We start from the raw sequence: 144,179 nt of genomic DNA on the forward strand, positions 1-144,179 counted from the left end.
TTGAAAGTAGGTGGCGTTGGACAAATTACTGTATTCCGGTATTTGGAAAGAGAAAGGAACATACGGAAGTATAAAGGACAGAATATCTATTCAGATGCTCAACAAAGGAGAGCAGTATAGGGCAAGGTTCTAGAACACAAGTCCCCTTTCCCATTTAGCAGTAATAAAGACAGAAAATAACGTGCTCTGCGGGGCTCGAACCCTCCTTGACTCGCTAACGCTCACTCTTCTACTACTACTATGCGAATTAAATATTAAACTTTGGTACAGAAAGGAACGAAACTAGCTACTAACGTATATGAGGAGTCCTGTATTCTAAAACTTTCCCCAATAGAGTACACAAATTCTTGGAAGCGGCGGCGAATCTATACAAACGGTGAAGGTAACTGCAAATATAAGTTACATTGAAATAACAGAACTAACCTAACTTTACCTACCCAAATTTAGGCAATATTTTTTTTTAAAAAGGAAGAGGTTATGCATTTTATAAAATATAGTGTCTTTTTACTAGCCTCATTTATGCGTATACCCACCGTCGCTCACGCGCCTTGTGCTACGAACGCAGTCTTTTGTAATCGTTCGGTCTCTCGTGTTGAGCACTTGCATTGACTCGGTTAGATAGCATAAGTGTTTTTATTGGCCACCTAACAGAAGTTTGTTCGTGTTTTATGCACTGTAGTTTCTATATCATACGTTGAGACTTCTTTCGAATGACAAACCTACCTAACCACAATTCCACAATAGTTGAAAAGAATTATTATTATTTTTTTTTTTTGTAAGCTGACATATGCCGTTTTTTGTATTGTAGTTTTTATACCTCACGTCCGGAAGCCCTGTTTATTCAAAAATCGTAAAAGAATTGTAATTTTTTAAAACATACTTCTGGCGGTCCCCTTGAACTTTATCTACCTCAAGTGAGATATTTTGATGTCACCCAGCTGACAATAAGAAGGAAATCAGTAAAAGAATAACACTCTTTCAACATTTCTTCTGGTGGTGCGTTAAATAAAAGCAAAACGCATAATACACACAATATAAACAGTATATAAGTTACACATAGGCGCCTAAGTACATAATTTCTTGAAATATAACTTCTCTAAATTGATTTTATGTATATAAATCTTTTATTAGGTGGTGCCCGTATTTATGATCTGTACCAATACATTTTGAGCTGTTTCAAATTTCATACCTTGCCATTTAATTACTCTTCAGATTCTACAGAACAACACTGATGACACAGCAGTTTCATAATCTGAGAAACATCTTAGTGTTCGTTAAAATGAGAAAAAGGTATTTTTACATATCATAGCTTGATATGTTATATTTGTTTTCGTGAACTTGTCATGCATGATTGTACTGTAAATAGTAAATTTTATTTATAAGGATCAAATTCACCACATGTCATAGGCAGTAACTATTGTTCAAAATTATTTATTATTTAAAATTGTAAACTTTCTTTTTGTTGGAGGGAATTTTTGGAACTATTCGGGAAATTTCATGATTTTCAACGGTAAATTTGCTGTTATGAAGCTGGGAACACTGCCACATGTAAAATGGCGTCAACACTAAAACTGTGTCGCGTTTGTTTCTCTAATGAGAATTTAAAAAAATTCTCGGAAAGTAAAGTGAAAGATAAGTTCCAATGCACGATGGGATCACAGGTAAAATATTTTATACATATATATAATATTTTTGAATATGTTACTCTTGTAATTTTTTATCAGGCTTATGTTAGTTGCACGGGTATTGCACTTTTGTTTTTATTTTGCGTACTTAGTTTGACTATAGCACTATAATATATGATCCGAAATTATAATGTAAATAGTATCCAGAGTAAGAAGTCTTCAGGGAATATACTAGTTCCTTACAATTTTTTTCTGATTGGCGGAAGTCAGCTCATATTACATAACCAAAATCAGGCAATACTTTTAAAAATAAGTTAGTATTTTATGACACATAAAGTGTTTTTTCGCTAGTCTTGTTTATGCGAGTGACCCTCCTTCACTCGCTAATACTCGCTCGGCAATACTATCTGAATTTAATGTTGGTAACGTTCTTTAACGTATAGCACCATCGAACGACCGAATGTGAATAGAGTATCCGTAAAAAAAAGGTACAAATTATCCCTAAAAAAAATGGTTTAGCGTAAACTAAAATAGCTTGCCACACAAGGAGATATTTACATTCTTGAAATATGAACTTCTCTTAGCAGGTAATTCAGTCTTACTACTTTAAAATGTATTTCTTAAGAGAGAGTTGCTTTAATGGGCGCAAATTGACTTTAGGAAGTCGGAGTATAGTAATGGCGTGTGCACGTATAGCATAAGAACTGTAGTGCATAAAACACAATTTAACTTAAAAACATAAACCAACTAGTAATATGTTGCCACTGAAAAGCACAAATGCTATCTGAGTCAGGGCAGTAGCGCAGCAGGGTGGCTCGTACAGGGTGCAAGAGGTGTGTTTGTAGGGAGCAGGCGCGTTAGCGCCGGTGGGTAACTGTTTACGAGTTTTACTTTTATTACTAATTTCTGCCTAGTGGCGATGGGGTAACATGTGTTGCCAGTCTTTCATAATAATTTTATTTCCCGGGACTTAATTTTTTTGCTTCCGAATGGGGTTTCAACGAATTCTGTCTGACAGTCTGGATGGCTTGTGGTTTTCTACTGCGCCACGGTTGGTCTGATCTTTGGCAGTCACGTACAGAGAAAGTCTCACATTACCTTGCTATTGTCAGATATATGAATCTCTGTGATTTTCAGGGGTTGGAGGAGTTTGAAAATCTTCGATTTTTGTGACAACACTCCATCCTTACAATATCACGGACATGAATTACACAATGACATGAATAATACAACGAAACATGGATTACACAATGAACAATACACAGACTACTGACAGGAATTCTCTAAAGTGTATGCGGTATAAACGCTCGGTTCCTATCTGCAACTTTTGTGACTATTTATGGCCTGACTAGGTATTTGTTCATTAAAAAAAAATATCTCGAACGACTGTGGATAAATAAAATAAATAATAAAAGTAAAACTTGTGGTAAGATAATGCTTATTTTGTTTTCGTGTGTTATTTTACAGATTTTGGACCCCGAGAATTCACACATATGTGTGAGGTGCTTGAATGGAGTTGAAAGATGTTATCGATTCTACTATTCTGCAGCCGCCGCTGCGAAAGCCGTAGACACCAATGATACACGAACTTTTACTACTGTAGTAAGTAAAGGCATTATTAGAATTTTTTTGATAGTTTTTATATTAGTCTGATCTACTCAGTTTCTATACTGAGCTATATACATAGTTAAAAAGATAAAGCGAGAAGATAAAGTTAAAAAGATAAAGCAATGCTGTCAATTGTTCGTCTTGAAATTTTTTTGGCTGTCCAGCTCGCTCTTGGTCTGCCAAACCGAAATCACCACTTCTAAACCGTGCAAACCACTTCTGACACGTTCGCTCAGCTAGAGCATGGTCACCATACACTTGCACCAAAATACGATGACTTTCAGTCGCACTTTTCTGCATGTTAAAGTAATGCAGCAGGACACCCCGCAAAAACACTATCAGGCACAAATTGCGCCATGTTCACTTAACTACAAACTGGTGTTGTTGACGCTTTAATCCACTGCCCTATACTACGAACGATACGCAATGACAGGGGTTTGCAACACATGTGTGGATACACGGAACTGTGGGACGCTCCGTTCGTTGCGACATCTCTTGTCCGCCCGCACGAATTAATTCCTAGACCAAATAGCCCGGGGTAAAAGCACATGATCGAAATGTATCTTGAAAATACTATAGGGAACAAGAAATGTTTGCCAAGTTTTGTATTGATAGACGGAATAGATATGAGGGAATAACTTGTATACCAATACACGCTTTCCCCTCATACCTATTCTGTCTATCAATATAAAGCATGGTAATCACATTTCATATTTACTATAGTATTTTTCGAGATACATTTGGATAATGTGTTCTTACCCGGGGCTACTTTAGAGGGATCCAAAGTTGATGGGAGGGATTTCTGGAGGAAATTTTCCCGACATTCTCCCATTTTTCTCTCTTTAAGTGCGTTATGGGCTCCAATACATAGCACATCTGGAAAGCTTGTTTCATGCTGAAGAGAATGAATTATAAACCATGATTTTCCAGTGAACAACGTTGATGCAATATCTATTTCACTGCGAGTCTACGATTTTCTTTACACTAATAGGGTTAATGGGCCCCAGGGACTTTCTCCTTTGTGCATGGCACCTAATTTTTGTGAATGAACATACATTTGTTATGTTTATCGAATGGACTAGGTTTCATTCGGATGTCCGGATGACACGTTTATGGCCGTTCCCTGTTAGAACGCGTATTTCAATCCAAGTCGCTAATGATAAATATCGAAGTCAACAAAAAATGTGTTTAGAAATTCATTTTAAACAGTTCAATCTTATCCCCGCTCTACTCTGGGACACTTCTGAATTTACTATTTTCTAAAAGGATTTTATAGATACTGAGTGCCATCTGTCTAATTTAAAGCGTTAAAGAAGTACACATTTTTGTTATACATTTTGAATTCCTCCCCCTTGATATGCATTTTGGTTAAAGTCTCCAAATTTAAAAACCCAGCGTGAGTGAATTGCTCACTTGACTCAAGAATTCACTCATTTTTCCGTGATGATAAAACAGACAAAACTCATGTTTCTTCTCATATATCGGTAATAACATAGAAATGGCCTCCCCCTTAAATGAATTTTCTAAAACGCTGGAGCACGTTGCCATTTATTAATAAGGAGGTTATATATAAAGTTTCATGTTCCGAATATGAGAGGCAAGTGAGATATTCTATTTTTGGAATACAGTCCCTCTACCATCTCCTTTAGGATACACATTTTAATGAAAGTAACATGATAAAAATGGGCTCGATCCGAGTGGTATGTTCAAAAATTCATTTCAAACGGTTCAGCCATTTATCAGTGATTATGAAATAGACAACGTAAATTTGAGTGAAAAGGGAAAAAATATAGAAATTCACTCCTTTCCACCTTACAAGCGAAAGTTTTGGAAACGTATGGTCACGTGTCCAACTATTTTTAATGAGAAATTTTCGCATACCAAGTTTTATTTCCCGAACTAGCAAGACCACTATAACACTGATTTTACCATAAATTTTGATCCCATTCTCCCCACTTACCATACACATTTTAATCAAAGAAACATTATAAAAAGCTCAATTAGAGGTAGGTGATAATAATTATGTTCAAAACTTGATTTCAGATAGGTCAGCCATATAAGGAATTTGCCCCCTCCAATCCTGCCAAGTAAACAAAGAAAATCATTTTAAAATTATTTTTGTTTCCAACACATTAGGGAGATAAAATTTTGCGAGTTTTATCTCCTTCCGATAATTCTTGAGAAGTATACCCCCCTGTCAACCTTATATATGTAAATGGATTTTCTTCTAAGTCTAGGCCCAAGAACTATGGATCCTGCGAGTTTCATTCCAATCATCCCAGTTCTTGTAGGCTAGCCCTAAGACCCAACCTATAGGATTTTATCGAGGGACATGCCTTCTCCACTCCGGCCAAGTAAACGAAGAAAGATATTTTATTTTAAAATTATTTTCGTTCTCAACTAGTGTTGTAAAATTTCCGGAAATTTTGAACCTGCTGGTTAAAAAAAAAAAAAAAAAAAAAAAAAGTTTTTTCTGGTTTCTTTCCGGAAAATTGGGAAAATAACAAAAATCTTTGTATTAGGTTAGTTTTACTAGTAATGAAACCTTTTTTTTCTCTCGAACACGTGAAAAATGAAGTTGAGAAATTTCAATATAGTGATTTTTTTTTTTAAAAAAAAAGAAGTATTCGAAAATAAAATTGTTGTATTTATTCTTGAAAATTAATAGTGTGCACTCATTTAATTTATGTGCATTTTAGTCGTTTACACCTGGATGTGCATTAATTACAGAACTTTTACAATTGCATACACATCTACCATCATGAAGCGTTTGTTTTGCAACAAATAGGGCTCTTGAATGAAACTGAGTCCTTAATGTGCTCTTTGATCTGGTGAAATTTTGTTAATTTTAACCAAATTATTTCTTAAAGGAAAGAGCAGTAGGCAAATTTTTCTATTACTTAGATATATAATTACTATCATTTAATATTCAAATACAGAATTTACTATAAACTTTATGTACAAAATTTTGTAAGTAAACAAATACCTGTTTTCTACTGCGACAAATTATCTCTCTCTCTCTCTCTCTCTTTCTATATATATATATATATATATATATATATATGTGTGTGTGTGTGTGTGTGTGTAAATGAAAGTGAATATATTTGTAATTTAAAAACTCTTGAACCACCATACTGATCTCAATAAAAATTTTCAACATGGATAAATTTAGGGCCTGAAATGGATTTTAGCATTTCCCTTTGAAGGTGCAACTTGGAGAAAGGAAGTGCGAATATATATTGAAAATTACCGATCTTGGTGTCAAACCCATAGTTTTCGGGGTTGATAAGATGAACAGTGACATTTCCGATGAAGCTTAAATTCAAATTCAGCTCTGCAACTTGGGGGAAGGGGAGGTGTATATATAAAAAAGGAAAATAGCCGATATCAGTATCTAATACATAGTTTTCGGGGATGCTAAGGTGAACAGTGACACTTTCAATGCCGTTTAAATCCAAATTTATCCCCGCAAATTAGGGGGAGGGGGAGGTAGACTATAAAAATGATGCAAAATGATCGATATTAGTGTGAATCCATAGTTTTCAGGCCCCTGAGATGAACAGTGACATTTCCGATGCAGTTTAAATCCAAATTCAACGCCAAAGCTTTAGAGAGTGGGAAGGGGATGATATATATAAGTTAAAAACGATCGAAAACGACTGATACTAGTGTCGAATCCATAGTTTTCGGGGTCGCTGAGATGAGCAGTAACACTTCTAATGCCGTTTAAATCCAAATTCAGCGCAATGACCTGGGGGTTAGGGAGAGGGGAGTTATATGTACAAATGATCGAAAATGACCGATATTACTGTCGATTCCATAGTTTTTGGGGTTGCTTTGATGAACAGTAACACTTCCGATGCCATTTAAATTCAAATTCAGGCCCATAACTTGGGTAGGAAGAGATATATAAAAATAACTGAAAGTGGCCGATATTAGTGTCAAATCTATAGTTTTCGGAGTCGCTGAGATGAGCAGTGACATTTCCGATGCCGTTTAAATCCCATTTCATCCCCGTAACTAGGGGAGAGGAGATATATAAATATGATAGAAAATGACCGATATTAGTATCGAATCCATAGTTTTTAGGGTCGCTGGAATGAACAGTAACATTTCCGTTGCCGTTTAAATCCAAATTCATCCTCGTAACTTGAGGGCGCGGAGAGGTGCCCGATATTAGTTTCGAATCCATGGTTTTACGGGTTCTGAGATGAACATTAACACTTCCGAAGCTGTTTAAATCCAGATTCAGCCCCATTAGCACTAGTAAAGGGGGGGTGACATGTAAAAGTAATTGAAAATGAATGATACTAGTGTCGAATTCATACTTTTTGGTGTCCTTAAGTTCATTGGTACCCTTTATACCTAAAATGAAACGTATTCTCCCCGTGCGAAGAACGGGTATTCTGCTCGTCTTTAATAATAACGAATGGAAGTTACACATGTTAAATTTATTAATATATTTGTCACTGCTCAAATTTACGCACTTGTACGGCGTATATGCGTATATGTAAATAAGATCATCTCTCTTTTTGAGTTGTTCAAAAAATATACAAATAATAAACAGGCATTTTTATCAGAAAACTGAAAAGTAAAATTAAAAGCTGTTGTTTTAAAAAAAAAAATCCTGCTAGCGAAATACATTGTATACATTCTGCAGACACGTTACAGCAAATAAGATTAGCATCAGGCGAAGAAATAGTTTTTAAATTATATTTTCCAGGTTTTGCCAATATTTGCGAACAAAAAAATTTTTCTGATGGGTTCAAAATATCCGGAAATTTTACACAGCACACACAGCACAAGGAAGATACGTATCTCCATAAAATATATATTTGATTTTAACTCACTAGTTATAACTGAAATGATTCTGGCCCTGTTATTTTAACAATTCCCCGTCGTAAAACGGTAACTTTATAATATTATTAAGATAATTTAAATGCGTCTATATTAATTAATCTAACTAGGAGTATATTTTAGTATCATTTGTAGCCATAATTCCATTATATCACGGTGCTTACTTTAAAGGAGTGGTGCAAATATATTTATTGCCACAAAATTTCCCTATTCTAATACAAGAAATATAACTACTCACTGATCTTAACTGTAAACTTGCAAATATAAAATAGTTTTCATTTTAAAAGCATAACGTAGTAAAATATTCGAAAATTTCAATTTTTCCTAGTTTTTCCGTTTTTTTCCAAGCCCGGGAAAAAAGGTAAAAAAACTGTTTTTTTTACCCAAATTTCCATTTTTTTCAGGCCTTTACAACACTATTCTCAACACATTAAGAAGATTAAATTTTGCAAGCTTTATCTTATTTGGACAATTTTCGAGGAGTACCGTATGCCCCCTGTAACCTCCTATAAATGTAAATAGATTTTTTTTTTTTTTAATTCTAGGTCCAAGAACTATGTATCCTGTGAGTTACATTCCAAACGTCCCAGCTCTTGTGGGCTAGCCCTAAGACCCAGCCTATAGGATTTTATTAAGGGATATGCCCCCTCCACTTCCGCCAAGTAAACCAAGAAAAATATTTTAAAATTATTTTCGTTCTCAGGACATTAAGAAGATTAAATTTTGGTAAGCTTTAACTTATTCGGACAATTTTTGAGGAGTTTGCCCCCTGTCACCCCCTTATAAATGTAAATAGATTTTTTTTTTTTTAAATTCTAGGTCCAAGAACTATGGATCCTGCGAGTTTCATTCCAATCATCCCAGTTCTTGTAGGCTAGCCCTAAGATCCAACCTATAGGATTTTATCGAGGGATATGCCCCCTCCACTCCCGCCAAGTAAACCAAGAAAATTACTTTAAAATTATTTTCGTTTTCAAGACATTAAGCAGATTAAATTCTCAAGTTTTATCTCATGCGGACAATTTTTATGGAGTATGTACCCTTGTCCATGGGCGCCGGAAGGGGAGGGCAGGGTGGGGCCCTGGCCGCGCTCTGGCTCACGAAAATGTATATGTAATATAGTAAACCACGTATATTAAATACCAGAAATACCAGATGGTCGACTTAGGATTTTTTTCTAATTTCGGTGATTATATATGGACTGACCCGTTAATAGTTCCAAAACAATGCAGATGAGGCCATTTAGAACTATTATGGATCACACCAAAGATAAATTCATGAAATGTAAGTTTTTTATCGTCCGAGTGTGAATCATTTTTAAGGCTATATCAGACATTAGGTCCTCTTACTCCCTTTTTGTTCTCAGACTTGCATACTTTAATACGAAACTTGATGGAACTGTTTGGTAAAGCAAATAAGTTGTCTGCCACTGTCAGTAAACTTTTAGTCATTGATCTTGAAAATGAAGAAAATTTGTCAAGTGAAAAACGTTGATATTGGTCTTGAGGCACAAAGACTTTTGAAAAAAGTACAATCATCTGAAGTTGATACACTGCAGTTTAGGCATGCATGTCAGAAGATTTTGATTGCCATGACAGAAAATTCTTGAAAGAGGCTCCTTAAGGTACAAAGTTGTCCAAGGATTAACTTCGTTAAATCCAAGTATTATTGTCACTCAACCAGAACAAGGAAAAATCAGGTTCAAAACTCGATTAGAAGAACTGTATTAAAAAAAAAAAAAAAAAAATCAGAGAAACTTGCAGAAAAGGCAAAAGGCTTTGCTTTGTGAAGAATTTCGTGGATCCCTGCAGAGCAAATTTTAAGAGTTTTTGGAGGATAAAGCAAGTCAGATGAAACTAGGTGGGTTCTTTTCTTCTATTATGTGTGCTAGCAAAAAATACAGTGAACTTTGGGAAATTGTCAAATTGTGTCTTATAATTTTCACATTGCAATGCGTCTGTAGAGAGTGGTTTTTCTGTGAACAAAAGTCTTCTTGTAGAGAACCTTCATGAAGAAAATCTTGTTGCTCAAAGAAAAGTATAATGATGCCATAGGATATTTTGGGGGTGTACACAAGTTTCCTGTGACATAAAATGTTAACCAGTGTTAGATGTGCACGACGGCGCTATTAAAACTTCCTTGAAAATACTTTTTAAAAAAAACCGTCAGGATGAAGAAAAGAGAAAAGTCAGTTGGAAATAAAGAAATTAGAAGAACAAAGGAAAATTTTGAAGCTTGAAACCCAGCAGAATGAAAAAGCAATTTTGGAAAAAAATCAAAGGTTGGAAACCAGATGAGAGAATTGTTAACAGGGAGTCATTTAGGATTACTTTGTCATTTGCATGCTGGAAATAAGTCTAAATTTAAAGGTATTTTCAAATTGTATGAGAGTTTTTCATATGTAATTACTGTTTTGGAATTTCAATCATTATAACCAAATGTATTTATTATATTAAAAATTATTATTTTATATATGTCTATATTTAAAAACAAAGAAGAGTGCTGGTCATTTCGTTAGGGATAGTGCAGGCCGAACTTTAAAAAAATGCTAACAAAAGATTGTTGTTTTAGTGTAACTGCAGTCAGTGAAAATTACAGGTGTTCGTCAATGAAAGTCAGGGAAAATCACTTTGCAAATGTCGTGGCAACCCTGCTTACCAATCATGTGGTACCAAGACAAAATTTGTGACAAACCAATTGCACAAATCAAGGTTTTGTTACCAGTCAGTGGTAACCTAGATGCTATGTATTAATTACATTACATTTAATTTTGTATTAGTGGACATAATGAAAATATAGAAATTTGGCCTTATCCCATCCAGATCAAAGTTGAAATACAAAACCATGCAAAGTATGTGAGTAATAATAAACCTCTAAACACAAGTAATCCAATTGTTTTATTAGCTGACAAACTTCAGTAAAATAATGTTTAATCTTAACATTTTGCAACATTACTTATTTCAGCTAAGATCCAGCCGACTATTTTGGTTTGGGAAAAACGTAAAATTCAATTTACGCCCAGGTTTGGCATCAAGGTTTAAAGTTACTTTTTGATGAGATTTTGGTCACTTTTTCAGGTGCTTTTCGTCACTTTTCAACCATTTAGAAGAGGCCAGACCACTATGAGCCATGTATTAGGGATCGCAGGTTCCAATCCCGCCTCGAACATGGAGATTTTTCTTGTATTTGGCATCTTGCATTTCATTATCTTTTGTCCTTCATAGTTGTTCAGATTCCACTTTACTATGTAGGTCCCGTCCTATATAGCTTCGATGCTTACTGTTAAGTGCAAGCTTAACAGCGATATTTCTATTTATTTTTATTTTTTTATTCATAAAATTTGCAAATGCAATCTAAATTTTATGTTCAGATTTCAAATATACCTGTATATATTTATTGTAGTTATTTTTTATACATTACATTTATCATTCTAATATTACTTTATTTTTAATTTCATTAAGTTTAGCTGCAGAACAGAATACTGCTTCTTTTATATATTTGTTGGAAAGTTCCGTATAATTTTAGAAACTTCAAGGAGAGTTAGTGACCTCTACAGCACCAAAGATTGCCAACTTATAGTATCTAGGAAATACTATCAACAAGATTGTTTTAGTGTATTATAGCTATTATAGAAATATATATTATAAGAATAAGAAAATAAATACTAAGGTTGGACAAAACAAAATTGGCGACAGAAAGTCGCTGAGCAATCTTTTGTTTAACTCTACACACCTAGATACGAATTTTCAAATACAATACGTGGGAAATTGTTTCACTGACCGCGATATTCACACTTTTAATGGAACCGCTAACTCTCCGGTGGGGGTGCTTCAACGGTTCTGGCTGCCCAGTCAGCGAACCTTCATCAATTCAATTTTCATATTGTCCCAGGTTTACCAGAAGGTACTGGTATATAAAATATATTTTTGAATATAAATTCCAACCTATAAACAATTCTTGCACAGATCCGATATAGTTATATTATTATATAGAATCGCGATCCTTACCGGTATATTCTTTATAGAATAGCTGTTTTGGCAGTTTGCTATTCTTTATTTAATTTTAAACTTAGTATGTTGAGTCTGGCACTCCCGGCATTCCTTGGAGTGTGATGAAGAGTAGCAGAAGACAATTGTCTACCACCAACTTTTTTTTTTTTTTTTTTTCAATGAGAACTCCATCCAAGTGTATAAATGTAAAATAGGATCTTTAAATATTGGTTTTCAACCTTTGTTACATGTCAATTCTAATTCGTTAATGTAATATTATTAATTATAAATCTAAACAGAAAAGAATAGAGTCCAACACACTTGTTTCTGCCGCGATCGTTGCACAGCACAGTGTTGCAATCTAAATATTCAAAAGAATAACTACCAAGCATTGTACAAAAAAAATTACACTAACATAAATGAATAACATGTACAGCCTATTAATAAAGAGAGAGCTTACCTTATTCCAACGGCTACAAACATATTAAGGCTAAGACTGATGACGCACTTCACGCATTAATTAGTCCAATTCTTCTATTCCTGACAAGTCCTCCCCAATCTCCGAGGCCGTGTCAGTTGATTCAGGGTCTCCTGACAAGTCCTCCTCAATCTCCGAGGCTGTGTCAGTTGATTCAGGGTCCACGTAAATTACGAAAGGTGCCGATGCAGCATTATCTTCATATTCATCTATCAGTCCCTCGCGTTCCATAAACTCATTCTCGATCTCTTCCACAAGACGACACCTTGAGCCCCATTCTTCGCTTGTGACACTCTCAAATTTGCATTGTGCGAGCTGCATGACCGCATCCAAATTAAAGGTTGTGTTGTGATATGCCACCCAGTTCTTCACTAGTGTCCATATTTTTTCTATTGGATTTAATTCAGGGTGATATGGCGGAAGTCTTAATACACAATGTCCGTATTCATTTAGCAAGGAGTCAACTTTGTAGGTTACATGTTTAGGTTTGTGTAATTTGATTAATTCGTACAGCTCTGGTCGTGTCATGTCAGGCGTGAAAGGTAACCCCTTTTCTTGAAGCCATCTCTGCATATCTTTTTTTAAAGAATCTTGAGTGGGGGCAGGATTTAATTGTGCGTTGTGATACGAGGCATTGTCTAAAACAATAACAGATCTGGGTGAAAGATTAGGAATTAGTTTTTCTCGAAGCCATTTCATGAAATTATCGCTGTTCATGTCATCGTGGCAGTCCCCTGATTTCGAATTAGATTTAAACATTAGTAAAGCATTAGGAACAAACCTATCCTTACCTCCGGCGTGAACTATCACAAGACGTCGTCCCTTGGACATAGGCACCCGAAAACATTTGCCAGAATCGTCTGACCAACCATATTCTGGAGTATGGGAACTATGTAAGTATGTTTCATCTACATATATGATTGGTCGTCCTTCCCGCCTAAAATGCTTTGTCTCAAGAACCGCGTTCTTTGAGCACGAATCTCTTGCTTTTCGGTTAAAATGGTTCTATTATTTGGTGTTTTCCTCCACTTAAAACCCAGCTTATGCAGTAAGCGTCTCAAACTCTCTTTACTACCCGCAAAATTTAATTCTTCTTGTAATGTCGTGTGCAATTTGCTAAGTGTTGGCACTTGCTTTTCACGAATAGCATAGTCATACACACACCTACGGATGACACATTCATCGAAATTGTCCACTGAAGATTTAGGTGCTGGTTTTGGTCTTCTCTTTCCAGGAGTAGAGAATGATGTGGAGGGCCCTTCTGACGACTCAAGAACTTCTCTTTCCTTCACAATTGCTCGAATTGTTCGTTCCGGGACCCCGGTTGCAGCTGCGCTCTTTTACCAAAATGTTTAATTGGAACTAGCTTCCAATCCCTTCACTAGCTTCCATCTTCAGAAATGAATGAACATTACTCACAATTTCTCTCGCTTGGCTATGTAAAGTCTTTGTTTTCAATTTAGACAACACTGGAGGCATTGTGCAAATAAACGTTTTTACAAGCGTAAAATTTAAAAACTAGGAATAGGCTATTTACAAAACTTTCAACACTAAAAAAAAAAAAAAAAAAAACACCCCGAGCTTTTTTTTTAAAAAAAAGAAGCCTGTCTTCACCACAGTTCGAAAAACGTGCGCACTTAGAAAAAGGCACTTCAACACCACTAATCTCTATTGTCGTATGCTAATATTTTTTTAACAATGATTTTTCTAGAAAGAAATCTTGTAGAATACTCCTGCTTCTGAAAGGTATATTTTTGCTGCTTTTGTCTGCCGTTGGCAACACTACACTTTATTCAGCGAATTATAGTTCAGCATGGAAAGAACAATATGCGTCATAATGAAAGGTGTCATGCGCAGTTACCAAACTTACTTCAGCGAAAAGGAGATAGAACGACATGGAACATAAATTCGCATAGGACTTTTAAATTATCTTTCCTCCTCGGTGTCAAGAATTTAACTGACTATTGTGGCAACATAGCAGGTGCTAGAAAGAAGGGGGCGAAGAAATGCATGTAAGAACGGCGGGGTGTGAAGCATTTGTATCGCGGCAGAGACTTCTGTGTCGAGCTATATCGGTCACTGAGAGAGGTTGTTTACATTCGAAAAAGAAACAGTAACCGCTAGAGGGATACACCAGTCAGGCCTCTCGCAAGCAACCCCTATTGTGGAAAGAAAGTCCCGCTACTTTCTGACAATGAGAGAGAAAAAAAAAACCTTTTGAAGCCCCGCGAAGGAGGCAAGTTTTGGTAAAAGCTAGCGTTAGGGTGTGTAACAAAAGCAAATGATAGTCGAACGTTCAGTTAGTTGAAGATCCACTGTCACCAATATCAGACATCTTTTTGAAAAACTGAGAGTTGAAGCTTCACTGTTACCGGAACCACATACTACAGTGAGTTTACAAATGAATAAGTTACAGTATTATTAAGACTATTATTCTTGATCACTATTAATCTTCACGAACCTGTATTCTAAACTCTGATAATTATCGCAGAAGCTATAAAATATATTTGACTGAAAAGTTTAAAACTACATTTTTATAGTGCTTTACATGTTTACATTTATTGAAATTAAGTGACACCAGAAAACAACTAAAAAGATGAAATAATACGAATTTAGTTATCCAAAGTAAAGAAACGATATTATTTTAATTAGTGTTATTCCAATAAAGTGAATCATCATGTTATTACATGGAAGATGTAGCAGGACTATTATAAATATGCTAAACTATTTATACCAGAAAATTCATCGTGAACATTTAAGAGAATATTGTACACTCTTTCCATTCAGCTGAAAAAGAAACAGGGATCAAGTTTACAACGTTATAGCTTTAAAACAGTCTTTTCCATTCGTTTGTTCTGAAATATTTTTAAGAGCCTAAATTAAAGGAAAGTCACACAATCATCCCAAAGCTTCATAAATATCTTTAGTTTCATTCGTTTCTTTCTTTAAAGAGTGCAAGCTAGTAAGATGCTCCCTAAGAAATCTATGGAAATTGTCAAAAGCTCTAAAATATCTACGAACAGAGACGAGTTTTATTCAATGAGGCATTGAATTTCTTTTCAGTAAGTGCAAGCAAATGTTTCAGGGGCGTCATTTGGGCAGGACAGGAGGGTGTAATTCCCCCTCTCTTGAGCTTCATAAATACGTATTTTTTGATCAAATGTATAGTAATTCACTAATAAAAAGTGAAAATCTTATGTCGCCGGAGAATCTCTTTCTCTCTCCCCCCCCCCCCCCCGAATAAAGTCTAAAAGACACTGGTTTTAACAACAAACCTATAGAGCTACGATAGCACATTGCCAAAGAGCTTACATTTGGTTTCAAGAGTCGAAGGTTTGATCTCAAGCCATATGACTTCCTGGGTGACATTAAGAGAGAGAGAGAGAGAGAGAGAGAGAGAGAGAGAGAGAGAGAGAGAGAGAGAGAGAGGGGGGGAGGGATTCAAGTATGGAGACAGAGAGGGATGATTTGTATACACATATTTAGAATTGGGGAAAAAATGATCGGACAGCATTCGTATTATGACGAAACTTCTGATTTTCTGAAAGATAAGAAGGGAAGTTTTCGAACTGCGAGGATCACATTAGGCAGTTGTCGAATTAATGTGGAGAACTCTTTTTAGAGCATCAGATGATTACGAAAGGAGAGAAAGATCTTCAGAACTGAGGAATTAAGATTTTAAAAAATCTGATTTCGGCGACGGGTTTCGAACCACGAACCTTGTGGTTATCGAACCATGACTTTATCCATTCTGCTACGGAGAATTCTATTATTGGTTCACATACGTTTCCCTTAGCTACGTTGAAAGCTACCTTAAGGGGATATTCCAAAAGTTGACTCTGTGGATGCGCCGTTCAGATAGGACGTAAACCTCTTGTAACTTAGTTACAATGTGCAAAATGAACTTCCTCTTCTTCAGGACACTTTTTAAAGCTTTAAAATTTGTTACTATTCTTTTAATTAAGTTACATTTGATAGAACCATCTGATAAAGTAGTGGCAAGCCCTGTGCGTCATTGTCTGTTAGGTGAATGGTTAATGTAAGTTACTCCTACGTGGATGGTCCGAGCTTCCAATCAAGACCATTCTTATTGATTACTTTATTTGAGCTACGCTCATACTGTATATTCCACAAGTTCAATTTTGAAGTAATGTAGTCACAGCTAGTTTAATTCGAAATAATTTTCCAATATTATATTTGTTACTAAATTTACATGGCATTTCACTCCTCACTGTTTGTAGCCCTGCATAAATGCAAAATTGTTTTAAAAGTATATTTTACTTTTAAGTTTTAATGTTTTTTTTTAATTGTCCTTCAACTTTATTTTATAATTATTTTCTATTTCTTAATTATAACATATTTTCTATTTATATTGTATTCTATGTTACACGTTTATTATTTATATTTTATGTCACCTTTGAAGAGGAGCTTTTGACAATTCAGAGCAGCAGGGACATACACAGGATGCAGGCCTTTGAAATCAAGAGCTTTTTCCCCCACGAAATCAGTTTTTTTTTTTTTTTTTTTTTAATTATATCTAATTTTAGAGATGACGATAGCCGGGGCGGATTCAGGGGAGTGCGTTCGGGCGATCACATCCCCCAGAACAGGGAACTTTTTATACTTTGTATTTTAAAAATAAAACATATCCTAAGTATTTTTCATCTTTGTATTATAAACTTAAATTAAAACCGAAAGTAGATAGGCCTTACTTTCTTAAGAAAGTTAATTATGCAGAAGAGCTACTTTTTTTTTTTCTTTTCTTTGCAATCCGCTCTTACCTTGATTTGACTTCGAACGACCGCCCCTCCCAAACAATCATCCTGGATCCGCCCCTGGATGATAGACATTTTACTAAAGTATGCCCTCAATCGCTGTAATAAATGCCTGTGAAGCTTTCAATCGCTGAAATAAATTTCTGTCTACGGCCCTGCAAAACAGTGACGATTTTAGGGAGTGATCAGTTAGTAATGCCTCCCTGGAGCAACGATACATCCCCAGAAGTCATATCTCCGATAATTCAGAATGTGATTTGTGCATTATCACTTTTCACTCTGTGTCTTGAAACGCACCAAAAAGGAACTGTTTTGAAATATTTACTGGTTCTCCCTATAACCCCATTTCAATATGGCCAACCTTTTATGTCAGTGATCCCGAAAACTATCCATTCGACACAAATATAGGATATTTTCGATTCTTTATTCCTGTCACCCTTCCATTGTCAACTCGAAGCCAACCAAGGCTTTTTTTTTGGACTTACGCAGCATCCACAGTGTCACTTTTCATCTTTGCATATGAATTCGACACTAATTTCGTTCGTATTTGACTACTTTTACATGTCTCCTTCACCTCTTGGTAGGGATTTTTTCATTATCTCGCCCCCACAACTATGGAGAAATTTCAACCAACTAAGTATAATTATAAATTATCATCTGAAACACAACAGTACGGGTGATCTTTTTCGCAGAGGAATTCGTTAACTACTGTTTCAATATCAATGTATTGGCTTTTTTCGCTGTCCATGCTGAAGATTGCCAAAGGGCTAAACTTCATCTGCACTATTGTGCAATGAATATAGGTTTTAGTGGTTTAATTTACTGAATACTCGCTTAGATGTTGCTCTCGTCACAGAAAAAGTGATATACAGTTATAAAAGAAAAATGAAATGAAATATCTAATTTTTACGTCCCACGATTATGCCGACTATGCTAATGGAGAGAGTAATGGTGAGAAATAAATGAAATTGTTTAATGAAAAAAGTGGGAGGAAACGGGAGAAACCCGAGGACACTCATGCACACGGTGTTTGTCCATAATAAAGTTCTTTCGGCGTGAGCTGGGATCGAACAAAGGACCCCATGCACCATAGGTAAAATTATAAAAGAATAGGCGTCTAAACAAATACGGAACACTACTATCAATGAGAGTTATATAAGATTAGATTTTTAGTTATTTCATTCTAAGTTAAAATTTCAATCTATCTTGTTCTTCAGTACTGTTCGAAAACTTAAATTAGTTGCTGCAAGGACGTGATAAATCTTTTCAGTAGACTTCGTAGTCCCCTCCACAGCTTCTTTTTCATGTAAGGCTAAAGTAGTCTCATTTTAGACATCGAGGAAAAATAGTGGAATTACGAATTTTCAATGGGCCCCGTTTTACTCTGGGCTCCCTCAACGCACTGCCGTTAGTTACGTCACTGTTCAGGATGCATGATGCAGCTTCTGCTTTTAGGAATACTTTCTAAGGCAGTACGAGTTTTTTTTTTTTTTTTTAACTGCTGTGTGAATTAAGTTGTATTTGCTAGAAGTGTCGGTTAAAGGAAACTAAAGATCCTACACTCAAACACAAATAATCACTTTCGAAACTCGAATGGAAAACGAAACGAATCGTTCTAAACATGTTACGCTTTTGAAGAGAAAAAGAGCAAAGCAGTAGTTGCACATACGCTTAATGGTGTTTCTTGGATACAAATTTATAACTTGCAAAAGTCATGCTCACGTCATGGTTTGATAGCTGAAAGGTTAGTAAAATGAATTCTTACGCTGGTGGTCGTGGGTTCGAATCTCTGCTCTTCTTGTTACTTTTTTCTCTTAGCTACACTTAGTTTGTGCATTCCAAACCTCGAAGTTTGGTTTGGATTATTTAGGAAACAGGTAGAGAATTAATTGTAGTCGAAATTAGTTGCAAATATGAGATTATAATTACATATTTTGTCTTTAACTTATTACGTATCAATTTTTATATCAAATTTTCCAGTCTTTATTTAATTCATCTTCCGGTGTAATACAATGAACATTTGCAGAGCGACGTCAGTCGGACGAAAGTACTATACTCCATTATTACTCTAATATACTTAGGTATTTGTTCATATATTTATAAATTGTTTACTAATTAAGAACTTATGGCGGTCCACATTATGTGTCATATAATAGACCGTACGAAGGCGGACATAGCAGAAGGCGTATTGCAAATATCCCTGGTGATAAAAAGTAGGGGTCTTCTTCACTAGATTCGAACCAGTGTTACAGGCGGTTTTGGTTTACATAGCAAGCATAATACCACTCGGCCACCAAGTCTCGCACGTTAGCCTCTTTATTAATGCAGAACATACTGAGACACTTACATTCACTGGTGTCGCGTAATGTATTTCATAAAATTTTGTTAATAAGTGGGTCGAATTAGGTAGCCCTCGAGGGGGCTGATGGTGTTGTGGGCGAGCATTTATTAATAGTGTGTATAGTCCCCTTGGGACTCGATTACAGCTGCCATACGCCGTGGCATTGAATCCACCAGGCGAGAGATATAGCGTTGGGTGCAACAGGTCGACCACGCATCTTCAACACGCTCCCAAAGATCATTAGATGTTCGTGGAGGATTGTTCGACCAGGTTTCCCGCAATGTTCTTGCAACAGAGGCCCACATATTTTCAATAGGGTTCAGATCTGCTCCATGAGGAACCCAGTCAACTATTTCGACATCAGGTTGCCTCTGCAACCATGTCTGAACCACATTTGAATTATGTATCGAGCTATTGTTCTGTTGCAAATATAATATGCCGTCACCTACATGAGTTTTTATTTCCGGAAGCGTTTCATCCAGATGTTCCACATACTTGTGGGCGTTTAGGCGACCAGGAATCCTGTAGATTCCTCCGAAATTTGCAGCCTTGCATATCTATGCCCAACAGTGGACAGTTACATGTCGCATTCGACCAAAACAGGAAACGTATTCAGAGGCATACCTTTTTCCAGGGGGGCGGTAAACACGCTTTGGCCCGAAGTTTGCACTGGAAAATATTTTTTCGTCTGTGAAAACGACCTCGTCCCACTCACATGCAATGTTTATCTGTGCAAACGCCAGACGGTCAACCATGTGGTCTTCTGTTAGTCGCTCCTTAACAGTTGCCCTGTATGATCTCAAACCAAAGGATTTGAGTCTACGACGGACAGTCGTAACATTGCCTGGGAAATTGGTTTCCTCTCGTAACTGTCGGGCAGACATGAAAGGGTGCTCACAAAACATTAAAGCTTCAAACAATTAAAAAAACATTAAAACTTGAAAGTAAAATATACTTTTAAAACAATTTTGCATTAATGCAGGGCTACAAACAGTGAGGAGTGCCATGTAAATTTAGTAACAAATATAATATTGGAAAATTATTTCGAATTAAACTAGCTGTGACTACATTACTTCAAAATTGAACTTGTGGAATATACAGTATGAGCGTAGCTCAAATAAAATAATCAATAAGAATGGTCTTGATTGCAAGCTCGGACCATCCACGTAGGAGTAACTTACATTAACCATTCACCTAACAGACAATGACGCACAGGGCTTGCCACTACTTTATCAGATGGTTCTATCAAATGTAACTTAATTAAAAGAATAGTAACAAATTTTAAAGCTTTAAAAAGTGTCCTGAAGAAGAGGAAGTTCATTTTGCACATTGTAACTAAGTTACAAGAGGTTTACGTCCTATCTGAACGGCGCATCCACAGAGTCAACTTTTGGAATATCCCCTTAAGGTAGCTTTCAACGCAGCTAAGGGAAACGTATGTGAACGAGTAATAGAATTCTCCGTAGCAGAATGGATAAAGTCATGGTTCGATAACCACAAGGTTCGTGGTTCGAAACGCGTCGCCGAAATCAGATTTTTTAAAATCTTAATTCCTCAGTTCTGAAGATCTTTCTCTCCTTTCGTAATCATCTGATGCTCTAAAAAGAGTTCTCCACATTAATTCGACAACTGCCTAATGTGATCCTCGCAGTTCGAAAACTTCCCTTCTTATCTTTGAGAAAATCAGAAGTTTCGTCATAATACGAATGCTGTCCGATCATTTTTTCCCCAATTCTAAATATGTGTATACAAATCATCCCTCTCTGTCTCCATACTTGAATCCCTCCCCCCCCCCTCTCTCTCTCTCTCTCTCTCTCTCTCTCTCTCTCTTAATGTCACCCAGGAAGTCATATGGCTTGAGATCAAACCTTCGACTCTTGAAACCAAATGTAAGCTCTTTGGCAATGTGCTATCGTAGCTCTGTAGGTTTGTTGTTAAAACCAGTCTTTTAGACTTTATTCGGGGGGGGGGGGGGATGGAAGAGATTCTCCGGCGACATAAGATTTTCACTTTTTATTAGTGTATTACTATACATTTGATCAAAAAATACGTATTTATGAAGCTCTAGAGAGGGGGAATTACACCCTCCTGTCCTGCCCAAATGACGCCCCTGAAACATTTGCTTCCACTTACTGAAAAGAAATTCAATGCATCATTGAATAAAACTCGTTTCTGTCCGTAGATATTTTAGAGCTCTTGGCAATTTCCATAGATTTCTTAGGGAGCATCTTACTAGCTTGCACTCTTTAAAGAAAGAAACGAATGAAACTAAAGATATTTATGAAGCTCTGGGAGGATTGTATGACTTTCCTTTAATTTAGGCTTTTAAAAACATTTCAGAACAAACGAATGGAAAAGACTGTTTTAAAGCTATAACGTTGTAGACTTGATTCCTGTTTCTTTTTCAGCTGAATGGAAAGAGTGTACTACGTCACACACACTGCTTTAGACAAGGAGAGGTGGAGGACGGGGAGGAGTTGGAATAAATACTAGAAGCAACTAATCGATTGATACATGTATTGCGGGAATGCATAAGAAAACTGGGCAAGAGTTTGTTATTCATTTGGACTTAAAATTTTTGTAACAAATTTTATGCCGCGGACTGTACATTACACACTCACCCTTAATCAACTCCCTCTGGTCTGCATTCCAGTTTATTGTATAAATATTTTCATTCTGCTATTATATATACCCTGTATATATAATAACGCCATATACTGTAACGCTTTATCTTGTACGTTTCAGGATGGTACGCATCTCTTCTATTGTGATTTTTGTCATGAAGCATTTCAGAGAATGGGTGTGACAAATATTAGCACAGAGGCAAGAATATTGAGGATGATCACGATACTTGTACCCATTCAAGTAAGTAAAAACTTTTTCTACAAGTTAAAGGTGGATCACCATCTGGAAATCAGTGTAGAGTTTAGTTCATTTCGTTAACTGTTGCGTAATAAAACGTTACATATGAATATTGCTTTTGCTTATTTTCTTTCACGTTTTATGCCAGTAGTTTTAATGCCATAAAATGGTATACATTATGTTTGAAAGACTGTAAGTTTGTGTTAGGATGGCAGCACTGCTTGTGAAACTACTGCTGTGTTCTTGCTCACGTATCCCCCTCCCGTAGGTATCAGGTTATCTACACGTAACTTTTCATTTTCTGTCTTTTTCCGGCAGTTTAGTGTGGGCGTACTAGCACTCGAGCTAGAAGTAATTGGTATAAAGCTGACTTTAGTCTCATTTGATGCACAATCTTTCCAAGATTGACACATTAGAAGCCCACCGCTATCCAAGTTGGGATAATGTATACAGGGTGGTCCAAAATTCCAGAAATTACCATATAAAGTACATAAAATAATACTGCATATAATAACTTTGTTTTAAAAAAATGACTCATATGAGGAGTTTAATCCCTTCAAAGTGGAAGACTGCACAGTTTTACACAAGTTCATGTGATTTTCGTTCCGTTAAAGTTGTGTCTATCCGCATATATGGGATAACACGAAAAATGACATTGTTCTCTGAGTGAAAACAGACATTATAAATAGACACAGAGCGTTCGAGGTATTAATGACTAATTGAGGGAAGGTAATGGTATGTTTTCAAAGAGGATTTTGCAAAACACATATATATAATATAATATGCGGATCCAAGGGGAGTGCTATAGGTAACCCCTTGACGCTCAGGTATACACTGGATAAAATGGGCTTCAATATAATGCGCCACAGATGACAAGATAGACGGAAAATTTGCGAACTAAAAACAGTGTTGCAAATTTGTGAACTCTAGTAGTTACTGTTGTTATAAGAATTGAAGCGCTTGGAGGATAAAGGTGTTATGTAACCAATTGAATATGATGGGAAAATTGACTTTCACAATGTAGTCCGTTAACATACCACCTTTATCGTTTCTAAATATCTGCACTCAGACGAGAACTCACTACATAATGTGTTACGTAGCATGATTAACATATAAGACGTGCATCAATCGCCATAATGCAACGTTTCAGAAAATGTAACATAACACCTTTATCCTCCAAGCGCTTCAATTATATTGTGCTATTAATGCAGAAAGAAAAAATGTTTAATTCCTTCATTTTATTCCTTCCCTTTCATTGTCGAGTCGTACTCGAGAAATATATCCTTTTCTTTGTCGGCTGAACAATGAGGAGATCTATATATAATGAATATAAATAGAATTGGTTATGGTTGGTTTTTATTTGAGTTTAGCGTCCGTTTCAGCAGCAAGAGTATGTGGGATGTGGACCTACAGCTTAACTTGGGATCCGAACCACATGAGCTCCTGCCGAGATTCGAACCAGGGTCTCCCGTGCCACAGGCGCGTACACTATCCACATAGACATGAGGGTGTTCTACAGTGAGTTATGAATAAAACTGATTCCTAAACTTTAACCCTCTTAATCTATAGGTAAGTTTTTATTTTCACTTAGTATGCTTCAACAAGATCTCTTTTCTAGCTAGAGAAGGAACTGAGCGAGCGTTGTAACAAGGGAAGGCATGCGAGTATTATCAGGCAGCTTAACTTAGGATTGAAAACATAAGCTCCCACAACCCATTACCATTACCTATTAACCCTGCACCACTCGCGCGGTGTTAGTATCAACAACCTCTTCGTGGGGTCACAGTGACCTCACTTTATATTAAACGTATTTTTTGTGTACGAAAAATGTTGCAGTAAACAACTAACTAATTGTTGGCCTTGAAGTAGACAATATAACAGACAGCTAGAAGGGCGGCCGGGTCAGAATTGCCAACTGTCTAGGAGAGCCAAACAAAAAATATCCCTCTGGGGTCATATTTACCCCGCGCGAGGGTTGCAGGGTTAAAACAATGTGTAAAGACAATCATTTGAGCCACGATGGAGTATATTGCTTCTCAGGAATAGTTATTTTACTAAGTGCATGATATTACACAACAATTGAATGATTTTGCGAACAATATGATTTTGTTGTGTCAAAATAAAGACGCTGTGTTTATAGTAATTTAAGATTTAAGTTTATTTGAGTTTCGTGTTTCTGTGTAGCTATCTATCTTTCACTCTGTGTTATTGTAAGATAAAATGAAAGAATGTCCTACATGATATATAAGATGTGGGTAATCCTTTATCTTTATATATATATTGTCACCGTCCTAAAGCTTTTTTTTTTTTTTTTTTTTTTTTTTTTTATTTAAAAGAACATTGGGAAAAATAATTCAATTTGAACTTTAACCAAGCCTCGTATATTCCAAACACTCTAGAAACTCTTCTCTCATCACTTTGGTATGCCTCTTCGTTTGTGTTGGTAAGCCTGAGTTCGATTTTGTGGCCAAATATGGACATACGATGCAGAGACAATGACTCCCTTTGTGAACGATTCCTTGAGTCCGGAAAAATGGGAAAGTTGAAATAACACCTCTGTTTTGTCATTGACTACTTCTGGTTGGATAATTTGAACTATCCGCACTTCCTCAACCATAGAGTGTGAACTTGACATTATACGTCATCAGCGGGGAGCTCCAGCCTCGAGGGCATATACACAATAGCTAATTAAACAACGCAAGCAGTCCTTCTGCATCTTCGAGACGACAATCCTCGTGTCGTCGTTCGTTCGCGCATTGCGCGCCTTTCAGAAGAGCAGCGTTCACTGCTGCCTAAAAAAATATAGAGTGTACATTTCAATCACTTTTCCCTACGTACAATAAGTCCAAGGAGAAATGAACTCAAGTGTGTATTAGTTAAATTATATTGAAGATTCGAATCAGTTATCTTGTTCATCATTTCAAACATTATTGCGAGTGGATTATTGTGGTGATTTCTCATTTATTGTCATTTACGTGAGGATTGTATTAGGAACCAGTTGAAGACATCAATTCCAGGAGCGGGTCTGAACCCAGGACATCGATGGAGTGATGTACAGGCTAGCCGAAGAAATAAGTGAGTTGTTTTTTAGTTAAGCCACGCCACCTTAATATCGATACTCGGTGAAAAGTTGTTGAATATAGTTATATTTTGAGTTCAAATGCATGTAATGCTTACATTTATTAAGTAATATTATACTTTTACTATTTAAATGTGATCTTATTTGTTGTAAAGTCAATGTTTAATTCCATCATACTCGTAACCTAACAAATATATTTACGTTGTCTGCATTTTCGTCTTTTGTGTTTCCAGCCACCGCATGGCGAAACTGTAGGCATGGGCAGTGACTAGAGTCGTCGTACAATAGCTGGAAAATGAAAGAAAGAAAAGGGCGAAGTATGAGATTGAAAAATTAAACCGAACCACGACGTACACACTGGTCACAACCCGAAATGGCTAATCCGTGACACGACCCAGTTTAATCTTCGGATAGAATTGTATTTAAATATATTAGCGTTCATTTATTAAAACTCGACAACAGTAAGAATTTGAATCACGTAGTCACAAGCAGCAGACTTGGTGTAAAATCACGCGTAGATTGTTTAACTCGTGAAAAAAAGGAAAGAGTAAGAAAATAATAACCAGGTTTCAAACACTATAAAGTAAGTTCAACTATCAGAGAAACATCATTATCATTATTATTTCCTTATTTTAAGTATTATAGTATAAATGTTATATTAAGTATAACATTTTATTTGTTCGCTTTTTTTTTTCTTCCGTCAACTTTTATAGTACGTGCAAACGAAAATACCAAACAGCTGATCCTAGGTGAAAACACCCGTAATATATGCACCTTTATATAATGATGAAGGGATAGTAATTCGTTTATGTTTGTTAACTTTTTATCGAAATACTCTGCAAAATGAAATTTTAAAATACATTTTGTTATTGAAGTCAAGTGTTTATTTTTTGCATGTTTTATATTGTGATTTAGTCACCTGAAATTTAAGTAAACATGAATTTTAGTATTTTGGAACAACTTCAAACATGGTAAAAGAACCAGTTAACACAGATTAGACCAAACTTAGAAAACAATACTTAGAAAGTGGAAATTAATGGAATATTTTAGAGTTTAGTTTCGAGTTCTTGTTTTCTTTTAAAAAAAAAATATCATCACGAGGCCGTTTACAGTAACTAAAGGCATAAATTCTTTTGGCATATATTTAGATAATAGTGAAGAAACCAATTACGTTACTTGGCGTAGAATTCATTTATTAAAAAGTTTTGGTTCACCAGAAAAAGACAAAAATTCGAACATTCCGAAGGAAATTACTTTTACCGTAAAAACTTGGCCATTTACATTTGACGTTACGGCAGAAGTGCGCACAGATGACAGACGACGAATTATAATCATAGGTAGACGTACAATGCAAGAGTTGCAATGTCTTTTAGAACAGCATCAGAAAATAGGAGACTCGAGATATGATCAATATTTGCATGAACAAATTGTAAGAGAACTCGAAAGTGAACCCGGTAAGCGTAGGAGACACAAAGCTAAGAATAACAAGTCAGCTGATACATCCGAAGTAGATTCAGGCAAGCAGCTGTTGTGCAGGTCAGCATCACTGACTCGCTACACAGCTTTAAGTAAATTGAAAATATGGAATAAACACGCGTTTCATAATTTTGAATATACAGATTTTGAAAGATGTTCGGAATTAAAATCATCGTCGAAAGTTGAACCGCAGTATGCATGTATAGTTACAGTAAATAATTTATGTAAGGAAATACACAATGTTTTGCCTCCTGTTGAAATTCAGTTACTACCGTTGAGTGACAAAACAGTCGGATAGCTGTGAAATCAGGCCCATCGAATTTGAATGTTAAAAAAGTAAAAATAATTTAGTGGAAAATATGTAGAGCAGGCACGAGTTAACGTCACCTTTTTAGAAAATGAATGTATGTAACGATGTCAGATTTTTGCACCTGTAGTTATTGAACCACCACTATTAGTTTTACATCAGTCTAGTGTTAGTGAGATCAAAGTAGAATTTCAAGAAGTAAACATAGTCGACATTAATCAGGAAGCGTTCGAAGTAGCGACACCTTCGATTAGTTATGAAACGAAGGAAGTTTGCGTCAATAATATCCGTTTTGAATGTGTTAGTTGCAAATTACCACCTTTAATAGTACATCAGGCTAGTGTCGGCGTAGTTCCAAGTGTAGCATATGAAGTGCAAGGCGCATTAGAAATTGCAAAAACTCTTGAGTACGCGCAAGCCCAGGTTACGGAAGAGAATTTTGAGTTATTTGATAATCATGTCGTATTTGAATATATTTGCTCGTTTTCACCGGAAATAGTGGTCAGGAAAAGTAACGTTAGTGAGACTATTGGGTATGGTTTTGGTAAACAACTTTGCGTAGTGGCGAATGAATTGTTTTGTAACTTCGAACAGGAACTTGATGTGTCGTGTAAAATGCTTGAAGGAAAGTCGATGATAAATACACGTAGAGCAAAACAAGAGGATGTTAGTGTCCGGAGAAAGGAAATAGGCAATACAGAGATAGTAATTAAACACGGCTTGATGCGAGTATCCGTAGACAGACATGTTTTAAATGTAGTTGCAGTGCCGGCGAGAGATGCCGATGAATTGCATGAAATGAATGGTAGCGCAGTGGTAGCGCGTATCCCTCCTCTCGGAGAAGCCAGGGAAGGCTTGAGAGTTGAGTTATTGTTTCTCTACGATATTGAAAATTTAATGCTGTTATGCTTGTATCGCGAGCAGATTGTTCTGCGCGATCTTACAACTACATATGCGTCTGTAGTACAGTGCATGTCGTTTAGTATGAGTTACGTCTTTATATTGCGATTCGATTCTGTCCGTATCGACTGTGAGCATACTGGCATAGGTCAACGACTTCAAGTGAAAAGTTTAAAATGTAAGACCGCAAAGAAAATTATGTTTTATGTAGTCAATAGCTGTTGTGTGATTAATTGGCTAGGATTATTACCCGTAACCACACAAGAATGTAGGCCAAAAAGTATGCGTACACTAGCAAAGAGATTAAAATGTAAGAATAAGGCACAAAGGGAAAACAGGGTAGTTCGAAATGGTCAACCAATTTCCCATAGCATATTAGCTCAAAATAAAAGGACGTCACGACGCATAGCTAGCAAGATCAAGATTCATAGGCGTAAAAGTAGCGATAGACAAGTGGGTCATGAGTGTAGTAAATTTGATTCCGTCGCGCATGCAAATTTTAAAATTAGTGTCCCACCACCGCGAACGTGTAAAAAGGAAAAACTCGATCGTGCAAGTAGTCTTAAGGCAAAACAGCTGATCGCTCTTGGTGACAATAATATTCGTCGACCTAATCCTAGAAGGTACGCGCAATCCAAGAAAACGAATGCCGAACATATGTTAGATAGTGAGTTAAGAATAAACGAAAAGTGCTCTATTCAGCGTAACCCAAAACAAGTCAAACGTAGTCGCGGACAAACTAGATGTAAACCAAAGTCAAATTGTAGGCGAGTTTATTTTGAACCAAACATGCAAGTTGTGAAGACATCGACTCAGAGGAATTTTAAGAAACGCAAGTGCGAAAAGCAATCTGTGCAAAACATCGTCATGCATCGCAAATCTGATCGTCGTAAACGAACGTATCATTGCGTGGAAATTCAGTAAACTCGTTGTAGAAAGGGAAAAAGGCCCGCGAATCAGAAAAAAAAAAACAATTGTAAAAGTATGAAATTAAAGGCATACAAGTGTAATCGGCACCGGTGGAAAATGAAAGTTGTAGCGTAACCAAAGCGCGAACTTTGCCCGAACTTGGACTGAATCCCGAAAGAGACGAGAAACTAAACACCGAATATGACTTTTAAGCTTTTATAGAGGATGAAATAAAGATTATTACTCTTTTACTTTATTCCCCACCGAATTTCGAAAGTTAGGAATTTGCTTTTCAGCTTTGAGAGTGTGCCCACCGCCGCCTACGCGCCTGTCCAAAGGAACCACTTATGGTGATCTACAATCAGGTACGTTTATTTAAATGTCATGTTTTATGATTTCTTTACAGATTTTGGAGATGAGAGATGAATGTGAAAAGCAGAGGAAGGACAGCATTGGAAATTTTAAATAGGTAATCAACTTAGATTGCGAATTCGGATTTTGAAGTTTTAATAATGCCCCCACCATTTTTGAAAACTATGGTTATCCCGTTTTGGATACAGAATTTCTCCATCGAATTTTTGTTAGGATGCTTATGGTTTGTATGTCTTATTTCTTTTCAGGTGCTTCCAGTTTGGGAACCAGACATTATTAATAAAATTTTACCATTCTATTTTCTTTTGAGTTTTTATTCATTCACCTTTATGTTTGCATAAATATTTAGCTGTCCCCGTACCATTAGGCATTTAGAGAAATGCTAGGTAATTAGAGATATTTGAAAATCTAATTAGAGAAATACTGATGAATATCACAATTAATTATGAAATTTGGATTTTGAAAAAAAAAAAAAAGTGTTTCTCAGTTAATGAATCTTTTCATCTGACTTTGTTATTAAGTAAGTGTAAGAACATATTGAATTCATAATATCAGACTGCTTAGGCGTCGGAACATTGGAAATTAAATATTACTTAGTATGATTTTGAAAGTAATGGAAAATAATGTTGAATTTAATAAATCTGTTTAGGAATCTATTCACAAATGGTGTTCGTTATACAAAGTCAATGGGTATTTGTTATGATGTTAATAAAGTTTCGAATTTAATTGAATTTAGAAACAACCGTATTACGAGTTAAGAAGAGTAAAAAAGAAGAAAAAAAAAGATTTAAAAATATAATCCAACCCTTAGGGGCGTCACTATTTTCTTTCCAAATTAAAGTGACGAAATCGGGGTAGCGTCCGATTGGGCCTCAGCTAGTGTGTGATTTTGGCTATTAGACACACACACTTCAAAATTCTACTTCGGCTTTTGACGTTTGATATATATTTCTTTAAAAACAAGATATTTAATTGGCGCTTAAAATTTTATATTTTTCAGATATTTCTTCTTAATTGACTTAACGGAAAAAATGAAATTGCAGTCGTTTTGGACTCAAGTAAACAATCTTTTCTCTTCTTTTCCTTTGGCTGTACTGTGTTAACAAGATAAAATAGTAAGAGATGCACATATATATATATTACCTTTTTTGCAAATAGAACGTGAAATGTTCTCATTATTTAACTTGTAAGTTTTGTTATAGTATCATGTTAACACGGTACACCCAACAATAACCGATACAATTTGGTATCGACAAGTATATAGTGTTTGTTTTGATTAGGTACTATTACCTATAGTAAATTTGAGTTATAAAAATGAAAAGTACATAAAATAAAAATATTATAAATATTATGGAAATTTGATAATTAAATTTATCACCAATTTTGAATTCATTAACATTATTGGTTTGATTTGGGAGAAAATTTGATAAATATTGTTTTAAATTTTGAAATGAGTCTATCCTCGAAATCGAGAAAATGTGGATAATAAATGTTAAAAGTAAAATTAATAAAATAATGAATAACGCATATGATACTCCGAGTACAACCGATATTGTCAAATATAATGACTTATTCTTGGATGTGAGATAATCTCTCCGTATAAATTTTTTAACAACTTCTTTTTAATCTTTCTTGTATGAGAAGAGTCTGTTGGTTCTTAATTGAACATAAACACGTGTATAATTTTTGACCTATTGATTATTGCCATTGTTAGACTTTTAGTATTGACCTTGTTTTCTTGTTTCATCAAGGTTGTTACAGTTCTGTTTTCCATACTTTCCTTAATTGAGATGAAAAGTAAAGCATGATACGTTTTGTGCTGGAAGCCGATTAGCGTTCCCTTACGCATTTGCAAATCTGTAATTTTCTGGAATAATTGTCATTTTTGATTGCGAATATATTCTCGATTGTGACTTAATCCCGGATGCGATAATACTCCCGATAGTGATAAGTGCATTTTGCCAGTAGGCCGCACATTTTTGTATTGGCCAGTGCTCTTAAGGAAATTGTGTGTTTGTAAGCCTACTAATTTTGTAGGTATGAGCAGGTCTCAAATAATTTCAATAATTTATGAGATGAAATTCAAATGCAGGGCTGTAGTATCGAATGTTCCCCCCCCCCCCCAGGGTATTCTTATTGTCCTCTTCATATGTTTATTTTAAAACACCTTCTTTAGGTCTAGATACTGACAGTCCAACTGGGTTGGGAAAATTTACCCGATTATGTGATAGCTGTAATGCGTGAAGCATTCAGCTGGGAGGAATAAGGATTTAGTGCAGAAACGATTTATTCAATTCGTCGGGAAGTTCAGCGACCCCGCACACTTTAGCTATGGAATATCGTAAGTCAGTGCCCATTGGTCTTCGGGACCAATTCATTAACCTATATTTCTGTTTAATTAACGACTTACAACCTGTGCTGTCAATCAATGACACACAGGATGGCGACACGTAAGGCTTAATCGCCGTTTAATTCATTCATGTGTATTAAAATGTTTGATAGTTTATTAGTTAGGTTATGTAACGTAAGTGTATAGATAAACATTTTAACTATTTTGCATATAATGATATAATATGTAAGAATGATAGAATACCATATATGCAGATTTTTGCTTATTTCTGAGCTTTACCAGTTTTATGAATAGATTTTGCATATTTAGTAAAAAAAATGTAATTAGAATTTAAATTTTGTTCACATATCGTATTACGTTTACATATTATGTTCGTATATCTTAATTATTATTTTGAAAGATATATATATTCCAAAATGAAGAAGTAATTTTAATGTGGAAAGCATATAAAAAAAAAGCTTTGTTTCTATAATCTTTACAAGTCTATCTATTGCTCAACGACTCATACAAAGGAGAGAATACCTAATCTTTAGTTTCGTTTTGTGTCAAATAATTCATACAAAAAAAAAATTAATTTAATTCACTTAATTAGAATCTTTATTCATGTCAATATGAGAAGTATTAGTTGAAGCTTTCGTTACATGATTCATTTGAATAGAATGATCATAATTAACGAATTACTTTGATGTTTAATTAATTGTTTTCATGTTCATTAGTTTGGAAGGAGAGAAAATATTGTTTTAAATTAGAACTTGTCAATAAACTCTCACAATAGTAATAATATGTGATAAAATTTAAATTAAATTTTGAAAAGAAATTGGTTTGTTGTACAATCTAACAGTAATTGATAGATCCCATTGTTTATAGTATGTTGAGGCAATCAGGCTTAAATCTATTCGGCGCGTTGATATTGATGAGAGTAATTAAGCGAACAGAATGAGTGCGTATGAAATATTATTGGGCTGTATACGTTTTAGTTCAACCTAATGGCAATTGAGCATTACGAATGAGTTAGGTCTTTTTTTGGAGATGCCAAAGGCTGTATAAGGCGGCATACTTATGTGAATTTATTGTTATGATATATGTGTATTTTGACGTGAAACCAAAGGCCATTAGAGGGCGGTTCACGTTCGGAAATGGATACTCCTTGTTACTTCCCGAATACCTAGCTTGTTCCTAGATGAGTAGGGAAAGTCTATTCTAAATGGTTAATACTTTTAGAGGTGGATTGTATATCCCTCTTGTTACATGTGTTTGCGAAAAACCCGTAAAATGGAGTTATAGTTTACCATTGCCAATAAGATGTTTGTTGAAAATGAGAGTAAGTAATAATTGTGTCAGCCAAAAGTCGTGAGTTCGCTAATATTGCTAAAATCCGTGCATTAAGGACGATGCCTACATACCTGTTGCAATTGACAAATAAATAAAATAAGTTTACGTTTGTTGTGAGTAATGCTGATAATTAAAAAAAAAATGTGAGTTGACATTTGATTCTAAATTCATTTGATGTAATCCAATAGAGCTTTTGTTTGTTGTTTGAGCAATATGATTATTGAAACTTGATAGTATATTTGATTTTAAATTCTTTTAGTATTTTAAATATTTAGTAAATTAAAAATATAGTATTTTGGATAATTAGCATGAGATTGTTACAATTGTCTTACGAAATGCTTGTTTTGAATATTATTGTGTTTCATTAGTGTTTTATGTGAATGAATCTGAATATTATTAATATAATTGTATTCTTTAATGCCATATTATATTGTATGTTTACATTTAGTAGTTGAATATTACAAAATATCTTGGATAAGAAGGTTTAAGTATTGATTAAGTTTGTTGTAAAAAGGTGCATATATACACATTGCATTACACCAAACGATACACGTATTAGGAATTTCAATATTATCGTTCATTACGTTGTTAGGCTACGCTTCCGAAATCGGTATACATATTGTTGCTATTGTCTAGTAGTTAAGTATTTTCTGTGTCAGTGTTCATTCGTACATTTATTTGGTTTAACATGTTTGAATATATCATGTGTTTAGTAAAAGATAATTGAAAAGTAAATTAAAGTACATTTAATTATGGTGAGAAACCGGTTATTGGAAATAAATAAATAGACAAATAAATGAAAGAAACTATAAACTGAAAATGATGAACATTTTGTTAATGGTGGCATAAAAGTGGCTTAATCAGAGCTTAAAGGTGGCTTTACGAACATAATAGGTGGCTTTAACAAAGATGGCTTATCGTCATACAGGGTGAACTACCATACCGTTACAAAGTGAAGTGTAATATATACAGTGCAGTCCCAATACACCGAATTTCCATAGTGAGTTCCCAACGATCTTCGATTCACATACAGGACGTTCCACAATATAATGACTTTCAAGTGACACTTTAGGAAGGACCATTAACCCTTCGACAGCCAGGGTTTTCCCACTGCTTTAAAATTTCCTCCCCCCCCCCCTTTAGAATCTCGTACACCTTAATTTTACCTACGTCGAACATTTTTATCACTTGCTTTACATTCAGTTTATTCCATTCATTAGTATGATTCACTTTTACCGTGATGTTAACATCAGGCACAACCCGTATTTTACAAGCAATAATGACTGCTGCCAAACTAATGGAAAAATGTAAGTTTAGAGGTGTATTGCTAAAAGTTGGATTGTTATGTGATCAACAAAGTATAAAACCGAAAGCTGAGAAAATCAAGGATGACAATAAACAGGAAACTACAATACACTTCTGAGTGTTGATTGCAAAGGTTTGTCAAGGAACTTTTGTTTCCTTCAATCTGGTGTCTGAGATTTTACAACCATCCCTGCTGAGAGCAAGGGAGAGGAGAAAGGGGACCCAGGAGGGGTGGGGGATAAGAAAGCGCAAATGGGAAACAATAACAGTTTCCTGACATCTTCTGTGGGGGGGCGCGGTAGCTCAGTGGTAGAGCGTTCACCTCTGGTGCTTGGGGTCCCGGGTTCGATCCCAGCCCCCGCCAAGTGAAATTTGTGGTGGACAAACACCGCGCTCGTGGGTTTTCTCGGGGTTCTCCCGTTTCCTCCCACTTTCTTCATTCCACCATTTTACTCATCTCTCATCATCACCGTCTCCTTTAGCCTAACCGGCATAACCATGGGACGTAAAACTTAAAGATTTCATTTCATTTTCTGACATCTTCTGCATATGCGTTTTTGCTTCAGGCGAAGATACACTTCCCTCAAAACGTCTCGCAGTATACTTCAGGACACAGAAAAGTCTTTTCTGGAATTTTGAAAGTCTTCTGAACCCTTCTCTGCTTGTCTTCACAACACATGATAGAGATTTAGAATTTCCGGTTTTTTGCTCCAACTCCTTATTTATTTATTTATTTAGCTGGTCGCCGCTAGGGATGGCCACATTTTCCGGAAAAACGGAAAACGGAAAATATTTTTTCCGGAAACCGGAAAATTGAAAACGGAAAACGGAAAATTTTCCGGAAAATCGGAAAACGGAAAATTTTCCGGAAAATCGGAAAACGGAAAATTTTCCGGAAAAACGGAAACGGAAAATTTTCCGGAAAAACGGAAACGGAAAATTTTCCGGAAAAACGGAAACGGAAATTTTCCGGAAAACGGAAAATTTTCCGGAAAATGAAAATGTTCACTTGGAATAGTGACATTGGTCGTCTTACATTAAGAAATATAACGAAAAAGGCTACGCGAAAACAACCTGTAAATGAGGCAATGCTCTTCACCATCTAGTGCTAAAGAAACGCAACTCAAACTTAACAGTGGATAGGAGAGAAAAGGTCGAGTAAATCAGCGACGAAACATTCCTTCCTCCTACATCTATTTGTACACTTGCTTAATCATGTACTTTTTTTGTTTGCGTGAGGGCTTGCAGATCATTCGTTTGCACCGGGAAATTCCCATCATGCGTGTGTTTCGGGGAATCCCCGATTATGCGTGTACCTGAGCGCAGAACTCTGGCAGTAGAGCTGGCAGTGTGTTATTAATACAACTGGTATGTTTATATTCCAACCAATTCTTCATTGCTTATCGTGATCACGGTGATCTGTCAAGGTCACAGATCCTGGGGGGCCGGGGGCAGCCCCCTCAAAGTTCATGTGGACCCCGCATTTTATTTATAAATATACAATATTTTGCACAATTTGAATTCAGTTTGTCTTAAAACCCTCATATATACCTTCTGCATCTGAATGGATCCCCAAAGTTACAGAGAAATCGGCGCCCTAGATTGATTCTATAGAATCCACACGCAGTAGTATTGGCGGGAGTACACTACATATTCCAACGGAGCTCAGGCGTTAAAACATCGGCTTAACATTCAGAAGGCCGATGTTCGATTCGAGCACCCTATCGTCCCGATGTTTTTTTTTTTTTTTTTTTTTTTTTTTTTTTTTTTTTGTAAGTTTATTACTCAGTTACATCCGACCTGTGCCATAGACTTTTTAACCCTAAGATAAATTCAATTGTACTGATGTAATTCAATTTTACACTTTACCCTAGTGTTACCATCTTGCAACTATAAGCGTCACGAATTCCAAATACCGGTATTATTGACTATAAATACCATAGTAGGCTATGTAGCACTACTTGAAACTAGCACCAGCTATTCATATAATGATCTATTCCACATAATTCTCTTCGTAACTTTTTCCGTTAATTTCTCTTAAACTGAAGGACGATTCCACCTAGTCATCGATACATCAATTCAGTTCTCAATGCTGACTTATTATCTATGTTTCTGTATGCATTCGAAAGTTTTACATATTATTAGAGCAACCCAAAAGCATAAAAAGCATAATAGCTATTTACACATATGGTTGGTACCTTGAACATGGTTGTGGCTGTCTAAGGGTCCAGAAGAAACTAATTTTAAAAGCATAATTTTAGAAAATAAAGCATAAAGCATAATTTAAAAGATATAGCACAATTCTTTAAAAAACCTCTTTAACTTCAAGTTTAACATACTATATTAATATTTTTAAGAAACAATATTTACAATGCAAAATCATTGAGAACATAACAATGCAACAATGAAAAGCTTATTTTTATTTCTGTAAACTTTTTGGTTTAATCTTTTGACGTGGAGAAAAGAATAAAGGACAAAAAGAAGAAAACTTCCACCAACAATGAATAGTACACAAGAACTCCACACTATACTGTTATGTGTACCTCTTGAAGTTGATCACTTTCTGTACTTATTGGTGGCGTCTTTTACTTTCCCTTTCTGTATATATGCACCTCTAAGGCGCACACAAGTGATAAAAAAAAAAAAACTGACGCGAGTAAAGCCTCTCTTTACAGTGCATTAGGTAGAAAGTTCATTAAATATGAAAGAAACTGGTTGCATAAAATATTAATAAATAGATCAAGATATTTAGAATATTTAATGTATAGTAAATATTATACGTTATACACGAATAATGTAAAACAATGATTGAAATTAATAATAAAGCATAATAAAGCATAATTTGCAAAAAAATAAAGCATAATGTGGGTTGCTCTACTTATTATTCTACATTCATGTTTTGTTACTAAATTGTGAACTCCTAATGCAATTAAAGTGTTTTATTATATTATTATTATTATTATTATTATTATTATTATTATTATTATATAAACGTAGATGATAATCTAGGTGCTGCTACCTCTATATCTCAGATTATCGCTTCACCTGGCGCACGCTCAAATGCATCTAAAGTAACAGAAAGATCCCAGAAAAAATGTTTTACAAATAAGGGAACTACGTAAGAAACAGAAAAGAATTCTGTGTTATCTCAGAGACCCTAAACCTTGTTCTTCCGCAAGAGCAGAGGTGCTTCATAGTAAAATAAGTAATATGGTACCAAAGGATCTTCTTCCTTTGCCTTTCGTTGAAGCAATTCGGTTTCTTGAATTTATGAATGAAGTAGAACCAAGTTACCACTCACCATCCAGGCAAACTGTGACTCGCCGTATTGAGACCTTGTTTTCTAAGGAGAAGTGTGGCTGCGGAATCGATTGATTTGACAACAGATAGCTAGGCTTCGCAGACTACGGAAAGTTATATTACAATCACAGCCCACTATATGCTTCCATCTAAGTTCAATAAGTTCAGTCCTTCAAATAATTGAAATAGAAGTGAAGCACACAAGGGTAAACCTAACTCAGCACTTAGCACATGTTGCAGAGTAGTGGAACATTTTAGATAAAATACATGCAATTGTCTATGACAATGCTAGTAATATCACAAGTGCGATACGAGAACTTCCGTATGGAAGCATATGTTGTTTTGCTCAGACCCTACAACTCTCTATAAATAAGGGACTTGCAATAGAAAAAATCGAGAAAATGTTAAGTGTTGCTAGTCGGATTGTTTCCCACTTTAAACATAGTACGTTGGCAACGTCAGAACTGGAAAAACAGTAAAGGTTATTAGGATTGGAAGTACATTTCCTTATACAGCAAGTTAAAACTCGGTGGAACAGCATACATGAAATGCTTGAGAGATTGATAGAACAAAGAAGAGCTCTTAACAATGAATTATCAGATAGAAATGTAACAAAGACGTCAAATTGCAAGAAGTTTAACCCTTTAAGGATGTCCAAAATTTTAGACTTTCACTCAAACAGCTACTGCTTCCTTACTATTTATCGTAGGATCATGGTTCATACCTCGTTTTTCTCACGATAGAGCATACTTACCAACGGTACCACGTGTCTGTATCATAAACCTTAACCGGAAAATCGAAAAAAAAAAACGGATTTTTTCTGAAAATATCACCCCTTCGTAACACTTGCGCCCCTCGGGCCCGTCCCCGGTTTCACGTAGGGATCTAAAAAAATTGATAAATACCCAAAGGTAGGTCTACACACAATCCTTATGCAAGTTTCAATCTGATATCTTGAAAACTAAAGGCGTGAAAAAGTTTTGAAATTTGCCTTAAGAAAAAAGTCACGTCCCTTCGCACCACTTGGCGCCGCCAAGTTGACCATCCGGTTCCAAAACGCATCTGCGGTGTTCTTTGGTCCATCCTTGACTTGAAAAATAAAAAAAAAATCCCGGCTTAAATACCTATTATAGAACCTAAATAAGCGGTCAAAGACGCTTAAATACCTGTTATAGAACCTAAATAAGCGGTCAAAGACGATAGTACGCCAACTCTTTAAAAGGTTAAACTTCCTATAGACTAGGGATAGCCACATTTTCAGGGAAAACGGAAAACGGAATATAATTCTTCCGGAAACTGGAAAATTAGAAAGGAAAAAGGAAAAATTTTCCGGAAAATCGGAAACGGAAAATTTTCCGGAAAATCGGAAGACGGAAAATTTTCCGGAAAAACGGAAACGGAAAATTTTCCGGAAAAACGGAAACGGAAATTTTCCGGAAAAACGGAAACTGAAAAATTTCCGGAAAAACGGAAACGGAAAAATTTCCGGAAAAACGGAAACGGAAAAATTTCCGGAAAAACGGAAACGGAAAATTTTCCGAAAAATCGGAAAACGGAAAATTTTCCGGAAAATTGGAAAACGGAAAATTTTCCGGAAAAACGGAAAACGGAAAATGTGATTTCCGGAAACCGGAAAACTCTTTTTCCGGAAATGGCCATCCCTAGTCGCTGCATAACACAATTTTAAAAATTTTTGTGTGTGAAATGTAAGTTTACAAAATATTGTACTTTTTATTCGTTGTTTATTTTTTCAGAGTGAAGCATGGCAACGTTGCAAAATTTGCAAATCGTGTCTGGAAATACTAGAGTTCTTCTACGAGCTGTGGAAAAAAGTTGCCGGAGCCGAATTGGAAATGAAGAGTGCTTTCTTTACTCGTGGTAAAGAAGTAAGTACAATACTTCATTTCTTTTGTGAATTAACACGAAAATATATAATGTTTCTATATTTACTAGAGGTAAATCACGGTCCCGGATTCTTTCCTTCACTAAATTTATTTATAAGATACTAGCATCAATTACCCGCTTCCAGGGTGCGAATTAGGCAATTTTTCCGGGAGGGGATAAAGAAAAAAAATGTTCAAACGAACTTGCTGTAATCCTGCCAACCTTGCCGACAACAACGATTAACCCTTTCGGGATCTTGGCTTTTTGGGCTATTTTTTAGACTTTCAGTCAAGCAGCTACTGCATCGTCACTATTTATCCTAGGATCATGGTTCATACCTCATTCTCTTCGTACGCGTATCGTACAAAATGTACGATAAGATCTCCAAAGGGTTAAACTTAACGCACATGGCTTGAGTTTGGGAGAAAGTACACCAGTATTATACTATCTTTATCCTAACCTACAGCAGCAGCAGCGTAACCTACAACCTAAAATTTCTTTTTCAAAATCATACACACGCAGCTCCCAACACACACCAACTATAATCCAACCTAACCAAACCATTTTTCCCTCCATCTGTGGCCGTAATTCACGATCTGCTTTCTTCGGTGGGTTAAAATGAAAATTTAAATACAGAACTCCGTATCTCATGTGTTTGGTACTCGGGAAATACCGGTATGCTGTTTTCGTTTTAAACGGCATCGGAAGTATCACTGTTCATCTCAGCGACCCCGAAAACTATCGATTACAAACTAATATCAGCCATTTTCGATCATATATATAAGTTGTTCAAGGAAATGTGTGGTCTCGGCCTCCGTAAGTTCCTGACCTAGTTTCGAGTGATGTCGCTTTCAGGTGCGAAGGCGTGTTGTGCCCAGTTGCACCCTACACTATCGGTCAGCTTCCATGATACTCGAGAGCATACTTCAGCAAATTGCGCTTACCACGATAACATCTAAGGTAGACACGACCATCACTGTATGACAGGTCATAGTGAGTCTTTTTCTAAAACGACAGTCTGCTAATGAGCACGCCAGCAATGCTCTTCACGGCGTGTGTAATTTTGGGTCAATGGAATTCGACTCAGACATGCGTGCCGCCAGTCCAGCGTTCAGAAGACGCTATCGAACTGTCGTCGCAGACAAATCCACACCATTAACTTACTCGAGGGACGACATTGTACTGTCCGCTACATGCATACGTACAAAATGTCTCCAACTATTTTAGGTTGTCACAGTGTACTTTCCATTGTTTTTTTGCTATGGCCAGCACGGTAGTGACGCGTATGGAAGCAATGGACAAGAGAGAAACCATACGTAGAGTATCATGTTCATTGCATCCACTGCGTATATATTAACTGCCTGTTATTCTGATGTTGCCGAGAAACAAACAAAAACACGGACAATATACACTGAGGCTTACGTACGGTTCTCTTCTATCTATTGTTGTAATGGCACGTCTGCATGCTTGATCCTCAATTTCATGCTTTTATAAGCCACATTCTCGTAGGGCAACCATTCTCATATACTCTATCTGTTTTCACATACAATTGAACTGCTTGAAACCACATCAGTATTTTCTTGGTTTATTTTAACTTACTTTCTTCCACTGGTATGAGATCCTTTGAGTTTGACCTTCAGCTTCTACTGTCTTTATTCTTCGTTGCAATAGTTCATTTTCTGATTTTAGGGACTTCATATCCTCCTGTAATACGTTCGTTATTTGTAACAAGCAATCAATGTCTGCATTACCATCACAATGGTTTGTTTCTGCCATAACTCAAAGCATGTTTTCCCCTTGCATTTGCGCTTGTACTGCATCAGTATTAATCACATTTCCTTGTTGTTCTTGTTTGATATCATCAATCTTATATCTTAATGTATTCTTAATGATTAATGATTATATCTTAATGATTTCTTTGAGACAAACCTTCTTGTTCTGTCGGAATGCAGCTGGAACACTTTCCTTTTACTATGTCATCTTCCACTCGATCGTCATTTGTTTGTGAAGCATTCGAATTTGTCTGATTTTAGCTCTTGAGCGTGTTAATATTGTATTTTTGTTTTGAATATTTATACTACATGCTTCACAAACGTTCAGTCATTCTTCAGTCTTTACACTTTCATCCAATTACATATCATAAGTGGGAAGGGAATTCAAATACTTTCCGTAGACGTATTCTTTCCATGCTAGAAATGGGCATTAAGTACAACATCGTGTCCATGGTTTGTTTTCTATTGTTCTGTTGATGGTATACCCTCCACAGGTTTGAACCTGGCATCACGTCATTCTTATTTATAGGTATCAGGGAATTACCCTCCTGCCGGCAGTACACAGCTGTCTACAACCTCAGGACCTTCAACCGGTGGAACAAGTCAAGTTATTGCCATAGATCCTAGGATCAGAAAAAGACCGGTTGAAATGCAGTGCGCTGAAGCAACTGAACCTACTTCTGTTAAGAAGAGACTATCTCAGGTAATTTTAATTATATTATATAGTTTTACTTGTTTATTATTGTTTAATACCGTTGGAAACACAGCTATATTCGTTTAAATGAGAACTTGAAGAGATCTATAATTTCAAGTATCTAGGAAGTATTTTGACGAGAGGCGCTTACTGCACCGAAGAGAGCAGATGAAGAATTGCCATATCTCAAGAAGCATTCAACAAGAAAAGATCACTCTTAACTGGCAGGCTCAATATTGGACTTAAGAAGTTGGTCAAGTGCTATATATGGAGCATTGGACTGTATGGTTCAGAGACTTGGACATTACGGAAGTTAAAGAAGAAGTATTTAGAGAGCTTCGAAATGTGGTGTTGGAGGAAGATGGAGAAGATAACGGATACAGAGAGCAACAAACGAAGAATGTCTTAAATCGGTTAGGACAGAAGAGGACACTTCTATCCAGCATCCTTCGTAGAAAGGCCAATTGGATTGGACACATCTTGCAAAGAAATTATCTTCTTCCTACAGCCATGGAAGGGAAGAGAGAAATAGGAAGAAAAAGAACACAATTAATCGATGATTTGAAAAATAGAAGAAAATTTTGGAAGCTAAAAGAGGAAGCTGAAGATCGAGAAACGTGGAGGAAACATTTCCAGGCCCAAATCTAAAATTGCCACTGTCAAACAAGAGATAGTCTTCAGACACGATAGAGTCAGCATCTCCACGCAAAAATTCAGACAGTGAATTAAATTTTATCCGGATACAACAGAAGCTGCGGTGGAAGAAGCAAAATCAAAGCTTGATGCAAGTTTAACATATTTAGGCCTTTCACCTGTAAAACTGCATGCTGTTCCTGCACATCAACGTGTAGCAGTTGGGCGCAGCATGCTTTGTAGCATACATGTATGATAATAAGTGCTATATCGGACTAGTAGTAGAAGTAGATGCTGGCAATGCGGATATAAATATAAAATTCATGCATCCATCTTGGCCTGCAGCATCCTTTTATAGGCCTAGCAGAGCTGACACATGTTTAATTCCAGTACAGCACATTTTATGTTACTGAGACCATCTACTCGTACTAGTAGGCACTACTGAGTAATAAATGTAAATTATTAATTGAACAAAAATAGAAAACTGTAGTCAAAAAAGAAAAAAGTATAGGCCTATGTAAGTGTGTTTGGAAATAAAACGCTCTAACCAGGGACCCTATGCACCAGAGGTGAACGCTCTACCACTGAACCACCGCGCCCCGTAAGTGTGTTTGAAACGAAATGAAATGAAATCTTTAAGTTTTACGTCCCACGGTTATGCCGGTTAGGCTAAAGGAGACGGTGATGATGAGTAATGAATGAAATGGTGGAATGAAGAAAGTGGGAGGAAACGGGAGTACCCCGAGAAAACCCACGCACACGGTGTTTGTCCACCACAAAGTTCACTTGGTCGGGGCTGGGATCGAGCCCGGGACCCCAAGCACCAGAGGTGAACGATCTATCACTGAGCTACCGCGGCCCCAAGCATAAAGTTTTTTTGTCATGTGTGCATAAGTCTGATCACAGGTTTGAATTTGAAATCTACAGACAATTCTGCATAAGAAGGGATAGGTCTTTTGCCTCAAAGGGTTTATGTTTGCATGTTACTAGGACAATTTTAAACCTCAATGCACCACTTCCGGCTGTCGCGAGTAGAATTTTTACTTACCATGTCTACATTTTGATGGACCATAACACGGAAACGGGTTGAGCGAGAGCTCTGAAATTTTGCACATTTTAGTTTTGGTAGTGGTAGTTGTAGACCAAGTAGAAAAAGTCATGAAAGCTCAAGGCCATCTTCTCACGAATGCTCACCAAAAGGAACGAAAGTGTAACGCCCGGAAGCTGTACGAACAGCATCTGGCAAAACAAAGGTGGATGTACGTCGTAACGCTCGATAAAGCATGGATTTACCTTTCCGACTGCAGCAAACCGAGAGCCATCATGTACCGAGAGAAAGGCGCCAAGAACTTCAGAAGGTGGGTCCGTGTCTGTAAAGAACCCTTCCCAAAAGGGTTCATGTTCGTAACTGGCTACTGTTACCGAGGTAAACTGAAGTTTCGTAGGGTGGCGAAGAACTGCTAAATAAATTCGCAGTATTTTCAGGAGCAGATCATGCGGCCGATCTACGAGCATGAGATTCCAACAATGTACGGAAATGACGCTAATCTGGTGCGCATTCACATGGACAAGGCCTCATCATATGCCTCACGATTGTCCCTCGCATTCTACAGGGAGATGGAGGAGGCAAGTGGTATACAGGTGATACCTTTCAATGAGGTACCTGTTAAATCTCCAGATGCAAGTCCTATGGACTATTGTGGATTTGAATTGCTGAAGCGGGCTTCGGGAAAACGGCGTGTGAGAACTGTGGAAGGACTTTGGAAAGCTGTGCAAAGGGAATGGAACAAGATTCCCCTCCCAGTTCTTCAGAGAAGCCTATTACAGTGGAAATTACGCTGTCGAGCTATAGTTAGGAACCAAGGGAAACACATCGAGCACTTACCTAAAAATTTAGAAGAATCCATGGCGCCAGGTCCGTATGTCGAAATTGGCCAAATGTAGACTGAACAACCTCTCTCTCTCTCTCTCTCTCTCTCTCTCTCTCTGTGTATATATATATATATATATATATATATATATATATATGGTTCGGCTGCTATTTGAGAACACATAGTATAAGTGACACAGTATCTTGTATGTCATTGTAACATATCCCTTTTTGTTGCACATAAACATGGCAAACTTTGCGCTAACCCAGAAAATGAAGACGCATGCAGTTATCGTCTCCTTGGCTGCAGGACACGCCGATTGCAAGATCGCTACCTTTCTGCACGTCGCCCGGTCATTCGTCTTCAAAGTTCGGAGAGAACTGGAAGCCACCAGTGGTGATGTGGAAACAGCTTTCCACTGGAAACGACATTATGAGCATTCGCATAGGACCAGAACGCCCGAATTCATCGCTTCCGTCAAAGCTGTTGTCGAAGCGGACCATGGTTGGTTGGTTTAAACCAGCTGTTTTAAAAAAAAAAAAAAGGATTAAACCAGAAAAACGAAAAATGTTCGTAAAATCTTGATGAACACACATTTGTGCGTTATCACGTTTCACTCCCGGATATTATTCGTATTATATTCAGACCTATACTCATTCTCCATTCATTACTCAAAGAGATTATACTACAAAAGCAACTTTTTTTCATACTTTATGAATGTTTCTTTTGTGATACTTTTATAGTTTATTATTATTGCTATGCAATTGTAATCAAAGAAAAATTCTGAATATTGTATCGCTTTAATAATGTTTACTATTGATAAAACACATAGAGATGCCGTGCTTTTATTTGGGGGGGGAGGGGATCATATAAACCCCACGAGAGGCATTTATTGAAATCAAAAGTATCTTAGAATTATTTGAGTCCACTTTCGCTCTGACCCATTTATACATCAATAGATACCAATCTTATTCACTTTTCTTACTGATGTGCAAATTAAATCAGCGTATTTCTTTAACTTGGACTAATAAAAGTAGTAGTGGCAAAACTTGTTCATATCATTGTCAAGAGCCATTTCAGAAGGACAAAAAGATAAACAGTTGCACAAGTGAAATCATTATACAGAATTACATATGGAAAATACTGCAGAGTACAGAAGAATTAATGTAGTCCAAGTATGTAAAAATCAGTACAACGTATTTTTATCAGGAGCCCTTCATGAGTGAGTCAGTAGACGTATCGCATTTGTGGCCAATTAGTCCCGGTTTCGAGTTCAAATGGATGACAATTTCTCTCGGATATAAGCCGAGAAGCGGTTTGAATTCCGCTTTAAGCTTATGGACCCCTTCTATTATAGTATAACCCGGTTGTTGCGTAATCACAACAAGGCGAAACAAACTTATTTCTGTCCATATGTGATATAAATACATAGGGCAAATTATTTAAACAAAAAAAAACGGTCTAAACCAAATAAACCGGGTTTAAACAAAAAAACCGGATTGTTTGTTTTTTTCAATAAAAACCATGGTTTTTGCCAACCCTGAAGCGGACCCAGGGAAGTCCATGAGGACACTCGGTAAGAGAGAAGCAGGTTGACGCGGCCACCATTCGACGTGTGATGTATGAAGACTTCCGCTACAAGTCATACGTGACGCGAAGAGGTCAGCTCATGTCCGCGAGAACCAGGGAGAATTGAGTGACCCGCGTCAGGCGCCTTTTTAACAAGCTGAAACATCCCGAGCAGCCAGAAATGCTCTGGTTCTTCTCGAATGAGAAAATCTTCGTCCAGGACCAGAAGGCGAACCGCAGAGATGATCGGTGACTGTGTAAAACACCTGAGGAGGTTCTGGCCGTCATGCACACCAAGTTCCCCGCCTCCGTGATGGTTCTGGAGGGTCGTGAGCAGTTAGGGCGACGTGATGCCTCCACATTTCTTTAGTCAAGGTGCCAGAATCAACGCCGTTGCTTACACCGATTGAAAGAAGATGGTTATACAGCCCTGAATTACTGTTAGCACGTGGCAGGCCATATATTTTTTAGCAGGACTCCGCTCCCGTCCGTACGGCCCATTCAACCCAAGAATTGTTGGCCACTAATTTCCACGATCACGTCACCCCAAACATGTGCCCCCAGCTCCCCTGATGTCAACCCTTTGGACTTTTAGGTCTGGGGCATGGTTAAGAGGGCCTCTAATAAGCATTCACATAACACCGTTGCGGCTCTCAAGGCAGCCATTGTGGATGCCATGACAAACATTCGCAGGACCCACCTTAATCATGCCTGCCGACGGTTTCGACGCCGTTTAGAGGCTGTTATTGCCGCAGATGGCGGTTTCATATGATATCATGTATTGGGTCTGTCTTCCCGTGTACATAACTTTCAATGTTCATTAAATGTGTATATATATATATATATATATATATATATATATATATATATATATATATATATATAATATACTGTAAATGGCATTGTGATCTTTGCATCTACGTAAAACCATCCATGCAATAGGATGAGGTACTTACCTAAGCAGTTTCTCGAAGTAAAATAAAATATTCAATTCCTTGTAACTTTGTTCATATTATTCGAATTCTTTCAGATAATAATCATAGTATTAGATACTAATATGTGTTGGATGTGCATTGTCCCATCTGTCACATTTGCGTTATTATTACTTATGTACATGTCCCAAATTTGGAAGTGTGTGATTCTGTAGTGTCTTTAGTTTGGAACACTGTATGACAATATTTCCCTTTTAAGTGTAGATTTGAAATCTGTAGTAATCTAATGTAGTGCCATTTGAAAACAAAAAATTGTATTGGATTCACAACACAATGTTGAGGTATCCTAAAGTATACCTGGATATTTGAGTTGTAAACAATTCAGTTTTTTTCGAGTGTTAGTTTAACTCTGAAACGCCTTGAACTATTTCTCAAATTTGGTGCACTATTACGTACAACGTAGAAATTAATGCTGTTTAGTTTAGACATCTCTAGCACCAACCCAGAGGTCGGATGGGAATAGTGACATGTTTGAAAATGACTTACATTATTGTCGAATTTATAGTTTTCGGAGTCACTGAGATTAACAGTGACACTCGGAATGCTTTCCCGGGATCAGCCACCCTTGGGGTTTAAACAGTCGTGGCACATCTAGGGGAGGGTCAGAAAGGGATGACATTAAAATGATCAAAAACGACCGATATTGGTGTCAACTGCAGTTTTCGGTATCACTAACATGAATAGTGACACTCCGAAGGCCAAGTTCCGCTTCCAATGAGATGCTGGTGACGAGAGTTGAGGGTAGGTTGGACGACATTTCAAATTTTTACATGCTTTTCTTTAACTTACAGTGGTTAGGGAATGTGTTCATATCTTAAAACCTTCATTTATTTTCCGACCTCTGGGTGATAATACAGTATCCCATCTTATTTTCATATACAAGGTGCACAATTTATAACGAAAAAAAAAAACCTTGATAACGAAGAAATGAAAAGAGGGAGAAAAGCGAAACTTTCCAGGGAGCAACTATAAGATCTTTGCACGTATTAAAGAGAAACACGCAACAAACAGTGTTGCTAACCCAATATAAAGTTAAGCCAGCTTAGAAATCTGTATCTCCCATAGAGCACAACGGAGATCGACATGATAACGCACATCGAAAGTATCTTAGCGTTGGATACCATGGTCGCGGTATAACTTGTTTCAAATGAATAGGAACGAAGATACTAGGACTTGAAACTGATATTTTTGAAAGGCTTTATGTCGAAAAAATGCTCAGATAAGTATCATATTTGTCCGGGTTCACGTGTAATCTCTCCTGAACCCATTCACAAAATTGTATCCTACGATCTTGGTAGTCCTACACACACACACACACACACACACACACACACACACACACACACACACACACACACACATGCGTAGCACTTATACCGCTCCTACATGATCCTTGCTTTCAAGATTTTTATAGTGAACGCTAAAACAGTTTCAGCATCGCCATTGAGGATTCACCACTTTGTGCAAGGTCGCTCTAGTAAAGACTGGTAAAATTTGCAGCACTGCTAAAGATTATGCAATTTTGAGAACTTGATCCTGTTATGCTTACCAAAAACTCTTATATATAAACTATTAGAAGCAGTGAAGAGCAAAAATTGTTTTAAAAAGTTCGCAGAAATACGCCATTTTAAGGAGTATAACAGTCTTTACTCGTGCTTTTTCATATCTCTGGAACGGTTTAAAATATCCTTTAAACGGCTATAACTTCTGTTTATTGAAAATATTTTACGTAATTGGATATAACACTTATATAAGCATTTTTATTTAAATAAAATCTTTTGATGAAAGTAAACTTTTCAGTCTCCCTTGTAACTTTGTTTCTACTTGTATTTGTTATTAATGTACTTCCGATGTGCATTAAGCGGGCCGTGGTGGATGAGTGGTAGAGCATTCACCTCTGATGCATGGGGTCCCTAGTTCGATGCTAGCACGCGCCAAGTGAGCTTTGTGGTGAACAAACACAATGTTCGTGGGTTTTCTCGGGGTTCTCCCGTTTCCTCTCACTTTCTTCATTCCATCATTTCATTCTTGTCATCACCACCGTCTCTTTTGCCGGAACTCTCCTAAATCTTCTTTGAAGAATGTTGTCCCAATTTCACTTGTTGACCCTGTGCAATTTACCATTCAGAAATGTACAGTCAAAATAAATTAATAAATCATGCAATTTCTCCGGTGTAATTTCCTCTAAATAAGAAGCCTTCTTCAATCACATCTAACAGAAGGAAAGAAAACCCATCCAACCCTAGAAAAATTTTAATTTTTCAACAATTGATTATGATAGTCCCCTTGAAATTTAACTATACCATTTGAAATGTTTCCATGTTGGCCAGCGCAAATCATTTAGTAAACAATAAGAAGGAATTTGTGAAAAAAATTGTGATCTTTGAAAAAATATTTCGAGTGGTGCGGCAATAGTAAAGCTGCACGACAAATATTCCTAAAAATGTGCTTAAAACATTATGTCGAGCTTGACATGAAAGGCAGTAGCGCGTTTCAAACTTATTTGATGATTTGTAACTACACATTCAATAAATGAGCTGACGAATACAGAAGATAACGTGCAGTTTGAAAAATTGGCGGCAAGGTAGAAATTTAAAAAAGTACACGAATTTTATGGTACATATAATTATGTATTTCCAGAAAAATGCATATTTCATTGGTGCATAGATGCTACAATTCATACAGCTAACCTTTCCAGATATTTATATGGTAGCAAAATAATAATAAATAAAAAATACTCATTTAGGGCCAATGACTTTAAAATTTTAAGTTCCTAAGTGAGAGTTCATCTGTAAAAAGTATACCAAACAAAGAAATTTGGAAACTTTTTTCGTGATCTGATGGGTAATGCGAGAGACTTGGGGAACTATTCCAGTATGGATTGTATCAACGCAAAGCAATATTTAACATTTTGTTAGTGATCATCGGCATAGCGGTTATGACTTCTTGCATTTCTTGTATGTACAATTTCTTGAACATTGCTTCCGAATGATCCCCATAGACGTGCAAACGAAGGAAGTGAGTAATTATCTTGGTTACACCCACTTGGCTATACCTACCAGCTAAAACACAGCCAAAGAAATTGTGCTTGCAAAAGATCATTTATATTGCTTTAATTGCAACAAAGTGCTACTTACTTCATTCATTTGTGTTTAGAAAAGAAATGGTAACAAGTCGGTAATATTTACAGATAGTATTGAATTGTTTCGATATTACTCTCCTAAAGTTGCACGAGAATAAGTATGTTCACCATATAACCGCTACCAGGTTATAGAAAGATTTTTTGTGGACACTCTGTATATTTCGTAAAGACTGTGATTATTATTTTCGATTTATACTTTATTCTGCAACGCACGTAAGTTCTTTCTTTGGTGGGAATTGCTTCTTTCCCACACAATTGGACAAAGAAGTCTTTCATCGTTTTTTCATATATATATATTTAAAACGTTGCTTTTAGTGAGAACATTTCAGTTAGTGACTAACCATTTCAGTGTTTCTCCCTGACTCATTATATACACAGTATATATTCTATAGTTATTGGGAACTGAATTAGGTGCTTTCTTTAATCGCTTATGGAAACATTATAATAGATTATAGAAATACGGGCTGACCAGATGTTTCAGCAACCAAAGTGGCGCCAATTGCGTTGTTTCGTAGCCCGTTATCTGTACTTTCTCACGCCAGTGTTATCGCCGTGTCTAGTGCATTATAGGCAGTTGACTAACGTTAACAGAAATTGTTTTCTATATTCTGTTTGTATGTGCATACAGGTGATTTAACTGAGTGATTTTTGAAATGAACTGCCAACACTTTTTCGTTGACCATTGCAACCCGTAGCTTGAGCTTGGATGCTCGGGGAGTTTGACTCCAGGTCTGGAAGCCGTAACCACGCATATCGCGTCGAGCTTCAAATATAAGTTGTGTTAAGGGGCACAAGCTATTAGCCGGTGAAGGACGATTTCTTACGGCTAGCCCCAACTAGTGAAGTCCCAGGTTCACAAACCTAGTGCGCTAAAAAGTTATACACGCGCCCTCCAATATCAGTATTCCACTGTGGAGACCTTCTTTTTGTTTGTTTGCTGAAGATTCACCTTTACGCTGCAGGACTGTTCAGCGTAACAACTGGATTCATCGTGGGACGATCCAGACAACTTTTCCCCAGTGCTAATCCCCCAAGTGTGTCAATGGTGTGAGAGAAGCATTTGTAGTGATACCTGAATTATAATCATATATATATATATAAAGGGCTATATTGCCTGAAAAGGGCAAAGTGTGATTTCAGCGACTAAAATTGTTATACATCCTCGGTGTTCAGTGTTGTTTTCATTTCTCTTCGTTATTTTTTTTATTTATTTTTTTTTTATATACTAGTGCTCTAATAAATAAGTATAGTGTTATTTAATCCAGTGTGTTTTCGTTGTTTGTATGAGTGATGTTTGTGTGCGTTATGGTCTGGATGACCGTCTGATCGTCCGTGAGGTTTTCGATACGAGACACCCGAACCTCTCGGCGCCTAATGCTCATCTCATTATTGAGAGCGACGAGCGATTTGGAAACAGTTTGTAACCTTTTCTTGGAGCGGTCCTTCATCGTCCTGTCCAGGTAAGTCAAAGTATCAGGAAGATACTTATTGGTAGTACCACGAGCGACGGACAGCGACCAGAACTCCAGGCGGTTACAACCACACGAATTAGCTATTAGGTAACTCTCGTAAACGTATTTCTACCATCTTGTTGAAATGTGAATTTGCATTACTAACTCAAGAACACTTTATCCACATTACGTTTAATTAGTCCCTTCAACAACTCAAATGGGTTTCATTTCATTGTATGTCCATTCATTAATATTTTATTTCGTTTTAATCATTTCTTCACGATTTCTCCAACGCTGACGGAAAAAAAGGGAATTTTGAAACAGCGTTACCATTTTGTACAGCGCAAAATTCTAAGCTTTTAGAACGTACCGAACATCTCGATAAGTACTTGACCTATCGATATCAAATAAACGTGACAATGCCAGGGGTGCCCACAAAGGGGGGCTATGACGCAAACTGCGTCATTGAAATATTTGAGGGGGGTAAAAATCTATATAAATATGTTTGAGGGGGTGTAAAAATTAATCGAAAAGATATTTTTTTCATGGAAGAATACCTACGAATAGACAATTGAGGGGGGTGCGTCATGGACATGAAGGGGGGGGGTAGGCACCACTGACAATGCTCCTTATGACATACTGATTTGCTCTATTAATTTTAAACCATACTGTACTAGGGACCTTTTCCAAGTTATTGCACTATTTCCTAACTCAATTTTTCTCTCTTCTATAGTAGCAACACTGTTTAACTGATCCTTCTAAACTTGAAGTCATTTTAAAGAGTTCTTCCCAGTATTTCATTTAATGTGCACAAATAGTTACTACTTCATTCCTTGTGTGTGTTAAAGGCGTTTAAATTTGACACATGTTTAACGCTATTTCTCAAAAAGTATGTAACACTGATCTGCGAGTTTCATTTCTTTCGTCTTTTTCATTGCTGATTCGAATTATGAAATTAAATTTAGGTCATTCCATTTAAAAAATCATAACTTTATATTGGGTTTGCAATACTGTTCACCTGATGATGTTACCCAATATATGATAAAATGTCCCCCTTGTAGTTGCTATGTGCAAAGTTTCGCTTCTCTCTCTCTCTCTCTCTCTCTCTCTCTCTCTCTCTCGGTTTCTCTGTTATAAATGTGGGACATTATAAATGGTGCACCGGTATATATATATAAACACCTGCTAAATATTAAATATAAATTATAATGTGTGTGTGTGTGTGTATATATATATGTTCCCCTTAACAGATAACCCCAGAAACGTCAAAGAGGAAGGAGTCAAGGTGGAAGAGGTACAGAGAAAAATATCTGTGGTTTTAACTGAACGTAAGTATATTCGTTTTCTCTGTGTTATTGTCATGACACTATATAACGTGTCCGTGATTCGGATCGAGGTCAATCCATTTCAAATCGCCCAATTTTAAACAAAATTGTTGCTCAACATTTTTTATTTTCCAAATATTTTTAACATGAGTTATCTATAGGTAGACAGTAACAAAACACCGTTTGAAAAAAAATTCTGCCATAGTTTTTTTTTTTTTTTTTTTTTTTTTTCAGATATTTTTAAAATGGCGGTTGGGCAAATTTCCGTAAACTTGAATTGCCAAGCTATCTTTAAAGATATCAGAATAATTCAAAAACCAATGTGTTCAGCATGAAATGAACTTCAGGTATACATTATTTTAATTTTTGTATGGTGCAAGAGAGTCAGTCGAACTCATTACGGTAAAAACTGGGAGAAAGTAGCAATTCTTAATTTTGACGACCATTAGTTTTATGAAGGAAAGGAGACTCACTAATGATATGTTGTTTCTGTGTTGAATACTTAAATAACTACCTGCAGTATAAGTTTCAGTCCTGGGAATGCACTCCTTTTTTTCTAGAGCTTTTCCAAAATGGCCGAAAACCTTAAAACGTCAATTTTCTTAGGTCAATATCTAAAAAGGGACTGAATGAAAATAAATGAAAATTTTACAGAATGTTCTTTGTACAAATAGGAATATCTCACAAAAATATTATGACGGACTCAACTACATTTAACCCTTTGGGGATCCTATGGTACAATTTTGCACCATACGGGTGTTTCATGGTACATTGCGTTATTTCTCTTCTATTTGAGCTTTTTCGTCCGTTTTTTTTTCCAAGTCCAGAGACATTGTAGAAGACATTACATGTGGTTTCAGACCGTCCTGCGTCCAGACATAGGAGGTGATGACGTCATAATCTTAAAATGTATTTTTTCCCTTTTTAATCCTATGTTCATTATTTTTTGCCGGGCTTATTTTTGAACGTAGATGATTAAACTTTTGCACAAACATTCAGTCCACCGAGTAGTATTTACCAGTTCTTTTGTTCCGATGTCAGTGTTAAAACAGGGGGGGAACCAGAGGGGCAAAGGGTTAAAAAAAAAAGGGATATTTTTACTCCAAAACTCCCGTTTTTCGTCATTTTCCCGCCTCACATACACGATGGGGACACGTGAGTCATACCGTCTGAAAGGCAGTTCCATTCTGAAGAGATCGACGGTCGAATTATTATTCTAGGGTAATTAGGGCCGTCTCAGTGAATTTTTATCCAAATATACTTCTATATAGGGTAAAAGTGGGGCAAAGTAGGGAAATTTTTTCTGGCGGGCCCATTTTTTCACGTAGAAGATTGAAATTTTGCACAAACATTCAGTCCACCGAGTAGTATTTACCAAAAGTATTTTTCCGATTTCTGCGTAAAAACAGGGGGGTCCAGAGGGGCAAAAGTTGAAAAAAAGGATTTTTAGACCAAAAAAATCCCTTTCTTCGGGATTTTCCCCCTTTAAATACATGATAGAGAGACGTGAGTCATACCGTCTGAAAGGCAGTTCTGTTCTGAAGAGAATGATGGGCAAAACATGACCCTAGGATAATTAGGGGTCTCAGGAAATTTTTTCCCTGAGATCATGGTGTTTTGCGGTCGTTTTGGGCATGGTGGGAATTCCTGATAAAATTTCTCCCGCCCTTACTATTCAAGATAGAAAATTGAAATTTGGTACAGACATTTAGTTTACCAAGTACTATTCATCAGATTTTTTGGAGGTCTCTACGTTCACACAGAGGGGGGCAGGGGGCCCAAAGTTGGACAAAAAAATTTTCCCCTCAAAATATTCCCTTTGACATCAAGTTTCCCTCTCCTCGTATATGGTATGGGCATTAGGGTGGGCCGAAAACGGCCGAAAAAAATTTTTTTTAGAAAATTAAGATTGAGTACCGTGCAAAAGTTGTATAATGTTATATTATGTTTCCTCACCAAAACAGAGCCAGATTAAAAAATATTTAACCGGGCCCCGGGGGCCCCAAAGAACGTTAATTTTCAAAAAAATAGTTGCGAGTAGTGAAAATATTATTGAAATATATTTTTTAGAAAGTTCAGTTTGAGTACCATGCACAAGTTGTATAATATTATGTTTCTTCACTAAAATAGAGCCGGATAAAAAGATATTTAACCGGGCCCCGGGGGCCCGAAAGAACGCTAATTCTTTTTAAAAAAGTAGCCAGCAATGAAAATATTATTGAAATATATTTTTAGAAAGTTAAGATTCAGTACCGTGCAAAAGTTGTATAATGTTATATTATGTTTCCTCACCAATACAGAACCGGATTAAAAGATATTTAACCGGGCCCCGGGAGCCCCAAAGAACGTTAATTTTGAAAAAAAAAATTGTTGTGAATAGTGAAAATATTATTGAAATATATTTTTTTAGAAAGTTAAGTTTGAGTACCGTGCAAAATTTATAATGTCATGTTTTCTCGCCAAAACAGAGCCGGATAAAAATATATTTAACCGGGCCCCGGGAGCCCAAAAGAACGTTAATGCTGGAAAAAATATGGTTGTGAGTAGTGAAAATATTATTGAAATATTTGTTTTCAGAAAATTAAGTTTGAGTACCGTGCAAAAGTTGTATAATGCTATGTTTCTTTCTCAAAACAGAGGCAGATAAAAATATTTCACAAGGCCCTGCGGGTCCGCAAAGTGTTATTTTTTTAAAATATATATACCATTATTTTAAGTATGTATAGAAAATTAGTTAAGATTCCTAATACTTTAACTTGACCCCAGGATTTAAATGTTCTGATCTGATGTGCTCTGATCTCTTCGCCTGATTGGTGTTTAGTAGATATAATAGTACGGACACAAATACATAAGGTAAGGTTGAAAAATTGACCAACAAACACCAAACCAGCGCAGAACTCACCACGTGAAGATGGCTACACAGCGAGTTCTTCACACCCACCCTCCTCTTACTTAAAGCTCTTTAGCGGAATCTTGGAACAAAATATTGTGATTTATGTCCAAAGCTTGGTAGATACTTTCGTGCTTCCAGTTTTGCGCGAATATAACCGTCTCGTGCAACACTACCGCATACTTCTGAAGAAGATTCTGTTACTACCTTTAGAGAGTTCTCCAGAGCCTGTATGTGGAAGGGGAACGTGACAAACTGAAACCTCCTCTTTTCCACAATCATTTCGGTTGATTCTTCTATTGATACGTTAGCCGAAATTGGAGGTTTCGTTACTATTACTTCTGACCAATCGGTCAAATCGATATAATCCGCATATTCTTCAGTGCTTTGCCTACTGCAATTGTCAATTAGAACTATAGTTTGGTATTTATGGGCATCAAAATAGAGACCCTTAAAATTAGTAGCTTTACACTGTAGACTGTTTCTTTTTTCACTTTCTTTTTTGCTAGTTTCGTATGGATTTTGTTTTTGTCTACTACCTTGTCTTAGTTAGTTTTGTTCAGTAAATTCATATCTCTAAAACAGCAGATACAATTTTAGCAGCCGACCTATTCGATATATCTGTTAAATCTTTTTCGGTACTCATTTGTTTAGGGCTCAAGTTTGTTTATTTAGGATTACTTTAGATTTTATTCTCTAAACGATAGCTCCATGCGAACTCTTCGTCGTCTGAATTCGGGGTGGAAGCGCTTAATGTATGTTCCAAATACGGGATTGAGGCTAACGATTGTAACCCTCTTGTAATTGGTACCGCAGCATCATAATCGATCTGTGTGTCATGCTTTCTTTTGAGCCTATGGGCTTCTGCTTCATCTACATTGCAACTCGTCATTTGTCTTTGATTTCTCTGATATAATATGAGCTCCCACTCCAAAAGCGGTATATGATTTGATTTACAACACTTACAGGTTAATCTATCGCAGCCTTTGCAAGAGAAAATATCAAATAACTTCTGAGCACCGTTCTTAAATTTCTTTAATTTGGCTCTTAATAGGTATATCTCATTTCTTAATGGGGTTAATGATCGTTTTGCATTTTGAGTTGTAATTCAAAATCATATGCTTAATTCGAAGGCAAGACAATACAGGAAGAGAGGCTCGCAGCCATATTGTTTCTAGTTTATTTGAATTCAGCAATGTAAGCGCCGCCTTCGGAAAGCCAGTGTTATGTATTTTGCATCCAGCTGCGAAAAAGTGATATTCTCTTAAAGTTTGAGAGTTCTGAGGTGGGCTCAACACAAAGGTTTTTCGTGTGTTAATATGGTAGTTATGGAAGTTAGTTAAGCTCTTAATAGTTATTTGCGTATATTGAAACCATGTACCGGTATTTCATGTTTTATGTATTAATAGTATTGTCTGGTAAAATGTTATTACCTAAAACCATTTTATTTGAACAAAAAATTAGGAACTTTAGGGCCACGGGGGCCCGGTTAAATATTATTTTAAAATCAACATATTTGACATGGCTTCATTTCGTACCAATACACAACTTTTGATAACTACTCAATCCTGAATATCTGAAAAAAAATTTTCGGCCCACCCTAATGCTTATGGGGATCTAGGTTCAACTTTTTAGACTTAAGTCTCTGGAAGGAGTCCCACTTTTTGTAACCAGAAGTGTACATCTAACCGTACTCCTAATATATTCGTTTCCCGCTCACCTCACGATAGTTCTGGGTCCACCTCTGGTTGTATATTAGTAATTGCAAAAATAAACTTGAAGAATACATTGGCCCACTAGCTAAAAATGAATTTTGGAAAACAATTTTCCATCGTTTATACAAGTTTCATCTTCACAAATTTGTTAGGGATTACGTTAACAAATGATCGACAAAAGGTCAATTACAATATATTGTCAACGTTGGCAATTGGCAAGCTTATCATTTCCCACTGTTGGACGTACTGTCTGTGTTGGTAAGGCAGTAAGTGACCACATAATTAATTTACTTGTATATTATTCGTTCTAGGTTTGAAAGCATTCGACAATATTAATAAAACAAAATGACCAAAGTACTAAATTTGTGTTAATAACCCTTGCATAACAGTTTCAGTGATGTAACAACGCCTTCATCAGACACGTTATGGAAGATCAATCCAAGATTAACAACTAAAACAGTAAAAGTAGGACACACTTTTCCCAGAGCTAATCAAGTTTTCCCTTCACTTTTTACATGTAAGTCTGTAATTAGGTTCTTGTTGCATACTTTTTCAATTATCGTATTTACAGTTTGCAAATATGGTAACATTTTCAGGATATAAAAACATGAAAGAATTCTATCGTATTCTTTTAATCTTGAAATGCAATCTATAATTTTCATTTAATCTTTGCTTCTTCAGTTGCAATAAACAGTCTCTTTTCTTATTTTTTTTTTTTTTTTTTTCAGATGCCTGAAGATGTTCCTTAAGTTACAGTAGGTCTGATTAATGACTTAAGGGTAACTGCAAACTTGGCGCACATCGTAATGAACATAAATGTGATAATGGTTAAAATTTATTTAAATTTACTTCTATTTGATTTGATTTTGTGTAACTTTATATCGAAGTGTATTTTCTCTTACTGTCATATATTAAGATTTATATGTCCGTCAGTCACTAGAGTTCTTTTTTTATGATAATTAAATAAAGATTTAAACGTAAACTCTTTTATTTCACTCAGAAATAAAAATAAAACAGCCTTACATTACACAAATTTATCGTACAAGTTTTGATATGTTAAAAGAATATGTCAAAATAATTTTCGGCACGTTACGATGATGTTTAGTTTTACAGCTGGTTTTAGAAGTTTTTTTTTTTCAACCAGTTAAACTTTAATACAAAAAAATCTCACAATTATGATTACTCATCGAATAGTGGATTCGATCTTGTCACATGAGTTTCATGATAACGCTCAATGCACTCTAGTCGGTTGTGCATATCTACGGATCTAGGATATCAGTTAGTAGAGATTTGCATGTGATAAGTAAACGACAAGATGTGATAGCGTTTGACAAGAATCGAATTGTGAGCATCCGAATATCTTGATTGCGCCAACGACCGTACTATAGTGCTGCCAAAATATTGATCCGTGGCAAAAATGCTAACTAAAGCTCACACCCTCGACACACGCACGTATTGAGCCAATAAGGGTTCAGTTGTGGCTAAGCGAGAGAGCGAATGGCGAAAGGAAGTGGAATTCCTTCAGCCGATAGCAGCGCTTGGAACGGAAGACTAGGTATCACGTCAATGTAGTATATCTATAGTGTGGTATCTATATAAATCCTTTGTGTGAAGTTTCAGGCCTAGTTAAAATTTAAATGAACTGATGGTCAACCGAGATGAGAACATTATCATCTATAAATAAATTCCATTCATTCGCTTTTAACAAGAAATGTGTTGATGTGATGTCTAAACATTTCCGGAAACAATGACAAACACTATATTTCGTTACCCCTCGAAATGAAACTTTATTATAAATCTTCAGAGCTCCTATATGATAACCAAAATTAGCTGCACCTTTCACAAAACATTGCCCATGTGAGATACATTCAAACCACTCAATTTGATCTTATACATCATTCAAGGCGTGTACGTCACCTCTCTCTATCTTTTTCTCTGTACATATATGAACACGCCAATGTACCGTGTCAAATTTTAAGATGAACCAATACCATATAAGATCAAGTAAGAATGCAATACAATTTATATAGGGTGATTCTTTTAAAACTCACAATTTCATTTGGGTCTTGAATTTCTAACTGAAGTGCCGATTTTCATGCGGTCTGTGGCAAATGATCAAGGAAGGATGAGAGATTTATGCGACTCTTTACTGGTTTAAATTCATCCGGAGTAATATCGATTACGCCTCAAGAAAAACAGCAAATTTTCGCCAGTGTACCTTACAATTGGAATGAAGTTCGGTGTGGTGTGGAGATTTCACTTTCCTACGTTAGATGGCAACCTTGCCAAGATCAATAAGAAACAGGAAACTGGGCCGGCCCTGCATTTCGCCTCACTATACATACAAGGGTCGTTCAAGGTTGACCGGGATTTTCGTACTATATAATCGATGAATAGCCGGATCATGTTGAAACTTGCGAGTGACGTAATGTATTCCTTCTCGAGTAACTAGCGCCCGGCATGACGTATTTGGCGTTTGCCCAGCAGTTGCAGCGAACGTGGCGGCAAGCAGTTTGTCTGTGGCTGTGGAGCAGCGGTATATAATCAAATTTTTCGTGAAGGAGAGAGTTAAACGAGCTTAGATTTTTAGAAGATTGCAAGCACAGTATGGTGAACAAACGGTGTCGCGGACAAGTGTGTACGAATGGTGTGAACAGTTTCGCGAAGGACGGCAGCTGGTGACAAATGAAGAGCATGGACACATTCGTCCGACTGCAGTCACATCAGTGAATATCGCACGTGTTGAGCAAATTATTCTTGAGAACTGGCGAGTAACAGTGCTGGATATTGCTGCCGAGGTGAATATCAGTGTCGAGAATGTTGAGAGGGAGTGAATTCACGACCACTCACACTTCCGCAAAATCTGTGCAAGGTGGATTCCCCGCCAGCTGACATTTGATCAGAAGTGGACACACATGACGGTCTGTGAACAGTTCTGCTCCATCCCCCTTATAGTCCAGATTTAGCCCCCAGTGATTATCATTTGTTTGCACCCCTTAAAAACCATCTGGGAGGGAAGAAATTCATGACAGATGAAGCACTGCGGAACGATGTCCTCCAGTGGCTACGACAACAACCAACTTCTTTCTACGCCAAAAAAAATCAGGGAGCTGCCACAACGATGGCAACGGCGCTTCGGCACGCACGGAGAATATTTTGTAAAGCTGACATAGTTTGGTGCTTCTTGTGCTATCTGTTTCTTCTGAAGAAATAAAAGTCCCGGTCAACCTTGAACGACCCTTGTACAATGGAGGTTACACGAGAAGAACAATATGGAGCAATAAAGTTTTATTTTCGCTTGAACCATACAACTTCTGAAATATACGAAAGCTGAAGCAAACTTACGGCGAAAGTGCATTACCTCGAGCAACAGTGTTTTGATGGTTCAAAGAATTCAGAAGACGAGTTTCATGCGTTAAGCAAGGTGGACCTGGTGTTTCGGTCTTTGCTGTGACAAAGAAATATCAATATTGCTATTGTGATTGTCCGAGAGGATGGAAGAATAACATTACTTAAAGTGAAGTGTTGGAAATTTCATATGGTAGTGTTTTTTCAATAATGCACGATCACCTCCATATGTCCCGGGTTTGTGCCCGTTGGGTACCACGACTGTTGACTCCGGAACAAAAGGCTGTGCGAGTTGAGTTGAGGCTTCTCGTGAGGTGCTGCGTTCCTTTGCTGAGGGAGGAGATGAGTTTCTTCAGTCAATTATCACTGGAGATGAAACTTGGTTACATCACTACGACCCACAGGGAAAGCAAGCCAGCACTGTGGAAATCACCAGGTTCTCCCACACCAAAAAAGGCGAAAATTGTTCCATCTGCAGGAAAGGTTATGGTAATCGTGTTTTTGATTGTAGAGGAATGATTTGCCAGCATGTAGTTCCTCCTCACACTACTGTTACAGGGGCATACTACACTTCCGTTTTGGCCACACTGTGGAAGCACATTGCGAAGAAGCGACCTGAACTTCATCAAAATGGTTGGAGACTTCATCATGATAACGCACGACCTCACGTCGCACTTCCAGTCATGGAATATTTAGCTATATTCAACACCACTTGTGTACCACATCTATCTTACACTACCGATGTCACTCCGTTTTTTTTTTTTTTTTTTTTTTTTTTTTTTTTTTTCATCTCTTAATGCAAAGCTCCGCGGAACTCACTTTGAGACCTCTGAAGCGGTGGTGAAGAAGTGTGAGGCGATTCTGGACATATCAAGAAATGGCATGCATCACGCTTTCCAGGAATGGCAGGAACGTAATAAAAAATGCATTCACCAGCGGCGTAACGTAAGGGAACGCCTGTATGCCCGGCATCACCTGTTAATAAGAAAAAGTAAGTATTTCATTTTATACACATATATATAAATTGTTTTCATATAATTACCACAATTATTTCCACTGCAATCTTCTGGATGCGCTCTCTCGCCTTACTTTGGCAAGCGGAACCTACGCATGCGCATCACTTAGATGCACATTTTCTGTCCTTCCTCTTGTCGTATGCGATGTTCCTTGGGTATCCAGGCCTACAACAAGCAACGGGGTTTTCGTCTGCTTTCTGTCGAATGCGCATGCGCAATTACTTGTTTTCCTATCCCTCGTCATCCCTTACAACCCTACATTTGCTTTAGATATAAGCTGGCGTATGCTCAAGTATTGCCAACTCATATATTTTGAATTAAGCTATGGTTTCTGTATAGAACGTACGAGCGCTGTCAAGGAAATAAGACAAAACAGAAATAGTTAGTTCAACGCCATTATGAAGCATGTCGCTTATGTAAGTGATAGTATAAAAATAGTTATGCTTTAATCGTAATTAAATGAATCATAATTAAAGACAAACTATTAATTTACATCATAAATACATATCATGTCCCAGGATGTAGCCAGAAACTCTTTGAGAGGGCTCACATACACAAGCATAAGTATAATGCATTCTGTAGAATCACGGTCACCGATCTGGTAGGCCCAACTTCCGCCCTTCGCAAAGATTACTTGGTCTCTTCCGTATCTGAATATCTGACAATGAAGCAGACACACACAAATAGGCCCCCAGAGTTGTTTTAAGTGCTTTCTATTTGCATCTTCAAATGATGTATACACTCAGGCCCATATTCACGAACGGACACCTGAGGTCCGGACTCAAGATGACAAATTTCTAGGGGTAACATCATTAAAAAAAAAGAGAGAGTGACATTGAAGTATGGTATGCGGAGACAGAAGCTGGCCATAAGAGAGAAATAAAGGGAACTATAGTGAAAACAATATTCATACAAAAGTGGGGCCGGGTTTCCTCGTCACAATGCTAATGGCAGAAAAGGAGCTGAGACAATTGCTTATTGGCTTCTAACGTAATCTACGCATTTGCTTCTGTATGCCCCGCCAGGTGTGCAATTAGGGGGCCTGGTCCCATAAATGTTTTGGCCTCCCAATTATTATGAGTAGTTATTGATAAGAGAGATGTAGAATTGTGACGATTGACCCCCTAGCATATTTATGCCTCTCCCCTAAACTTTAATGGCTGGTTGCGGGCGTTAATGAGCAGACTCAGCCGTATAATGCTTATTATTAATTTTCTGTTTGTGTTCTGTGATCCTTTAGGATGGTTGCAAATTATGCCGTGCTAAATATAAAGCTTCTGAAAGTTATTTCATGAACATTGCCTTACAATCCATTTTTGTGATAAATTATTGGCTCACCTCTCCCTGGCTATGCCCTTGCGTTCTGTACTAGATTTATGCTTTTTATTAGCATCACTGATCATTGGTTGTCAAGAAAAATTGGCGGTATCGAGTTTCTTTTGCGTTGTGATTTGAAATGAATATTTGTTTTATTGTTTTACGGTAGTATGAAGAAAATTATATTTATAACTAAGAGACAAAGCTGTGGAAAGTGTTCGGCTGTAACAAGGTATAGTAACGTACTAACTTTTAGCAAATGATGACTACGATAACAGTACCAGACACAAATTTAATTGATTTTTTGTTAACTCCTGTATCGCGGTTGACTTAGGAGCAGCGTTTCTCTCTGAAAGGGAGACGACCTACCCCAAAGCTTTCCATAAAAACGACAGCTAGCAATCATTCGCGAATATTTCAGTCTTCGTGGTATGATAGGTTTACTTGGCTTTCTGGGTGTTCTGTAAGGAATAAAATGTTATGTTTGGGGGCAAAGGAGTCGGAGTGGTGTTCAAACGGTATTTCTGATTTGGGGAATTTCATAAAGAAGGCTATAAAACATGAGCCATCGAAACAACATTTGCTGCATAGGGGATCTTTTCACTTGTTAGGGAGAATACACATTGAACATGTATTGTGCTGTATTGTATAGTATCAGACACGTGACTAACTTTGGCATCCCCATTTCGGAATACTACGCTACGCTACTGGCATTCACTCAGGAGGAGACTACTTTGAAAAGGATCATGTGAACATAGAGTTTGAGTAATAAACACATGTTTAAAAAAATCAGTCTCAGTCTTCGTTGATCAGCCCTCGTATTATGGATATAGATCTCAATTGTCATATAACAGATTCAGAATTATATAGGACAAGAATTTCATGTGGTTTTGCAGCTCCAGAATAATCCACTTATTGTGATATTCAATTGAAGGTCAAAAGATTCTAACTTCTGTATTAGATAATTCCTTGAAAAGACCCAGTGGGGCAATTTGTTGTGGACCAAATGGAATGATAGAAGTTAGGTCGAGATCCATTTCTAGATCTCATCAGATAAGAAGCAGTCCACTCGGAGATGATTTTGGGTAGATTACGGAAAAGCATTAACTGATCAAACTCCATAGAAACTGCTGAATATATTAGTGGATTGTGCTAGAGTCTCTAAATGAATTCCAAATAACATTTTTCGATTGTATTCACAAGCATTTATGTAATAAGAATTTCACAACGCAAAGTAGTCTTTCGTAGAGTACTATTTTATAATACCTAAAAACATGCGTTAAGTTTGCTCGTTGAAACATTTACAAATCAAAATCGAAGTTACAAATATAAAGAACTATGAGTAAAAGTCCCCAGAGGAAATGTTATTCACACAAAAACTATGCAAGATATATCACTAATAAAAAAGAAATGTGTAAACATTTAAAGATCCATGTAACTATTTGGTTCATGGGATTGAATGTCCGGTTTTACGTTTAGTGAGTAGTCACCCTCTGTAGCGCAACCAATGGACGGACGTGGGTCATGAATACAACGTCGCAATCTTTGTACATGTTCGGAAAATAGAACAGAGTGCCTAGTCAGTCAGAAGACAATGTGTTGTTGAACAGGATCGTGTGAAAATAGACCATGGAGAACACAAAGCAGCAAGAGGTTTTCCTTTTCCCGTTTCAAACGGGGACATTCTGATTACATTAAAACGCGAAAAAATTAACAGTTCATTTGAGCCAAGAGTGGTGAATGAACGCACAATACTTCCTTCATTCAGTGGTCTTTCCCACACATCTCCTTCCGGAAGACCAGAATGGGAAGATATAACCGCCACCAGGTTATAGAAGTATTTTTTGTGGACGCCCTGTATATTTCGTGAAGACAGTGATTATTACTTTCGATTTATACTTTATTCTGCAACGCATATAAGTTCTTTCTTTGGTGGGAATTGCTTCTTTCCCACACAATTGGACAAAGAAGTCTTTCATCGTTTTTTCATATATATATTTAAAACATTGCTTTTGCTGAGAACATTTCAGTTAGTGACTAACCATTTCAGTGTTTCTCCCTGCCTTATTATATGCACAGTATATATTCTGCAGTTATTTGGAACTGAATTAAGTGCTTTCGTTAATCGCTTATGGAAACATTATAATAGATTAGAGAAATACGGGCTGACCAGATTTCCCAGTAGCCAAAGTGGCACCAGCCTCACAGTTTTCATAGTTCGTTATCTGTACTTTCTCACGCCAGTGTTATCGCCATGTCTAGTGCATTATGGGCAGTTGACTAAAATTAACAGAAATTGTTTTCTATATTCTGTTTGTATGTGCATACAGGTGAGTAACTGAGTGATTTTTGAAATGAACTGCCAACACTTTTCTGTTGACCATTGCAATCCGTAGCTTGAGCTTGGATGCTCGAAGAGTTTTACTCCAGGTCTGGAAGCCGTAACCTCGCGTCGAGCTTCAAACATAAGTTGTGTTAAGGGGCACAAGCTATTTAGCCGGTGAAGGACGATTTCTTACGGCTAGCCCCAATCAGTGAAATCCCAGGTCCTCAGACCTTGTGCGTTTAAAATGTTATATACGCGCCCTCCAATATCTGTATTCCATTGTGGAGATCTTCTCTTGAGTGTTTGTTGAAGATTCACCTTTACGCTGCAGGACTGTTCAGCGTAACAACTGGATTCATCGTGGGACGATCCCGACAACTTTTCCCCAGTGCGAATCCCCCAAGTGTGTTAATGGTGTGAGCGAAGTATTTATAGTGATATCTGAATTATAATCATATATATATAAAGGGCTATATTTCCCGAAAAGAGCAAAGCGTAATTTCAGCGGCAAAATTTATTAGTGTCCAGTGTTGTATTCATTTCTCTTCGTTATTTTTTTTTTCTTTTCCAAAATAGTGTTCTAATAAATAAGTATAGTGTCATTTAACCCAGTGTGTTTTCGTTGTTTGTATGAGTGATATTTGTGTGCGTTATGGTCTGGATGACCGTCTGATCGTCCGTGAGGTTTTCGAGACGAGACACCCGAACCTCTCGGCGCCTAATGCTTATATTATTGAGACCGACGAGCGATTTGGGAACAGTTTGTAACCTTTTCTTGGAGAGGTCCTTCATCGTCCTGTCCAGGTAAGTTAAAGTATCAGGAAGATACTTATTGGTAGTACCACGAGCCACGAACAGCGACTTGACACCCTGGCGGTTACAAATAAATGACAGCCCGAACATGGACCACGAACTCAGGACCGGTTACAAATAAATGGCCGCCCGAACAGAGACTTGAACTTCGGTTGGTTATAAATAAATGACGCCCGAACTACCGACCCGAATCGAGACCGTTGGTGCTCGAATACTTATAAGATTAATATTTTAATATACCATTTTTTTTTCAGCTCAGAACCAGTAATCTGAAAAAAAAAAAAATAGTAATAATTCTGTTTCAGGTGATTTTAAGCATGTTTTTGTGATAGCTTAGCTTATTTTGTTCAAGATGCCATATACGCAAGCAGAATTAGCTTTATTTAATGAGAAACTAGATTTACTTTTACAAAAAGCAGATAAAAACGAAGAAAAGTTTGCTAAATTATTAAAGCAAAGTCAAGACTACCGTGCTGAAATTAAAGAAACTTTTGCTGAGGTAAAGAGCGAATTAGGTCAAAAGATAGTTTCGTGAAAATAGTCAACAAACGGAAAATGCCGAAAGCAAAACACCGGAATGTGAACCCCAGTTACAGTCAGATGTTCCTACTGAATACGAAACACCGGAAATTGAACCTCAGTTAGTGACTGATATTCCTAGTGTAAATAAAACATTGGAATTGGAACCTGAGCTAGAGACTAACACTCCTAATGAAAAGGAAACGCAGGAATCTGAACTCCTACCAGAGACAGGTAGTCTAAACCAACCTCGTAAGAAATCTGACAATGATTTCATTCATTCAGAATCTAGTGACGCCGCTTGTAGTAGAAGTAGTGAAATCCACGAACATAGGATTGTAGACGACAGAGGCCGCAAGCGCACAACAACAGCTGTCACAAACCACAGAGAGAAAAGGAGCAAACGAGATTACAGTTATAGCAATAGACAAAGATACGCAGACCGGAGCGTAAACAACACGAAATTTAAAGGGAATCAGAACCAAGACCGCACTCGAAAAGGTAGTAACAGAAAGAGAAGGAGTCGTAAATCACGGCCACGTAATATGAGTTATCACAAACGAGATAGGAAACGCAACTTGTGCGAGAACATTAAGAGTATTTTTGTACATAGAGGTAACCATCGTAGAAATAGACGAACAAACCGTAATTATCAAAGTAGAAATAGTAATCATAAAAAAAAAAAAAAAAAAAAAAAAAAAGAGGGCAACCAAGACGTTGTGTGTTGATACAAATTTTTCTCCTAAGAGAGCGACGCATTTCTAAGCGATAAACATGTATTAATTTTTCTTCCTTTTTGCTTTTAGTTTTTGATAGAACACCTGGACACGAAAAGAAGAACTACGCATTTCTTTTAAACTCATTTTTGCTTCTAGCTTTTAACTGTTCGGCAAAGAGCAGATAACACGTTTTTCTTTCTTTATTTTGATAAGATAGTCGCTGCATTCTCGACCACCTGTGCTTATGGTTACGAATGACGAACGACACACAGCTGATTCATTTTTTTCTTTTTTCTGTCTTTGCTCCGTGTAGCACTTCATATCTCAGTCAGCTGTGCATTTGTGTTGCAAACCTTATCACTGACTTACTATTAGTTTAATGTTATTAATTTTTTCTTGTTTTCATTTCAGATGTTTGAATTTAGATTTTTTAGTAAATAATTAACGTATCATATACGTGGGGGAATTGTATTTTAAAAGCAATTTGAAATCTTGGCGCGATTTCCGTACCTCAGCTAGTGGGAAGATATTTTAGCGTTATAATATATTTCTATTGTGTTTTATTTTATTAAAAAAAAAAAAAAAATCTTTTTAGAATCCCTTCCCACTTTCCAAATCCTTAAACATGTTATCATACATATAACTCACAATTAGTTTGATTTCCTTTTAAGAAAAGGAGAATGTATAGATAAGAAAATTTTTAGTTGTTAGTTATGTAGTATATATTTCTGTATTTGTAAATGAAACTTAGTATGTAATCTCATGCGTAGAATATGGAATTTTACACTTATAATCAATGTTAAATTTATTTTTCAGTGTTAATCTTATATTTTCGTTTTCATTTTGAAGTGTTTACTGTAATTTTATTGAACCTCATTTACGTCATTTACCCGATTTTGACTTATTTGAATTTCCAGGATGTGACATGATATATTTTGTTCGAAGAGAAAAGTTTAGAACGGAAAGTAGGCTAAGCCTTAAACAAGTGATAACAGATATTTCCTTGTTGGTCAATAGAGTGTGCAGGAATGTCGTGTGAATAGTATAATTCTCCGAACGAAAGCAGTAATCTTTTTATTTTAGAAGGAACTATATGAACAGATATTCTGATGGTGAACGGTCGTTTTTCCCCTCATATTAATATATATGCGGAAATATGTTTAACTTCTATATTTTCTTGTAATTTCTAATTAACATTTTTTTTGTCTTCTCTAGACCACTGAACGACCGTAGGGGAACTTCTTCGGGCAGGATATTGTATGGGGATAAATATAAGTATTTTTTTTTTTTTTCAGGGAGGCAATATTTCCTGGAATTGCAGATCTGTTGCAAAAATGGATGTGGCTAATCCATTGGATATTCCATAGCTAACTGTATTTTCGCCATCAATCGCAAAATATAGTTTTTCATTTCTCTTCTTCTTTTATAGTAACCCGTAACTAACCATGTGTATTCTTAGGTTAGATTTTTTTTTTTTTTTTTTAGTGTATGTTATTGTCTAGTAACATTTCAGCGAATATTTTAACGTTTATGAATCGTAATTTTATTATGTGCATTTGTATGCTAATATGTTATAATGTTTAGTTTATACATGAATTTTCAGAAAGTTTTATTTTAGTCCAGTATGTCCCAAAACTATTTGGAATTTATTAGCTAAATTGTTTTTGTTATGGAGGATTTTTTAAATCAACATGGCCAAAGGTTTTGGAATATAAACCTTTAGGTTTCAGCCATAACAAACAGTATGGAGGATTTTAGGAATCAACATGGCCAAAGGTTTTGGAATACAAATCTTTAGGTTTCAGCCATACTGCCAATGACGGATGATTTTCTTCAAAAATCGACATGGCCCATTATTTATGAGGTTTCAGCCGTCTCTGAGATATTGATATAGATCCCGAAAAAATAAACTTATTTTCTTTCTTTCCAACAGCATGAAGCCATAATGTTTTATGAAAAATTACTTTGTCAATTATTTCGTATGCTCGATGACTGAATTTTAATGCATTAATAATACCAGTTTGAATATTTTGTAGCGAAGATGCCTAAGAAAGTTTAACTGTCGTGGAGCGACATAACTGTTTTGTAGGGAATTTAATTGGATGTTTCAGACCGACCAGAAAGTTGTAATGTCGTTGACTATATTCTTGTTTGTATCTCATGTTTTTCTTTTAATAGGTCTCATGTATTTTGTCTTGCGGAGACATATTTTACGATGCTACGAGAGCATTTGTATCTTGTGTGTTTACACATCTTTTTCCAGGTGCATGATGTACGTTATGTTCCAGGGAACATACGTGTATTTTACTGAATATTAGTGTTGATATTTCAGTTATGTATAGAAACATTTTGTAAGTGCCTATGGTTGCAGGCCTACGCTCGTTTCTAGTCTTGCCTCGCAGGTGTCGATGGCATATTTCGTGTGTAAGTACGTGTAGTATTACACATTTTTCCCACCTATGGTTTTGGTCAATTCATGGTGTAATGACCATTTATTTTCAGGAATGTTTGGACTAGTGAGTCAACTTCCTTGATTCAGACCTTCGAAAAACTTGGATCAATTTTGAATAGTTTTCAACGCTTTATTAACAAATTTTTTACAGATAATACCCACCTATTTTGGTAACCCTACAATGTTTACGTTTTTGGAAATGAACAACGACCATTATTCTAGGCCTAAGCTAATAATAACTTTGTTTCAGAACGAAACCATTTGTTGTATTGAGCATTATTGAAGTAAAGTCTCGATTTTCACGACGAGCAGATGGCATTTGATCTTATGGCGTGCCAAATTTTCTTCATACATGTCAACGAAATCACAATCTTTTTCTTTGATATGCAGAATCATGCTTATTTCTTGGAATTACTATAAACGTCAATTTTGACACTTAAGTTTATTTTTTTTATTTTTTGAAAAACGATTTTTCGTTCTTTTCTGCCAAACAACACGAGGCACAGTTAAAAAAAAAAAAAAAAAAAAAAGGACATACAGGTGAAAATCTTATTTTGTTTATATATTGTCAGTTTTTCATGTGTTTACATTTCCATTCGTTTTAATTTTTCAATGATTTTCATATTTTAATAATCTATATTATAAAAGAGAACGCACAAATCCTTTGTTCCCTCATCACGCTAATACGGCTGAACCAATTTCTTTCATTTTTGGGGGGTTATTAGGATTTGGACCCTAGATGGTTTTTATCATATCACTTTAATTTTTAATTACCAGTGTCTTGAGATAATTGACCATTCAAGTGTCCATACGTACAAATCCTTTGTTATTAGTTCATCATAGGTATAAAAATAAACGTATTTATATGCAACCCGCATGACCGTGTCACTCGGCGGGTTAACATAAATGACAGGCGCTATAATGTTAACATTTACTGCAATTTGAAAGCGAAAAAGTAAAAATTATCTAAGTAACAAAGTTTATTGCGTTCCGGGGTGACCGCAGCGAAGCGGGTCACTCGGCGGGTTAACATAAATGACAGGCGCTATAATGTTAACATTTACTGCAATTTGAAAGCGAAAAAGTAAAAATTATCTAAGTAACAAAGTTTATTGCGTTCCGGGGTGACCGCAGCGAAGCGGGGTGAACGCTGCTAGTATTTTAGTAAAATTATTTTAATAATTTTAATATTTTAGTACGTTTAACACGTTTGCTATTTGCATATTCATTCATATTCTAATATTTTGATACGTTTAAGATTTTTGCTCTTTGTCTATTTACATTTTGATATTTTAAATACAGATATCAGTATATTTAAAAAGAAGACATTTAAAAAGTTTTTATTGAGATGTTTGATAATTCTTTAAGTCGATGTTTTCATGAATAGTTATCGTGTGTATATTTATTTCATATTGCACAAAATAAAGTGATCGAAACGGAACACTTAAACATTTTACGAAAAGAATTTATTAGTGTTTAAAAAAAAAAAAAAGCATTTAAATAGCCCTATAACGTATTTACTTCATATTATATCAAATAAAGTGATCGAAACGGAACACTTAGACATTTTACAAAAAGTATTTGCGTGTTTAAAAAAAAAAAATAATAATAGCCCTACAAACGCTTTCTGCGAACTTTAAAAAAAAAAAAAGTTATCATACAGGTGTTTCAACCGTACCTCGTTTCTCACACCAGTGTTAAAAAAGAAAAAAAATCTCCCCTTCTCCCCTCATCAACTCATCGTTAGAGAACCATGGAGGATACTCACACAGGAAGACAGTATGGTTTCAACATGTGAAGAAACGGAAGATAAGGAAACCCAAACTGCACCAATTGTTCAGGAGGATTTTATTACTTTATGGAACATTTGGATTGGACATTGCTCATGCAGGAACCTCATCATGTTGTAGTGAGTGAACAAGTTCTTAAACTATTTTAAATAGCCCTTTTTCAGGTGAAAAACCATTCAACGTTCATACACGTAAGTCTCACACCATATCCCAGTGTTGCCAACTAACTTATTTTAAATTTTCAGGTGAAAAACCTAATTTTATTCATACTTCGTCAGACGGCCAAGGGTTCTCAACCTGTCTACGTGTGCACTTAACAGGTCGTTCCCTTCCGGACCCCAAATCTATAACCGCCACCAGGTTATAGAAGTATTTTTTGTGGACGCCCTGTATATTTCGTGAAGACAGTGATTATTACTTTCGATTTATACTTTATTCTGCAACGCATATAAGTTCTTTCTTTGGTGGGAATTGCTTCTTTCCCACACAATTGGACAAAGAAGTCTTTCATCGTTTTTTCATATATATATTTAAAACATTGCTTTTGCTGAGAACATTTCAGTTAGTGAGTAACCATTTCAGTGTTTCTCCCTGCCTTATTATATGCACAGTATATATTCTGCAGTTATTTGGAACTGAATTAAGTGCTTTCGTTAATCGCTTATGGAAACATTATAATAGATTAGAGAAATACGGGCTGACCAGATGTCCCAGTAGCCAAAGTGGCACCAGCCTCACAGTTTTCATAGTTCGTTATCTGTACTTTCTCACGCCAGTGTTATCGCCGTGTCTAGTGCATTATGGGCAGTTGACTAAAATTAACAGAAATTGTTTTCTATATTCTGTTTGTATGTGCATACAGGTGAGTAACTGAGTGATTTTTGAAATGAACTGCCAACACTTTTCTGTTGACCATTGCAATCCGTAGCTTGAGCTTGGATGCTCGAAGAGTTTTACTCCAGGTCTGGAAGCCGTAACCTCGCGTCGAGCTTCAAACATAAGTTGTGTTAAGGGGCACAAGCTATTTAGCCGGTGAAGGACGATTTCTTACGGCTAGCCCCAATCAGTGAAATCCCAGGTCCTCAGACCTTGTGCGTTTAAAATGTTATATACCGCCCTCCAATATCTGTATTCCATTGTGGAGATCTTCTCTTGAGTGTTTGTTGAAGATTCACCTTTACGCTGCAGGACTGTTCAGCGTAACAACTGGATTCATCGTGGGACGATCCCGACAACTTTTCCCCAGTGCGAATCTCCCAAGTGTGTTAATGGTGTGAGCGAAGTATTTATAGTGATATCTGAATTATAATCATATATATATAAAGGGCTATATTTCCCGAAAAGAGCAAAGCGTAATTTCAGCGGCAAAATTTATTAGTGTCCAGTGTTGTATTCATTTCTCTTCGTTATTTTTTTTTCTTTTCCAAAATAGTGTTCTAATAAATAAGTATAGTGTCATTTAACGCAGTGTGTTTTCGTTGTTTGTATGAGTGATATTTGTGTGCGTTATGGTCTGGATGACCGTCTGATCGTCCGTGAGGTTTTCGAGACGAGACACCCGAACCTCTCGGCGCCTAATGCTTATATTATTGAGACCGACGAGCGATTTGGGAACAGTTTGTAACCTTTTCTTGGAGAGGTCCTTCATCGTCCTGTCCAGGTAAGTTAAAGTATCAGGAAGATACTTATTGGTAGTACCACGAGCCACGAACAGCGACTTGACACCCTGGCGGTTACAAATAAATGACAGCCCGAACATGGACCACGAAGTCAGGACCGGTTACAAAGATTTTTACCTTCGGAATAATATTTTGGTTTGCGAAAGGCCATTGTACATAGTTTCTCTTTCTTTCGTCTGTGACTTGGGGACAGTGGTTAATCCTGTTGGTTTCTACCTCTGAGAAAATTAGTTTATAATGGCTTCTGATTTTTTACGATATATGTTGGTTACAAATATATATATATATATATATATATATATATAGGCAAAAGACAATTGAAGACTCGCTGTAGAAAACAATGTAAGTGCCAAAAACTAGTTACTATAACAGTAGACAAAAGATAGTAAATTGTGCCAAGCTGCACAAAATAGAAAATATTACTGCTTAGAAATACAACCTAGCATATAACGAAGTATGAAAATCTAAGGCATAAACATATTAAAAAAAAAAAAAAAAAAAAAAAAAGTGAAACAATTTCAAGGTGGCACTTACGTTGTTTTCTACAGCGAGTCTCCAATTACCCTATATTATTAGTATTAAACACGGATTGTGATTATGGAAGCATGATTAAGATGAAACGTATCAAATATTTTCTTCTGAAAACAAGAAAGCAGTTTGTTCTACAGTTAATCTATGAAAAACATTAAGGAAAGCTTAAAAAAAAAAGAAAGAAAAAAAACACCTAGTATATCGCAGGAACATTTTATAAGCAAATATTTTGATTACTACTACACTGTAACTGCCCTCAGAACTTAAACTAAGAAAGGAAGGGATTATTTTTTGTGTCAAATGTTTTTTTCTTCCTAGAACTCTTTCTCTACTTTATATCATAATTATTGTAAACTTTGACAATTACAGAATAATCGAAATGTACTCAAATATTTCTGGGAATGATAGCTAAGACTCATAGCTTGTAATAAATAGCATAGCGCCATATTACAAAATATGGTCAACGTTTCATTAATATGAAAAAAAAGGCATTTTCTTAGAAAAACAAAATCTTAACTGTGCAATATTAAAAATGTAATCAACTTGCTTTCTTCTAGAGTATACAAACGAATGGCAGTTCGAATATTTACAACTTAAAATATTTTACCAACATTTAATAACATTCCAGGATTTAAAAAAAAAAATCCTGCAGATTAATTTCAGAACAACACACAGATGTTACCATCATAAATAGTTTGCTTTGAAATTCGTTATATTTTTGTTCTTAGCTTAGTCGGCTTTATTATATTTATTCTATTTAATTTACTTATTCCTTTTATATTAATGGTATCTCTATTTTGGAAGCACATAAGTTTTACGCATTTTTTAAACTCCCAAACTATGCTGTGGATAAGTATGAAGTCTTAGAAAGATTCAGTCCATCCGCTCTCAACAGATATCAGACCAAAAACTGTAAGGTAAATTATATTATTAAAAATTATATTATTATATGCGTCAATTCCATTTTATTACTATAACACCAATTACACAATATACATACACTAATTCCCAGAACTGTACATTTATCACAGAAGAGTGTTTATCAGTATTCTTTTTGGGACAAGGAAAAAATCCCGTGTCGTACATGTTGTAGCAAAGACGCAGGAAGAAAATTCACTGTTAGATACAAACATCAAAACGAAACACTATTTCGGTAAAAATGGACATGGTAATAATAGAAATAATACGTAAACAAGAAAAGCACAAAATAACACTGATATACATAAATACAAGTTCACAGCCAGATCCATCAGATAAATTTAACTGAATCACAAAAAAAACTTTGATCATAATCAGTGGCAGACTAAATTTTGTAAATCACATTTTTATTTTTAGTTGTTATCTTCATTGGTTTCTTCTATAAGCATAAAATTACGTCCTCATGTTCTTCTATTTTGAGTGAAAGACCACATCGATGAAGTTTTCAAAATAGGCTGGAAAAAAGGGAAAAAAATAATATAATTTTTTTCCGAATCTTGAAAATGTTCTATCTTCTAAACTGTTTAGAATCTCATGTTTTAAAACCAAATAGAAGAGTACACTACGTGAGAGAATTTTGTTTGCGTGGTGTGAAATTAATATTGAAATCGGAAGTGATTTCGGTTTTAGTAGAGAGATTGAAGTCGATATGAGATATATTGTTAAGACGCTTAATTAATTAATTAATTTAAAAAAAAATCTTTTCGCTATTTATTATTGCTTTCACTTTATAGCGATGAAAGTTAAAACAGAAAGTGGTAAATTTCTGCCATTTCCAGTTTCAATAGAGGTTTAAGAGAGATGGTACTACTCTTAGTACGCTAATTCGATTTTTTTTTAATTTCCCTATCTCTTATCGTTTTTGCTCTATGTAGATCAATATTGAAACCGGAAGTTATAGTGAGTATCACTTCCGGTTTTAGTAGAAAGTTAAGGTTGGAGATAAAATGTACTGGAAATGTACTTATGATTTATATGCTTCATTAATATATTTTTTTAAACTTAGCTTTGATTTCCAGTACACGTCTTATAATCGAATAAATACGATATTTAAATTGTATTTCTTTCCCTAGACAAGAAATAGAATATTAAAGTACTTGTACCTACCCTTGGGTGAGGATTGCCTCCTATCATTTTCTCTCGTATACACCAGCGTAAGTTCTTATGCATGCCTTCACCAGGGACACCTTGCTTCTTCCAGTAGGACTGATATTGTTGATATAAGGAAACAGGATCTGTTCGAGGAATGGTCGCTGCACTCATATTCCATGGGCGAATAACTACAAGAATAAGAGCGCGTTCATTACTGACACTATGGTTATTTCTTAGCTTAAGTTTAAAATTCTGTACAGAAATAGTAGGTCATGGGTGTCACTTCATAACTGAGACAAGTTCTATATTTTTCTTTTAGTTTTACGTCTCATGATTATGATGTGCAGACTAAAGAAGATTAATGAATAATGAAAATGAATAACTACGAAAAACTGCTGGAATGAAAACGTGGAAGGAAATGGGAAAATGATTAGGAATTAGTTTTCAGGACTTTCGGCAGCTATGATCGCAATGCCTGGGAAATTTAAGAGGAGTAAAGGAATATGGAAGGGAGTAGCGGCATGGGACCATTATATTAGGTACTACCCACCAGGCAAATGGGAATGAGGAAACCTCAGGAAAACCTTACTCAGGATGCGTCCGAGTGTTCTCCCCGAGGAAATGGGAAAAGCCATAAGAAAATTCACTACTTCGTAAAAAGTAAAAGTTACTAGAAGTAAAGTCTAAAAACAAAACAATACTTTACGCTTTTGAACCAAGAAGCTACACACTATCATGCTAAATCACGGAAGAATGTTCTGTAATCCTGCTTATGGAAATACAGAGATTTATTAGATGTGAAAAATAATTTAATATGCACTATAACTAAGCGAAAAATTAAGCAAAAATATTCAAGTGTAAAATAAAAAGGTTGTTTGTTACGATTTCATCACGTTTAGCTTTCAATTCTAAAACCGATATTACTTTCAAGACGATTTGCGAAATAAAAACTCTTTTAGAAATTAACTTACATGTGATAAAGAAAAAAATCATTACTTAATTTTCATTGGGCAAATAATAATCTAATCACACACACATACATATTCTCGTTTGGTATTAAATGTAGCACCTATGAGAACGATTTCTCTGCAGTATAGATTGTGTGTTGTATCACTCTGATAAATCTAGTTTACCGAAAATCGAATCTAACACAAACAGGTACGACTCTATTCATCAGGGATCTCTTGTCTAAAATTCCACGAAAATTATTACATTTAGAAGCCCCATTTTCAAAAATGCTCTTTAGCATGTCTCTCAATTTGTAATTCGTCGCTTGAATATATTAACTGATAAATATTTCAAGATGATGCTGAAAAACATAACACGATTATCAAGATTTTACGGTTAAGTGGATCTGTATAGTTTCTAACCAAGTGAGTTTATATATATATATATATATATATATATATATATATATATATATATATATAATATATACTTTTCGCCATTAAAACTGCAACATACAGGAGTTATCAGAACAGCACAAAATTTGCACAATGTGTAGATGATTGTAAAACGAAATGATTAGTTGACCAAGGCCGTCACGTACACCTACCAGCCATCTGAGAAGAGGTATCTCGAGCAGGCCAGAGAGGCGCAGAAGAGCGGTGAATGTACGTAGTTATGACTGTAGTGTGTCAAAAGAGGTCAGCAATGCCTCGTCGTCGAATACGGCAGCTCTTCCAGCAGATTTCGCAGTTCGATTGGGATCGAATTGTTGCACACCGTGATTGCGGTTTATCCTACGAGAGATCGGTGCCAGAGTAGGACGGAATGCATTTACTGTAGCACGTGTGTGGAATCAGTGGGTACAGAGAAGACTCAGTAAAACGATGCAGAGGTTCCCAACGTCCACATCAGATGACGGACCGCGAGGACAGACGCTAGTACGCATGGCCCAGTTGGCTCTAATGGACCGTACAGTCACATCAAGATGGCTGTTGCAGGAACTAGGGACAATTTTACGACGTTCCAGTGTCCCCAGGAACCGTATTTCGTCGTTTGGCGGAGCATGAATTTTTTCTCACTGCCCATTGCTGCGGATTTCTCTGTGGGTACAACATAGGAATGCGCGCCAGATATGGTACGAATACCATCATGCATGGATTGAGGAATGGAACGCCGTACTCTTCTCCGATGAATCCCGCTTCTGTCTACAGCATCACGATGTACATACACGTGTCTGGTGGCACTAGGCTTCATGACATCTGAATCATGAATCATCACACAGGCCCTACACTGGGCATCACAGTATGGTGTATCGTCGCCTTAGGTGTTCGCGTCTCGTAAGAATTCAAGGGACATGGAACAGCCAACGGTACATCACAGAGGTGTTCACCCCTGTTGCTGCCTAATCCATGGACTGCATAACATCATTTTCCAACAGCATAACGCGCGACTCCATGTTGGAAGGAATGTCCTCGTATTCCTGGAAGCTAACCACGTGCCCCTGCTTCCGTGGCCCGCACGTTTGCCAGATCTCTCGCAGATTGAGCATGTCTGCTCCATATGGTCACCGACCGGCTCAACACAGGTTTCCTCCACCTAATGTTGGAGCTTTGGCGCCGAGTGGAAGCCGCTTGCACCGCCATACCTCACGTAGATATCGATGGGCTCATTCTCTCATATCTGGTCATGTTGCAGCAGTTCTGGCCGTCCGTGAAGGCTCTACACGCTACTAGCTCCTGGAAGTTCTACAATCCTGCTACGTATGTGACATGTCACATCACCGACCTGTAAGTGCATTCTCTTATGTTAGCCAAGTTTTGCATGTTTACCTCATTTCCTTCAGTATATGTATATAATGTATGTGTGTGTATGGAAAAATTAATAACTGCCTGTAATTTTATGCGTTTACAAGGTTTAATAAGAACTTTCTACATAAGTAAGCATATACATACGATGAAATATGTATCAATTTAAAGGAAATTTTTTGCAGAATGTAAAATTACAGAAGTTATCTATATCTGCAACAATGGGTGATACTTTACAAAAAGTGACGTAATTGGAACAGATCAGCCTTTCTGAATGTTCAATTCATTGCCGACCCAGTCTAGCTTACTATGAGGTCCGCGTTCAACTATTTAATTAACCTCTCAATCGTGAGGTACATTCTTCTCTTCATTCTAGTTTTGCAGGTATTCAGAATTATGCAGATGGAGTGTTAAAGTTGTCAAACGTGTAATGAAACGTGTCACTTCTGAAATTAAAAATTATACCGTAAAAATTATGTTCTTCTTTCATAAGTGTTTGTAATGAGTGCACTTTAGAAGAAAAGTCGTACAATCCATTTACATCGGAGGGAAAAGTGTGACATAGCACCGACAAAAGCCAGTGAAATTCAAACATGTAGCAAAACCAATTTTGAAATTGCTCAGATTACGAAAATGCACAAAAGCACAGTAGGTAGACAGTTGCTTAAGATTCGGGAAGCAAGGTGCTTAAAAAGTAGAAGAATTGGTAGATGTGGTCGAAAAGTGAAATCCCCTCCGAGACAGAACAGTGTATTGCGATGGTAGTGTGTTTCAACATATTTCAGTCATCACAAGATCTTGCAGTGAGTTGGAGGGAAACATCTGGTGTCAATGTTTATTCACGTACAATGAGAAACAATTTGAAATCCATGAGTTTGCGTTTACATAAGTCAGTCAAGAAGCCATGCCTTACACAAAAACATCGTACAACGCGTGTGCAGTAGCCCAAGCGGATTTCAAAAGGATGAGTAGTGAGTATCACACTGTTCACCCTTACCATAATTTTTGTCTTCAGACGAGGACCCTCTATAACTTTGCTAACTTGAAATTCCCTCTTTAGAGTCTTAGAGCTAGCCTAAGTGTAAAACGTGAATTGTTAGCTTGGTTTGACAGTGATATTTTGAACACCCGTTACATCGGCAATGTAACACCCGTTACGCATTTTTTGCCTATTAAATTGTAAATATAATGATACTCATTTTCTTGTTGTATTGCTCATGTGCTCATTTTTACTTTTGCAAAAGATAGACTACTTCTGACTTTTAATACAAGTTGTATAGAAAAAAAATATATCTTCTTTGTAATGGGCGTTACATAATTACTTTGGTACCAAAAGTAGTCAAATAGTAGACTACTTACTATACTAACAGCTTTAAAACTTCTGAGCTTCAGTTCCTAAGGTGTACGTGCTTGTCTACACCGCAGTGCAACTGAATCAAATGCTTATCATGTGTTGTTTAGGGGTGTCCAATATTGTTGGTAAATTCTCCCTTCGACTGGCTTCGTACAGCATAGAATTTCAATCGTTCAAAAAGACAAAAACTAAAACGTTTTAACAAGAAATCGATCTGCATAGTGAATTTTGAACCTTTCTGGTCATTTTTATATAAATAACGAGCAAAATATATTTAAAACAATTTTCTGTTCTTATGCTCATATTTACGTGGAATGGCTTTTAACAATTGCTAAGATATACGATCTTTGAAATGAGAGTTTTCTAAGTCTTACATTGTGCTTTTTGTGCAGCGAAGTGTTTGCGTTTATGAAATTGAAGTTTAGTGTACCAAGGGAGGACTTATGCACCACGTGCCAAATAATTCGCAAATGAGATGTAAATGAAATTCAGCTACTGACAGATAAGTTTCAGAGATAAATCCAATAAAAGCTAGAGTAAGGGAACTTGAAAGTTTTGAAAAACAACGCGCCTCAAAATGATCCAAAGATCGTCGCTATTTGCTTTGATATGAAACAGGTAATAACGTTACCCCGTACCAAGTATGGGGAATGGTATTGTAAACGAAAGCAACCTACAATTTCTCAATCTATGAGCCTGCTAGTAAGGACGGACTCTGTTATGTTTGGCACGAAGGAATAGCAAAAGGAGGTCCTAATGAAATCGACACTAACTTACGATGTTTTAGGTTAGTTTAGGAATTAGATTTCTGGCCTTTCAGCATTTATGCCCATGTTAGTCCATCACGTATGAACGATGATGTCCCTCGGTGAGCGCACTATCCGAGAAAATGGAAGAAAGAAAGGATTGGTAAAGGAACCAAGCGGCCTGGGACCTATATATGAGATAGCATTCCGGCATTTGCCTGTGTGAATGTGGAAAACATCCCTGAGGATGTCTGATCTGTAAATGCTTTTACATTTTTTCGACAGTTGACAAACTTAAGGATGCTGTGAATCATGGATCAAAGCATTGCTATTCGTGTTGAATGGCGGCCACCTTCCTGCCAGTTCCTCGATTCCAACTCTTTACCACGTCTTGTCCTAAGAAACAAAAAGAATCAGTTACTGCTGTAATTACTTCCTGGTACTTAGTTTAGCATCGTGATTTGACTAAGTGCGCCATGGACCGAACCGGGTGGGGCATCAGTAGTTCGTGCAAGACCAAGCCTATATGCTGCATGTGGCATCAGTTGGATACCATCAATTTTTAGTTCAAATTTTTAATTGTATTTTTCTAACAGTGTAGTTTTGCGTTATCCTGTTGCAGCAGGGTAAGTTCTCGGTTTGCCAACATAGGATATTTTTCAACGCCCGCTCTAACTGTTCGGAATAAAGGTAAACATTGATGGTACGACCTTCAGGAACGAACTCGAAGTGGAATATCTCCTCGTAGTTCCGCCAAATACAGAATATAACTTCATTCTCGAAACGACCCTATTGAATGACATGAAGGTGTAGATGTAGTTCTCTTACGGTTGTCCAAATAAATGGCTAAGGCAATTTTGTTCATATTTAATAAACAACTATCTCATTAAAAGGCATACAGTGTAAGACATTTCTCCTGAAAAATTCCAAAAGAATTACTTTATTCTTTTGAACGATTTTCTCAAAAACTTCTCTGAAGATTTTGTTTCTTATATATAGTCCACGTTTCATATAGCCTTGCTGCTGAAGGGGAAGCTAAATTCTGAAATTTACATCTAAATATTGTTTTCATACAATTTCCTCAATACCTCTTCCAGTGGTGCCCCCCCTTATGTCCATGACGCACCCCCCCGCAATTGTCTATCCATAGGTGTTCTTCCAGGTGTCCCGACAAAACGTACCAGCGACAAAACGTACCACTTGAATTTTCGCGACAAAACGTACCACTTTTGACGACCTGTCATAAATGACAACCTATCATGGATTAATTAAAGCATTTCTGATATTTATTCTACGACAAAACGTACCACTTATATAAATTACAACCTGTCATGGACTAATTGAAACATTTCGGATATTTAATCCGCGACAAAACGTACTACTTCATGTTAAGAAACTACTTACTCATGAGCAGGTAAAACAACGGCAGTATAAGGTTGAGAAGAACAGACAGGTAATGTATCGAGTTGTCAAAGTCAGAAACTCATTGGTAAAAGAGGGCTCATTTACAGAGGAAATGTAGCAGCCTATAAACTGAAAGATACAGCTATAGATCATGGAAACTTTTTGGATATTATTCCTTTCTTAAGCAAATTTGATCTTCCGCTTAAAAGTAATTTAGATAAGGTCACCGAGAAGAGTCATATACGAGGAAGTAAGCAGGATAGTGGTCGCATAACTTTTACTAAACACGGTGAATTATGTTTTGAATGTTATCAGCACACTTATCAGAGAGGATATTTCGAAAGAAGTCTCTCAAGCTTCAATATTTTCTGTTCTATTAGACACTACTCAAGATATAGTAGTTTCAGGCCAGTGCTCTGTTGTTTTACGGTATGTTGTTAAAATGGTTGTTAAACAAAGTATTGTTGTCATTGTAAAATGCATATCTACCACAGGCAAGTGTCTTTGCGGTTTACTGCTGGAAATTCTGCAGAAGTTGAACCTTGATATTAAGAAGTGCATTTGATATTCAACCGATGGCTCAAGTAACATGCAAGGACAATATTCGGATTTCTTCAATTCACCTATAATCAATTACATGTGTGATTCAGTTGATTTTGAGTTTAACGGCCCTTTTAGCAGCGAGGCTATATGAGATGGACATACTGATTTACGGGAAATCCGAAGCACAGGAGCTCCCGCCGGGAATCGAACCCAGCTCCCACGACAAAGGCGCATACGCTAACCGCTTAACTACTAAGAAACTCAGTTACACGTGTGGTGTTACGCTCATATATTCAATCATGTCATATGTGATCTGACAAAAAATTGTATTGATTCTGTGTCATTGTTCTGCTGAATGACTGTGTGATATTTATGCGTGAGTCGTATCAGCGAATGTACATTTGGAAGATCGAATGTTAACAAAGGCGTCTTACAGTTATTGCGGAAACAAGATGGTAGAAAACGCACTGTTTTCCAGAAAAAGTTTGGTCATTTTTCGAACCCAAAAAGTGCTTTGTATATAGAGTTGACATAACAATTAAGAAAATTGCTTCTACAGAAAATATCAAACCAAAAACTAGGTGTAAAGCGAAAGGATATATAAAAGATCTTCTCAGGTGCAAAACAGCACCAATGTTCCTTAAAATATTTCAAGTGACGATCTCTCTGAATAGAGGGTGCTGCTAGTGTAGTCCTATCGGATGGTGCAGACTACTCTGTTCCAACTGAAAGAGTAGACCAGCGTGTCCCAACCGGTATACCGCGAATGGACCGCTGGTGTGCCGCGAGGAAATCGAAACAAAATTATTAATTCTATAGCAATCAAATTGCAAGACATAGGGAAAAATGCATATTTGTGTTTAACATTAACATGAACCTCTACTATGAATCTACAATTTTGAGTTACACACTGTTACTTTTCTGTACATTTTTAAAGTTGAAAATAGTATTCGTTATCATTGTTATGACCATTATTCCTTCTTTATTGTTGCAGACTATTTCGTAACTTGAAATTTAAAAATACATTCAATCCTTTCGACAAAGCAAACATGCATGCAAATTACCTACATTTGTGTTTTAAAAGTAAGAGATTTGTTCGTATCCAACCTTTCACTAAGAAGGAAGATCACTAAATAACGAATGAACAGTTTTCAAGAAAAATTGTATTTTTAAAAGCCTTGGTCCCATATCTCATTGCAGTTTTCTATTTCTAATTAGAATGAAAAAAAAAAAGCATAATGATTTACCATGGGGGGAAATCAGTGATCGAGCTTTCTTCTCTATGAGAAGATGATCAGTAATCAAAGAAAATATTACCACTATATTTTATATTTACAAATAATAATAATAATATCTATGTGTGTGTGCCGCTAGAATTCGTTACACCTGTAGTGTGCCGCAAGTTGAAAAAGGTTGGGAAACGCTGCTTTAAAGGCTAGTTGTTTTAGTGTAACAGCAATCCACATGCCATTTCTACTTTGCCATGAATTACAGGCATGTCAATTTTGAGTATTCAACATTTCTGCCATCATAAGTTTATTTTACCCACTATTACAAAAAAAAAAAAAAAAAAAAAAAAACTAAACAAAGTATTCCTAACGTATGTTTGAAATGTTCTGCTCAAAATAAACGTTTACTTTATTGTGTACCTCATTTTTTAAAAAATTTAAAAAGTTGTTAGAATGTAGTAACTTGAACTAATACACAAAGTTGGGCAATATTTTACTTTGTGCAGAACAATAAGTGTAACGTTAAGAATTCTAGTATATTTTTAATTACAAGAGCAAAAGTGTTACTAAATACCATGCCTCGTATCATAAGTAACTTTAATATTTCCAAAGGCCACTGTTGTAGGTGATACTAATTTAATGTATTGAAGCATAAAACGATCCAACGTGAGTAGAAAATGAAATAAAAGGGTAATAAAAAGCTGGCCCCCAAACTGGAAACCAAATATAAAATGTACATGCGGAATAGCATGTTCAAGTGAATGTTGAAGAAAGTAAAAGGGAAACATAAGTATCTTTAGTGACGTTACAATGTAACTTTCGAAACAATCAGTATTTTAAGTGGCGGTTATAAGTTAACTAACGTTGCAAACCCTGTTTTATGGTGGTTTTAGGATGTCTAACATGGTATACAGGTGTTTTCAGAGCTCTTCTTTAATAGGGTACATAACTAAACGTAACCAAGCCTGAGTTAATTAACTTTAAATAATCTAACGTAGGCCAACCACGTGAAAATTTGGACAAAAGAAAAAAAAACTAGCAAGATTTGGTCGAAACTTTTGGTAAACAGTTTGAAGTAAGTTTAATTTACGTTAGGTTAAGTTAGCGTTTATTTACGTAATCATCGATTAGGCCACGACTAGCTTAGTATCGAGCATACTCGTGTAGTCTTGTCATGATTTATCTTGTGCGTCAAACTCTGAAAACACAAATCATGCTGTCAACGAATTTTCAACAAAGGTGGAAAGATGAATTTCCCAGGGTAAGAGAAGGGAAGACGAAGTTAACTGCGGAATGTGTGTGTGGTGTCATACCACATTTTCGTTTGGCACCATGGGACGTACTGCTCTTACCAGTCATTCAAAGAGCAAGAAACATCAAAACCTTGCAGCGACTCGACAGAAGACTTTCGCAGTGACATATCCTTTCCCAACAAAACCTAAAGAAATTTGAGATTTTCCTGCGTCTTCATTAAATGTAGATCGACCTGGCACCAGCACTGATCCTGTTCCATGCTCATCCAGCGAAACATGCTCTCCCACTCGTAGGTCTACTTCGACTCTGGATAAATATAAACTAAAAGATAGTCATACAGGCGGAGAGTTTGTGGTGTATAAACGAGGTGATGAATCACAACTGTTTACGCAGTGCTAAAAGTAGTGTTCTTCTTTTCACTAGGATGTTTCCAGACAGTGCAATTGCTAGCGAGATGAAATTGCACAAGGACAGTGTCATATAGCATCGTGTACGGATTGTGTCCATACTTTCAACGTGAACTTAAATCCGTATTACAAGAGTGCGAACATACGTCATTGGATTTAATGAAAGTTTAAATAGTGTTGCACAAAGAACTCAAATGGATGTAAATGTACGCTTCTGGGACGATAACACGAACAGAATCAGAACACGGTATTTGAATTCTGTTTTTATGGATCATAGTACAGCTACAGATCTACCACAAGGTTTGCAGAATGTATTGCAATCGCTTGATCCATCTAAGCTTTTGCAAGATTCAATGGATGGGCCAAACGTAAATTGGGCGCTTTTAAGGCTAATGAAAGAGGAATGTTGTGCCTCCCTTGGTACAGACGCTCCACAGTTCCTTGAACTTGGCTCGTGTGCTCTTCACGTTGTTCAAGGTGGTTTTAAGACTAGCATACAAAAGCTGAATGGGATTTGATTTTTCTTGGAGCCTTGCATAACTTGTACGAAATGATACCAGCAAGGCGTGCCCAGCATTCTGAAATAACAGGTTCGTCATTGTTTCCACTTCCATTTTGCCATATTTGTTGGGTAGAAAATGCGAAGGTAGCCAAGCGACTCCAAGAAATATTACCGCATGTGAGAAAGTATGTTGAAACTGTTCAGGAAAAAAAGAACCCAATTGTAACAGTTTCAGAATAGTAGCTAGAAATTTGAACAAGTGCTCTATGCAAAATTAGCGTTTTTTCAACCTCTTGCTGAGAACTGTAAGCCTTTCCTGACTGAATATAAGTCAGACACTCCCATGACTCCATTTTAGTATGCATCAGTTATTGAAAGTATTCATGTCTCGCTTCGTTAAAAAAGAAATAATGGAAAGAAGAGTATCAATGCTATTGATGTTATGCAGAAAAGTGGGAACGTACATTAATTTAATTCGTATAAAGGAAATTGACCTTGGGTATGAAACTGGGTCAGCACTGAGGAGACATACAGAAGTTAGTGAAAAGGAAATGTGTTTCCGAAGGTAAGTACGTGAATGTTATCAACATTTAGTGTCCAAGCTGCAGGAGATGTCCCCGCTAAAATATTCCCTTACAAAAGCGCTGACGTTTCTTAATCCCTTAACCGTTGGTCATTCACAGGAAGAAGCTGTTAAACAAATGAGAGCAACGTTCGAAATTTTAGTGCAGAGTAATATCTCGGCGTTTGATGCAGGAAAGGCAGACAGAGAATACAATGCTCTAGTAGATCAGACACACGTGCGGGAGATAAATCTAGTCTGTGTTCATTTCTTTTGTACGACTTCAGACTTCTGTATGAGTGTGTTGTCACCAAATGATGTATATCTGTGCAAAACAGTAAAGATATGCGTAATTTTTTCCCACGGTAATGCAGCATTAGAAAGGGGTTTTTCAGTAAACACGGAAATAGTAGTTGAAAATTGACAGCATCATACACTACATGCTGCACCACTAAAGAATCCTCTGAGAAATGAGGCTGGTGGCATACAACTCCTTCCTATCCCAAAGCAGATGATTCTATCAATGAGAAACGCATACGCGAGATTCAAGGAAGCCGTAGAACACCGCAGAAAAGTGATGTCTGAAAAAGATCGCAGGGCCGCTGAAAAAAGAAGAGCAGAAGAGAGACGAAAGGAACTTGAAGCAGAGAAAAAGAAAATGGTAAGTCAGTTGTCAGAACAGGTTTCTACCATAGAGGAGAAGATCAAAAAATTGCATGATTAGATTGTTTCATTGCATATATAAAGGAGACATTCTATGATCAGGTAAGAACTTGTACACTTTTTCTTTTTCATTACATTCAATCTTTCCTAATTTTACGAAAACATTTTTTTAGGATGAGTCGGGAAAAATCTGTAAACAGTCGGGAAATAGCTGAGAAATTTGCTAGACACCCTGTAATAATATCGTACAGAACTTAAAAAGGAAAACAAGATGCAAAAGTTGAAATATGTAAAGAAGTGTTGTACTGGAAAATATTTGACACACAGTAGATAAGTATCTTGTCCACGCGTGAGATAGTTGTATCACCATGTCTTTTAATATTATTCAAATGACCTCAAATAATTTTGAGAATATCACAATATTCCGAGCGGTGACGTTATTCAATGAGAAAAGCAGAAAGGCTAATACTTATTGCAAAAAAAAAAAATATATATATATATGGTGCCTTCCATTTCAACTCAGGCAAAAAAATATAAAATTGTACCATCACCATCTCAGATATTGTTGAAACTTTTTTTATAGCAACTAGACATGTTTTTAGGAGACCCATATTTTTTTGTTTTGTCGAAAAAAATTTTCCCGCCAAGTAATGGACCATCAAAGACGGGGAGTGCAATTTATGAATTGTAGAAGACATGGAAAATGGTCAACTTCGGAGCCTCACCATTCGGCTATGGAGACAGCTAGAGTTATAATTCTTGTTGTGGTATGTACATAGGGATATAAATAAACTATATTTTATTATAGTTTGGTTTGCGCATGCGTATCTTTTTGTACATAAATTAACAAATGATCGTCAATTTATCTGAAAAGTCGAAGTTTGCGAATTTTTTTCGAGCACTTCCGGTTCGGATTTTAAAATTATGTTTTCACGGTTGGTAAGACCTGGTTACCCGCTTTCCAAAAAAAATTTTGTATCACTCCTTTGTGCAACCGTTTTGTCGCAAAAAATTCGAGAAATTGTAAAATTTTCAAAAATCGCCATTTTCTCGAAAACACCATCTTTTAAAATTCTGAAATTTTGTCAGATGGTTCAACTTTACATGAATAATAAACACACCAAATACCATTCTCGACCAATGCTTCATGAATTAACTGCAGCCTTTTAAAGTTAGCGAAATTTCGTTAACTTTGATGTTACAGTTAGCAACACTGGGAACAATAAAAGTGCAGTGATTTGATGATGTTTGTGGTTCACATTCATTAAATGAAGAATAAAAGGTTTTCCTGACTGTTTTTTTTTTATTATTATTTTGATCAAAAAGGCTCTCTGAAATAGTAAAATGAGCCTCCCCCTACTCCTCCGTTTTCAAAAAACCGAAATAATCTGAGGTGGAAATTACGATTACGAAACACACAAATTTCAAGTTTACTTACTTAAAATGGTCTTCGGAAACAAAATTTCACACTTTTTTTTTTTTTTTTTTTTTTTTTTTTTTTTTTTTTTTTTTGTCTTCTTCGCTAATAGCATGTAACCGTGCAGGTGCTCCAATAGGTGTTGGTTTACTCACAAGTAGTCCAGGAGTGGATCTAGGGGGACGATTCCCCCTCAGAAGACGAAACTTTCTTATTTTATAAATAAATAAAACCCATCCCAGAGTTTGGAGCTCTTAAAAGTAGCACTAAGTAGCAGTATTACAACCCCCCCCCCTTCCAGAAGTCCGTCCTGGATCCGCCCCTGCGTAGCACATTGTCGATAGTCACAAATGCTAAAGGTCCATGTGGAAGCATAAACAGCACTTAAACTTCACGTAATTCATGATTTATTCATAATATTTCTGCTACGCACCACTGGTTATCATACATATATGGATGTAACAAAAGTTCCTTTTTGAAGACTTCTACACTTTAAATTGCAGAAGTTCGATTTTGGGGGAAGCATGAAGTTAGTTCATGGTGACCCGTTACTGCCATAAAAACTTCACCATTTTCCGAAAGCCATAGATGACTTCGTTGAATACCAGTTACCGGTCGCATACTTTCCCTTTTTTTCTTCCGGAAGTCGTCGAATTCAGTTCCAGGCAACAAAACGAGAGTATTACCCGGAGTTTGTACTTGCACTATACTCACGAATTCTTCTGAGGTTTTAGTGGGGGCGCGGTGGCTCAGTTGTAGAGCGTTCACCTCCGATGCTTGGGGTCCCTGGTTCGATCTCAGCTTGTGCCGTGTGGGCTTTGTGGTGGACAAACACCGTGCTCGTGGGTTTTCTCGGGGTTATCCCGTTTCATCCCACTTTCTTCATTCCACCATTTCATTCATTTATCATAATCACCGTCTCCTTTAGCCTAACCGGCATAAGCGTGGGACGTAAAACTTAAAGATTTCATTTCAATTTTTCTTCTGCGGTTTTAATACTGTGTATCTGTTTTTGCCTAAGGTTATGCCGCGTTGCCACATTCTTTACACCCCCTCCCCCAATACTGTCGCAGAGATCCTTGCATGGCCGGTTTCACTGCAAAAACACTTCTTTATCGGACCAGTCTGCATCTCGAACATCTGAAAGCGATTTTTAAAGTGGGATGCAGCACCATCAGAAATCACTGACACGGTTTGGGAAATTGTAGACACATATTTTCACGTATTCAAACCTTTTTCTATAAAATATATTTTCGCTTTTCTTCGAGTATTTTTAAAATCTTGTCTACGGCTATAAGTACATGAGCCGAATCGTGTGTTTTATCGTCGTTTATTACAACAAAATTGTCATTTGTTTCATATTCCTGTGATAACTCTGAATTTCACTTTGCAGAATAACAGTCCAGTTTTCAATGAAGTCCACATGAAGTAAAATTGAATTTGTATCTTGAAATTTTATACGGTGCTTTTCGGTAGAAATTAATTCTCTTTGGATTTTCTTGATGTAGTCATGAATTGCAATTCTTACAGTTAAACCAGCAATGTACGATACGAAAACAGAAAGTGGCACAGTTTTTTAACGAGATCATTGTTTTTCCATATGGCATACGTAACACTTTCATTTTCATCAGGATCAATAATTAAAGACTCCACACTTATTCCTTTCATTCCAGGACATTCACCACATTCTTGAAGAAGACAGCTATCATTTTCTACGGATCATACTACTAAAGGAAATAGGTCACTCATGACAGCTTCAATACAGGCTGCACCTTTGATTTGTAGCAACGCAGTAGCAGCTAACTTAAAATTTGCACAATACACACACACACACATTTCCCTTCCAGGTTGCGGACTGACCCACTTAGTCGAATACTATAAAATTCCGAGTGACCTATTCTTATGGTGGGATTGTTCTGTTTAAAAAGTCAGTAAATTTCTTTGGAACGCGTAAGAACACGTTTCGATTTTTTTTTTTTTTTAACTGTTTGTCCTTTTTCGATCACTGTAATGACATCGCAATTAATTCAGACTTTGTCTGGTGCATTCCAAATCATCACTGAGGTAATAGTTCAGTTTTTTATAGATCATCAGAATTTATTGGATGGCCATTTCAAGTCAACTTAAAATTTGTGTTTCGTAATCGTAATTTCCACCTCAGATTATTTCGGTTTAAGAAAACGGAGGAGAAGGGGGAGGCTCATTTTACTATTTCAGAGAGCCTTTTTAATCAAAATAATAAAAAGAAAAAGTCAAGAAAACCTTTTATTCTTCATTTAATGAATGTAAACCACAAACATCATCAAATCACTGCACTTTTATTGTTCCCAGTGTTGCTAACTGTAACATCAAAGTTAACGAAACTTCGCTAACTTTAAAAGGCTGCAGTTAATTCATGAAGCATTGGTCGAGAATGGTATTTGGTGTGTTTATTATTCATGTAAAGTTGAACCATCTGACAAAATTTCAGAATTTTAAAAGATGGTGTTTTCGAGAAAATGGCGCCCAAAAATGGCGGTTTTTGAAAATTTTACAATTTCTCGATTTTTTTCCGACAAAACGGTTGCACAAAGGAGTGATACAAATTTTTTTTTGGAAAGCGGGTAACTAGTTCTTACCAACTGGGAAAAAAGAATTTTAAAATTCGAACCGGAAGTGCTCGGAAAAAATTCGCAAACTTCGACTTTTCAGATAAATTGACGTTCATTTGTTAATTTATGTACAAAAAGATACGCATGCACAAACCAAACTATAATAAAATATAGTTTATTTATATCCCTATATACATACCACAACAAGAATTATAACTCTAGCTGTCTCCATAGCCGAATGGTGAGGCTCCGAAGTTGACCATTTTCCGTGTCTTCTACAGTTCATAAATTGTACTCCCCGTCTTTGATGGCCCATTACTTGGCGGAAAAATTTTTTTCGACAAAACAAAAAAATATGGGTCTCTTAAAAACATGTCTAGTTGCTACAAAAAAAGTTTCAACAATATCTGAGATGGTGATGGTACATGCTCTGCCTGAATTGAAATGGAAGGCACCATATATAGCAGAATTTTCTTCAAGTAACAATACTGGTCTACAGTGGATTTTTTACAGAAACGAAAGTAGCCAGTCTTTATAGATTTCGAGGTGCTGAACACGAATATCACACTTAAAATTAACTGGTAGCTCAGGGTTGCCAGTAAATGTGGAATTTACCTAAAAAAATCATATTTTTCACATTTATTTTGTTAGGTTTTACTCAGGGACGTTTTATCGTTGCGGAATATATCTTTCTATTTGTCGATGACCGTACTTTCTGAAAATTTAACAATCGTTCCGGTAACCGGTACCGTTGGAAAATTATATATCCATATATTTGAAAATATCCATTTTTTTTTTTTTTTTTTTTTTGAGGAATATCAGATTTTTTTACTGGCAACCCTGCAATAGTAAAATTATAATTTATATTTGAAAAGTAACCACTTGTTTAAACACTTTTCTCTTTGCAACTACTTATTACACATATCTTAACATTGGATAAAAATACACTAGCTCTCACCGGGAATCAAATCCAGAACCAATACACTTGAACTATTTGCCCACAACAAGGCACATTTAAAAAGAAGTTTCGTTTTCATGAGGAAATTTGTGATTAGGTATAACATTTAAACACGCGTGTCAAGTTACACCAACCATCAACACCGAAACATACCTGAGAATTATGGGCTAATTAGTTGCTCTAATCCCAATTTTTGGGCTCTCACTGTTTAGCGGGAAATTGGAATCAAAATGGGCGAGTCTAGCTTGGCATCAAGTAAGAATCCCCCATACGGTTCCGGTTAGAATGGTTCGATTGGAAAATTTCAAACGCCAGGATTATGGGCTCTTTATGTGTTAATTAGATGTTGTTATTCTACTTTTTGGCTCCTAATGTTTAGCGGGAAATCGGAAACAAAACGGGCGAGTCTAGCTTGACTTCAAGATAGAACCCCCGATGCGGTAACAATGCTCCGATCAAAAAAAAAAAAAAAAAAAAAAAAACGTCGGAATTATGGGCTATTTTTCGGTTAATTGGTGCTCTAATTCCGAGTTTGGGGCTGCTACCGTTTAGCAGGAGTTCATCAAATTGTGGGATTTGGCTTAACTTGTAGCTATAAACCTAGTGCTATAATACTCCCATCAAATAATTAAAATGCCGGAATTATGGGTTATTTGTGTGCTAATTAGTCACTCTAATGTCGATTTTGGGTTCTTCTATCGTTCGCAAGAAATCTCATCCAAGATTGGTATTGATTTCTAGATAACGTGGGATTATAATTACAAAGTTGCAGTGAGAAAACGTCGATGTCTATTAACTGAAAATTGATTTATTTGCACGTTATGGAATAGCAGTGAAACCACAACGGACATTTACATCAATTCGACATAAGAGTTGATTTGACTTACATATACACTCCGTATAAATAAAGAAATTATCATAAATCACTGCTGTTCTTCTAAGCATTTACACATTACAGCATTAGTTGGTTGAGCGTTAAGCTATTTACTGATTTAGTCTAATGTTTACAACCACAAATTCGAACGCTACCAGTCAAATAAAGGAAAGTAGTAAAAGTATGCTATACGTCAAATTCATTCAAATTGCACTATACTATATTACTTACAATTCCACAACAAATTGAGACAAAATACACAAATAATCAACAAGAAGTGCGTAAAACAAAATGTGTACATTTATTCGTGAGTGACTACACTAATAATTATTTAATGTTAATTAACAACACACTTCTAGTGTATATGATATATTCATTGGGAATAAATATATAAAAATAAACACTTCTACAGTTTTTGAAACAAAATGTTTCATGTGGTATGTAAAAAGTGATTAGCGTTATTTTTATCATCTCAACTAAGAAATTAAATTCTTCATAATTTACAAAGCCAGTAATTCACATATTAAACATAGTTATGAGTCTTTACACACACCGTACTACGCTTAACCAGTGATTATTAGCTAAGGAGCAAAGAAAAATACACGACATTTCTAAATTTCATTGTCAACATGGGCGCGTATTCTCAATAAACTGACATCAAGATTTTAGAGCTTGAATAAAAGTAAGAGTATATATACGCATTTTAATAGAAAATCCTTTACATTTCTAACCTATCTTAAAAAAAAAAAAAAAAAAAAAAAAAAAAAAAAAAACGTAAGGAAGCTCTCAATCAGGATTCCAAAATATCCATTTATAATTTCCGGAGTTGTTCAGTCGAGATTTCTAAATTGGCGCAATTGTAGTTAGGTATTGTACAAGTGTATATGTAGGAAGCTTAGATCACTGACATTACATTATAATCCAAACACATTAAGTCGGAATGCGGAAAGGGGTAAGCACACGACGTGCGTGTTTTCATTATTAATATATAACACAGGAATGATAATTCAACTCAAGCTCAACAGTTCGCATTTCACCACGACAATCCAGTTCCTGCAGATCATACAACGGATATCAAAGAAATAGAGTCCGCACTATTGGAAAAACCTCAGGATACCTAAGAACATTATTGCAATGAGATAAGCCACCCAGCATAGTCTGCAATGCTCTTGAACTCGTCAAGCTACATACATTGAAATATCCGCTGCAAGTGAAAGACGCATTCGTAATTACGGAATCCCATCCCTATAAAGTGTAAGGATGGAATGCAGGTGCATGCATTAACCAAGAATTATGTAAACAGAGTCAAATTTTGCCAAATATTACTACCAAAGTTGGGGGGAAACAGATGCTATTCATAACAAGAGGCCGTTTTCACTTATCGATATACGTGAATAAGCAAAATATTCGGTACTGGTGCAAGATTAACCTGAGGAACTTTATCAAGGACCCTTATATAGTGAAAAAGTAAGAGTGTAATGTTCTACCTATTTCTTACTTAGGGATTATTGTCTGTAAGTCTTTGAAGATAACAACGAGAACTATACAGCGATGTTAAATACATTCTTGAAGTCACAGTAGGCAACTTTCTCTAAAATTAGCGGAGAAATATTGTTTCAACAAAACGAGGTTAAATATTCACAGACGGTGTCAGTAGTGTTTCCAATCACATCATCTCAAAATATGGTAACTTGTCTTGGCCTGCGCGATCCCTGGATATTTTCGCTCGTGACTATTTCCTTTTACATATGTTTATAAAGTTAAATGTTTAGCCCCCTACCATCAAGGGATGTTCCACTACCGAAACAAATAATCCAAAGACATATAGAGAAGATCCTCTTTAAATGTACAGTAATCGATAATTTGTAACCGAAGTTCTAGAAATGTGTAGAGATTGTTGCCAACTGCAGGACATTGTATTCAAGACTTGTTTTGTTCGTCACATGTAACATGAATATTAATTAATACCCTTACGCATTCCATACGCACAAGTTTTAAAATAATTTAAATTTATGAAATATAAACTTTAAACATTGCTTTCTCTTCTGGTGGACCCTGTACATGCAACTCAAATCGTACTTTAAGCTGTAGTTCTACAATCTCATAATAGCTGTAGCAGGAAAGGAACATTAAACTTCAAATACCATTACAGGTATATTCATCTATCACATAAATAAGGGATCTTCTAATTAGGAGAAATTTCTTTCACTCTGGAATTGCTCCTTTACATTGAAATCGCGTAAGTGGATGGTATAAATTCTCTGTGTACAAACATAGCCATGAATACCAAATACTTTTTCGTAATTTTCAGCATCCCTCATCCAGTGGAGACTCCAGTGTCTTACAAGTGAGAAATCACATCGGCAATGGCGAAATTGTCTTCAGTAATGTCTCGTTTAATTAATTGTAGCAGATACGGAATATCTAAGTAAATCACCATTTGTTCATGTAAATGTAAACGACATAACTTTCTCGTAATATTAAAAGGACAGACTTCAAGTTTCTAATAAACAAATACAAATCCAAACACCTTGCACACGTTTTTAAAAGTAATGAAAACTTAATTATTTATTAATGAATAAATAGTAAATATATAATTAAACTAACAAAAAAAAAATAAATAAAATCAGAGCTAGCGGCCTATCACACCATTCTCACCCAATATTATTAATAATAAATATATATATTGGAAACACATCAAATATAACAATAGTAACGAAACTAATAAGTAAGAGAATTTCGTTCTCACTGTGCCCCTTTGATAGACTACCAACCTATGGGGATTCAATACTCAAATTTGAAGTAGTACTTCTATAACTGATGGATGCATTAGAGTAATAAGATTTAAGATACAACCTGTTCCTCAGAACCGGAATCCATACCAAAAAGCCATTACTCGCTATACCTTACTGTTTTTGTTCAATGGCGACAAATGTTGAAATCGGAAATTATAAATCTGAAACACTTCCGCTTTGAACCGAAAGTTAACGGAAAAGATTGAACCTGTTCCTGGTAAGCTGAAACAATTGAAAAAAATCCACATATCGATCTCTTACCGTTTTTGCTCTGTGTAAATCAGTATTGAAACCGGACGTAATAGTAAATTTCAACTTCCGGTTTTAGTAGTGTTCCGGGTTGTGATGATACATTGTCTTGAGGCCCTGACTCAATTGCAGAACACCGTTTTTCACTTTCTACTATATTTTTTCTCTTGCGATGAATGTTGAAACCGGAAATGGTTAATTAGAACTACTTCCAGTCTAATAGTTGGTTAATGGAGGAGACAGACACTATTCGTGAGAAGCTGAATCTATTGTATAAAACAGCTTCTCCATATCTATCGGAAGTAATAGTAAATTTAAACCACTTCTGGTTTTGGTAGAGTATTGTTGATAATCATGTTATATTGAGATGCTGAATCGTTGGCATAAACCGCTTCTCGCTATCTTTTACAGTTTTCGATCTATGATTAATGTTGAAACCATCCTACCAATATATATCTTACCAATTTTTCTTTGATACCTGTCGATAGACGGACGAACGAACAAAGGCATTCTATAAGACTTGCGACACTTAAGCATAGCATAGTTTGGAAGACTAATAATATAGCAATAAATGTTAAATAACAAAAAAATTTACCAATAACATATCTATCGAAAATAAAATACAGTAATGAATACTATAGCAACAAATATAAATGGACAAATACATTTTACAAAATACCAAGTTGCTCTACATTTATGCATATCTTAGTATCAGCTCTGAGGGCTATGCTGTTGAGCTACAGTGCCCATCAGCATAACAAAATAATTTGTAATTTATATATCAATATGGAGGCAGTAAAGAAACATTATGAATAATAGATTTTAACTGAAGTTTCGTAAACTTTGCACTGGTAAATAAACATCTCTCTTTGTCGTTTCAAAAGTTCTTGCCTCAAAATCGATGACAATAACAAAGCACAGCAAAAAATCCTAGGAGATGGTGCATGTTTTATTAATAGCATCATCTGAAAGGATTTCCAACTGGCTTGGTGTTCTTCGAGAAGCAGTGGCGACAATCTCTCAACTTGTGCAAACCAGCACTCATCCTACCTTGCACAAAGGCCGAATCAAACTCTGTGTTCCATCACCATAACCTTCCAAGGAACTGCAGCAGCTTTCACATGATGAGCAATTCAATATTCCACTGAACATGATGCAGAATTTTGCATGCTTCAAATTCCCAAAACAACGGTTAACTGAAAGCACTCCAGTGTAGTGCCTTCAAACTTATTCCAATATTTTTTCTTGTTATTCGAATTTTAACAATCCTTTTTCCGTCGCCAAATTCATTGCCTTGAGACGGCTATAAAGTGGTTAGAAACAAGAATATGATGCTGTCTTTAAAACACGTATGAGATTTAGCGGGGAAAAAATAAATCGAAAAGTGTCAGCTCTGAAGCACACTAAAAGTTTGAATTCCCTTTACTAAATTGTAGGTCTACTTTAATAAACTTCTTTATGTAAAGTTGTGTTTTTTGGTTCCCTCTTTCTTCTATGACACTGATACAAGTTTTTTTCGTAAATGATTGGTTATCCGAACACCACTAGTCTCCAATTATTTCTGATAATCGATGCTTTATGTATATAATTAAATAAAAAACAGCTGTCTATCACATTATTCTCACCCAGTATTAATAATAATAAACATATAATTTGGATATACATCAAACATATCAACAGTAACGAAATTAACAATCAAATAATCACAAACTAAATACAACTTTCTTACAAGACTGTCTATAATGTTTATTATAAATGTTACTGTTTCGGAAGTATATCACTTCCTTCTTCAGACTACTAATCCAACTGAAATCTTAAATAATATTACATCAATTGTTATCTCTACCAATCAGGAATCACTTTTATTTAAAATTCAATATATATGTCCATTGTCGTAACATTTAAATTCTTAATGTGTGTTTAAGATGGACACAAGGCTTTTTTTTATCATAAAATCAAATAATATGTCAACAAATATTACATAACGAAAAATAAACATCAGAAGCAAAATAAAATATGGTTATAAATACTACAGCAGCAAATATAAATGGACCTATACATTTAAAAAATAGCAAGTCACTGTACATTTATATGTCTTAATACCACATGTGTGCGCTCTACCCCTAAGCATAAGAAAACAATGTGTAATCCATATAAAATTATTGAATCTTACAAAAAATAATAATAATAAATAAAAAAACATCTCGCTGTGATATCAAAGATCTCTGCCTCCAACGATGACGAAAACAACAAAGTACAGCAAGAAACCCTAAAAGATGGTGCATTTTCTAATAATAGCAGCATCAAAAAGGATTCCCAACTGACTTTGTTTTTTGAGAAGCAGCGACGACAATCATTACAGAACTTATCCAAAAATTAAATAGCACATATCCAAAGTCGGATCCTCACTCCGTTTTCCGTCACTACGATCTCCCAATGAAGTTGAAACAAAAACATGTTTTCCTCCTTAACGATGATAATGATAATAAATAACACAACAATCGATAAAAGATGAACAAAATAACTAGAAAATTCCAAGAAATTTATGAATGACAATAACACCAAACGTGAGCAAAAAGAAATTGAGATGATGCACTTATCTATATTAAAGTAATTACCAATTCTTACCAGTATTTAATTCATAATTTGGCGAACATCATTACGTTACAAATTGCAGCAGGTTTTGTATACAAAGTGATATAACATTCCATTGAACAGGATCCGAATGCCAAAGATGTTCCTGCATGATAGTAAGAATTAAGACATTTTGTTTTTGAAAAAATGAAATGAAATATCTGAGTTTTACGACCCTTGGTTATGCCGGTTAGGCTAAAGGAGACGGTGATGATGAGTGATGAATGAAATGGTGGAATGAAGAAAGTGGGAGGAAACGGGAGAACTCCGAGAAAACCCACGCACACGGTGTTTGTCCACCACAAAATTCACTTGGCGGGAACTGGGAACGAACCCGGGTCCCCAAGCACCAGAGGTGAACGCTCTACCACTAAGCCACCGCGGCCCCGACATTTTCTTCTTATTAAATCCTCATAAAAGATATACAGATTCTCTATCTATATCTAACACGTGTAAGGTTACACATATTCTGCCTTAAGAAGAGAACTCGTTATAGTGTTTTGTATTGAATCAGACGGGTCATTTTATATAAATATCTATGCAAATGAACTAAAAACAAATTTCATATGAATAAATCCTCGAAAGCAAACTATAATATTGTTATTATTTCAATTTTACCTCAAGACGCTCACGTAAGCAGTAAAGTAATCACTTTCTTTCCTTCCTCTCTGTCTTTCTCTCTCTTCGCAAACGACGAGCAATTTGTTTCTTTAACAGCTCGGCCAGAAATTCGATCCTAGGAAAAATAAAAAAAAAAAGTAGCGTTTACACTTAAGTAAAAGTTTTCTGAAGTATCTATCCTATTCTAACAAATGAAATTATAGTAAAGACATTATCAACTAAACAGAAAACAGAAAAATCCCGGTAGGAGCTCATGTGGTTCGGATTCCGCGTTAATCAGTAGGTCCCGTCTCATAAAGCCTCGCTGCAGAAAGGGACGTTAAATGCAAAATCAAGTCAACTCAAGAAAACAAAGAAATAAATCCCTTCATATCAACATCTACCTTCTATCTCTACGTATACAGTTAATTTTAAACTTCACAGGATAGTAAAATTATCATTCCTACCTATGATTGTATTTTGTGTATTACTCAGGTACAGTTTTGCAGAAAATACTTATCAAGTAAAACTTACTGCAATATAAAAACTTAAATAGAATTCTATACCTATATATATTGGCCTTCCTGTCCTGTTTTCCTTCTCGAATTTGCATATGTATCTTCCGAGAACGAAACTCACTCATTTCATAAAAATCTTCCTTCCTACAGGATTCACGAAACTACTCGAATGAAATACCTATTTAGCAACAACTTTTAATTGTCTTTTCGACTAACATCACACGAATTGTTTAAAACATCTCTACTTCTCAATCAAAAATAGTAATTTGCGGATGTTGTCTTTAACGCACTTCTTATTAATGCCAAGTAATTGGTACTATTACAAATTAAATTTAATGAAGCTATCTTGATTTAACGTTTTTAATTTCTGTAAAAGTGTATTATGTTGTATGCTAGCACAGGTATAATAAAATGTAAACCATGACATAGTACCAACCCGTCCAATTTTATTACCTAAGATTTCAAATAATATTTAAATAAAATTAATATTTATAGATTAACTACTGTCTTCGTTATCAGGTAATTAGATGATAATTTTAATAAAAATAAAACGAATAGTACATCTCATTCTGGCGTGTGAAACTACACAAACAAGAAATAATAGGCACAAGTGTACAAAATAGAACTTTTTTCGTTATGCTTCTGCACTGTAAAATGTGACAACTGGATAACCAATGTCCGAAAAAAAAAAAAAAGTGGTACTCCCTCCTTTTAACCTTGTGCTTACATGTGCTAACCATGTTTCTAATGCCGGTATGGAATTTTTTAGTTATTGACATACTGGGTACCAGTATCATACTAGGGTGGGTCGTTTTGCCACTTTTTCTTCGGAACGAAATGTAATACCTGGCAAAAGTGGCCAATCAACATGGACATTTCAAATATAGAATTTTTTTCAAATCAGATAATATCTTCTGTGAGAACTATTGCCTCAAAGTTTCAAAATTTACCTGAAAATTGCAAAAAATACCAAAATTGTTCATTTTTTTGTTATATTAAAGTAAACATATTTTTGGGTTTATACATGTCAGTTGCTATGAAAACTGACATTCAAGTATAAAAATGCCAGTTATATGCCCTTGGAGGGTATAGGGGTGCCTCCTCTGGGGCCGGAAAAGAGGGTAAATTCAGTACAATTAAGCGTTTCTACATCTTTTTTCGTCCTTTCCTTTTCCTTCGGGACCTGCTGGACCAATATGAAGATGAACGTGACAATTTTTTGGATAGCATCGTCACTGGAGTAACACAGTATATACACAGCACTCGAAATATATGTTGAAACGTTATAATTTCAGAAAATTTCTTGGGTTAACTTTACAATTCCCGCTTCAGCTGGTATACTCACTCAGAATTAAGAAATTACACTTAATTTTATGAAAATGGATCCAAACTCCACTAACCTTAAGCTAACCCGTTCATTCCCCCTACTCTACTTATCAATATCTTAGTCTATTCTACCCTACCCTACTCCACCATACCTTTTTAAAGTGGCCCTACTAATCGATGCGCATCTTGTGTGTGTATTGTCCTAAGATTTGCGCTAGCTGACATGACAATACCCCACTCATTATTTTAGATGAACTTCAAGTGAGCCGCCAAATGTAATTGCTAAAAATTACAATTCTTTCACAATTTGCGTATAAATACAGTGTCCGGTCATAAGCCATAAAACTACAGAAAAAAAAAATACAACCAGCCCGTGCTGAGTGGCGTATAAAAAACTGGAATAGTATTGAATCGATTCAAGGCAGAGCGATTATGCTGCACTCCCGTGAAAGCACTGGAGTGCTTCGTACGGGCCACACGTGTCAGCGATGGTGAGTATGCGCGCAAGCGTAGATAGTGAAAACACGAGGGTTTTCTCAGTGACAGTTCCTATGACGCTTCTAGTTGTTTGACACTAAGTAACGCTCACCTGTAAAATAAAAATACAGCTTTTGTATATTGTGCAAAAGTACTACATTATCAGAAAATAATGCCTAATACAGTCCTTTTAGGTTCCCTCGAGAAGATGTTTTTACCAAATTGATGTTTTAAAATACAACGTGAAACTTTTTTTTTTGTGAAGGAATGGAGCTGTGAATATAAGTAAATACTGTTCGTGCACAGTGTACTGAAATTAATTATGAGTGCTAGTGAAAGTGTCATTTCCACCATCCTCGTTTATGCGTATCCCCCCATCGCTGACGTGCCTCCTCCCTATGGGCCCACCACCTCGCTAACGCGTGGACCCCCTGCTGCGCTCCTGCTCTGACTCGGTTAGATAGTATTCGTGGTTGGTAAGAGTGCACTTTGTGCAGAGCAAGTGATTTTGAACATCTAGTTTCTCCCCCAATCTTCCAAAAATATAAGATCAAAAGTACTGCATATTTCAGAAAGATAGCTGAGCGAAAGCCGCGCATGGCTCGTTTAACTGGTAAGTAGACGCACCCTATTTTTGTGACAGCAGTACTGTCGCGGGGGTTCAATAGACCCCCCAATTGATATATTTTTTTATGTAATTAAGACAATGTAGCATAACTCTAGACACGCTTTTAAAAGTATTTGCTGCAATTGGATTTTTTGTACTTGTTTTCAGACATTTTGTTCAATTCTTCGTCAGGGGAAAGCCGCGGTGGCTCAGTGGTAGAGCATTCACCCTGGTGCATGGGGTAACTGGCTCGATCCCAGCTCCCGCCAAGTGAACTTTGTGGTGGACAAACACCGTGTGCGTGAGTTTCCTTGGGGTTCTCCCATTTCCTTCCACTTTCTTCTTTTCTCACCATCACCGTCTCCTTTAGCTTAAGCGTCATAACGTGGGACGTAAAACTAATCATTTTTCATAAGAACTTCTGGCTAGCAACACAAAATTTATTTGTTTGGGGGTTTGTGTACATCCCGCGCGAGTACTTAAGTGTTAAGTATTGGTTCTTATGGATGTTCTACACAAAGTGCACTCTTACCTCGTGGATTTTAGTGGTCACCTACCACAAGTTGGTTCGTTTTATGCACTAGTTCTTGTCATACGTCCACACTTTCTGAGCCTTCCTGAAAACAATCTCCAAGTAGTAATGGAGTTTATCATATACCTCATGCTTGGCTAAAAGAAATACAAAAGTTCGAACCTAACGTCAAAATGTACGAAATATGTCAAAATTAGGTAGAACCGTCTGCTCGAGTAATGGCGTCCTTTTTATATGCACTTACTTATTTAAACCGTACTATAGCACTTTACGCGCAGTTTCACTATACGGATCCATACCGTAGTAATAGGAGTAGGAGTAGGAACGGATTCGAAGCCCCGCAGCGGTTCTTTGGGTTCTGTTCTCGTCATAAGATGGGCAAGTTAAAGACTTCCCCAAATTTTTTCGTACATTTCACAATCTGTGGGTCCGTATAGTAAAACTGCAGGTAACTCTTTACTTTGGGCAAGGCAGTAATATACTGTCAGTACATATTATTGCCAAGCGAGCGCCAGCGAGTGAAGGCGGGTTAGAGCCCCGCAGGGCACGTTGTTTTATGTCTTTCCTACTTGGGAACTGTAACTATAATTGCGGGAAACGGTTCATGGGTGGGTTCATGTTCATTGCTTATTGTCACTGCCGTGCCCAAAGTAAAGACTTGCCAAACTGCACCGCACTTTAATTTTACACTAGTAATGCTACACTTCCGAACTTAAAATCAATTGTATTATTTACATCAGTCATTTGCAGAAATTGTTCCTCAGAAATATGTCTATCCGTTCAGTGTTCAACATTAGCTGTAAATTTGGAAAATGTGGTGTACCTAAGCCAAAGTTTTGCAAGATGTGATGTGCCTAAAATTGACCAGCACCTTCTAGAATACGTTACCACTATCATTACAAATAGCTAACATCTGGTAGACTATGTCACAACAAACGGGCAAATTGTTCTAACTCGTTTGTGTTTACAATTTTAGTGGTTTGTTTGATGGAAACCTATATACACACACACAACATTTTGCCACCAGCCCAACTGAACATTTTCCAACATTTTTATTAATTCTTGAAGCACTTGATCATAAAAATCAAAACAATCTTGTATAGTTGTTGTTCTTGAGCTCTTGCTGTTTACACCACCACAACCTCTCTCTCTCTCTCTCTCAATGTTTTGATGCTCCAGGAACTCGTCCGCTGAGCAATACAGACGGTTAAATGGGTATCTATACTTGTAGAGATGAATGGTCAAGGATCAATTTGGGAACAAAATAAACAAACACAATAGAAACAATCACTTCATGTGGAACACTAATTCTGTCGAAGAAACTATATATTACAAACTGCGATGAATAATATAAGCACTGCACTGTTGATCACTTTGACACCATTACAAGTCGTAGTTGTTCACTATGTAATATTGAAGCAGATGATAAAGAACAAGGTGGTTTTTGTTAGCTAGTAAGAAAGACACTGTTACGGGGCTAGTGAAATAAACAGAATGAATGACTGTGTTGAGTATCGGACGGTAGCCAGGCGTTAGAGAGCACTGAAAGGTCAGGTGGTCAATAGAACCTTCAGTTAGTCCACAATAACACAAGCGTGAGGGGCGCTGCTGCTGTTTATATTGCTGGATGGGAGTCTGAGCAGTATGTAGACGAAGGCGAGAATATAAACAATGATGTTTTCTTGTCCAATTATGAGGGGCCTCCCATTTTCTCGTGGTGGGAGTCGGTTCTAGTTGCCAATAATAAATTCCTGGTCCTGATCGTTGTTGTTGTTGGTAGGTTCGCCATTCGGTTTTCCGTTTCTGGAGCAGCATCTCGGCGAAAGATGATGCTGGGAGCCGGAGATGTATCGGTGTGCCATGTTGTGTTGCATATCTGCTCAGGATATCGCTAACTTCGTTCCCAGGGATGTCGCAGTGTGCGGGCGTATGAATTAACGTAACTACTTGATGATTATTATGTAATATTCGAAGCTGTTGGCGAATATTGATGTATAACCATGTATTGGCAGATGCCCATGGGGTTCTACATATACCTTGTAACGCACTAAGGCTATCACTACAAATTCCCACGTTAGGTAGTTTTCGTTGTAGAGCGGCTTTCAATGCCGTTCGAATTGCCCAGCTTTCTGCTAAATAGATGGATGTATTCGGTGGAAGTCGGTGAGTCTCTGCGTAATTAAGCGCTGGTATATAAATTCCTGCTCCAACGACAGATCCATGTTCGGTATGCTGTTTAGAAGCATCCGTGTAAATTAAAATGGTATTTGAGTGATGAGATTGAATGTGGTGTTCCCAGAGATGGCGCACTATCTGAGGCTGATTGGATCGAAGACGTTTGAAAGAGACCACCGGTTGCTCAAGTGTAGGAGAAAGTAAAAGAGTATTGTATTGTGCAGTATAACATGGTAATTTCGGTCCTCGATGCAATTGATTGAGCCAGTTATGTATACTAACGAATGCTCGATATATCCAAGGTAGCTGTTTATAATATGGAAGTCTGGTATGAAGGTTGCTATTGTATAGGAATTGTAATTTTGGTAATAATAGGGAGGAGGTGCAGCATATGCGTTGCAGGAGGAATTTTTTAGCCATAAAATATGTTTTCACTGGGAAAGGAATTATTCCAGCTTCTTCTAAAAGTGCAGAGGAAGGTGCCGTCTTTGGTTGTCGGAATATAATTCGCTGTGTTGTGGCTTGAAGACGGATGTGATGTTCGCTGATCCGTTTAGGTAATGGAGAAAGTAATATTCCGCCATATTGAAGTTTTGCATCCACACATTGAGTACTGACTTGTTGCAGGGATGATATATCTGTTCCCCAACCCTTGTGGCTGATGCAAGACAGCAACTTAAAATAAGGTTGGGCTTTAAGTGCTATTGTTTTGAGATGATGCTTCCAATTTAGTTTAGAATCGAGATGAAAACCAAGATATTGTAAAGTAGGTGTAACTGGTAAAAGTGTGTTATTTACCGTGAGATGGATGGGAGGTTGAAAACGTTTGCGGGTGAAGAGAGTGCAAGAAGACTTCGCCCAGTTGACTGACATGCCGTTTTCAGAGGTCCAGGAGTGAAGTTCGAGGAGAGCGTCGTGCAAAATGCGTATCCCATCCACTATGTTGGAAGTTTTTACATATAACAACATGTCGTCGCAGTATTGTTGAATACGAACCAGTTTTCTAAGGCGTTGATGGAGAGAGAGTGTGTATATATTAAATAAAGTGGGACAGAGACTAGAGCCTTGAGGAATACCCAATGATGTTGAACGATAAGAAGAATATCTGTTATGATATTTGATGCAGATGCGACGTTGTACCAACCAATTATGAGTATATCGGAGAAAAGGTGTAGGAAGTTGGAGTTGTGCCATGTGAGTGATGAGGCGATCGAGAATGATAGAGTCATATGCATGTTCCAGATCAAGTTTAACGGCAATCAAATACTGTCGATGTTGGAATGTGTTCCAAATATCGAGAAGAAGAGCAGCAACCGAGTCCAAAGATGACATGCCTTTCCGGTAACCAGTTAATGTGGGTGGGAAGACTGAATAATATTCCAAGTGCCAGTTCAATTTAGAGAGGATGATCTTCTCAAAAACTTTCACGACGCATGAAATAAGAGTAATCGGACGATAACTCTGAGCCAACCCGATAGGTTTGTGTGGTTTAAGTATAGGGACTACCGCTAAATCTTTCCATGAAGAAGGAATATGTCCTGTCCTCCATATCTGAGAGTAGATTTGAAGAAGTACAGATCGACCATATGGAGATAGGTCGTACAAGTGTTGGTATCTAATCTGATCTCTCCCAGGAGCAGTGGATCGCCGAGCAGTTAACACCAGATTCAATTCTTGGATGGTGATATTCTTGTAGATTGGTGAATCACACTCCGGATCAAGAAGAGGTTGTATAGTTCGTCTGTCATTCAGTGGTTCTGGAGGCGTGAGAAGGCGATGAAATTCATCAATCCAAGGCGGTAGACTGTCAGTAGGAACTGCGCGTGGAGGAGATCCTGAAATTTGGTTCCGTATAAACGTCCAAATAGAAGACGAAGTAGCCTGTGGGTGGAGCGTGGCACAAAATTGTTGCCAGTGTTGTTTGCGACATTGCTGGATGTATCGTTTATACATCGCTTGGGATTGGCGATAGAGTACATATGTTTGTTGACTCTTTTCGTTAAAAAATGCCTTTTGCTTCTGTTTACTATCATTTAGGAGTTGTTGGCAACGTCTGTTCCACCAAGGAAAATGGGAACGGGATGCTTGGGTTCGAGTCTGGCCAGGAATTTGAGAAGTAGATGGGGATGCTTCTGATGCTGCTGCTTCTATAATATGTATGAAAGAAGAGGTGTTGATAGGAGTGACTTGTACTGAAAAATACCGGAAAAGTTCGTCGGTCGCATTCTGGTATGTTGTACGATTGTATGATTGAGGAATGCGAGAAACGGTTGGAGCATATGGCGAAAGGTGAGCCTTGGGCGTTCTCGGAAAAGTAACTCCTTCAAGTGTAGTTATAATAGGAAAATGATCGCTGCCACCTGTATATCCATAGACACTCCAACTATGGTTTGCATACAGAGCAGAACTGAGGATGGTGATGTCAGGCGCACTTGGATAACCATTAAGGTTCGGGAGGCGAGTAGCAGTCCCATCATTTGCAATGAGGTGAGTTGTATGGTCCATAGCAGCGAGAAGGTTCCGAGCAGCTACGTTGGTGTAACGATTGCCCCATTTTACACTTTTACAGTTCGGATCACCCCCAATAACACAGGGACCTTGGATTGAAGTAAATAATTGTTGCCAGTAATGAGTTGTAGGAGGGCTGTCTGGTGGGGCGTAGATGTTAATAAAAGTGAGTCCAGCACACAGCACTCCGAGCACTTGTATTTTGGTTGAGCCGGTTGGTGGAAGTGTTGATATAACACGAGCCGGTAAGGAGGTGTGGATACCCAAGGCGATACCTCCGTAGTGGTCATCCCGAGGACGGTGATAAACTCGGTATCCAGGAATTCTTAAGTTGTCTTCAAGGCGGGTCCAGGTTTCTTGTAACATGATGATAGCCGGAGTAAAAAAGCGGCATAGTTGCGATAAAAACACCTCCTTGCCACGAAATTGTTGGAGATTCCATTGTAGTATTCTTAACTGCTGCAACGGAGTCATTCTTGGATATGTTCCAGAAAGCGAATAATTCGTAGTAGTAGCGCCTGTAAATCTAATGCAGTAAGTGGCTGGGTGTCGGACTGAAGTTTGGGAGTTAACTGATGCAATTCCTGTAATAGTTCTTGTTTCTTGGCATGACTAGTATCACGTTCTGGGTTCCAAACTGGCTTCGAAGAGCCGGTGTACAAGGTATCTCCTCTGAACGTGCGAGTTCGTCTAACCGGAGAGGATCCTGTAGAGTCTAGTAAGGCACGTTCTTCTGTGGAAGAGTAATTGGTTGGGGTTGGAATAAACGATTGTTTCTGTGAAGCCGATTGGATAGAATCATGTCCAGTAGGTCGTCGTCGTTTTGGAGAAAGAACGTGGCGATGTTCAGCGGGGAGTTCTATTTCTTTACGAGGAGGTCGTTGGGGTTTGGGAGAATAGTGGTAAGAAAGGTTGTTAACTTTCGTGGAAGAGGAAGGAATTGGCTGGCGCTCGGGTGTGAGCTGCTGAGGTAATGCAAGGAGTGGGGAGTAGAAATTAGAGGTAGGTACACCCGAGGAAGGGTTAGGAGATGAGCGCTGCAATGGAGGCACTCGTTTTTGCGCTTCGTTATAAGATAATTTTTCCAATACCATGAGTTGATTAATTCGCTCATGTCGTTTCCGGGCCGGGCAGGTACGTTCAGTGGCTGCATGCGGTCCGTGACAATTGATGCAGCAAAGTGGCTTAGTACAATTGTTAGTATCATGTGAATCTCCACATTTAACGCATATTGTTTGTTTGGAGCGGCACCCAACTTTTCGGTGTCCCAGGCGGAAACATCCCCCCCAGCACTGTTTGACTGAGGGGATATACGTTGCTACTCGGAATTTCGAATAGTAGAGCGAGCATTCCTCTGGCAGATTTTGAGAGGCAAAAGTAAGTACCACTGTGGTGGTGGGGACGAACTCATTATCGTGCCGGCGATGAATGCGGCGGATATGCGTTATTTCAGCCCTACTTTTTATATCTGATTTGAGTTCGGCATCCGTTATGTCAGTGTCCACCCCTGTGATCACTCCAACGGAATGTGTGGCGTAGGTTGGTATGTATGCTTTCCATCCGTTTTCTCGTAGAATCGGGTTAGTAAGAAAGTCATTAGCTTGCTGTCCGGTATAAAAAAGCACTTTAATTAGATTTCGTCCCGTAGGTTGAAAAGATTTTATTCCTGGAACCTTATTATGAAATAGTAGTCTACCAAGACTTAAGGGGTGTTTGCGCCCAATATTTGTATCGGTATTAGAAGAAGGATCAGATGTCACGTGCACTACGAAATCAGGAAAGTGATGGTTTTGGTACAGATTCACCGGTGGTATAGTTTCAACGGTGACTTCTGACGCTATAGGGATTGCAGAATCAGCAAATGTAGTGTCTGTGGGAGGGTCCGTGACCATGGAATGTGCAGGAGGAGGGTCTCCTCCCGATTGTTCAGCCATGATTAACACTTCCCTATATTAGATAATGCGTAATATGAATTATATGAATCACTGTCACAATGAGAACAAATTAAGGAAACACTTCAAGTAATAACACTCAGCACTTCACTCGCGATTATGTAATCACTCGACTACACAGTACCACGCGCGAAACCGAACTCACCACAACCTCATACGCCATTTTGAGAACAATGGGTGGTATTCAGAGACAATTCGTTAATCGATCGTTAGTCACCTTCTAGTTAGTGGCATACTAGCTCTCTACTAAGGTTGGTGAACTATTTGGTATTCAGAGTCCATTTGGAGTTAAACTGGGGGGTTTATTTGGGTTTGATTTACTAGTTAGACCCGTATACGTAGATGGACAAAAATAAATGTGTCAACGGTGGACAAATTACTTTGCGCGTGCGCAGTTTGTGTAATGGAAAAACATATGAACCGCGAAATTCGATGTGGTTGTTATTCCCGTTGTGTGTTTATATGTTAATCATGAACGAAAAATTAAATTCATATAAGAGTAATTTCGAAAAATGCAAGAAAGGAAAAAACGCGATCGGTCCGATAACTGGTCAATTCAAGAGAAGGAATTACTTTTGGATTTGATTCGCTGCAACGTCAGCGGAATTGAAAGCAAATCCGGAGACCAAATTTCATTACAGAAAAAACATAATTTATGGAAGCAAATACATGAAGCCTTTTCAGCAGTTTATGGAACACAGCGCAGCCTCCTTCGCATTAAGGAACAATGGAGACGAATGAAAGTGTCAGCAAAAAAGTCCATCAGCCTTTACAAGAGATCTAAAAATGCTACAGGTGGCGGTCCAGCTCCCAAGTCCCCACCCGATTTAGATTGGAAAATATTTGAACTGATTCCAGAAGAGTTTGAGAAGGACAGCAATGAATTTGATTGTGATAGTTGTGAGCGGTAAGTGCCTTTAGTTTTCATATTGCCAGTTGTAGTCAGTTTAGTTTAAATATAATTGCCAACACATTTTATGCAACCATAGATTTGTAATTTGTATTTGTCAAAAGAAATATAGGATATAGTATACGACAGTGGCTCATCATTTAGCGAGGACTCACGAAGTGCAGTCTTATAAGGATTATTCATTGAGGATATAGGAACTTGAAAATGAGGTAACAAGGCGACTTTCATTTAATTACTGAGTAATATAAAATAAAATGTACGTCGGTTTGCGTTGCGTTTCGTTGTGTTTTATGGTATGCGAAGAATAATAATGTGCCCTTGTAGGGTGTGTCTAATTTACTGACCAACACATTTCTCTGGCCACCGGCAAAACTACAACAGCTATCGACACCAAAATCCACACAAATATAAACCTCCAGGACCCCGACATATTTACAAAAAATCATCAAAATATCGTGATATTTAATATATCTTTATCACGAAAAACCATTAAAAATATGATAAAAACTTGGCCACCACGGAAACTATAATGGCCACCGACACCAAACAATGCACAAATATAAACCGTCAGAACCCCGACATATTTACAAAAAATCATTAAAATATCGTGATATTTAATATATCTTTATCACGAAAAACTATTCAAAATATGATAAAAACTTGGCCACCACGGAAACTATAATGGCCACCGACACCAAACAATGCACAAATATCAACCTTCAGAACCTGGACACATTTACAAAAAATCATTAAAATATCGTGATATTTAATATATCTTTATCACGAAAAACTATTAAAAATATGATAAAAACTTGGCCACCACGGAAACTATAATGGCCACCGACACCAAACAATGCACAAATATCAACCTTCAGGACCCCGACATATTTACAAAAAATCATTAAAATATCGTGATATTTAATATATCTTTATCACGAAAAACTATTAAAAATATTATAAAAACTTGGCCACCACGGAAACTATAATGGCCACCGACACCAAACAATGCACAAATATCAAACTTCAAAATACCGACATATTTACAAAAAATCATTAACATATCGTGATATTTAATATATCTTTATCACGAAAAACTATTAAAAATATGATAAAAACTTGGCCACCACGGAAACTATAATGGCCACCGACACCAAACAATGCACAAATATCAACCGTCAGGACCCCGACACATTTACATAAAATCAATAAAATATCGTGATATTTAATATATCTTTATCACGAAAAACTATTAAATATATGATAAAAACTTGGCCACCACGGAAACTATAATGGCCACCGACACCAAACAATGCACAAATATCAACCTAGAGAACCCCGACATATTTACGAAAAAAAATTAAAATATCGTGATATTTAATATATCCTTATCACGAAAAACTATTAAAAATATGATAAAAACTTGGCCACCACGGAAACTATAATGGCCACCGACACCAAACAATGCACAAATATCAACCTTCAGAACCCCGACATATTTACAAAAAATCATTAAAATATCGTGATATTTAATATATCTTTATCACGAAAAACTGTTAAAAATATGATAAAAACTTGGCCACCACGAAAACTATAATGGCCACCGACACCAAACAATGCACAAATATCAACCTTCAGGACCCCGACATATTTACAAAAAATCATTAAAATATCGTGATATTTAATATATCTTTATCACGAAAAACTATTAAAAATATGATAAAAACTTGGCCACCACGGAAACTATAACGGCCACCGACACCAAACAATACACAAATATCAACCTTCAGGACCCCGACATATTTACAAAAAATCATTAAAATATCGTTATATTTAATATATCTTTATCACGAAAAACCATTAAAAATATGATAAAAACTTGGCCACCACGGAAACTATAATGGCCACCGACACCAAAGAATGCACAAATATAAACCTTCAGAACCCCGACATGTTTACAAAAAATCATTAAAATATCGTGATATTTAATATATCTTTATCACGAAAAACTATTAAAAATGTTGAGACGTACTTTCAAAATGCTCACACTCGCTTTCACGATGCTCATAGTTGCCGACTTTTCATTCATAATATCTAACATACTGCTGATAGTGTAAGTTAAATGGTTCATGGTTGTTGTCAAAAGGCTCACAGTTGCCGTCAGATTCGTAACACAAGCCGTCAGAATGCAAGATTTAAAGAGAAAGTGCTCATAGTTGCCGACCATTCCTTCATAACTGCCGACGAAGGCCTCACAGTAGCCGTCAAAACGCTCATAGTTGCCGACTTTTCGTTCATAATTGCGGACATAGGGCTCATAGTTGAAAACAGCATTTTTCATATTTATCTTCAAAATACTCGCAGTTGGCTTCAGAATGTTAACACGTGCTTTCAATGTGCTCACGCTTGCATTCACGATGCTCATAGTTGCTGACTTTTTTGTTCATAATTGCCGACCCAGAGCTCACAGTAGCCGTCAAAACGCTCACAGTTGCCGACTTTTCGTTCATAATTGCCGACCAAGGTCTCACAGGTGCCGTCAAAACGCTCGTAATTGCCGACTTTTCGTTCATAATTGCGGACAAAGAGCTCATAATTGCCTACATAATTGTTCGTGCTCATCTTCAAAATACTCACAGTTGCCTTCAGAATGTTCACACGTACTTTCAAAATGCTCATGCTCGACTCCACGATGCTCATAGTTGCCGACTTTTCATTCATAATATCTCACTTACTACTCACAGTGTAAGTTAAATGGTTCATGTTTGCTGTCAAAAGGGTTACAGTTACCTTCAGATTCGTAACACAAGCCGTCAGAATGCAAGATTTAAAGAGAAAGTGCTCATAGTTGCCGACCATTCGTTCATAATTGCCGACCAAGGCCTCACAGGTGCCGTCAAAACGCTCATAGATGCTAACTTTTTCTTCATAATTCCGAACAAAGGGCTCATACTTGCCTACATAATGGTTCGTGCACTTCTTCAAAATACTCACAGTTGCCTTCAGATTGTTCACGCGTACTTTCAATATGATCACACTCGCTTCCATGGTGCTCATTGTTTACCGACTTTTCATTCATAATATCTAACTTACTACTCACAGTGTAAGTTAAATGGTTCATGGTTGCTGTCAAAAGGCTCACAGTTGCGTCAGATTTCTCACACAAGCCGTCAGAATGCTCCGATTTAAAGAAAAAGTGCTCATAGATGGCGACCATTCGTTCATAATTGCCGACCAAGGCCTCACAGGTGCCGTCAAAACGCTCATAGTTGCCGCCTTTTCGTTCATAATATCTAACATACTGCTGATACTGTAAGTTAAGTGGTTCATGGTTGCTGTCAAAACACTCATATTTGCCGTCAGATTCCTCACACAAGCCGTCACAATGCTGACATTTAAAGAAAAAGTGCTCATAGTTGCCGACCATTCGTTCATAATTGCCGACCAAGGCCTCACAGGTGCCGCGAAAACGCTCATAATTGTCGAATTTTTCTTCATAATTCCGAACAAAGGGCTCATACTTGCCAACATAATGGTTCGTGCTCATCTTCAAAATACTCACAGTTGCCTTCAGAATGTTCATACGTACTTTCAAAATGCTCACACTCGCTTCCACGATGCACATAGTTGCCGACTTTTCATTCATAATATCTAACATACTGCTGATAGTGTAAGTAAAATGCTTCACAGTTGCTGTCAAAAGGCTCAGAGTTGCCATCAGATTCCTCACACAAGCCGTCAGAATGCTCACATTTAAAGAAAAAGTGCTCATAGTTGCGGAATATTCGTTCATAATTGCCGACTAAGGCCTCACAAGTGCCGTCAAGACGCTCATAGCTGCCTACTTTTCGTTCATAATTGCGGACAAAGAGCTCATAGTTGCCTCCATAATGGTTCGTGCTCAACTTCAAAATACTCACAGTTGCCTTCAGAATGTTCACACGTACTTTCAAAATGCTCACACTCGTTTCCACGATGCTCATAGTTGCCGACTTTTCATACATAATATCTAACATACTGCTGATAGTGTAAGTAAAATGGTTCATCGTTGCTGTCAAAAGCGTCACAGTTGCCGTCAGATTCCTCACATAAGCTGTCAGAATGCTCACATTAAAAAAAGTGCTCATAGTTGCCGACTTTTCGTTCGTAATTGCGGACAAAGGGCTCATAATTGCCTACATAATGGTTCGTGCTCATCTTGAAAATACTCACAGTTGCCTTCAGAATGTTCACACGTACTTTCAAAATGCTCACGCTCGACTCCACGATGCTCATAGTTACCGACTTTTCATTCATAATATCTCACTTACTACTCACAGTGTAAGTTAAATGGTTCATGTTTGCTGTCAAAAGGGTTACAGTTACCGTCAGATTCGTAACACAAGCCGTCAGAATGCTGACATTTAAAGAAAAAGTGCTCATAGTTGCCGACCATTCGTTCATAATTGCCGACCAAGGCCTCACAGGTGCCGTGAAAACACTCATAGTTGTCGAATTTTTCTTCATAATTCCGAACAAAGGGCTCATACTTGCCAACATAATGGTTCGTGCTCATCTTCAAAATACTCCCAGTTGCCTTCAGAATGTTCATACGTACTTTCAAAATGCTCACACTCGCTTCCACGATGCTCATAGTTGCCGACTTTTCATTCATATTATCTAACATACTGCTGATAGTGTAAGTTAAATGGTTCATGGTTGCTGTCAAAAGGCTCACAGTTGCCGTCAGATTCCTCACACAAGCCGTCACAATGCTGACATCTAAAGGAAAAGTGCTCATAGTTGCCGACCATTCGTTCATAATTTCCGACCAAGGCCTCACAGGTGCCGTGAAAACGCTCAAAGTTGTCGAATTTTTCTTCATAATTCCGAACAAAGGGCTCATACTTGCCAACATAATGGTTCGTGCTCATCTTCAAAATACTCACATTTGCCTTCAGAATGTTCATACGTACTTTCAAAATGCTCACACTCGACTCCACGATGCTCATAGTTGCCGACTTTTCATTCATATTATCTAACATACTGCTGATAGTGTAAGTTAAATGGTTCATGGTTGCTGTCAAAAGGCTCACAGTTGCCGTCAGATTCTTCTCACAAGCCGTCAGAATGCTCAGATTTAAAGAAAAAGTGCTCATAGTTGCCGACCATTCGTTCATAATTGCCGACCAAGGCCTCACAGGTGCCGTCAAAACGCTCATAGTTGCCGACTTTTCGTTCCTAATTGCGGAAAAAGGGCTCAAAGTTGCCTACATAATGGTTCGTGCTCATCCTCAAAATACTCACAGTTGCCTTCAGAATGTTTACACGTACTTTCAAAATGCTCACACTCGCTTCCACGATGCTCATAGCTGCCGACTTTTCATTCATAATATCTAACATACTGCTGATAGTGTAAGTTACGTGGTTCATGGTTGCTGTCAAAACGCTCATATTTGCCGTCAGATTCCTCACACAAGCCGTCACAATGCTGAAATTTAAAGAAAAAGTGCTCATAGTTGCCGACCATTCGTCCATAATTGCCGACCAAGGCCTCACAGGTGCCGTGAAAACGCTCATAGTTGTCGAATTTTTCTTCATAATTCGGAACAAAGGGCTCATACTTGCCAACATAATGGTTCGTGCTCATCTTCAAAATACTCACAGTTGCCTTCAGAATGTTCATACGTACTTTCAAAATGCTCACACTCGTTTCCACGATGCTCATAGTTGCCGACTTTTCATTCATATTATCTAAGATACTGCTGATAGTGTAAGTTAAATGGTTCATGTTTGCTGTCAAAAGGGTTACAGTTGCAGTCAGATTCCTCACACAAGCCGTCAGAATGCTCAGATTTAAAGAAAAAGTGCTCATAGTTGCCGACCATTCGTTCATAATTGCCGACCAAGGCCCCACAGGTGCCGTCAAAACGCTCATAGATGCCGACTTTTTCTTCATAATTCCGAACAAAGGGCTCATAATTGCCTACATAATGGTTCGTGCTCATCTTCAAAATACTCACAGTTGCCTTCAGAATGTTCACACGTACTTTCAAAATGCTCACACTCGCTTCCACGTTGCTCTTAGTTGCCGACTTTTCATTCATAATATTTAACTTACTACTCACAGTGTAAGTTAAATGGTTCATGTTTGCTGTCAAAAGGCTCACAGTTGCCGTCAGATTCCTCACACAGGCCGTCAGAATGCTCAGATTTAAAGAAAATGTGCTCATAGTTTCCGACCAATCGTTCATAATTCCGGCCTCACAGGTGCCGTCAAAACGCTCATAGTTGCCGACTTTTTCTACATAATTCCGAACAAAGTTCTCATAATTGCCTACATAATGGTTCGTGCTCATCTTTGAATACTCACAGTTGCCTTCAGAATGTTCAGACGTAGTTTCAAAATGCTCACAGTCGCTTCCACGATGCTCATAGTTGCCGACTTTTCATTCATAATATCTAACTTACTACTGATAGTGTAAGTTAAATGCTTCATAGTTGCTGTCAAAAGGCTCAGAGTTGCCATCAGATTCCTCACACAAGCCGTTAGAATGCTCACATCTAAAGAAAAAGTGCCTATAGTTGCAGACCGTTCGTTCATAATTGTCGACCAAGGCCTGACAGGTGCCGTCAAAACGCTCATAGTTGCTGACTTTTCGTTCATAATTGCCGACGAAGGCCTCAAAAATGCCGTTAAAACGCTCATAGTTGCCTACTTTTCGTTCATAATTGCGGACGAATTGCTCATAGTTGCCTACATAATGGTTCGCACTCATCTTCAAAATACTCACAGTTGCCTTCAGAATGTTCATACGTACTTTCAAAATGCTCACACTCGCTTATACGATGCTCATAGTTGCCGACTTTTCATTCATAATATCTAACATACTGCTGATAGTAAAGTTAAATGGTTCATGGTTTCTGTCAAAAGACTCACAGTTGCCGTCAGATTCCTCACACAAGCCGTCAGAATGCTCAGATTTAAAGAAAAAGTGCTCATAGTTGCCGAACATTCGTTCATAAATGCCGACGAAGGCGTCACAGTAGCCGTCAAAACGCTCATAGTTGCCGACTATTCGTTCATAATTGCGGACATAGGGCTCATAGTTGAAAACAGTATTTTTCATGTTTATCTTCAAAATACTCGCAGTTGGCTTCAGAATGTTCACACGTGCTTTCAATGTGCTCACGCTTGCATTCACGATGCTCATAGTTGCTGACTTTTTTGTTCATAAGTGCCGACCCAGTGCTCACAGTTGCCGTCAAAACGCTCATAGATGCCGACTTTTTCTTCATAATTCCGAACAAAGGGCTCATACTTGCCTACATAATGGTTCGTGCTCATCTTCAAAATATTCACAGTTGCCTTCAGAATGTTCAGACGTACTTTCAATATGCTCACACTCGCTTCCATGGTGCTCATAGTTTACCGACTTTTCATTCATAATATCTAACTTACTACTCACAGTGTAAGTTAAATGGTTCATGGTTGCTATCAAAAGGCTCACAGTTGCCATCAGATTCCTCACACAAGCCGTCAGAATGCTCAGATATAAAGAAAAAGTGCTCATAGATGGCGACCATTCGTTCATAATTGCCGACCAAGGCCTCACAGGTGCCGTCAAAACGCTCATAGTTGCCGACTTTTCGTTCATAATTGCGGACAAAGGGTTCATAGTTGCCTACATAATGGTTCGTACTCATCTTCAAAATTCTCACAGTTGCCTTCAGAATGTTCACACGTAGTTTCAAAATGCTCACACTCGCTTCCACGATGCTCATAGTTGCCGACATTTCATTCATAATATCTAACATACTGCTAATAGTGTAAGTTAAATGGTTCATGGTTGCTGTCAAAAGACTCACATTTGCCGTCACATTCGTCACACAAGCCGTCAGAATGCAAGATTTAAAGAAAAAGTGCTCATAGTTGCCGACCATTCGTTCACAATTGCCGACCAAGGCCTCACAGGTGCCGACAAAACGCTCATAGATGCTGACTGTTTCTTCATAATTCCGAACAAATGGCTCATACTTGCCTACATAATGGTTCGTGCTCATCTTCAAAATACTCACAGTTGCCTTCAGAATGTTCAGACGTACTTTCAAAATGCTCACACTCGCTTCCACGATGCTCATAGCTGCCGACTTTTCATTCATAATATCTAACATACTGCTGATAGTGTAAGTTAAGTGGTTCATGTTTGCTGTCAAAAGGCTCACAGTTGCCATCAGATTCCTCACACAAGCCGTAAGAATGCTCAGATTTAAAGAAAAAGTGCTCATAGATGGCGACCATTCGTTCATAACTGCCGACCAAGGCCTCACAGGTGCCGTCAAAACGCTAATAGTGGCCGACTTTTCGTTCATAATTGCAGACAAAGGGGTCATAATTGCCTACATAATGGTTCGTGCTCATCTTCAAAATACTCACAGTTGCCTTCAGAATGTTCACACGTACTTTGAAAATGCTCAAACTCGCTTCCACGATGCTCATAGTTTCCGACTTTTCATTAATAATATCTAACTTACTACTCACAGTGTAAGTTAAATGGTTCATGTTTGCTGTCAAAAGGGTTACAGTTACCATCAGATTCCTCACACAAGCCGTCAGAATGCTCAGATTTAAAGAAAAAGTGCTCATAGTTGCCGACCATTCGTTCATAATTGCCGACCAAGGCCCCACAGTTGCCGTCAAAACGCTCATAGATGCCGAATTTTTCTTCATAATTCCGAACAAATGGCTCATACTTGCCAACATAATGGTTCGTGCTGATCGTCAAAATACTCACAGTTGCCTTCAGAATGTTCAGACGTACTTTCAATATACTCACACTCGCTTCCACGTTGCTCATAGTTGCCGACTTTTCATTCATAATATCTAACTTACTACTGATAGTGTAAGTAAAATGCTTCACAGTTGCTGTCAAAAGGCTCAGAGTTGCCATCAGATTCCTCACACAAGCCGTCAGAATGCTCACATTTAAAGAAAAAGTGCTCATAGTTGCGGAATATTCGTTCATAATTGCCGACTAAGGCCTCACAGGTTCCGTCAAGACGCTCATAGCTGCCTACTTTTCGTTCATAATTGCAGACAAAGAGCTCATAGTTGCCTCCATAATGATTCGTGCTCAACTTCAAAATACTCACAGTTGCCTTCAGAATGTTCACACGTACTTTCAAAATGCTCACACTCGTTTCCACGATGCTCATAGTTGCCGACTTTTCATACATAATATCTAACATACTGCTGATAGTGTAAGTTAAGTGGTTCATGGTTGCTGTCAAAACGCTCATATTTGCCGTCAGATTCCTCACACAAGCGGTCACAATGCTGAAATTTAAAGAAAAAGTGCTCATAGTTGCCGACCATTCGTCCATAATTGCCGACCAAGGCCTCACAGGTGCCGTGAAAACGCTCATAGTTGTCGAATTTTTCTTCATAATTCGGAACAAAGGGCTCATACTTGCCAACATAATGGTTCGTGCTCATCTTCAAAATAGTCACAGTTGCCTTCAGAATGTTCATACGTACTTTCAAAATGCTCACACTCGTTTCCACGATGCTCATAGTTGCCGACTTTTCATTCATATTATCTAAGATACTGCTGATAGTGTAAGTTAAATGGTTCATGGTTGCTGTCAAAAGGCCCACAGTTGCCGTCAGATTCTTCTCACAAGCCGTCAGAATGCTCAGATTTAAAGAAAAAGTGCTCATAGTTGCCGACCATTCGTTCATAATTGCCGCCCAAGGCCTTACAGGTGCCGTCAAAACGCTAATAGTGGCCGACTTTTCGTTCATAATTGCGGACAAAGGGGTCATAATTGCCTACATAATCGTTCGTGCTCATCTTCAAAATACTCACAGTTGCCTTCAGAATGTTCAGACGTACTTTCAAAATGCTCACACTCGCTTCCACGATGCTCATAGTTGCCGACTTTTCATTCTTAATATCTAACTTACTACTCACAGTGTAAGTTAAATGGTTCATGTTTGCTGTCAAAAGGGTTACAGTTGCAGTCAGATTCCTCACACAAGCCGTCAGAATGCTCAGATTTAAAGAAAAAGTGCTCATAGTTGCCGACCATTCGTTCATAATTGCCGACCAAGGCCCCACAGGTGCCGTCAAAACGCTCATAGATGCCGACTTTTTCTTCATAATTCCGAACAAAGGGCTCATAATTGCCTACATAATGGTTCGTGCTCATCTTCAAAATACTCACAGTTGCCTTCAGAATGTTCACACGTACTTTCAAAATGCTCACACTCGCTTCCACGATGCTCATAGTTGCCGACTTTTCATTCATAATATCTAACTTACTACTCACAGTGTAAGTTAAATGGTTCATGTTTGCTGTCAAAAGTTTTACAGTTACCGTCAGATTCCTCACACAAGCCGTCAGAATGCTCAGATTTAAATTAAAAGTGCTCATAGTTGCCGACCATTCGTTAATAATTGCCGACCAAGGCCCCACAGGTGCCGTCAAAACGCTCATAGATGCCGACTTTTTCTTCATAATTCCGAACAAACGGTTCATAATTGCCTACATAATGGTTCGTGCTCATCTTCAAAATACTCACAGTTGACTTCAGAATGTTCACACGTACTTTCGAAATGCTCACACTCGTTTCCACGGTGCTCGTAGTTTCCGACTTTTCATTCATAATATCTAACTTACTACTCACAGTGTAAGTTAAATGGTTCATGGTTGCTGTCAAAAGGCTCACATTTGCCGTCAGATTCCTCACACAAGCCGTCAGAATGCTCACATTTAAAGAAAAAGTGCTCATAGTTGCCGACCATTCGTTCATAATTGCCGACCAAGGCCTCACAGGTGCCGTCAAAACGCTCATAGTTGCCGAATTTTTCTTCATAATTCCGAACAAAGGGCTCATACTTGCCAACATAATGGTTCGTGCTCATCTTCAAAATACTCACAGTTGCTTTCAGAATGTTCAGACGTACTTTCAGTATGCTCATACTCGCTTCCACGTTGCTCTTAGTTGCCGACTTTTCATTCATAATATTTAACTTACTACTCACAGTGTAAGTTAAATGGTTCATTTTTGCTGTCAAAAGGCTCACAGTTGCCGTCAGATTCCTCACACAGGCCGTCAGAATGCTCAGATTTAAAGAAAATGTGCTCATAGTTTCCGACCAATCGTTCATAATTCCGGCCTCACAGGTGCCGTCAAAACGCTCATAGTTGTCGAATTTTTCTTCATAATTCGGAACAAAGGGCTCATACTTGCCAACATAATGGTTCGTGCTCATCTTCAAAATAGTCACAGTTGCCTTCAGAATGTTCATACGTACTTTCAAAATGCTCACACTCGTTTCCACGATGCTCATAGTTGCCGACTTTTCATTCATATTATCTAAGATACTGCTGATAGTGTAAGTTAAATGGTTCATGGTTGCTGTCAAAAGGCCCACAGTTGCCGTCAGATTCTTCTCACAAGCCGTCAGAATGCTCAGATTTAAAGAAAAAGTGCTCATAGTTGCCGACCATTCGTTCATAATTGCCGCCCAAGGCCTTACAGGTGCCGTCAAAACGCTAATAGTGGCCGACTTTTCGTTCATAATTGCGGACAAAGGGGTCATAATTGCCTACATAATCGTTCGTGCTCATCTTCAAAATACTCACAGTTGCCTTCAGAATGTTCAGACGTACTTTCAAAATGCTCACACTCGCTTCCACGATGCTCATAGTTGCCGACTTTTCATTCTTAATATCTAACTTACTACTCACAGTGTAAGTTAAATGGTTCATGTTTGCTGTCAAAAGGGTTACAGTTGCAGTCAGATTCCTCACACAAGCCGTCAGAATGCTCAGATTTAAAGAAAAAGTGCTCATAGTTGCCGACCATTCGTTCATAATTGCCGACCAAGGCCCCACACGTGCCGTCAAAACGCTCATAGATGCCGACTTTTTCTTCATAATTCCGAACAAAGGGCTCATAATTGCCTACATAATGGTTCGTGCTCATCTTCAAAATACTCACAGTTGCCTTCAGAATGTTCACACGTACTTTCAAAATGCTCACACTCGCTTCCACGATGCTCATAGTTGCCGACTTTTCATTCATAATATCTAACTTACTACTCACAGTGTAAGTTAAATGGTTCATGTTTGCTGTCAAAAGTTTTACAGTTACCGTCAGATTCCTCACACAAGCCGTCAGAATGCTCAGATTTAAATTAAAAGTGCTCATAGTTGCCGACCATTCGTTAATAATTGCCGACCAAGGCCCCACAGGTGCCGTCAAAACGCTCATAGATGCCGACTTTTTCTTCATAATTCCGAACAAACGGTTCATAATTGCCTACATAATGGTTCGTGCTCATCTTCAAAATACTCACAGTTGACTTCAGAATGTTCACACGTACTTTCGAAATGCTCACACTCGTTTCCACGGTGCTCGTAGTTTCCGACTTTTCATTCATAATATCTAACTTACTACTCACAGTGTAAGTTAAATGGTTCATGGTTGCTGTCAAAAGGCTCACATTTGCCGTCAGATTCCTCACACAAGCCGTCAGAATGCTCACATTTAAAGAAAAAGTGCTCATAGTTGCCGACCATTCGTTCATAATTGCCGACCAAGGCCTCACAGGTGCCGTCAAAACGCTCATAGTTGCCGAATTTTTCTTCATAATTCCGAACAAAGGGCTCATACTTGCCAACATAATGGTTCGTGCTCATCTTCAAAATACTCACAGTTGCTTTCAGAATGTTCAGACGTACTTTCAGTATGCTCATACTCGCTTCCACGTTGCTCTTAGTTGCCGACTTTTCATTCATAATATTTAACTTACTACTCACAGTGTAAGTTAAATGGTTCATTTTTGCTGTCAAAAGGCTCACAGTTGCCGTCAGATTCCTCACACAGGCCGTCAGAATGCTCAGATTTAAAGAAAATGTGCTCATAGTTTCCGACCAATCGTTCATAATTCCGGCCTCACAGGTGCCGTCAAAACGCTCATAGTTGCCGACTTTTTCTACATAATTCCGAACAAAGTGCTCATAATTGCCTACATAATGGTTCGTGCTCATCTTTGAATACTCACAGTTGCCTTCAGAATGTTCAGACGTAGTTTCAAAATGCTCACAGTCGCTTCCACGATGCTCATAGTTGCCGACTTTTCATTCATAATATCTAACTTACTACTGATAGTGTAAGTTAAATGCTTCATAGTTGCTGTCAAAAGGCTCAGAGTTGCCATCAGATTCCTCACACAAGCCGTCAGAATGCTCACATCTAAAGAAAAAGTGCCTATAGTTGCAGACCGTTCGTTCATAATTGTCGACCAAGGCCTGACAGGTGCCGTCAAAACGCTCATAGTTGCTGACTTTTCGTTCATAGTTGCCGACGAAGGCCTCAAAAATGCCGTTAAAACGCTCATAGTTGCCTACTTTTCGTTCATAATTGCGGACGAAGGGCTCATAGTTGCCTACATAATGGTTCGCACTCATCTTCAAAATACTCACAGTTGCCTTCAGAATGTTCATACGTACTTTCAAAATGCTCACACTCGCTTATACGATGCTCATAGTTGCCGACTTTTCATTCATAATATCTAACATACTGCTGATAGTAAAGTTAAATGGTTCATGGTTTCTGTCAAAAGACTCACAGTTGCCGTCAGATTCCTCACACAAGCCGTCAGAATGCTCAGATTTAAAGAAAAAGTGCTCATAGTTGCCGAACATTCGTTCATAAATGCCGACGAAGGCGTCACAGTAGCCGTCAAAACGCTCATAGTTGCCGACTATTCGTTCATAATTGCGGACATAGGGCTCATAGTTGAAAACAGTATTTTTCATGTTTATCTTCAAAATACTCGCAGTTGGCTTCAGAATGTTCACACGTGCTTTCAATGTGCTCACGCTTGCATTCACGATGCTCATAGTTGCTGACTTTTTTGTTCATAAGTGCCGACCCAGTGCTCACAGTTGCCGTCAAAACGCTCATAGATGCCGACTTTTTCTTCATAATTCCGAACAAAGGGCTCATACTTGCCTACATAATGGTTCGTGCTCATCTTCAAAATATTCACAGTTGCCTTCAGAATGTTCAGACGTACTTTCAATATGCTCACACTCGCTTCCATGGTGCTCATAGTTTACCGACTTTTCATTCATAATATCTAACTTACTACTCACAGTGTAAGTTAAATGGTTCATGGTTGCTATCAAAAGGCTCACAGTTGCCATCAGATTCCTCACACAAGCCGTCAGAATGCTCAGATATAAAGAAAAAGTGCTCATAGATGGCGACCATTCGTTCATAATTGCCGACCAAGGCCTCACAGGTGCCGTCAAAACGCTCATAGTTGCCGACTTTTCGTTCATAATTGCGGACAAAGGGTTCATAGTTGCCTACATAATGGTTCGTACTCATCTTCAAAATACTCACAGTTGCCTTCAGAATGTTCACACGTAGTTTCAAAATGCTCACACTCGCTTCCACGATGCTCATAGTTGCCGACTTTTCATTCATAATATCTAACATACTGCTGATAGTGTAAGTTAAGTGGTTCATGGTTGCTGTCAAAAGGCTCACAGTTGCCATCAGATTCCTCACACAAGCCGTAAGAATGCTCAGATTTAAAGAAAAAGTGCTCATAGATGGCGACCATTCGTTCATAACTGCCGACCAAGGCCTCACAGGTGCCGTCAAAACGCTCGTAGTTGCCGACTTTTCGTTCCTAATTGCGGACATAGGGCTCATAGTTGAAAACAGCATTTTTCATGTTTATCTTCAAAATACTCGCAGTTGCGTTCAGAATTTTCACACGTGCTTTCAATGTGCTCACGCTTGCATTTACGATGCTCATAGTTGCTGACTTTTTTGCTCATAATTGCCGACTCAGTGCTCACAGTTGCAGTCAAAACGCTCATAGTTGCCGACATTTCGTTCATAATTGCCGACGAAGGCATTACAGTAGCCGTCAAAACGCTCATAGTTGCCGACTTTTCTTTCATAATTGCCGACCAAGGCCTCACAGGTGCCGTCAAAACGCTCATAGTTGCCAAATTTCGTTACTAATTGCGGACAAAGGGCTCATAGTTGCCTACATATTGGTTCGTGCTCATCTTCAAAATACTCACAGTTGCCTTCAGAATGTTCAAACGTACTTTGAAAATGCTCACACTCGCTTCCACGTTGCTCTTAGTTGCCGACTTTCCATTCATAATATCTAACATACTGCTGATAGTGTAAGTTAAATGGTTCATGGTTGCTGTCAAAAGACTCACAGTTGCCGTCAGATTCCTCACACAAGCCGTCAGAATGCCCATATTTAAAGAAAAAAGTGCTCATAGTTGCCGACTATTCGTTCATATTTGCCGACCAAGGCCTCACAAGTGCCGTCAAAACGCTTATAGTTGCGGGATTTTCGTTCATATTTGCGGACAAAGGGCTCATATTTGCCTACATGATGGTGCGTGCTCATCCTCAAAATACTCACAGTTGCCTTCAGAATGTTCACACGTACTTTCAAAATGGTCACTCGCTTCCACGATGCTCATAGTTGCCGACTTTTCATTCATAGTATCTAACATTCTGCTGATAGTGTAAGTTAAATGGTTCATGGTTGCAGTCAAAAAGCTCACAGTTGCCGTCAGATTCCTCACACAAGCCGTCGGAATGCTCAGATTTAAAGAAAAAGTGCTCATTGTTACCGATCATTCGTTCATAATTGCAGACCTAGGCGTCACAGTAGCCGTCAGAACGCTCATAGTTGCCGACTTTTCATTCATAATTGCCGACCAAGGCTTATCAGGTGCCGTAAAACGCTCATAGTTACCGACTTTTCGTTCCTAATTGCGGACAAAATGCTCATACTTGCCTACATAATGGTTCGTCCTCATCTTCAAAATATTCACAGTTGCCTTCAGAATGTTCAGACGTACTTTCAAAATGCTCACACTCGCTTCCACGTTGCTCGTAGTTGCCGACTTTTCATTCATAATATCTAACTTAGTGCTGATAGTGTAAGTTCAATGGTTCATGGTTGCTGTCAAAAGACTCACAGTTGCCGTCAGATTCCTCACACAAGCCGTCAGAATGCTCAGATTTAAAGAAAATGTGCTCATAGTTGCCGACTTTTAGTTCATAATTGCCAGCCAAGGCCTAAATAGCCGTCAAAACGTTCATATTTGCCGACTTTCCATTCATAATTGCCGACCAAGGCCTCACAGGTGCCGTAAAACGCTCATAATTGCCGACTTTTCGTTCATATTTGCGGACAAAGGGCTCATAGTTGCCCACATAATGGTTCTTGCTCATCTTCAAAATACTCACAGTTGCCCTCACAATGTTCAGACATACTTTCAAAATGCTCACACTCGATTCCACGGTGCTCATAGTTGACGACTTTTCATTCATAATATCTAACTTAGTGCTGATAGTGTAAGTTCAATGGTTCATGGTTGCTGCCAAAAGGCTCACAGTGGCGTCAGATTCCTCACACAAGCCGTCAGAATGCTCACATTTAAAGAAAAGGTCCTCATAGTTGCCGACCATTCGTTCATAATTGCCGACCAAGGCCTCACAGGTGCCGTAAAACGCTCATAGTTGCCGACTTTTCGTTTCTAATTGCGGACAAAGGGCTCATAGTTGCCTACATAATGATTCGTGCTCATCTTCAAAATACTCACAGTTGCCCTCACAATGTTCAGACATACTTTCAAAATGCTTACACTCGTTTCCACGTTGCTCATAGTTGCCGACTTTTCATTCATAATATCTAAGATACTGCTGATAGTGTAAGTTCAATGGTTCATGGTTGCTGTCAAAAGACTCACAGTTGCCGTCAGAATCCTCACACAAGCCGTCAGAATGCTCACATTTAAAGAAAAAGTGCTCATAGTTGCCGACCATACGTTCATAATTGCCGACCAAGGCCTCACAGGTGCCGTTAAAACGCTCATAGTTGCCGGATTTTCGTTCATAATTGCCGACCAAGGCCTCAAGGGTGCCGTCAAAACGCTCATAATTGCAGACTTTTCGTTCATAATTGCGAACAAAGGGCTCATAGTTGCCTACATAATGGTTCGTTCTCATCTTCAAAATACTCACAGTTGCCTTCAGAATGTTCAGACGTACTTTTAAAATGCTCACACACGCTTCCACGGTCCTCATAGTTGCCGACTTTTCATTCATAATATCTAACTTACTGCTGATATTGTAAGTTAAATCGTTCATGGTTGCTGTCAAAAGGCTCACAGTTGGTTAGAGATTCCTCACACAAGCCGTCAGAATGCTCACATTTAAAGAAAAAGTGCTCATAGTTGCCGACCATACGTTCTTAATTGCCGACCAAGGCCTCACAGGTGCCGTTAAAACGCTCATAGTTGCCGGATTTTCGTTCATAATTGCCGACCAAGGCCTCAAGGGTGCCGTCAAAACGCTCATAATTGCAGACTTTTCGTTCATAATTGCGAACAAAGGGCTCATAGTTGCCTACATAATGGTTCGTTCTCATCTTCAAAATACTCACAGTTGCCTTCAGAATGTTCAGACGTACTTTCAAAATGCTCACACTCGCTTCCACGATGCACATAGTTGCCGACTTTCATTCATAATATCTAACATACTGCTGATAGTGTAAGTTAAATGGTTCATGGTTGCTGTCAAAAGACACAGTTGCCGTCAGATTCCTCACACAAGCCGTCAGAATGCTCAAATTTAAAGAAAAAGTGCTCATAGTTGCCGACTTTTCGCTCATAATTGCCGGCCAAGGCCTCAATAGCCGTCAAAACCTTCATATTTGCGACTTTTCCTTCATAATGGCGGACCAATGCCTCACAGGTGCCGTCAAAACGGTCATAATTGCCGCCTTTTCGTTGATATTTGCGGACAAAGGGCTCATAGTTGCCTACATAATGGTTCTTGGTCATCTTCAAAATAATCACAGTTGCCTTCAGAATGTTCAAACGTAGTTTCAAAATGCTCACACTCGATTCCACGGTGCTCATAGTTGACGACTTTTCATTCATAATATCTAACTTAGTGCTGATAGTGTAAGTTCAATGGTTCATGGTTGCTGCCAAAAGGCTCACAGTGGCGTCAGATTCCTCACACAAGCCGTCAGAATACTCACATTTAAAGAAAAAGTGCTCGTAGTTGCCGACCATTCGTTCATAATTGCCGACCAAGGCCTCACAGGTGCCGTTAAAACGCTCATAGTTGCCGGATTTTCGTTCATAATTGCCGACCAAGGCCTCCAGGGTGCCGTCAAAACGCTCATAATTGCAGACTTTTCGTTCATAATTGCGAACAAAGGGCTCATAGTTGCTTACATAATGTTTCGTTCTCATCTTCAAAATACTCACAGTTGCCTTCAGAATGTTCAGACGTATTTTTAAAATGCTCACACACGCTTCCACGGTCCTCATAGTTGCCGACTTTTCATTCATAATATCTAACTTACTGCTGCTATTGTAAGTTAAATCGTTCATGGTTGCTGTCAAAAGGCACACAGTTGGTTACAGATTCCTCACACAAGCCGTCAGAATGCTCAGATTTAAAGAAAAAGTGCTCATAGTTGCCGACCATTCGTTCATAATTGCCGACCAAGCCCTCACAGGTGCCGTTAAAGCGCTCATAGTTGCCGGATTTTCGTTCATATTTGCAGACAAAGGTCTCATAGTTGCCTACATAATGGTTCGTGCTCATCTTCAAAATACTAACAGTTGCGTTCAGAATGTTCTTACGTACTTTCAAAATGCTCACACTCGCTTCCACGTTGCTTATAGTTGCCGACTTTTCATTAATAATTCTAACTTACTGCTTATAGTGTAAGTTAAATGGTTCATGGTTGCTGTCAAAAGACTCACAGTTGCCGTCAGATTCCTCACACAAGCCGTCAGAATGCTCAGATTTAAAGAAAAATTGCTCATAGATGCCGACCATTCGTTCATAATTGCCGACGAAGGCATTACAGTAGCCGTCAAAACGCTCATAGTTGCCGACTTTTCTTTCATAATTGCCGACCAAGGCCTCACAGGTGCCGTCAAAACGCTCATAGTTGCCAAATTTCGTTACTAATTGCGGACAAAGGGCTCATAGTTGCCTACATAATGGTTCGTGCTCATCTTCAAATACTCACAGTTGCCTTCAGAATGTTCAAACGTACTTTGAAAATGCTCACACTCGCTTCCACGTTGCTCTTAGTTGCCGACTTTCCATTCATAATATCTAACATACTGCTGATAGTGTAAGTTAAATGGTTCATGGTTGCTGTCAAAAGACTCACAGTTGCCGTCAGATTCCTCACACAAGCCGTCAGAATGCCCATATTTAAAGAGAAAAGTGCTCATAGTTTCCGACTATTCGTTCATAATTGCCGACCAAGGCCTCACAAGTGCCGTCAAAACGCTTATAGTTGCCGGATTTTCGTTCATATTTGCGGACAAAGGGCTCATATTTGCCTACATGATGGGGCGTGCTCATCCTCAAAATACTCACAGTTGCCTTCAGAATGTTCACACGTACTTTCAAAATGCTCACTCGCTTCCACGATGCTCATAGTTGCCGACTTTTCATTCATAGTATCTAACATTCTGCTGATAGTGTAAGTTAAATGGTTCATGGTTGCAGTCAAAAGGCTCACAGTTGCCGTCAGATTCCTCACACAGGCCGTCGGAATGCTCAGATTTAAAGAAAAAGTGCTCATTGTTACCGATCATTCGTTGATAATTGCCGACCTAGGCGTCACAGTAGCCGTCAGAACGCTCATAGTGGCCGACTTTTCATTCATAATTGCCGACGAAGGCTTCACAGGTGCCGTAAAACGCTCATAGTTACCGACTTTTCGTTCATATTTGCGGACAAAGGTCTCATAGTTGCCTATATAATGGTTCTTGCTCATCTTCAAAATAATCACAGTTGCCTTCAGAATGTTCAGACGTACTTTCAAAATGCTCACACTCGCTTCCACGTTGCTCGTAGTTGCCGACTTTTCATTCATAATATCTAACTTAGTGCTGATAGTGTAAGTTCAATGGTTCATGGTTGCTGTCAAAAGACTCACAGTTGCCGTCAGATTCCTCACACAAGCCGTCAGAATGCTCAGATTTAAAGAAAATGTGCTCATAGTTGCCGACTTTTAGTTCATAATTGCCGGCCAAGGCCTAAATAGCCGTCAAAACGTTCATATTTGCCGACCTTCCATTCATAATTGCCGACCAAGGCCTCACAGGTGCCGTAAAACGCTCATAATTGCCGACTTTTCGTTCATATTTGCGGACAAAGGGCTCATAGTGGCCTACATATTGGTTCTTGCTCATCTTCAAAATAATCACAGTTGCCTTCAGAATGTTCAGACGTAGTTTCAAAATGCTCACACTCGATTCCACGGTGCTCATAGTTGACGACTTTTCATTCATAATATCTAACTTAGTGCTGATAGTGTAAGTTCAATGGTTCATGGTTGCTGCCAAAAGGCTCACAGTGGCGTCAGATTCCTCACACAAGCCGTCAGAATGCTCACATTTAAAGAAAAAGTGCTCATAGTTGCCGACAATTCGTTCATAATTGCCGACCAAGGCCTCACAGGTGCCGTAAAACGCTCATAGTTGCCGACTTTTCGTTTCTAATTGCGGACAAAGGGCTCATAGTTGCCTACATAATGATTCGTGCTCATCTTCAAAATACTCACAGTTGCCCTCACAAGGTTCAGACATACTTTCAAAATGCTTACACTCGTTTCCACGTTGCTCATAGTTGCCGACTTTTCATTCATAATATCTAAGATACTGCTGATAGTGTAAGTTAAATGGTTCATGGTTGCTGTCAAAACGCTCGTAATTGCCGACTTTTCGTTCATAATTGCGGACAAAGGGCTCATAATTGCCTACATAATGGTTCGTGCTCATCTGCAAAATACTCACAGTTGACTTCAGAATGTTCAGACGTACTTTCAAATTGCTCACAGTCGATTCCACGGTGCTCATAGTTGCCGAATTTTCATCCATAATATCTAAGTTACTGGGGATAGTGTAAGTTAAATGGTTCGTGGTTGCTGCCAAAAGGATCACAGTGGCGTCAGATTCCTCACAGAAGCCGTCAGAATGCTCACATTTAAAGAGAATGTGTTCATAGTTGCCGACCATTCGTTCATAATTGCCGACCAAGGCCTCACAGGTGCCGTTAAAACGCTCATAGTTGCCGGATTTTCGTTCATAATTGCCGACCAAGGCCTCAAGGGTGCCGTCAAAACGCTCATAATTGCAGACTTTTCGTTCATAATTGCGAACAAAGGGCTCATAGTTGCCTACATAATGGTTCGTTCTCATCTTCAAAATACTCACAGTTGCCTTCAGAATGTTCAGACGTACTTTTAAAATGCTCACACACGCTTCCACGGTCCTCATAGTTGCCGACTTTTCATTCATAATATCTAACTTACTGCTTATATTGTAAGTTAAATCGTTCATGGTTGCTGTCAAAAGGCTCACAGTTGGTTACAGATTCCTCACACAAGCCGTCAGAATGCTCAGATTTAAAGAAAAAGTGCTCATAGTTGCCGACCATTCGTTCATAATTGCCGACCAAGGCCTCACAGGTGCCGTTAAAGCGCTCATAGTTGCCGGATTTTCGTTCATATTTGCAGACAAAGGTCTCATAGTTGCCTACATAATGGTTCGTGCTCATCTTCAAAATACTAACAGTTGCGTTCAGAATGTTCACACGTACTTTCAAAATGCTCACACTCGCTTCCACGATGCACATAGTTGCCGACTTTCATTCATAATATCTAACATACTGCTGATAGTGTAAGTTAAATGGTTCATGGTTGCTGTCAAAAGACACAGTTGCCGTCAGATTCCTCACACAAGCCGTCAGAATGCTCAAATTTAAAGAAAAAGTGCTCATAGTTTCCGACTTTTCGTTCATAATTGCCGGCCAAGGCCTCAATAGCCGTCAAAACGTTCATATTTGCGACTTTTCCTTCATAATGGCGGACCAAGGCCTCACAGGTGCCGTCAAAACGGTCATAATTGCCGACATTTTGTTCATAATTGCGGACAAAGGGCTCATAATTACCTACATAATGGTTCGTGCTCATCTTCAAAATACTCACAGTTGCCCTCAGAATGTTCAGACATACTTTCAAAATGCTCACACTCGTTTCCACGTTGCTCATAGTTGCCGAATTTTCATCCATAATATCAAACTTACTGCTGATAGTGTAAGTTAAATGTTTCGTGGTTGCTGCCAAAAGGCTCACAGTGGCGTCAGATTCCTCACACAAGCCGTCAGAATGCTCACATTTAAACAAAAAGTGCTCAATGTTGCTGACTTTTCGTTCATAATTACCGACCAATGCCTCACAGGTGCCGTCAAAACGCTCATAATTGCCGACTTTTCGTTCATAATTGCGGACAAAGGGCTCATAGTTGCCTACATAATGGTTTGTGCTCATCTTCAAAATACTCACACTTGCCTTCAGAATTTTCAGACGTACTTTCGAAATGCTCACACTCGCTTCCACGTTGCTCATAGTTGCCGACTTTTCATTAATAATTTCTAACAAACTGCTGATAGTGTAAGTTAAATGGTTCATGGTTGCTGTCAAAAGACTCACAGTTGCCGTCAGATTCCTCACACAAGCCGTCAGAATGCTCAGATTTAAAGAAAAAATGCTCATAGTTGCCGACCATTCGTTCATAATTGCCGACCAAGTCATCACAGTAGCCGTCAAAACGCTCATAGTTGCCGACTTTTCATTCATAATTGCCGACCAAGGCCTCACAGGTGCCGTCAGAACGCTCATAGTTGCCGACTTTCGTTACTAATTGCGGACAAAGGGCTCATAGGTGCCTACATAATGGTTCGTGCTCATCTTCAAGATACTCACAGTTGCGTTCAGATTGTTCAAACGTACTTTGAAAATACTCACACTCGCTTCCACGTTGCTCTTAGTTGCAAACTTTCCATTCATAATATCTAGCATACTGCTGATAGTGTAAGTTAAATGGTTCAGGGTTGCTGTCAAAAGGCTCACAGTTGCCGTCAGATTTTTCACACAAGCCGTCGGAATGCTCAGATTTAAAGAAAAAGTGCTCATTGTTGCCGTTCATTCGTTCATAATTGCCGACCATGGCGTCACAGTAGCCGTCAATATGTTCATAGTTGCCGTCTTTCATTCGTAATTGCCGACCAAGGCCTCACAGGTGCCGTCAGAACGCTCATAGTTGCCGACTTTCGTTACTAATTGCGGACAAAGGGCTCATTGTTGCCTACATAATGATTCGTTCTCATCTTCAAAATACTCACAGTTACCCTCAGAGTGTTCAGACATACTTTGAAAATACTCACACTCGTTTCCACGTTGCTCATAGTTGCCGACTTTTCATTCGTAGTATCTAACATACTGCTGATATTGTAAGTTAAATGGTTCATGGTTGCTGTCAAAACGCTCATAATTGCCGAATTTTCGTTCATAATTGCGGACGAAGGGCTCATAATTGCCTACATAATGGTTCGTGCTCATCTGCAAAATACTCACAGTTGCTTTCAGAATGTTCAGACGTACTTTCAAATTGCTCACACTCGATTCCACGGTGCTCATAGTTGCCGAATTTTCATCCATAATATCTAACTTACTGGGGATAGTGTAAGTTAAATGGTTCGTGGTTGCTGCCAAAAGGTTCACAGTGGCGTCAGATTCCTCACACAAGCCGTCGGAATGTTCACATTTAAAGAAAAAGTGCTCATAGTTGCTGACTTTTCGTTCATAATTGCCGACCAAGGCCACAAAGGTGCAGTCAAAACGCTCATAATTGCCGACTTTTCGTTCATATTGGCGGACAAAGGGCTCATAGTTGCCTACATAATGGTTCGTTCTCATCTTCAGAATACTCACAGTTGCCTTCAGCATGTTCAGACGTACTTTCAAAATGCTCACACTCGCTTCCACGGTGCTAATCGTTGCCGAGTTTTCATTCATAATATCTAACTTACTGCTGATATTGTAAGTTAAATAGTTCATTGTGTGTGTCAAAAGGCTCACAGTTGCCGTCAGATTCCTCACACAAGCCGTCAGAATGCTCAGTTTTAAAGAAAAAGTGCTCATAGGTCCGACCATTCGTTCGTAATATCCGACCAAGGACTCACAGGTGCCGTCAAAACGCTCATAGTAGCCGGAATTTTGTTCATATTTGCGGACAAAGGGCTCATAATTGCCTACATAATGGTTCGTGCTCATCTTCAAAATACTCACAGTTGCCTTCAGAATGTTCAGTCGTACTTTCAAATTGCTCACACTCGATTCCACGGTGCTCATAGTTGCCGAATTTTCATCCATAATATCTAACTTACTGGGGATAGTGTAAGTTAAATGGTTCGTGGTTGCTGCCAAAAGGTTCACAGTGGCGTCAGATTCCTCACACAAGCCGTCGGAATGTTCACATTTAAAGAAAAAGTGCTCATAGTTGCTGACTTTTCGTTCATAATTGCCGACCAAGGCCTCACAGTAGCCGTCAAAACGTTCATAGTTGCCGTCTTTCATTCGTAATTGCCGACCAAGGCCTCACAGGTCCCGTAAAACGCTCATAATTGCCGAATTTTCGTTCATAATTGCGGACGAAGGGCTCATAATTGCCTACATAATGGTTCGTGCTCATCTGCAAAATACTCACAGTTGCCTTCAGAATGTTCAGACGTACTTTCAAATTGCTCACACTCGTTTCCACGCTGCTCATAGTTACCGACTTTTCATTCATAATATCTAACATACTGCTGATAGTGTAAGTTAAATGGTTCATAGTTGCTGTCAAAACACTCATCGTTGCCGACTTTTCCTTTCTAATTGCGGACAAAGGGCTCATTGTTGCCTACATAATGATTCGTTCTCATCTTCAAAATACTCACAGTTACCCTCAGAATGTTCAGACATACTTTCAAAATGCTCACACTCGTTTCCACGTTGCTCATAGTTGCCGACTTTTCATTCGTAATATCTAACATACTGCTGATATTGTAAGTTAAATGGTTCATGGTTGCTGTCAAAACGCTCATAATTGCCGAATTTTCGTTCATAATTGCGGACGAAGGGCTCATAATTGCCTACATAATGGTTCGTTCTCATCTGCAAAATACTCACAGTTGCCTTCAGAATGTTCAGACGTACTTTCAAATTGCTCACACTCGATTCCACGGTGCACATAGTTGCCGAATTTTCATCCATAGTATGTAACTTACTGCTGATAATATAAGTTAAATGGTTCGTTTTTGCTGCCAAAACGTACACAGTTACCTTCAGATTCGTAACACAAGCCGTCAGAATGCAAGATTTAAAGAAAAAGTGCTCATAGTTGCAGACTTTTCGTTCATAATTGCCGACCAAGGCCTCACAGGTGCCGTCAAAACCCTCATAATTGCCGACTTTTCGTTCATCATTGCGGACAAAGGTCTCATAGTTGCCTACATAATGGTTCGTGCTCATCTTCAAAATAGTCACGGTTGTCTTCAGAATGTTCAGACGTACTTTCAAATTACTCACACTCGATTACACAGTGCTCATAGTTGCCGAATTTTCATCCGTAAAATCTAACTTACTGCTGATAGTGTAAGTTAAATGGTTCATGGTTGCTGTCAAAAGACTCACAGTTGCCGTCAGATTCCTCACACAAGCCGTTAGAATGCTCAGATTTAAAGAAAAAGTGCTCATAGTTGCCGACTATTCGTTCATAATTGCCGACTAAGGCCTCACAATTGCCGTAAAACAATCATAGTTGCCGGATTTCCGTTCATTCTTGCGGACAAAGGGCTCATAGTTGCCTACATAATGGTTCGTGCTCATCCTCAAAATGCTCATAGTTGCCTTCAGAATGTTCACACGTACTTTCAAATTGCTCACATTCGCTTCCACGTTGCTCATAATAGCCGACTTTTCATTCATAATATCTAACATTCTGCTGATAGTGTAAGTTAAATGGTTCATGGTTGCTGTCAAAAGACTCACAGTTGCCGTCAGATTCCTCACACAAGCTGTCAGAATGCTCAGATTTAAAGAAAAAGTGCTCATAGTTGCCGACCATTCGTTCATAATTGCCGACCAAGGCATCACAGTAGGCGTCAAAACGCTCATAGTTGCCGACTTTTCATTCTTAATTGCCGACCAAGGCCTCACAGGTGCCGTCAAAACGCTCATATTTGCCGAATTTTCTTTCATAATTCCGAACAAAGTGCTAATAGTTGCCTATATAATGGTTCGTGCTCATCTTCAAAATACTCACAGTTGCCTTCAGAATGTTCAGTCGTACTTTCAAAATGCTCACACTCGCTTTCACGTTGCTCATAGTTGCCGACTTTTCATTCATAATATCTAACATACTGCTGATAGTGTAAGTTAAATGGTTCATGGTTGCTGTCAAAAGACTCACAGTTGCCGTCAGATTCCTCACACAAGCCGTCAGAATGCTCAGATCTAAAGAAAAAGTGCTCATAGTTGCCGACCATTCGTTCATAATTGCCGACCAAGGCATCACAGTAGCCGTCAAAACGCTAATAGTTGCCAACTTTTCATTCATAATTTCCGACCAAGGCCTCACAGGTGCCGTCAAAACGCTCATAGTTGCCGACTTTTCGTTACTAATTGCGGACAAAGGGCTCATAGTTGCCTACATAATGTTTCGTGCTCATCTTCAAAATACTCATAGTTGCCTTCAGAATGTTCACACGTACTTTCAAAATGCTCACACTCGACTCCACGGTGCTCATTGTTGCCGAATTTTCATCCATAATATCTAAGTTACTGCTGATAGTATAAGTTAAATGGTTCATGTTTGCTGTCAAAAGACTCACAGTTGCCGTCAGATTCCTCACACAAGCCGTCAGAATGCTCAGATCTAAAGAAAAAGTGCTCATAGTTGCCGACCATTCGTTCATAATTGCCGACCAAGGCATCACAGTAGCCGTCAAAACGCTAATAGTTGCCAACTTTTCATTCATAATTGCCGACCAAGGCCTCACAGGTGCCGTCAAAACGCTCATAGTTGCCGACTTTTCGTTACTAATTGCGGACAAAGGGCTCATAGTTGCCTACATAATGTTTCGTGCTCATCTTCAAAATACTCATAGTTGCCTTCAGAATGTTCACTCGTACTTTCAAAATGCTCACACTCGCTTCCACGTTGCTCATAGTAGCCGACTTTTCACTCATAATATCTAACATTCAGCTGATAGTGTAAGTTAAATGGTTCATGGTTGCTGTCAAAAGACTCACAGTTGCCGTCAGATTCCTCACAAAAGCCGTCAGAATGCTCAGATTTAAAGACAAAGTGCTCATAGTTGCCGGCCATTCGTTTATAATTCCCGACTTTTCATTCATAATTGCCGACCAAGGCCTCACAGGTGCCGTCAAAACGCTCATAATTGCCGACTTTTTTTTCATAATTGCGGACAAAGGGTTCATAATTGCCTACATAATGGTTCGTGCTCATCTTCAAAACACTCACAGTTGCCTTCAGAATGTTCAGACGTACTATCAAAGTGCTCACACTCGACTCCACGGTGCTCATTGTTGCCGAATTTTCATCCATAATATCTAAGTTACTGCTGATAGTATAAGTTAAATGGTTCGTGGTGTATTCCAAAAGGCTCACAGTGGCGTCAGATTCCTCACCCAGGCCGTCAGATTGCTCACATTTAAGGAAAAAGTGCTCATAGTTGCTGACTTTTCGTTCATAATTGCCGGCCAAGGCCTCACAGGTGCCGTCAAAACGCTCATAATTGCCGACTTTTGGTTCATAATTGCGGACAAAAGGCTCATAGTTGCATACATAATGGTTCGTGCTCATCTTCAAAATACTCACAGTTGCGTTCAGAATGTTCAGACGTACTTTCAAATTGCTCACACTCGATTACACGGTGCTCATAGTTGCCGAATTTTCATCCATAATATCTAACTTACTGCTGATAGTGTAAGTTAAATGGTTCATGGTTGCTGCCAAAAGGCTCACAGTTGCCGTCAGTATCCTCACACAAGCCGTCAGAATGCTCAGATTTAAAGAAAAACTGCTCATAGTTGCCGACCATTCGTTCATAATTGCCGACCAAGGCATCACAGTAGCCGTCAAAACGCTCATAGTTGCCGACTTTTCATTCATAATTGCCGACCAAGGCCTCACAGGTGCCGTCAAAACGCTCATAGTTGCCGACTTTTCGTTACTAATTTCGGACAAAGGGCTCATAGTTGCCTACATAATGGTTCGTGCTCATCTTCAAAATACTCACAGTTTCCTTCAGAATGTTCAAAAGTACTTTCAAAATCCTCACACTTGCTTCCACGTTGCTCTTAGTTGCCGATTTTTCATTCATAATATCTAACATACTGCTGATAGTGTAAGTTAAATGGTTCATGGTTGCTGTCAAAAGACTCACAGTTGCCGTCAGATTCCTCACAAAAGCCGTCAGAATGCTCAGATTTGAAGAAAAAGTGCTCATAGTTGCCGGCCATTCGTTCATAATTCCCGACTTTTCATTCATAATTGCCGACCAAGGCCTCACAGGTGCCGTCAAAACGCTCATAATTGCCGACTTCTTTTTCATAATTGCGGACAAAGGGCTCATAATTGCCTACATAATTGTTCTTGCTCATCTTCAAAATACTCACAGTTGCCTTCAGAATGTTCAGACGTACTATCAAATTGCTCACACTCGATTCCACGTTGCTCATTGTTGCCGAATTTTCATCCATAATATCTAATTTACTGCTGATAGTGTAAGTTAAATGGTTCGTGGTGTCTTCCAAAAGGCTCACAGTGGCGTCAGATTCCTCACTCAGGCCGTCAGAATGCTTACATTTAAAGAAAAAGTGCTCATAGTTGCTGACTTTTCGTTCATAATTGCCGACCAAGGGCACACAGGTGCCGCAAAACGCTCATAATTGCCGACTTTTCGTTCATAATTGCGGATAAAAGGCTCATAGTGGCCTACATAATGGTTCGTGCTCATCTTCAAAATACTCACAGTTGCGTTCAGAATGTTCAGACGTACTTTCAAATTGCTCACACTCGATTACACGGTGTTCGTATCTGCCGACTTTTCATTCATAATATCTAACTTACTGCTGATAGTGTAAGTTAAATGGTTCATGGTTGCTGTCAAAAGGCTCACAGTTGCCGTCAGATGCCTCACACAAGCTTTCAGAATGCTCAGATTTAATGAAAAAGTGCTCATAGTGTCCGACCATTCGTTCATAATTGCCGACCAAGGCATCACAGTAGCCGTCAAAACGCTCATAGTTGCCGACTTTTCATTCATAATTGCCGACCAAGGCCTCACAGGTGCCGTCAAAACGCCCATAATAGCCGCCTTTTGTTCATAATTGCGCACAAAGGGCTCATAATTGCCTTCATAATGGTTCGTGCTCATCTTCAAAATACTCACAGTTGCCTTCAGAATGCTCAGACGTACTATCAAATTGCTCACACTCGATTCCACGGTGCTCATTGTTGCCGAATTTTCATCCATAATATCTAACTTACTGCTGATAGTGTAAGTTAAATGGTTCGTGGTGTCTTCCAAAAGGCTCACAGTGGCGTCAGATTCCTCACTCAGGCCGTCAGAATGCTCTCATTTAAAGAAAAAGTGCTCATAGTTTCCGACCATTCGTTCATAATTGCCAACCAAGGCCTCACAGGTGCCGTCAAAACGCTCATATTTGCCGAATTTTCCTTCATAATTCCGAACGAAGTGCTAATATTTGCCTATATAATGGTTCGTGCTCATCTTCAAAATACTCACAGTTGCCTTCAGAATGTTCAGTCGTACTTTCAAAATGCTCACACTCGCTTTCACGTTGCTCATAGTTGCCGACTTTTCATTCATAATATCTAACATACTGCTGATAGTGTAAGTTCAATGGTTCATGGTTGCTGTCAAGAGACTCACAGTTGCCGTCAGATTCCTCACACAAGCCGTCAGAATGCTCAGATTTAAAGAAAAAGTGCTCATAGTTGCCGACTATTCGTTCATAATTGCCGACTAAGGCCTCACAAGTGCCGTGAAAACGCTCATAGTTGCCGGATTTCCGTTCATTTTTGCGGACAAAGGGCTCATAGTTTCCTACATAATGGTTCGTACTCATCCTCAAAATACTCATAGTTGCCTTCAGAATGTTCACACCTACTTTCAAAATGCTCACACTCGCTTGCACATTGCTCATAGTAGCCGACTTTTCATTCATAATCTAACATTCAGCTGATAGTGTAAGTTAAATATTTCATGGTTGCTGTCAAAAGACTCACAGTTGCCGTCAGATTCCTCACACAATCCGTCAGAATTCTCAGATTTAAAGAAAAAGTGCTCATAGTTGCCGACCATTGCTTCATAATTGCCGACCAAGGCATCACAGTAGCCGTCAAAACGCTCATAGTTGCCGACTTTTCATTCATAATTGCCGACCAAGGCCTCACAGGTTCCGTCAAAACGCTCATAATTGCCGACTTTTCGTTCATAATTGCGGACAAATGGCTCATAGTTGCTTACATAATGGTTCGTGCTCATCTTCAAAATACTCACAGTTGCGTTCAGAATGTTCAGCCGTACTTTCAAAATGCTCACTCTCGCTTTCACGTTGCTCATTGTTGCCGAAATTTCATCCATAATATCTAACTTACTGCTGATAGTGTAAGTTAAATGGTTCGTGGTGTCTTCCAAAAGGCTCACAGTGGCGTCAGATTCCTCACTCAGGCCGTCAGAATGCTCACATTTAAAGAAAAAGTGCTCATAGTTGCTGACTTTTCGTTCATAATTGCCAACCAAGGCCACACAGGTGCCGCAAAACGCTCGTAATTGCCGACTTTTCGTTCATAATTGCGGACAAAAGGCTCATAGTTGCCTACATAATGGTTCGTGCTCATCTTCAAAATACTCACAGTTGCGTTCAGAATGTTCAGACGTACTTTCAAATTGCTCACACTCGATTACACGGTGCTCATAGTTGCCGAATTTTCATGCATAATAACTAACTTACTGCTGATAGTGTAAGTTAAATGGTTCATGGTTGCTGCCAATGGGCTCACAGTTGCCGTGAGTATCCTCACACAAGCCGTCAGAATGCTCAGATTTAAAAAAGTGCTCATAGTTTCCGACCATTCGTTCATAATTGCCAACGAAGGCCTCACAGGTGCCGTCAAAACGCTCATAGTTGCCGAATTTTCCTTCATAATTCCGAACAAAGTGCTAATAGTTGCCTATATAATGGTTCGTGCTCATTTTAAAAATACTCAGAGTTGCCTTCAGAATGTTCACTCGTACTTTCAAAATGCTCACACTCGCTTTCACGTTGCTCATAGTTGCCGACTTTTCATTCATAATATCTAACATATTGCTGATAGTGTAAGTTAAATGGTTCATGGTTGCTGTCAAAAGACACACAGTTGCCGTCAGATTCCTCACACAAGCCGTCAGAATGCTCAGATTTAAGGAAAAAGTGCTCATAGTTGCCGACCATTCGTTCATAATTGCCGACCAAGGCATCAAAGTAGACGTCAAAACGCTCATAGTTGCCGACTTTTCATTCATAATTGCCGACAACGGCCTCACAGGTGCCGTCAAAACGCTCATAGTTGCCGACTTTTCGTTACTTATTGCGGACAAAGGGCTCATAGTTGCCTACATAATGGTTCGTGCTCATCTTCAAAATACTCACAGTTGCCTTCAGAATGTTCAAACGTACTTTCAAAATGCTAACACTCGCTTCCACGTTGCTCTTAGTTGTCGACTTTTCATTCATAATATCTAACATACTGCTGATAGTGTAAGTTAAATGGTTCATGGTTGCTGTAAAAAGACACAGTTGCCCTCAGATTCCTCACACAAGCCGTCAGAGTGCTCAGATTTAATAGAATAAGTGCTCATAGTGGCCGACTATTTGTTCATAATTGCTGACCAAGGCCACACAAGTGCCGTGAAAACGCTCATAGTTGCCGGATTTCCGTTCATTTTTGCGGACAAAGGGCTCATAGTTGCCTACATAATGGTTCGTGCTTAATTCAAAATACTCACGTTTGCCTTCAGAATGTTCAGACGTACTTTCAAAATGGTCACACTCGCTTCCATGGTGCTCATAGCTGCCGACTTTTCATTCATAATATCTAACTTACTGCTGATATTGTAAGTAAAATGGTTCATGGTTGCTGTCAAACGGTTCACAGTTGCCGTCGGATTCCTCTCACAAGCCGTCAGAATTTTCAGATTTAAAGAAAAATTGCTCAAAGTTGCCGACCATTCGTTCATAATTGCCGAACAAGGCCTCAGAGTAGCCGTCAAAACGCTCATAGTTTCCGACTTTTCATTCATAATTGCCGACCAAGGCCTCACAGTGCCGTAAAACGCTCAGAGTTGCCGACTTTTCGCTCCTAATTGCGGACAAAGGGCTCATAGTTGCCTACATAATGATTCGGGCTCATCTTCAAAATACTCACAGTTGCCTTCAGAATGTTCACACGTACTTTCAAAATGGTCACACTCGCTTCCACGTTGCTCTTAGTTGCCGACTTTTCATTCATAATATCTAACATACTGCTGATAGTGTAAGTTAAATGGTTCATGGTTGCTGTCAAAAGACTCACAGTTGCCGTCAGATTGCTCACACAAGCCGTCAGAGTGCTCAGATTTAAAGAAAAAGTGCTCATAGTTGCCGACTATTCGTTCATAATTGCCGACCAAGGCCTCACAATAGCCGTGAAAACGCTCATAGTTGCATGGTTTCCGTTCATTTTTGCGGACAAAGGGCTCATAGTTGCCTACATAATGGTTCGTGCTCATCCTCAAAATACTCATAGTTGCCTTCAGAATGTTCACACGTACTTTCAAAATGCTCACACTCGCTTGCACATTGCTCATAGTAGCCGACTTTTCATTCATAATATCTAACATTCAGCTGATAGTGTAAGTTAAATGTTTCATGGTTGCTGTCAAAAGACTCACAGTTGCCGTCAGATTCCTCACACAAGCCGTCAGAATTCTCAGATTTAAAGAAAAAGTGCTCATAGTTGCCGACCATTCCTTCATAATTGCCGACCAAGGCATCACAGTAGCCGTCAAAACGCTCATAGTTGCCGACTTTTCATTCATAATTGCCGACCAAGGCCTCATAGGTGCCGTCAAAACGCTCATAATTGCCGACTTTTCGTTCATAATTGCGGACAAAAGGCTCATAGTTGCCTACATAATGGTTCGTGCTCATCTTCAAAATACTCACAGTTGCGTTCAGAATGTTCAGTCGTACTTTCAAAATGCTCACTCTCG

General features: G+C 37.8%; 2 protein-coding genes across 4 annotated transcripts; one reads left to right on the plus strand and one right to left on the minus strand.

Annotated features, from left to right (window-relative positions):
- The first annotated feature begins 1,489 nt into the window (after positions 1 to 1,489).
- On the plus strand, positions 1,490 to 58,798 carry LOC145688548 (uncharacterized). Of its 3 annotated transcripts, XM_081762941.1 has the most exons (7): positions 1,516 to 1,661; positions 3,093 to 3,227; positions 22,419 to 22,538; positions 39,620 to 39,751; positions 42,051 to 42,224; positions 53,124 to 53,201; positions 58,532 to 58,795. In XM_081762941.1, the coding sequence occupies exons 1-6, from the start codon at positions 1,554 to 1,556 to the stop codon at positions 53,193 to 53,195; spliced, it is 741 nt and encodes a 246-aa protein (XP_081619067.1). In that variant the 5' UTR covers positions 1,516 to 1,553; the 3' UTR covers positions 53,196 to 53,201; positions 58,532 to 58,795. The 3 variants fall into 3 exon arrangements, with proteins under 3 accessions (XP_081619070.1, XP_081619067.1, XP_081619069.1); XM_081762944.1 differs by lacking the exon at positions 22,419 to 22,538 and having other exon boundaries at positions 1,490 to 1,661; positions 58,532 to 58,798; XM_081762943.1 differs by lacking the exon at positions 53,124 to 53,201 and having other exon boundaries at positions 58,532 to 58,794.
- Positions 58,799 to 75,437: 16,639 nt separating this feature from the next.
- Positions 75,438 to 76,588, minus strand: LOC145687807 (centriolar and ciliogenesis-associated protein HYLS1-like). Its single transcript, XM_081761231.1, has 2 exons — positions 76,399 to 76,588; positions 75,438 to 75,746 (listed from the first exon to the last, which is right to left on the minus strand). The coding sequence occupies exons 1-2, from the start codon at positions 76,552 to 76,554 to the stop codon at positions 75,693 to 75,695; spliced, it is 210 nt and encodes a 69-aa protein (XP_081617357.1). The 5' UTR covers positions 76,555 to 76,588; the 3' UTR covers positions 75,438 to 75,692.
- Between the last annotated feature and the right edge of the window lie 67,591 nt (positions 76,589 to 144,179).

The sequence above is a fragment of the Thermobia domestica genome, chromosome 6, assembly GCF_964235325.1.
Source record: "Thermobia domestica chromosome 6, izTheDome1.hap1.1, whole genome shotgun sequence".
NCBI lineage: Eukaryota > Metazoa > Arthropoda > Insecta > Zygentoma > Lepismatidae > Thermobia > Thermobia domestica.

Excerpts from the sequence above, each read along its gene's own strand:
- LOC145688548 (XM_081762941.1), top strand. The coding sequence starts at position 1,554 with ATGGCGTCAACACTAAAACTGTGTCGCGTTTGTTTCTCTAATGAGAAT. Across the intron at positions 1,662-3,092 it reads AATGCACGATGGGATCACAG|ATTTTGGACCCCGAGAATTC; the intron begins GTAAAATATTTT and ends GTTATTTTACAG. Across the intron at positions 22,539-39,619 it reads CGATACTTGTACCCATTCAA|AGTGAAGCATGGCAACGTTG; the intron begins GTAAGTAAAAAC and ends TTATTTTTTCAG.
- LOC145687807 (XM_081761231.1), bottom strand. The coding sequence starts at position 76,554 with ATGAGTGCAGCGACCATTCCTCGAACAGATCCTGTTTCCTTATATCAA. Across the intron at positions 75,747-76,398 it reads GAGGCAATCCTCACCCAAGG|CCTATTTTGAAAACTTCATC; the intron begins GTAGGTACAAGT and ends CCTTTTTTCCAG.